At 42.0% G+C, this 144,179-nt stretch overlaps 3 protein-coding genes across 3 annotated transcripts; 2 read left to right on the forward strand and 1 right to left on the reverse strand.

The window, feature by feature from the left end:
• Positions 1–37,062: 37,062 nt before the first annotated feature.
• KRR1 (KRR1 small subunit processome component) lies at positions 37,063–48,576 on the forward strand. Its single transcript, XM_075274376.1, has 10 exons — positions 37,063–37,149; positions 37,976–38,154; positions 39,945–40,079; positions 40,968–41,093; positions 41,199–41,282; positions 42,042–42,098; positions 43,064–43,234; positions 43,853–43,930; positions 44,015–44,108; positions 47,707–48,576. Exons 1-10 carry the CDS (start codon positions 37,083–37,085, stop codon positions 47,841–47,843), a joined length of 1,128 nt encoding a protein of 375 aa, XP_075130477.1. The 5' UTR covers positions 37,063–37,082; the 3' UTR covers positions 47,844–48,576.
• A 1,289-nt stretch (positions 48,577–49,865) lies between these two features.
• CCDC107 (coiled-coil domain containing 107) lies at positions 49,866–58,472 on the reverse strand. The gene is made up of 6 exons (XM_075276309.1): positions 58,268–58,472; positions 54,455–54,642; positions 53,942–54,008; positions 53,295–53,385; positions 52,335–52,444; positions 49,866–50,484 (listed from the first exon to the last, which is right to left on the reverse strand). The coding sequence occupies exons 1-6, from the start codon at positions 58,425–58,427 to the stop codon at positions 50,231–50,233; spliced, it is 870 nt and encodes a 289-aa protein (XP_075132410.1). The 5' UTR covers positions 58,428–58,472; the 3' UTR covers positions 49,866–50,230.
• A 437-nt stretch (positions 58,473–58,909) lies between these two features.
• On the forward strand, positions 58,910–116,969 carry CAPS2 (calcyphosine 2). Its single transcript, XM_075274349.1, has 19 exons — positions 58,910–58,937; positions 60,273–60,361; positions 62,628–62,671; positions 64,890–64,935; positions 68,984–69,103; positions 77,942–77,974; positions 78,054–78,221; positions 82,767–82,889; positions 84,119–84,186; positions 86,180–86,293; positions 88,036–88,110; positions 92,464–92,559; positions 97,815–97,908; positions 102,176–102,294; positions 108,344–108,420; positions 108,601–108,755; positions 113,097–113,216; positions 114,105–114,201; positions 116,659–116,969. Exons 2-19 carry the CDS (start codon positions 60,284–60,286, stop codon positions 116,832–116,834), a joined length of 1,803 nt encoding a protein of 600 aa, XP_075130450.1. The 5' UTR covers positions 58,910–58,937; positions 60,273–60,283; the 3' UTR covers positions 116,835–116,969.
• Positions 116,970–144,179: the final 27,210 nt, after the last annotated feature.

Raw genomic sequence — 144,179 nt, forward strand, 5'->3', positions numbered from 1 at the left:
GTGCCCTTTAACAGCATAATCATGCAGTCTAACAAATAAGTGGTACAGAAAAGGTAAAGAACCATTGCTTGGATGAGTTTTGTGTCTACCATTCAGTCTACAATGGTAGAAGGATGCAGGAGGCAACCCCCTTCTCAGGATTAATGGGATTGGAAGCAGTCAGACCCTCACTGATCATATTTTAATAGCATATTCAGGACACATTCACTGCATTTTGACTGGAAAACCCCTTTAAATATTCTCAATATGGCACCTTATAATATATATTAAAGAACTATTAAAGAACATTGTCAGAAAATCTTTTGCCATAGGAATACAATCTTAAAAATAATGAAAACGAAAGGGAAGATGGGTTTATTATTAATACCCATAATACTTCATCTAAAGTTTGTTTTTTAATGAAGGACTTATGGGGAGAAAATATGCCGCAATTCACAGCATTATAAGATCAATTCATTGCAAAGCTGACATAGGTTGTTATAACGTATGGCTGCAACAACCTTGGCAGATTCTGTATTCCAGAATGCTCCAACCTATGGAGATTAGAGATGAGCGAACACTGTTTGGAACAGCCGTTCCGAACAGCACGCTCACAGCACGCTCCCATGGAAGCAACCGGCACGCGGGGGGTTAAGCGGCCGGCCGCCGGCAAAGTCTGCGTGCCAGGTGTTTCCATTCATTTCTATGGGAGCGTGCTGTTCGGATTGGCTGATCCGAACAGTGTTCGCTAATCTCTAATGGAGATGACAACTTTGATGAAATTACTACATCATATGTAGAAATAGCAAATTGTCAGATCCACTGATCCATACAACAAAATAGGGTTATTGTTTGCTTATTGTTCTCTTAAATATACCAGAATCAAATCTCAAACCTTACAAAAGGCTTTAAATGGGGTTTGTCAATGTATATTATGGTGGTTTGAGGCAGATTTAAACGCTATACAAAACTAAAGCTAAATGAGATAATGCGCCTCTTTGTTCTATGGGTATACACATGTCCTTACAATGACAGAATATTCGACCTTCTACTGGGTTGACACCGCATCAGTGCATTCTCTTAGAAAATACTTACTAGCATGTTTATGTAAATCATCTATTCAACCAGCCACATGTAATCTTGGCATTAGTCCTACAAATGCTTGTCATTTCTCATTATTGATTCAGCCCCTGCCCCTGACCAGTAAGGGGCAATAAAGGAATGATGGAGTTATGTGCAACCAGAACAAGTAGCTTGTTGGTTGCATTATAGACTTAATGTTATCAATAATAGCCTTTACTATACAAGGAATATTTTGTGAAAGCTGTTCTGTCATCATGGGTGACTTTAACATCCCTATTGCCCCCCCTCACTCCCCAGCTGCCTCACAGTTTCTCTCATTAACCACTTCTCTTGGTCTCTCACAATGTTCTTCTTCCGCCACACATATAGACGGTAACACGATTGATCTAGTCTTCCATCGACTCCTCACAGTCTCTAAATTTTCTAACTCTTCTCTGCCGCTTTCTGACCACAATCTTCTATCTCTCACCATCAGTGCTCTCTCCCCTTCACAAGACGCCCCTACCCATCACACATATAGGAACTTGCGTGCTATTGACACCCAGCACCTCTCAGATACTCTACAGTCCTCCCTGTCCCCCATCTCTTCAATCTCCTGTCCCAGTCTGGCCACCAGTCACTATAATGAAACCCTCAAAAATGCATTGGATGAGGTTGCTCCCCCCTCCACTCGTAAAGTCCCACATAGGAGGCAGCAGCCCTGGCACACGCCACAGACACGATTTCTTCAGCGCTGCTCTAGGTGTGCCGAACGTCTCTGGAGAAAATCACGCTCACCTGCAGATTTCCTCCACTTCAAGTTTATGCTTAAAACATATAGCTCTGCCCTTTACCTCGCCAAACAAGACTATTTCACCGCCCTCATCTCTTCTCTCTCCAGCAACCCTAAAAGGCTTTTTGAAACCTTTCACTCCTTACTCACACCCAAGGTGCAGACGCCATTCACAGACCTTAGTGCTGATGACCTGGCCATGTATTTCCATGATAAAATTGATAAGATCCGTCAGGAAATTACTGCCCAAGCCCCAGGTGGCATTGACTCCCACACCTACGATAGTACTGATCCCCTCACCAGCCGCACTTTAGACTGTCCATTCTCATCTTTTGAACCTGTCACAGAAGAGGAAGTTTCCCAGCTACTTTCTTCATCTCGCCCCACAACCTGCAGTAGTGACCCCTTCCCCTCACACCTTCTCCAATCTGTCCCCTGCTGTCACTACTTACCTTACTAAAATATTTAACCTCTCTCTCTCTTCTGGAATCTTCCCATCCTCCTTCAAGCATGCTGTTATAATCCCGCTACTGAAAAAACCCTCCCTGGACCCATCCTGTGCTGCTAACTATCGACCCGTCTCTAACCTCCCCTTCATCTCTAAACTTTTGGAACGCCTGGTTTATTCTCGGTTAATCCGTTATCTCTCTGCTAACTCTCTGCTTGACCCCTTACAATCTGGTTTCCGCGCTCTGCACTCTACTGAAACAGCTCTCACAAAAGTCTCTAATGATCTACTAAAGGCTAAATCCAATGGTGACTTCTCTCTTCTTATTCTTCTGGACCTCTCTGCAGCTTTTGACACTGTTGACCATCAACTTCTCCTCACTATGCTCCGCTCAGTCGGCCTCAATGACACTGCGCTCTCCTGGTTCTCCTCTTATCTCTCAGACCGCACTTTCAGTGTATCATTTGCGGGCTCTGTTTCCTCCCCTCTTTCCCTTGCTGTTGGGGTTCCTCAGGGCTCGGTCCTCGGCCCCCTGCTCTTTTCTCTCTACACAGCCCCCATTGGACAAACCATCGCCAGATTTGGCTTCAGGTACCATCTTTATGCTGATGACACCCAATTATACACATCTTCCCGTGACATCACCCCTGCACTCATACAGAACACCAGTGACTGTCTCTCTGCTGTCTCTAATATCATGTCCTCGCTCTATCTGAAACTAAATCTCTCTAAGACTGAACTACTACTGTTTCCACCATCTAACAGATCTGTCCCTGATATATCCATTGCAGTCTCAGGCCTTACTATAACTCCTAGGCAGCATGCCCGCTGCCTTGGGGTCATATTTGACGCAGACCTTTCCTTCACCCCTCATATTGAATCACTGGCACGTTCATGTCACCTCCACCTCAAAAACATCTCCAGAATACGCCCTTTCCTTACCAGAGATACACTAAAGACACTTATTGTCTCTCTGATTCATTCTCGCCTTGACTACTGTAATTCCTTACTAATCGGTCTTCCCCTCACTAAACTCTCTCCTCTACAATCTATTCTGAATGCAGCAGCCAGGCTCATCTATCAGGCTAGACGCTACAGCGATGCCTCTGGTCTGTGCCAGTCACTACATTGGATGCCTATTCATTATAGAATAAAATATAAAGTTATTACTCTCATCCACAAGGCTCTCCATAATGCCGCACCTCCCTACATTTCTTCCCTCATCTCTGTCTACCGCCCAACCCGTGCTCTCCGCTCACTCAATGACCTAACACTTACATCCTCTATTATCAGAACCTCCCATGCTCGTATACAAGACTTCTCCCGAGCTGCACCACTTCTCTGGAATGCTCTACCCCGGACAATAAGATTAACTCCCAACTTCTACAGTTTCAAACGCAAACTAAAGACGCATCTTTTCAGACAAGCCTATCACAATTCCTAATGCACAAAATTGTCTGAACACTGTATAAGCAATGCCGCCCCTGCTACCTCTTGTGTCACCCCCTCTACCTCATAGATTGTAAGCTCTTTTGAGCAGGGCCCTCAGTCCCATTGTGTGAAATGACGTTCTTTGTTATGTATGTCTGTATCTGAACCCTATAAATTGTACAGCGCTGCGGAATATGTTGGCGCTATATAAATAAAATGTATTATTATTATTATTAAGGTAGGAATTTCCAGGGGATATATCTAGTGATATGAGGAACTTTATTTGCTACTTTAAAAGGAGTCTTGGAGGAAATGGAAGAATCAAACTAATGATTGTACCTTTAAGAGCAGCTTCTACACTTCCCAAAGATGCCTTTCTTATTCTATATTACAGTTCCATTTTCATGAAAATCTGAATTATGTTCTTATGCAAATTAGCTGAAAAGGGCTTTAAGGCTGGGGCCCCACGTGGCGAATATGCCTCAATTTACAGTACCTGCAAAGTGGATGAGATTCTGGCTAATCCCATCCACACACTGCAGAAAAATATCTGAAGCAGAAATATGCCATTTCAAAAATCGTCACATTTTTATAAATCGCACCATGTCATTTATACCTATGGAAATGCTGGCATTTTCTGTATAAGTATAATAGGGCCAACAAGTCTGAAAGAAAAACACTGAAGAAAAAACACACATGCATTTCCACCGCGGCCTTTTCTGCAGCGCTTTTTTCTGTGGCTCGCTACATCCTAAGGGTATTTCTTTTCCTGCTGGGGCTTCACTCTCTGCTCCAGATAACTGCTCCAACTGTTGTCCAGGATACACCAATGCTTTAATGACATCTTCCAATTTCTCAAACATTGTCTGCAGTTAGGGGTGATTTTCTAGAGTGGAGAGCAGGGGCTTAACTTGAGGGGGTGCAGCGGGTGCAGTCGCACTGGGGCTCAGGAGCCTTAGGGGGCCTATAAGCACTGGCATCAGTCTTGAGATTGCAGCTTCCATCTAGCCCATAAGCCAAGGAGACTCACAGATTACCCTAACCACACTAAGGATGATTAAACTCCTTAGCACCCGTAACCATCACTATCAAGAATTCACTGTAGGGATGAGGTACGGTGCCCCAGACAAAAGTTCGCACCGGAGTCTGCAAGACTTTAGTTACACCAGTGGTGGAGAGGGAAGCCCAAGCAGGAGAGAAAACCCCCCTATAGCCCTTTTCAGCTAATTTGCGTAACAATAAAATGTTGATTTTCATGAACATGGAGCTGCAAAGCAGAATAAGAAAGGCATCTTTGAAAAGTGTAGAAGTCGCTCTACAAAGTACTGTTATTAGTCTGATAATGATTTTCATGCTGACAGACCCTCTTTAAAGTAAAAAAAAATGCTTAGTTCTATAAATAAGCATCATAGAGTCCAGAATACAGAACATCTCCAAGCACACGGAAAGCATAGACTTGAGATAGAGGTCAGGGACGTGGATATTGGGCTGTGAGAAGAGATGTCAGTAGGGAGTACACCTCCCCAAATGCTCTCCCAAACCCAAGGGAACTGCACAATCTAGATAAATAAGATCAACATCTACTGTCTTGGGCCCAAATAATGTACCCTATACAATTACCCTTTTTGATTGCCAACTATCAGAGGCTAAAACCTTGCTTAATAATAAAAGTTTTGCAGGAATCCATGATCCACAAACCACATTTTCTCTAGTGAAAAGACAACCACCTAGCAACAGTGGATGGGCCGAGACGACTTCCTCCCAAATTCTGCCTGAAAAGTGATTGAATCCTGAAAAGTGATTGAATGCTTTAGTATGCATTTAATCACTGCTTTAGGCTAGGTTCACATCTATCTAAGTATTGGGGGCCCCCTGAATGGAAACCTAATCGGTTTATAAAAGCGGTTACCTGTGGGAACTCGCGGATCCCATAGACTATAATGGTTTCCACTTGGCTTCCGCCTGAAAAGGGGCAAAAATGCAGAGAGAAAAGTGCTGCTTGTATTTTTCATGTGGAGAGGGGAATGGAATATCCGTTCGGAGAGCCAACGCTGGTGTGAACCCTGCCTTAGATGAGTCCTGACTGGGAAAGATCTTCCCTCAGGTCTTCTTCTCATAAGTGTTTGAAAGCGATGGTTTGTCCATTCACTAGAGATTTGTTATAACTATTGCAACTTTCATACAATAAGTGAGGTTGCTGGTGAGCAAGCTCAGTCTAATATTACATGGTAGAATTTTTTCTACACATACTACCCATTAGAGATTATGCATTACGTGTTTTTCACTTTATTGTTTGTCTTTTGATACTTGTGGAAGTTAATAAATACAGTTTTTATTCATTCATATTGTGTGAGTGTGTTTTGGACACATACAGATTGCATGATGCAGCTTTTTCACACAGATCTGTAGCCTGCACTAACACTGGTTGGCCTACAGTCTGTTGTAGACAGAGATAGCAAATGGATTCACTGTATGAACAAGAACAAAGGGAGGGGATTAATAACATCAGACACTAGGTTCACACCTGCATTTGGGTTCCATTGGGGACCCCCGAACAAAAACCTAATCCGCTTTAAAAAGCAATTACTCGCAGAAACCTGTGGACCCCGTAAACTATAATGGAGTCTGCCAAGTCTGCACCCGATTTCTGCCCGAGAAGGGTGAAAAATGCAGAGAGAAAAGCACATTTTTCAAGCGGAATGGGGAACGGAATCCCCCAGCGGAGAGCAGGCGCAGGTGTGAACGTAGCCTAGCCCTGTCTATGATTTCTAAACAACAGAATAAGGAACATAGACAGTAGTTTTTCCAGTTGATGAGTCAATACTTAATTTGTATAAGAAGCAACTCCTTTCATTATAATTGTGCACAACTATAAGTCTTGTAACACTGAAGCTCTCATGGAAAAAGAGGCTGTCTGGTTTGGACAAGATCATATCAGAACGTAGGCCTTCTGTGATATTTGCTGCCCGTGGGGGGCCCCTGATCCTGGGAAACCCTGTGATTAGCTGTTATTCCAACAAGAGCAGCAATGTAATTCTCTGTGCATCCTGCAGGGAACGGAATTACACAGTCCCCATTTAATGGGCATCCCGGAGAGATCTGCTAGATGCTGCTCTCAGCTCTATCTGACAGAGGCAATCATGCCTCACATGTATGATGACATATATGTAAAGGCTTGTTTCTTAAGATATTTAACAAATGCAGAGTGCACCTGAAAGCCCATTCTAAATGATTTCTACCTATGGTCATATGGTAACCAGCTTCCTTAATCTTTTGCATATTTCAGCAAATTTTAGATTTTGGTAAGGACATGAGATGAGAAAGCGAAATGATCTATTTAATCACGACTTACATTACATCCACACAATGTTGAAATGTCAAGAAATAAATGATGAAATGAATATACATATGAATCATATGAGAAAACATAATACAAATGAATTTGTAATACTGGAAGGGACGCAGCACCCCCTTCCTGCAAGAAGAGGTAATCATCGTGGACATTGGCTTCACAACAGTATGTCTACTCAACTTTGGATTTCTGCCGTGTATTTGCTGAAGATGTGACAGCAAATGCACAGGGAATTCAATGAGGCTAAACTGCATGAGGATTAGCCTGCAACTTTCCCATGCAGACTGTAGGAAGCATAATAAATGCTCTTTCTGCTGCATGTAGACTAGGTCCTGGGTAGAACAAATCCTGAAGAGAAATGGGGCTAATAAATGTACAACAAGACAATTTACATAATAAGGGTCAGTGCATGCACAGTTTTTTGGTGCTGATTTTGACGGTGAATTTGCCTCAAAATCAGCCTCCAAAAAAAGCCTCCCAATAGATCTCTATTGGGAGGCTTTTTTTGGAAGATGAGTTTGAGGTGGATTCAGCGTCAAAATCAGCGCCAAAAAACTGTGCATGCACTGACCCTTATTATGTAAATTGTGCACTGACCCTAACAGGGCTTATGGTCTGGGGTTGTCTTCATCGTTTTTAACACTATCATACACTAGGTTCACCATACCTCCCAACCGTCCCGATTTCCACGGGACATTCACGATTCTGGTGACATGTCCCGCAGTCCCAGTTGGAGGGATGTCCCAATTTCAACTCAGATCAGCGTCCAGAGGACACAGATCTGAATTGAACACATACGCGGCTGAAGCAAGGAGCTGTCACAGTTCAGCTCCTTGCTTTGCCGCTGCACGCCGCCTACTGGCTGTGTAGACGCGATGTGATGATGTCACATCGCGTCTACAACTGTGCGCGAGAGAGAGAGAGCGGCGAGGGAACGAGGAGAAGGTAAGTGTAATGTGTACACTGAGGTGAAACGTGAAACTGGGGACAGATGAAGGAGAGGACGGCATGACACTGGGGGCAGAGATGGAGGGACATGAATCTGGGGGCAGAGATGGAGGGACATGAATCTGGGGGCAGAGATGGGGGACATGAATCTGGGGGCAGAGATGGAGGGGACATGAATCTGGGGGCAGAGATAGAGGGGACATGAATCTGGGGGCAGAGATGGAAGGGACATGAATCTGGGGGCAGAGATGGAGGGGACATGAATCTGGGGGCAGAGATAGAGGGGACATGAATCTGGGGGCAGAGATGTGGGGACATGAATCTGGGAGCAGAGATGGAGGGGACATGAATCTGGGGGCAGAGATGTGGGTACATGAATCTGGGGGCAGAGATGGAGGGACATGAATCTGGGTGCAGAGATGGAGGGGACATGAATCTGGGGGCAGAGATAGAGGGGACATGAATCTGGGGGCAGAGATTGAGGGGACATGAATCTGGGGGCAGAGATGGAGGGACATGAATCTGGGGGCAGAGATGGAGGGGACATGAATCTGGGGGCAGAGATGTGGGGACATGAATCTGGGAGCAGAGATGGAGGGACATGAATCTGGGGGCAGAGATGTGGGTACATGAATCTGGGGGCAGAGATGGAGGGACATGAATCTGGGGGCAGAGATGGAGGGGGGACATGAATCTGTGGGCAGAGATGAGGGACATGAATCTGGGGGCAGAGATGGAGGGACATGAATCTGGGGGCAAAGATGGAGGGGACATGAAACTGGGGGCAGAGATGGAGGGGGGACATGAAACTGGGGGCAGATGAAGGATGTATATGAAACTGGGGGCAGAGATGGAGGGGGGACATATAATTTACGGGTGACTGTAGGAGGATTATACTGTGTGTGGGCACATGAAAAATTAATGAGAATGGGCGGAGTCAACACAAAGTGGGCGGGGCTAAAATTGCCGTGTGCCGCACATTTTATCCCTTTTTCGGTTCTTCAAAAGTTGGGAGGTATGGGTTCACACTAGCGTTTGGGGCAGTGGCGTAACTACCGTGGTAGCAGCAGTAGCAGCTGCCACAGGGCCCGGGGCATTAGGGGGCCCGGTGACAGCCGCTACCGCTGCGTTTTTTTTTCAATAGGCAGTTACGGGCCCTATTCACTTGCCGATCCTGGCTGGGCCGGGATCGGCAAGTGACACCGCGGGCCCCACAAGGGCTATCATTATACTCGGGGGTCTTTGCAGACCCCCGAGTATAATGACCGGCGGATCGGGAGAGGTAATAAGCATAAAAAACTGTTACTTACCTCTCCGCGATCCTGCCAGGCCTCCGTCCTACTGTTGTCTGACGTCTCTGACATCACATGAACCCGGCATGCTTCCCGGGTCATGTGACGTCCGACGTCATTAACGAAGGACGCGAGCGCTGGTCAGCACAGGAGGACAGCACAGCACAGGAGCCGGGGAACAGGTAAGAAGCAACAGTGTTTTGGTTTTTTTTAATGTTTTTATTCCCCGGGTCTCCGATTATTGTACTCTGGGGTCTGAAAAGACCCCAGAGTATAATAATTGTTTATGGGTGTCCACAGAGGGACACTATTGGGGTTAATACTGTGTGCAGGGGACACAATTGGGGTTAATACTGTGTGCAGGGGACACAATTGGGGTTAATACTGTGTGCAGGGGCCACTATTGGGGTTAATACTGTGTGCAGGGGCCACTATTGGGGTTAATACTGTGCGCAGGGGCCACTATTGGGGTTAATACTGTGCGCAGGGGCCACTATTGGGGTTAATACTGTGTGCAGGGGACACTATTGGGGTTAATACTGTGTGCAGGGGACACTATTGGGGTTAATACTGTGTGCAGGGGACACTATTGGGGTTAATACTGTGTGCAGGTGACACTATTGGGGTTAATACTGTGTGCAGGGGACACTATTGGGGTTAATACTGTGTGCAGGGGCAAGTAAGGGACATAATAGAGTGCGGAGGAGGGGGGTCGGTCGAGGTCTTCGGCATCAGTTGGGATGGGGGGGGGCCATGTCAAAAGTTCGCCACGGGGCCCCGCCATTCCTAGTTCCGCCACTGGTTTGGGGACTACATCTGCTGAACTACACCCCAAATTTCAGTTGGGTGACAACTCACGAACATGCAGATTAGAGCACAAGTAATGCAGCAAAGACCATGTGATGCCTAACAAGGCCAAGATTCTCCATTATCACTACATACTATACACATGCATTTGAATAACACTCTGAACAGGAGTTTTGGGCACAGTTTTTGGAAACAAGCAGCAAGATTAACTCATTAAATTCATCATCACTACCTGACAGGGCATCCTATGTCTTCTCCATTGTTTGGATCCTTAGAAAAATAACTTTTATCCCATATTTAAATTAGGTTTTTGAAGTCTAAAGGGTGGAGCGTTAGCTCATAATCCAAGCTCATCCCCTCTGCTGCAATGGACCTCTGTTGTCCCCTGTGATGTCACCAACATGGCCTGAGGAGTTCCTGCATGTGTGCTTCAGCTCATCACTTCGCTCTGTGATGGGCTTGGTCTGGTGGCAGGGGTGTTGCCGGACCGCTGGGTCGCTCGCCCTGTGGGCGCCGTGTTGCGGTTGTGGCGGTCGCTGTGCGGCACCACACCCAGTAGAGTAGGGACCCACTATAAAGAGGTCACCGTGAAGTGGCTAGTGGGCTTATACACCTTGATCAATATGTATACTAAGAACCTCATGTTCAGTATTGTAGAATTTGCTGAGAAGCACTACTAGATCAATGTATAAGATTGGGATGTGCGGGCCATGTTTTTCTCTTTTTGTATATTTCCGGTAAGTTTCTTCCTTCACCATTTTTTTTGTTTTGCCTTGGTACCAGCACTCCCCCCATTTTGCCCAGGTGTTTTTAATTAGCAGGAGACTGCAAAAAGGGACCCACCTACTAGCTCTCAGTCCTCTGACTGGGGCAATATGGTAAGGTGAATTTTTGAGATCTGTTCACATGGTGTGGTGTTGCGTGGTGTCTGCTGCTTCTGTGGTGCGGTGCCCATGGGGCGGCGCGGCCCGGAGCCCTGGGGGCTTGGTCTGGTGGCAGGGGTGTTGCCGGACCGCTGGGTCGCTCGCCCTGTGGGCGCCGTGTTGCGGTTGTGGCGGTCGCTGTGCGGAACCACACCCAGTAGAGTAGGGACCCACTATAAAGAGGTCGCCGTGAAGTGGCTAGTGGGCTTATACACCTTGATCAATATGTATACTAAGAACCTCATGTTCAGTATTGTAGAATTTGCTGAGAAGCACTACTAGATCAATGTATAAGATTGGGATGTGCGGGCCATGTTTTTCCCTTTTTGTATATTTCCGGTAAGTTTCTTCCTTCACCATTTTTTTTGTTTTGCCTTGGTACCAGCACTCCCCCCATTTTGCCCAGGTGTTTTTAATTAGCAGGAGACTGCAAAAAGGGACCCACCTACTAGCTCTCAGTCCTCTGACTGGGGCAATATGGTAAGGTGAATTTTTGAGATCTGTTCACATGGTGTGGTGTTGCGTGGTGTCTGCTGCTTCTGTGGTGCGGTGCCCATGGGGCGGCGCGGCCCGGAGCCCTGGGGGCTTGGTCTGGTGGCAGGGGTGTTGCCGGACCGCTGGGTCGCTCGCCCTGTGGGCGCCGTGTTGCGGTTGTGGCGGTCGCTGTGCGGCACCACACCCAGTAGAGTAGGGACCCACTATAAAGAGGTCGCCGTGAAGTGGCTAGTGGGCTTATACACCTTGATCAATATGTATACTAAGAACCTCATGTTCAGTATTGTAGAATTTGCTGAGAAGCACTACTAGATCAATGTATAAGATTGGGATGTGCGGGCCATGTTTTTCCCTTTTTGTATATTTCCGGTAAGTTTCTTCCTTCACCATTTTTTTTGTTTTGCCTTGGTACCAGCACTCCCCCCATTTTGCCCAGGTGTTTTTAATTAGCAGGAGACTGCAAAAAGGGACCCACCTACTAGCTCTCAGTCCTCTGACTGGGGCAATATGGTAAGGTGAATTTTTGAGATCTGTTCACATGGTGTGGTGTTGCGTGGTGTCTGCTGCTTCTGTGGTGCGGTGCCCATGGGGCGGCGCGGCCCGGAGCCCTGGGGGCTTGGTCTGGTGGCAGGGGTGTTGCCGGACCGCTGGGTCGCTCGCCCTGTGGGCGCCGTGTTGCGGTTGTGGCGGTCGCTGTGCGGCACCACACCCAGTAGAGTAGGGACCCACTATAAAGAGGTCGCCGTGAAGTGGCTAGTGGGCTTATACACCTTGATCAATATGTATACTAAGAACCTCATGTTCAGTATTGTAGAATTTGCTGAGAAGCACTACTAGATCAATGTATAAGATTGGGATGTGCGGGCCATGTTTTTCTCTTTTTGTATATTTCCGGTAAGTTTCTTCCTTCACCATTTTTTTTGTTTTGCCTTGGTACCAGCACTCCCCCCATTTTGCCCAGGTGTTTTTAATTAGCAGGAGACTGCAAAAAGGGACCCACCTACTAGCTCTCAGTCCTCTGACTGGGGCAATATGGTAAGGTGAATTTTTGAGATCTGTTCACATGGTGTGGTGTTGCGTGGTGTCTGCTGCTTCTGTGGTGCGGTGCCCATGGGGCGGCGCGGCCCGGAGCCCTGGGGGCTTGGTCTGGTGGCAGGGGTGTTGCCGGACCGCTGGGTCGCTCGCCCTGTGGGCGCCGTGTTGCGGTTGTGGCGGTCGCTGTGCGGCACCACACCCAGTAGAGTAGGGACCCACTATAAAGAGGTCGCCGTGAAGTGGCTAGTGGGCTTATACACCTTGATCAATATGTATACTAAGAACCTCATGTTCAGTATTGTAGAATTTGCTGAGAAGCACTACTAGATCAATGTATAAGATTGGGATGTGCGGGCCATGTTTTTCTCTTTTTGTATATTTCCGGTAAGTTTCTTCCTTCACCAATTTTTTTTGTTTTGCCTTGGTACCAGCACTCCCCCCATTTTGCCCAGGTGTTTTTAATTAGCAGGAGACTGCAAAAAGGGACCCACCTACTAGCTCTCAGTCCTCTGACTGGGGCAATATGGTAAGGTGAATTTTTGAGATCTGTTCACATGGTGTGGTGTTGCGTGGTGTCTGCTGCTTCTGTGGTGCGGTGCCCATGGGGCGGCGCGGCCCGGAGCCCTGGGGGCTTGGTCTGGTGGCAGGGGTGTTGCCGGACCGCTGGGTCGCTCGCCCTGTGGGCGCCGTGTTGCGGTTGTGGCGGTCGCTGTGCGGCACCACACCCAGTAGAGTAGGGACCCACTATAAAGAGGTCGCCGTGAAGTGGCTAGTGGGCTTATACACCTTGATCAATATGTATACTAAGAACCTCATGTTCAGTATTGTAGAATTTGCTGAGAAGCACTACTAGATCAATGTATAAGATTGGGATGTGCGGGCCATGTTTTTCTCTTTTTGTATATTTCCGGTAAGTTTCTTCCTTCACCATTTTTTTTGTTTTGCCTTGGTACCAGCACTCCCCCCATTTTGCCCAGGTGTTTTTAATTAGCAGGAGACTGCAAAAAGGGACCCACCTACTAGCTCTCAGTCCTCTGACTGGGGCAATATGGTAAGGTGAATTTTTGAGATCTGTTCACATGGTGTGGTGTTGCGTGGTGTCTGCTGCTTCTGTGGTGCGGTGCCCATGGGGCGGCGCGGCCCGGAGCCCTGGGGGCTTGGTCTGGTGGCAGGGGTGTTGCCGGACCGCTGGGTCGCTCGCCCTGTGGGCGCCGTGTTGCGGTTGTGGCGGTCGCTGTGCGGCACCACACCCAGTAGAGTAGGGACCCACTATAAAGAGGTCGCCGTGAAGTGGCTAGTGGGCTTATACACCTTGATCAATATGTATACTAAGAACCTCATGTTCAGTATTGTAGAATTTGCTGAGAAGCACTACTAGATCAATGTATAAGATTGGGATGTGCGGGCCATGTTTTTCTCTTTTTGTATATTTATCTTGACCTTGACCTACAAGGTGCATGAACCTTCCTTGAGACATACCGATAATATCACAGGGGCTAGGTGATGTCCATAGCAGCAGAGGAAACGAGATGGGAGAGCCTAACTTTATGTGCTATTGTTCCACCCCCTTGACTTAAAACAAACAAATTTTCATATGGGCTAAAAATTACTTTTCTAAGAATGGAAACAGAATTTGTTTTTATCCATTTATGGATCCTCTATTCACAATAAGATATTGTGAAAAAAGTGAGTTGGTAAAAACCAATCGCAAAATGGTGGAATTCTTCTTATTATAATTATTTGTAATTATTATAGTCCATAGAAAAAACACAATCAGTGGCACCACTTCTAACAGGACATATTCGTTGAAAATATACGGTAAATCTCCACGGTAAATCTGCGCCTTTTTAACCCACACATATTATGGGGCGTGACACTGAATATAAAAGACATCCTTCAGTGAATACATGGCTGGGTGCTCTCTGTATTTGTAATAGAAGAAAGTCCACCGATATACAGCAACATAGAAAAAAAGCAGGGCACTAGCCAGCCAGTAGTTAAAACTTGACAAAATTTTAATTCATTCCGTTAAAAAAGAACACACATTGTGTCACTCACATACGGGATTAGATATAGATGAAACAAGATCTGACAGAAGCGACGATCGTTTCGTGCATGTTGCACTTCATCAGGCTCCCTCCAACTAGGCGTTTCCGCCCGCTATTTAACAGGATACGCAATTTTGCCACTCCTACAGACATCACGTTAATATGACACTTCAAAAAATAAACACAACATTAAAAATCATTAAAAAAATATTATCAATAGATCAGAACAAACACTTATTACATCATATCGCCTTAACTTTATTACTTTATAAACTTTTTTTGTGACTTTTATTCTCCCGGAACATATCTATCCTCCGATAGGCTTAGAATCACTTTAGCCCCGCCCTCATCGGCGGACTTGAAGGGAGACCGCTTCTCCCAATTCCTGTCTGTATTCTAGACACGCCTATCCTCTTACTCTAACCAATCCCGGACGGAGCTACTTGATTTACCTGATTTTTTTCTATGTTGCTGTTTGTAATTATTATTGTGCCACATTTCTGATGGTTTTCTCGCTTGGCAAGAAATTTTTTTTTTTTTTTTTGTATTCTGATGATTTAACATGTTTGTTAGAGTCATTCATTACATTTTTATGCCAAGCACACACACATTATTGTCAGTGTCAGTGAAAATTATGTGCATGCTTCAAATATTCATATTTTTGCAATATTTAGCTCCATTTTTTTTATATAAGGTTTAATGCTTTGTTTAATCAATTTATTCTAGGAAAAACTGCTGTCTTGTGCAAAAATATGCGTTCCAGTCTGTGAAGTGCTGCTATTTATCTGCTTGGCTGCTTTTTCTATTCTATATTTATGGCTTTCCTTGCAGAGGTTGGATATCATACATACGTCTTGTATTTAATGCCATAAGGCAGTGTCGGGACCATTAACAAGTAGAGGATCTGGTGAGTATTACAACTATCAATTCAGAATGAAAATAAGGCTGTTCTCCTAGTGCAATATGATAATATAGAACCACAATTTCACCATGTGGCGTTGCCACTAAGGATCACTTTCATTCACACATCAAACATTTAAAGCGGTATTTCTAACTCAAGAAACCTACCTATAGTGATAATTATAAATTATAAATATAGTGATATATAAATTCAAGAGTTTTTTCAAATACGTTGAAAATAATAATGGAATTGTTATTGGAAATAATTATCATTGGAAATAATAATGCTGCTTCATTTGCCTGTTATGTGAAATAATTCCTCCTATTGTTTACACGTCATTGTCAAGACACTTGGCCTGTTATCTGATATCAAGTTGGATGACATGACTTACTCACTGCTCTGTGGAAGGGATGGGGTCTAATGCTAGATTCACACTAGCATTTGGCTTTCCGGTTTTCCGAAAACTAACTTGCTTGAAATGCGATTAGACTATAATGGGATCTACTGAGTTTCTGCCCGGTTTCCATCCAAAAAAGTGTAAAAATGAGGAGAGAAAAGTCCTGCTTGATATTTTGAGCAAGTTCGGGGATGGAAACACCAAACAGAATACAGGCACATGTGTGAACTTAGCCTAAGCTCTCTGTATTACTTTCAGAACTGTTCATCTTCTCTGTGCTCTAAGTAATTAGGTTGTAATATCTCTGCCTGTTCAGGCCTCTGTGCTGACCTCCACTCGCACGCTGCGGTGCAGGAGGCGGTTCAGTTATTGTTCCTTGCTTTAGGTTCTATTGCCTTACCTCTGTAATTGATTTTCCACCATACCCTGTGACTTTGTCCTCACTAAACGTTCTACTTGCCCTTTATTGTATTGTACTTAGTGACTCCTGATATTGGACTTTACTTGTGACTACTCTTTTGTTTTGTGTTTTGGTACTGCTTTGTCTCTCAGGCTTTGAACCTTGGTGTAACATCTCTGCCTGTTCAGGTCACTGCGCCACCCTCTGCTCGCATGCGGCGGTGCAGGAGGCGTGTGCAGTTTAGTTCCTTGCTTAGTGTTTTTGGTTGCACTGTGTGAACACGGCTCTAGTTCTTTTATTGAATTTGCACCACACCCGTCTTCTGCCCTTGTCTGCCTCTGTCCATGATGTAGTTAATTTGATCTTGCCCTATGATTGACAGCCTGTCTTCCTGTCAGGTCCAGGGCGGGTTCATCCTCCCCTATTTAGTCTTGGCTCACATTCACACTAATGCCTGTTATTGCCTCGTGCTTGCTGGCTTTCTCTTGCTGTTATTTTACTTGTATTCTTAATCCTGACCTTGGCTTTTCCTTTTGACTATTCTTTTGGACTTCTATTTGGCACTGCATTGCTCGACTATTACTGAACCCTGGCTAGCTGACCTCCCTTTGTTGTTGTTTGTCTTGTCTGTGTTTTGTGTGTCCCATATATAGGAAGGGATCGCCTCCAAGTTGCCGCCTATTACATAGGATAGGGCCTGGCAAGAGGAAGGGACAGTGGGGGGCTTCAGCTTAGGTCTCACTGTCTCTTGTGCCCCTTCCTCCAGGGTTCTCTAGCAACTACTGGGGAATTGTCATCTAAGCAATTCCCTAACACTTGACTCGCTGACTCCAATTCTGCATTGTGTTGTGTTGTCCGCGTTTACTGCTTACACTTATCTAGAGTTGTCCCTGTCATTAGGACAGTTGTGGCAAGTAGGAAGGGACAGGGGCTGGGTCGAGTTTAGGACTCACTGTCTCTGTCTTTCCCTTCCTACCTGGTTTCATGAGAAGCTACTGGGGAATTGCTTTTCTAGAAATTCCCTTACATAGGCCAGCTGAGAGCAGTTTGCTGATAAAGACTCGGACAGTGTCATTTATTTCTCTTTGTAAACACAAATATAACATTGAATTTACTGCAATAATGTTTTCTTCTGTAGGATGTAAGTATTCTCAGTCATTTGTAATGTAATATACATTTACTGTGCATATTTGATCTGTATTATTATAGGTTTCTAGTAATCATAATAAATAATCTCTTAAGGTAAAGGCAATGTCTTTATTTAGAATGTCTTTATTTAGTGAGATACTCTATAGTCCTTTGTCCATCAAACAGTCAACGCCCACCAGCTTGTTCAAGAATATAGGAGGTGAGAATAAGAGACAGCAGGCAAACTATGTTCTCAAACTGTATGTTCTCCCCGTGTTTGCGTGGATTTACTCCCATTCTACAAAGACATACTGATAGGAAAAAAAATGTACACATTGTGATCCCTATACGGGGCTCACAATCTACATTAAAATAAAAAGGGAATTAAGAGCGTAAGTAGCAGCAAGGTGCTGCTAATTAAATGCTCTTGATTAATTGATCATCGCCCAGCGTGACCACTTCTAAAAGCAGAAATTTGGCAATTTGCTGGTCTGGAGCATTCAGGCATGTAGTAATACAATGCTAAGCTGAAAGACATCAGTAATGATCTTATGAAAACAATTGTTCCTACCCATCTATGATTAAGTCCTTTTCCAAACAATATGAAGTCATCATTCTACAATGAGAAAGATTATTCATAAGTGGAAAACAATCAATACAGGTGCGGACAATCCAGCAAATTCCCAAAAGAATGTGCAATTGCACATAGAAATTGCAAAAAAGCTAAGAACTACATCTCAGACTCTACAGGCTTTAGTTACCATGTTAATTGTTCTAGGTCAAGAGAGTACAATTAGAAAAAGACCAAACATGACTGAGAATGCCTCTTCTTTCTTTAAAAAAAAAAAAAAAAGCACACAAAGATGTTTGCAACAATTTCCCTTGGACAGACAAGATCAAAGTGGATATGTTTGTCCGCAATGTACCTCTTAGCCATTAGCAAGCATGGTGTTAGAGTGGCGATGATTTGGGCTTCTTTTGCAGACACAGGACCAGGGTACCTTGCTCTTATTAGGTGCTGATTTGTCATGGCCGATGTGTTTCACTCTAGTTTTGATAATCCCTGCCCTGCTGGAGTTTGCAGTTAACTTACGCAGTACAGTGCTGCGCACACCTCATTATAAATTGGGCAAATCCTCCGGGGGACGGGACATCTAAACAGACATCTACACCAGCTTGTTGCTGGCATACATTTTTTACATAATTTATGCCAGAAAACTGGCATAAATGATGATAAATCTGACTGAGATGATGGCAACAGCCACGGCATAACCCCACTGAAGAATGCGATGTGTGTGGTATAAAACACAAAATTCACATTTCTTGCGCAAAACCTTTCATTTTCACATACATTTTGTGAGTTGTTCATGGCGAGTTTTTTCTAGTACATAAACCATGACAAAACAGCCCTATTTAGTTGACCATGAACTCCTCTGTATAACAGCCTAAAGGAGTTGTAAAAATGGGCACCCAAATTATTTTTTAAATTGGCCAGGAGTGGTGAAAAAAACCAAAACATACTCCCCATTTCCTGGTGCTCCAGTGCCTCCCTGCACGGTCTGGTCCGGCAGCTCCATCGTTATCTTCTGGCGGAAGTACCGGACGCTCATAACCGCTGAGGCCGCGGAAAATGGGATGTCGCAGTAAGAAGGCAGCCACGCTGCAGGCCAGGAGCACTAGGGAGATGTGTGTATGATTTTTTTTTTCACTGTTGCCCAGACAACCCCTTTAACCAGTGGCGTAACTACCATCATAGCAGCAGAAGCAGCTGCCACAGGGCCCGGGACATTAGGGGCCCAGTGACAGCTGCTACCGCTGCTATCATTATTCTCGGAGGTCTTTTCGGACCCCCGAGTATAATGATCGGCGCCCCCTGTTGGTGGAATACTTTCCACCAACAGGGGGCCCTGAAGGTGCAGCAACGGCTGACACACAGGAGCTGCAGGTCTGGCTCCTCTCAGCGCTTCAGGACACTCTCCCTCCCCCTCTCTCCCACCCCTCCCTTTCTCTGCCTGTCCTCTGACCACCAATGAGAAGGCTGAGGAGAGCCCAGGAGGCGGGGCTTATCCCTGCCGAGCTCCTGCCGTCCTGCAAGAGAAGAAGAGGAAGAAGCTGCTCCAGGAAAATGAAACTAAAGGAAGAAAACAGGTACACAGGTACATACTGGGGTTACTAGGCTTATTAATATCAGGTACACAGGTACATACTGGGGTTACTATACTTATTAATATCAGGCATTGGGGGTGATTACTTTTGTTTTAGTAACTCCATGCGCCTCATATTAATAGCAGTTAACCCTATCGTCCCTCACATTAACCCCTGTGTGTCTCACCATAAGAGTTACTGATATGTGAGACATATGGGGGTAATAATAATGAAGATACTTTATTATTTCCTCCATGTCTCTCACATATCAGTAACTCTTATGTGAGGTACACAAGGGTTAATGTGAGGGACATGATGGGGTTAACTTCTATAAATATGAGACACATGGAGTTACTAAATTGTAATGCACATGACCAGATTTTTTATCCACAATTGTCCTGGTATAGCGGTCACCGGGTGACGTGACAGTATTTAGTCCTGTAGGGGCCACTATGGGACATAATACTGTGTGCAGGGGACACTATGGGGATAATACTGTGTGCAGGGGACACTATGTGGATAATACTGTGTGTGGGGGCCACTGGGGGACATAATACTGTGTGCAGGGGTCACTATGGGGCATAATTCTGTGTTCAGGGTCCACTATTGGTCATAATAGAGCGCGCAGGAATGCGTAGGAGGGACTCGGTCGAGATCTGCGGTGTCGGGGGGCCCCATGTCAAAAGTTCACCATGGGGCCCCGCCATTCCTAGTTACGCCACTGCCTTTAACCTAAAATGAAACTGGGTCATGCAAAAGGACAAGGATCCCAAACACACCAGAAAATGTAGAATAAAATACTTTATTAATGGAAATGGCTGAAAAGAAAAGAATCAATGTGTTGCAATGACCCAGTTAAAACCTCAACTGTAAGACACTAACCTGGAGCTCCCAGAAATCTGTGGACAAGGAGAGTCCCCGACATCCCTGCAACCTCTGACCTGGATTGGTTACGGCTGGGTGCAAACCCAGGAACGTGGGAGGAAACAGATTGGGAAACTTTCCCTAACAGAACCTCTGACTGAACCTGCCTAACCTCAGAGAAACGTCCTTACAAGGACGCCCCTCACAGGAACCTAAAATAGATTCCCTATAGTTATCCTAACAGTGGGCTGAGATGTAAAAAGAAACTAACAGAGCATTACTAGTAGTGGCAGATAACAGAGAACAATAGCTGTTAAGAGTAGGCAGGCTAGACCAGTAGTAGATATAGGTAAGCAATAGAATACAAAAAATGAACAAGGAAACTAAACAGGCAAAACACAGGAAGGGTAAGGGAAAACAAGGCTTAAGGGCTGTATCAAGTGTACAGATAAAGTATATAGAACCTGGAAGTAACAAACTATTTTGAAACTATAGCAGGCAAATGAAGATGGGGGAGGGGAATTAAATAGGAACAGAGATACAACCCCACCCATCACAGATAGGAATGACTGGCCAGACAGCTTGCCAATCAAACCGACAACAAGGAGACAACTTAACCCCTTGATGTACTAAATACAGCCAAAGGAGTCTGACATGCCTCCGGGGCATGCGCCGCATAGCAGGAAGGCCATGGCATCCCCGAATCCTGACATCAACCCAATTGAAAACTGTTGCCACTCCATTCATCTTTAAAGGGGCTCTATCAGCAAAATCATGCTGATAGAGCCCCACATATGCGTGCATAGCCTTTAAAAAGGCTATTCAGGCACTGTAAAAGTTAAATTAAACTACCCCCCCGTTTTAAAATAATAACTTAAAAAAGAATGTTCTCTACTTATGGAACGTGCACCCTGGGCGGGCATTCAGGGTGCGCCGTCTTCTTCTTCCCCGCCTCTTCTTCCTCTGACGTCTTCGGGTCCCGTCCTCCCCCGGCGCTTGCTCGCAGACACTGATAAAAAAAAATAGCCCGGGCGCATGCGCAGTAGCACGCGGCTTCTACTACGGCTACTGCGCATGCGCCCGGGCTATTTTTTTTTTATCAGTGTCCGCGAGCAAGCGCCGGAGTAGAACGGGACCCGAAGACGTCAGAGGAAGAAGAGGCGGGGAAGAAGAAGACGGCGCACCCTGAATGCCCGCCCAGGGTGCACGTTCCGTAAGTAGAGAACATTCTTTTTTAAGTTATTATTTTAAAACGGGGAGGGGGGGGGTAGTTTAATTTAACTTTTACAGTGCCTGAATAGCCTTTTTAAAGGCTATGCACGCATATGTAGGGCTCTATCTGCAGGATTTTGCTGATAGAGCCCCTTTAAGGGGCTTGCTGATTTCAGCACTTGGCAATCACTGAAAGTCTCAACCTGACAGTCCATTGAGGCAGATTAAGAGGATAACTGTTCTTGTGATAGGTGGTTGTTCCACGGTCATGCAATGGACACAAACGTACACAGCTCATTACAAGACAAAGCTCTGATTACTGTACTGTGACTGCAACAAGATTTTTGCATCATCCAACCCATTTATGGTACGCACACTATGTTATATTACAGGCCTGGAAGTTAACTCAAGTTAAATTCATTTTTTTGTTTTGCATTCTTTTTTCTGTTCTATATGCCCATCATGAAAGTCATCATATATTTTTTTTCCAGGAGTGTGCTTGCTGTTCACTACACAGCTTACATTAATATTTATGTCCTACTTATACACATTGTTACTGTAATTTGTGATATTTGTCGTAGCATCTATATACCATATATAGACATGGCACAAAGACCTCTATCTGGATAAATAGCTGTCAGCTCCAGATGTTCTACAATGTTTGCCTAGACACTGAACAGACAGCAGCTAAATTAGTAACACAGGTTAGCAATGAATGAGAATGCTATTAACAGTTCCTGAAATTTATACCTTGCCTCCACTGCTACTGCTTCTAGGAAGTGTCTGGTTTATCTCATCTGCTTGTTTGCTTATTACTGGATGTTCTCAAGCCATCCCGGTAGACGTATATGCTTGTACCAAGTACAAATGTTTAAACAATGTAAGGTCTTGCTACCTTGGGTCAATTTTAGCTATCAAACATACCCTCCCCATTTGCTAATAGATAATTTTCTCTTTCTCCCAAACAGATTAAATTTCCACTCTCAGTTTGATACAGTGTAATCTATCTGCCCCCACCGAGGACCAGACATTAATGGAAGGAAGGAGGTCAACGTCCACAGACTTCTTCCTGAGAAGAAGATGCAGCCATGTTTTCCAGTCCTGCAAATCCCTTTAATAAGATGTTTGGTAGAGCAGGTGCAAAACCACCAAACATCAGGAACAGCATTTTATCAGCATAACCTGGGACATTGAATCTTAAAGTGAAGGGAACATAGAGTAATGGTAGCTTTACATTAGCATTCTGCTCTCACACGTACACAAGCAGAACCTAGCAGGAGGTATTGAAGTGGAGACGTAAGTAGCTACACTCAAGCTGCCCTGAGGTTGTAGGCCGCATGTCTGCATGTCCACCTAGCTCAGGGGCCCACTAAAAAATTCACCCATTCACCCCTGGGCCAGTCGAAGCCTGGTCATAGATGGAAGCAAGGCCATTTTAACACTGGTGGGCCCAGTCCAAAGGTTTCATAAGTGCCCCTTCCCCCATCACCACCACTTAGAAATACCTGACTTGCACAAATTATAATGCCCCCTTTGTGGCCCTCACACAGTATAATGCTTTCCTAGTGGTCCCATACAATATAATTTCCACCTCCAGCTAGCCCCACAGTTTAATGTCTCCCGCCAGCTCCCCCACAGTATAATGTCCCCTTCCAAGTGTACCCACAGTATAATATCCCCCTCCAGGTATCCCTACAGTGTAATGTCCGCATTCATCTGCACCCACAGTATAATGCACATGCCCATTGGCCAAAGCTTGATGTTCCCCTCCAGGGCCGCCACAGTTTAATATCCCTCTCCATCTATTGCCACAGTTTAATGCCCCCCTCCAGCTACATTGATTTCATAACTCCTATTTACTTCTATGAGATCTTCTCAATCTACAAAAATGTATAGCATAAATTCTGTATCAGAATTCCATAAATAACCTATAAATTCAACCCCAATAAAGTAATAGGAAACCCACAAGTAAAAAATAACATAATACATCTTTATTGAACATCAATTTTGTTACAAAATATATAAATATTATGGAGGAATGAAAGGGAATGCAGAAAAAGAAAGTACATGTGGAAGTTGTATCTCAAGTATCCCAAAGAACCGCCCATATATGTTTTATGACTAGATACTTTATTATTATATGTCAACACCTATAGTGCAAGTATAAATAACAACAGTCAGACTAGTCAGTAAGTATAAAACTATAACAGAAAAATAGATACATTATATCAAGCACAGTCCTGTTCCCCAATGAGTGTTTTGTCAATGCTTCGTCTGGGGGTTGTAGTGAAACATTACATTCTATGGGATCTACTGAAACAGCATATTACACCTGGGATTGGCCGTTTCTACAGCTGCATATTTTTTACCTGCTGTTACCACCAGTTGTCACCCTGTAACATAAAGATTGATAGATCCCTATATGTGGTGACCACAAGTGAAAACGGGTGATCGGGCACATTCAGCTACACCTGGGTGATGGCTCATTTGCATACAGATTAAACGTTCTTGGCAGCAAGACTGCACTGTGACACTAAAAAAGCTATGTGCATTACGCCCCTACACCACTATTTAGGCGGTCTAGAAAAGATTTTTTTGGTGATAGGCTCCATTCAAGTGCAACCAAGCAACAAATTTAAATATGACTTTTTTGTTTCTGTGTTTTCCTGCTTTACCATTCATAGAGATCATAAAACATTCAACAATAATTCTAATTTCCTGAATAGAAAATCTGCATTAGAAACCATCAACCATTACAGAAATACAACTCTTTTTCTAAAATGTTAATAAAGCAAATAAGATTGTCCAAAAGCAATTACATGAAGAATATTGCCTAATTGGACATGTTCTTCATTACAATTTTGTGTCAGGATCATAATGACAAGTAATGGTGTAATTTATTCCATTGATAAGTAAAAAAGACAGCTGGTTAACTCAGATGTGAATGTATGTGTCCCAAAGCTGATCACCAAATATCTGCACGTTATGGTGGTATGTTTGGAGCATAAATGTGAATTTCTAAATCTGTCAAACTGAAATATCGATGTGAGCTTCAAACACAGTTAAAGGGAACCTGTCTCTTGGTTTTCCCCCCATAAAGTGGCCCCTTAATATACAGGACCAGGTAATTTACATTTCTTTTTTGCCAATCTGTAGTCTTTCTGTGGCAGTAAAGTGAAGTTATAAATGTTTGAAAGGATAAAAAGTTATAAGTAAATTATCCTAAGCAGTAATGGTGAAGCGGGGGAACAGTATGGGAGGTACTTGGCATTGCTAGGCAGTACTGGTCTAAAAGTATTTCAAGCAGTACTTTTGTCTCTGCGAGATTCGTGTGGACACTACATGGAAAAAACACATGAACCCCATTATATTCTATGGGGTCCGTGTGTTTTCATTGCTCACTGCTTTTTAATGCATTCAGTATTACATTCAGTGGATCCCCAAGCAGACTCCCTGAACGGAATACTGAACGCAGATGTGAACCGGGCCTCATTGATTTCAACTCTCCTGCTAATCGTCACTGCCGAAAGTAAATTGGAATCCTAGAGTCTCCTCCTCTTCCCCAGCCAGTGGTTGGCAGGCCTGAACCAAACCTCCCTAAAAGGAGGGGTATACCTCTCCACAGTGGAACACTCCTGAAAAGGGGGAAACGAACACAAACACAGGGAAGCTGTAAAACACAAATTATCCTACCCTACTATTATTGAAAGTTTGTATGTTTGTATGTTTGTTACTCAATCACACAAAAATGACTGAACGGATTTGCGTGAAATTTGGCACATAGATAGATAGGAACCCCAATTAAAATATAGGCTCACGGTAAATGACGTCACTACATGACTGTTAAGCACGAATTTACGCACACACTACGTTTGAGGACCTTTGATGACATAACAGGCCCTTCAGTCGTCCCATAGGATCATGCTATGTGGTGGGCAGAGCTACACACTAATTTTGGGGCGGAGCTAAACAGGAGGGAGTCGGACAGTGTGAGAGCTGAACACAATGAACATACAGGCTGTGTCTGGACAAGAGGAGTATATCGGCTGTAGAGTTTCAGTAAGTAGGATGGGGAATCTGTTGTTCTGCCTCAGATGGGGGAGGGGGGAGAACCGTTGTACATTTCAGCAACATCCGCTCAGCCGTTTCTAACACAGAGGCTGCTCAGACACTCTCACACAAAACAAGCCTGTATTCTAAATCAGCAGATGTAGCAGAGCTGAGGCTGCGCGATAGCAGTTTGTGTGCGTAACACAGGTGTATGTGGTCTTCGGACTATGTCGGGGGGGGGGGGGGGCAAACTGAGTCAAATTTCACTAGCAACCATTCAGCTGTGTCTAACACAGAATTGCCTGATGTAGCGAGCTGAGGCAGTGCGGTAACACAGCTTGCTCTGCTCTCCAAATGGATGTGCATACAGCTGGGGCTGCTGCGCATATGCACAGTTGTAGCAGAGCCAACACGCGGACACAGGCGGATCACCGCTAACCACATTTGGCTACAACAACCCGCAGACGAAGTCGCGGGCAAAAATTAGTATACAATACAGTGTTGGCCAAAAGTATTGGCACCCCTGCAATTCTGTCAGATAATACTCAGTTTGTTCCAGAAAATGATTGCAAGCACAAGCTCTTTGGTATTAATATCTTCCTTTATTTTGCTTGCAATGAAAAAAACACAAAAGAGATTGAAAAAAAGTCAAATCATTGATCATTTTACACAAAACTCCAAAAATGGGCCGGACAAAAGTATTGGCACCCTCAGCCTTATACTTGGTAGCCCATCCTTTAGACAAAATAACTGCGAACAACCGCTTCCGGTAACCATCAATGAGTTTCTTACAATGCTCTGCTGGAATTTTAGACCATTCTTCTTTGGCAAACTGCTCCAGGTCCCTGAGATTTGAAGGGTGCCTTCTCCAAACTGCCATTTTGAGATCTCTCCCCCACAGGTGTTCTATGGGATTCAGGTCTGGACTCATTGCTGGCCACTTTAGAAGTCTCCAGTGCTTTCTCTCAAACCATTTTCTAGTGCTGACCTGAAGTGTGTTTTGGGTCATTGTCCTGCTGGAAGACCCATGACCTCTGAGGGAGACCTAGCTTTCTCACACTGGGCCCTACATTATGCTGCAAAATTTGTTGATGGTCTTCAGACTTCATAATGCCATGTACACGGTCAAGCAGTCCAGTGCCAGAGGCAGCAAAGCAACCCCAAAACATCAGGGAATCTCTCTGTAAACTCTATGTTGATGCCTTTTCCCAAAAAGCTCTACTTTTGTCTCATCTGACCAGAGAACATTCTTCCAAAACGTTTTTGGCTTTCTCAGGTAAGTTTTGGCAAACTCCAGCCTGGCTTTTTTTTTATCTCTCTGGGTAAGAAGTGGGGTCTTCCTGGGTATCCTATCATGTAGTCCCTTTTCATTCAGACGCCGACGGATAGTATGGGTTGACACTGTTGTACCCTCGGACTGCAGGGCAGCTTGAACTTGTTTGGATGTTAGTCGAGGTTCTTTATCCACCATCCGCACAATCTTGCGTTGAAATCTCTCGACAAATTTTCTTTTCCGTCCACATCTAGGGAGGTTAGCCACAGTGCCATGGGCTTTAAACTTCTTGATGACACTGCGCACGGTAGACACAGGAACATTCAGGTCTTTGGAGATGGACTTGTAGCCTTGAGATTGCTCATGCTTCCTCACAATTTTGCTTCTCAAGTCCTCAGACAGTTCTTTGGTCTTCTTTCTTTTCTCCATGCTCAATGTGGTACACACAAGGACACAGGACAGAGGTTGAGTCAACTTTAATCCATTTCAATGGCTGCAAGTGTGATTTAGCTATTGCCACCACCTGTTAGGTGCCTCAGGCAAGTAACAGGTGCTGTTAATTACACAAATTAAAGAAGCATTACATGATTTTTCAAACAGTGCCAATACTTTTGTCCACCCCCATTTTATGTTTGCTGTGGAATTATATCCAATTTGGCTTTTTGACAAATTAAATGAAGATAATAATACCAAAGAATTTGTGATTGCAATCATTTACTGGAAGAAAATGAGTATTATCTGACAGAATTGCAGGGGTGCCAATACTTTTGGCCAACACTGTATATACAGACACAGTGGAAAATAACACAACAAAACAATTTAGCAGTGTCCACTGGAAAGCTGAAATATGCACATGATCGTGTGGATTGTCAGTGTGTTAGGGCTCTTTCACATCTGCGCCCGGTCTCCATTCTGCAGGTTTCCGTTTCCTGCAAAAAACAGAGGCAGGAGACGGAAACCTGCAGGACTCTTTCATACCCATTTCATTTGAATGGGTTTGAAAGATGTCCGGCCGTGAGCGTTTTATGCTCTGCACCGCGAAACCGTTTTTTTAAAACCAGACACAGAGTCTGACATGCAGTACTCTGTGTCCGATTTTTAACCCCTTCCCGACATGCGCCGTAATAGTACGGCGCATGTCGGGTCTGTAACTATGGCGACCGCCCGGGAGCCGGGCGGCCGCCATAGCCGCTGGGTGTCTACTGCTTTAAGCAGTAGACAACCGGCTCTAATGCTTCCGATCGGTCCCCAGACTGATCGGAGGCATTAACCCCTCCGGCGCCGCGGTCAAAGACGCCGGAGGCGCCATTTTCCCGGCGGCGCATGGGCGCCGCCATTTTGGCCGGGATCGCCGGCTCCTGGAGCATGCTCCAGGGCTGACATCCCATTGCCATGACAGCCGGGAGCCTTGTACAGGCTCCCAGGCTTGTCTGCAAATCCTCTCTTTTGCAGGCTGGTCTATGCAGCCTGCAAAAGAAAGGATGCTTTTTTGCAATGCATTGTAATGCATTGCATTAGTGATCAGACCCCCTGGGGTTCAACACCCCTAGGGGGTCTAATAAATGCAAAAAAAAAATAAAAAAAAAAGTTAAAAAAAATAGCGGGAAAAATAGTCGAAAGTGCCAAACCGACGTTTTTTCACTGTTTTGATTCTGATAAAAATTTGAATAAAAAGTGATCAAAGCAATAACATTTCCCGAAAATGGTAGAACTAAAAAGTACACCTGGCCCCGCAAAAAAAGACGCCCTATGCATCCCCGTACACTTACGTATAAAAAAGTTACGGCCGTCGGAATATGGCGACTTTTAGAAAAAAAATTTTTTAACACAGTTTTGGAATTTTTTTTAGGGGTCAAAATGTAAATAAAACCATATAAATTTGGTATCCCCGGCATCGTAACGAAACACAGAATACAGGGGACATGTCATTTTGGCTGCACAGTGAACGCCGTAAAACCAAAGCCCGTAAGAAAGTCGCAGAAATGCATTTTTTCTTCAAATTCACCCCATTCTGAATTTTTTTCCTGCTTCCCAGTACATTATATAGAATAATTAATGGTAGCATCATGAAGAAAAATTTGTCCCGCAAAAATTAAGACCTCATATGGCTCTGGGAGCAGAGAAATAAAAAAGTTATGGGGTTTAGAAGGAGGGGAGTCAAAAACGAAAAAACGAAAATCAAAAAATGCCATCGGCTGGAAGGGGTTAAAGAAACGGTTTCGCGGTGTAGAGCATAAAACACTCACCACCGCTCACGGCCGGACCCGGTCTGTGGTTTCCGTCTTCTTGCATGCAGAAGACGCAAACCACAGAAAGGAGTGCCAAACGCTAGTGTGAACCTAGCGTTAGCTGTATTTTTCACAACTGGCATACTGACCCATTTGTCTCTATCATCCTATACATACACCTGTGTATTATCACAGGTGAAGATCAAGTGAATGGATCCTGGGGTACGGGAAGCCCGATTATAACCCACAGAACATAGTGTCCACAAATATACCCAGGGACAGTGGTTAAATCATGGTGAACAGCCTTCTTTTATCTCTGCTCCAGTGCATCTCGCTGTCAAGTCTGCAGTTATCCCATTACAAGTTGTATATAGTGAAGTATGTATACAGAGTGTAAGATGTATAGGTATAGGAAAAGAGTTTCACTTCCCTTCAGGAAGAATACCACATACTTTTTTTTTACAAGTGTACAATGCAGCAGTCACTTATTCTGAAAAATGTGTAACGGTTAATGGATTATTCCCAGGCACAGACTTGATAGTTACACCTTGAACACAGCCTCTTAACTATTGAGCCACAGTCTTTTTCACACAAGATCGCTTCCAGCAGCATTGAGTTATAGCAAACAATTACATCTTTCCCAAGCCTGGGGGCTGTCACATAGGGGAACGACTTGGGTCTTTAAGTGACACTTTTATTGTGAACTGATGATGTAGATAGGTAAGCAATAGTTCAGCTAAGCAAGCAGTAGTATAAAAAGCAAGTCAGTGGATCCTTAGATGAAAGCTCCAGGACCCATGCAGCAAACAACAAAACAAAGTCAATACTGGAAGATGGGAAAGATGACTTGGCAAAGAGACAAAGTATTTTACTGGGTGTAAGTGGTAGTGCAGAGGGAACTTACTGGATCTTGTCCTGAAGTAGTGACTTGAGGACACTTGATATAGCTGAGTAGTCAGTGATGTAGCAGAATTAGCCCAGTAATATAGCACAATACTCTTATGTGAAGGAGCACTAGTTAGCAAGGTATAAAAGACTAGTCTTCAAAGCAGCTAAAGTGGTCCAGCACCAATTGTATAGCAGATAATCAGTAATAGATTTGACTGAATTTGGAACATTAGGAAACAAGCCCCAAAAGATTAGGGCCATTTTAACACATTGGTGGGCCCAGTGCACAGGTTTTTTATGTGGACCCTCCACCATTTAGTAATAAAACTTGACTTTTAGAGAAGACCAAGACTGACAAATCTGTCAATTTTTGTTAAACCATACTCCTGTCCAGTCCCTTTGTGCTCTCAAACAGTAATAATGTCCTTCCTGTAACAGAGTGACGATGCCTCCTTAGTTACCCTCTTAATGTATAATCCCCCTTAGCAGCCCCCATACAGTATGATGTCCCATTAATTACTCTCACATAGCATAAAATCCCACATGTACACCCACAGAGTATAATACCATCTCAGTATCTTCCCAATGTATATTGCCCTCTTACAGGCAAACACACAGTACAATGGTACATTAGTAAGCTTACACAATCTAATGCCTCCTCAGTGGCCCCCACATAGTATAATGCCCTATTAGTGGCTCCCACACTATATTATGTCCCTCAGTGGCCAACTGCATTGAAGTCACACTGAATTAAAAATAAAACAAATATACACCTATCATTGTTCCCACAGAGGTTTCTGCTATTCTCCTCTAGCTTGGGTTGCCACCTTTTCAAATCACACTCATTTGAGTGCCAAGAATCATCAAAAGTAACACCGACCTTGTAGACAATTCAGGTTTTTAAAACAAATAAAAAAGATCTTACAGCTGCTTATGAACAAAGAAAAACATACATTTTATTTCACACAGTGCAGCAGTCATGTTACTACTGTATGCCATTGCTGCATATATGTATACTGTGAGATCAATGTTTCTGTGGTGTATAATCCCCAATGTTTTATCATACAGGAGGCTGTGGTAACACTTCTTTTATGACCTTTCATAGATAGCAGCGGCCAGCCTAATGCTGCCTGAGACTCTAAGACAACAAATACAGACACTTGCAACACACTTGGTTCACTTCCAGGAGAGGCAAGTTAAAAAAACTGGAGGCATGGGCTTAATAGTTGAACATGGGGCCCCATAGTAAAACTTGTAACAGGGTTGTACTCTACCATGACCACCTTAAGCAGCAAGTTCAGAACTTGAAACTGATATAATACTTTTGGTCTCCTTTACACACAGGAATAATTCACATTTATTCAGTACAGATGGTGAACACAGTGACATCACAGTACAGGAATAATGAATACAGTGATGTCACAGTACAGGATATTGCACACAGTCAGTATAGTACAGGGATAATTTACACAGTGATATCACAGTACAGAGATAATATACTCAGTGACATCATAAAAGCGGGATAAGGCACACACAAAAAGTTCACAGTGTACACTGTGACATCACAACATTTGAAGAAAGTAATTATAATGATGTCACATGCAGGAATTATAATGTCCCAGTAAAGTAATGAGGTGCATTCAGTTTTCCACATACCCCTCATCACCCATAGTTTCCATTAATTGCAACATAGGTCTCAGTGGAAATTGGCCCTATTAATTTCTTGGCACTATTGCAGCTGCTACTATATGTTTGGTAAATTACATCCATGGTTCAACGGCTCCTACACACACACACACACACACACACACACACAGCAAGCCTATCCAGAACGTGACAAGGCATCACAAATAAAGCTCCCTTTTCCTGCAAATCAAGTTGGTTTGGAGAAGATATATTTTCTAACATTTTACACATTTCTTAATACGGTTGTTAGAAATTGAATACTGTCACCAACTTCCAGGCAGTAATATCAAATGGGCTAGTGATTTAGAAGTATAGTGGCAACCCTACTGGGATACCAACCAATCTGAAATTTTCCATCTACCCAGTAGATTGTGTAAGCCGATGACTGGTCAGATAATGGAGGGGATGTACATCTCACCCAGACTACTAAGGTGGGTGAGATAAGAAAATTCCAGAAGGAATGTTTGTTCTCAGCAGACAACTTTCGTCTGCTGAGCATTTTGGTAAATGCTCAGTATTGGTCTGGATTTTTAGGAATGGCAAGTAGGTTGGTAGTGGGACCTGTCATTCCTCCCCCCCCCCCTCCAGTCCATACTTTGGGGATCTTCCTTCCAGAGAGTCTGCTCATTAAGGAGGCTTAAGAAGCCAGCTCCCGAAGCAGACTGTGGCAGAGCTTGGCTGGAGAGCAAACTGAGAGGTCATATTTTTGGAGCTGTGTCCTGAATTATTCAACTGGCTTTTGATTTCTGTTATTCTAGGTGAGGTAACCTATTCTTATGATTAGTTAGAGCCTAGCCGGGCAGGTATTTTTGTATTGTTTCCTTTTGTTGCTGCACTACCTTTTTTGAGTGAAAAAAAAACTCTACCTTTGTTTTGGACTAAAGAATCTGGACTTTTGTGTCTATGCCACCCCACCTAGCAACCCCAGACCCTGAAAACTGTTATTGAATGTTTCTTGCTGGAATAACCTTTTAATTCAAGCTAGAAGGCAAAGTAATGGAGACCAAGGTAGAGTAAGATGAGGACAGATACTCTCAGAATATGTTTAAGAGAAGGCTAGCACCAATTTTGACAAGAATGTATACACTTCTGATATGGAGCTTTAAATAATAAATTATTCGACTACACTTTCATATTTCTCTGTCCCTATTCTTTAATTTTCTTTAAGGGTTCTCGCAGGTTGACATCTCCATGAATATCTCGGCAATAGAGGCACAAATTTTCATGTGGAAAAAGGTGTCATGTCCAGGTGAGCCTCATCTATCTAACAGTGTTGCCGGTTTAATATGCTTCAGCCTGGTGACAGACTGCTTTTAAAATCAATCTGCCGCACTACAAAAGTTTACAGTATGGCCTAAGTAAATAAATGAGAATATTTACTTGAACTTTTCTAACAAAGCTATATACAATTCTGCTCATCTGGCTATAGATTGGACAACATTATCAGTATCACAGATTTTCTTTAAGAATACTAGCAAGAGCATTTTGGTCTTCTGAAAAGATTTAGTGTGACCTCTGGCTGTATGTGTATGTTGCCATCTTGTGGCAGATCTGGTGAATTGATAAATTAAAGAGTAAATTTCAGCATTTCAGGAAGATTCCCCAATCAGAACAGTAAGGGCCCCTTCACACGGAGGATACGCTGGCTGATTTTGAACGTGTAAACGTTCCGAATCAGCGGCGTTTAAAACAGGTCCCATTGCTTACTATCGGAGCCGGCATACGTGCGCTCGCCATAGAAATGAATGGGCTGCTTTTTCCCATTCATGTGAAGGGGCCCTAATGCCTCCAGAAAATCAGTACCAAATTGTAGCAAATGGTGGCCTTGGATACAAGTTGGGAAGTGGAACAAAAATGATACATAGTTTTCAAATTTTTAATCAAATTAAAATCTGAAAAGTGTGATGTGCAAAATTATTCAGCCTCCTGTACTATGATACCCATAAGTAAAATCGAGTGCACACAATTGCCTTCAGAAGTCACTTAATTAATAGAGTTCAGCTCTGTGTAATTTAATCTCAGTATAAATACACCTGTTCGGTGAAGGTCTCAGTAGTTTATTATGAAACACTAGCGAACAAACAGCATCATGAAGACCAAGGAACTCACCAGACAGGTCAGAGATAAAATTGTGGAGAAGTTTGAACCACGGTTAGGTTATACATCATATCCCAAGCTTTGAATATCCCAAGGAGCACTGTTCAATCCATTATCGAAAAATGGAAAAAGTATTCTACAAGAGGCAGCCAAGAGTCTTATGGTCACCCTGGAGAAGCTGCAGAAATCCACCCTTCCCTCATAGATTGTAAGCCCTTGCGGGCAGGGCCCTCAACCCCACTGTGCCAGTCGGTCATTGTTAGTATTATATCTACCTGTATAATCTTTGCATTGTATGTAACCCCCAAATGTAAAGCACCATGGAATTAATGGTGCTATATAAATAAATAATAATAAAAATAAAAATAATAACAATAAATCCACAGCTCAGATGGGAGAATCTGTCCACAGGACAACTATAAGTTGTGCACTCCACAAATCTCCACAAGCCATTTAGGGGACACAGCAAACCTATGGAAGAAGGTGCTCTGGTCAGATGAGACCAAAGTTGAACTTTTTGGCCTATATGCAAAGCGCTATGTGTGGCGGAAAAGTAACACTGCTCATCACCCTGAACACACCATCCCCACTGTGAAACATGGTAGTGGCAGCATCATGCTGTGGGGATGCTTTACTTCAGCAGAGACAAAGATGTTGGTCAGAGTTGATGGGAAGATGAATGGAGATAAATAAAGGTGCAATCCTAGAATAAAAACTTGTTGGAGGTTGCAAAAGATTTGAGACTGGGAAGGAGATTCACTTTCCAGCATGCAATGACCATAAACATAAGCCAGAGCTACAGTGGAATAGTTTAGATCAAAGAATATTCATGTGTTAGAATGGCCCAATCAAAGTCCAGACCTAAATTCCTTTGAGCATCTGTGGCAAGACATGAAAATTGCAGTTCACAGATGCTCTCCATTGAATCTGACTTTTGCAAAGAAGAATGGGCAAAAATCTTAGTGTCTAGGTGTGCAAAGCTGGTAGAGACATACCCCCAAAAGACTTGCAGCTGTAATTGCAGCGAACGGTTGCTCTACAAAGTATTGTTATAGGGGAGCTGAATACTTTAGCACAACACACTTTTCATATTTTTATTTGAATACAATTTTGAAAACTATGTATCATTTTTGTTCCACTTCACAATTATCTGTTACTTTGTGTTGGTCTATCACTTAAAATCTCAAAAAAATACATAAATAAGTTTGTGGTTGTAAGATGACAAAATGTGAAAAAGTTCAAGGGGTATGAGTACTTTTGCAGGGCACTGTCTGGTCCTGGGTAGGGCTGTCATCAGTACAAGTAATAATGTTGTCGTGATCCCAAGCAACTAATTCCAAAAGATAAGTCCACACTCACCTCCTGGCTGCCATCCACCACCAAGGAGTCACTGCATAGATGCTGCCCAGTTAGGCTGTGCACACACGACCATACTGTCCACAAATGGATCTGTATTCTATAATAAATGTGTCCGCATTGCACCAGTATATCATCCACAATCACATATCCACACAGAGACGTAATTTGAGCTCCAGGACCAAAATTTATAAGGGGGCTCCTACCTTCCTTGTACCATTTAGAATAGTGGTGTATTTTATCTGTCAGAGGAATCTTTAGGGGCCCCTACACAGTCCAGGGCACAGTAGCATCTACTACCGTTGCACCCCATATATCTAATCCCTTGTATTCACAAAAAGACTTGCATGATCTCATACACTTGTACTTGATGTCACAGGACCAGGATTAATGCACATGTAATATCACAGTATAAGGATGATAAACACAGTGATGTCAGAGTTGAGGGATAATACTCACTATGACATCATGGCACAGGGATAATGCACATGCAAATATGTCACTGTGTAAACTGTGACATCAGTGCATATGAAGAAAATTCTAATTCAAATATATAATTATAATGATGTCAAATACAAGCATTACGATGTCCCAGTCAAGTAATGGAGGCACTTTCAGTTTTCTCCTTCCATCATCCGTAGTTATTGCCTATTGCACCCTAGGCCTCAGTGGAAATAAGGTCCCTTAGTTGATGGGCCCCCTACCAGCTGCTATGCATAGTAGTTACATTCATGCACAGAACAAACAGAACAATAATGTTTCTGCCCTGTAAGATGACGAGCAGATCCTCATTCAGTGTAGGGGTGCCACCTTTTTCAGCAAAACATACCATACCTCACCGCACCCACTTTTAAGAATAGTGGCAAACAAATGGGGGGAAAGATGCAAATTTTGGGGCTAGTGCGTGCCAAAACCTGAGACTGGTGTAAAATGTATGATAATTTGCTACTCCAATGTTTTCTTGCGGCGGAAGTCTTTGCGGGCAGTGATGTCCTAGGGTCATTTCCTTAGGCTGCTATTTGGTCTCTGCGGTGATGTGACCTCAGGAAACGACCCTGGGACATTACAGCAAGCGAAGACTTCCACCGGAAGAAAATATCAGAGCAAAAAGACCATACTGCTCTGGGAAGCATCAGGGACAGATCAGTATGTTTTGTTTATTTCACCTTCATTGGCCTAATTATAAAGAATATATATATATATATATATATATATATATATATATATATATATATATATATATATATCCTACTAATACTAATATTATAAATGTGAAACTTTGGATGTTTGCCGGAGCAGGAGGAGCATCTACGCCAACAACAGCGAGTGGCTGAGATGCCGGAACAATCACAGGCACAGCGGATACATATATATATATATATATATATATATATATATATATATATATAAAACAACCCCTCTAATAAACCTGTTGTGTGAATAGATCCATCATTTTTCATGGGGCTATCGTGTTGTGCATTAAAAAAAAAAACGGCAAGCACACAAAAGCTTTTTTCGTGAAGCCCTGTGGTGTGAATACTAGCTAGGTGGGTGATTTTCACGGCCAGGTTTGTATCCCACGTTGGATATGTATACAGCACTTTTTCACGAAACAAGGACGACATGGCCGAGCAATCTCTCTTTTATTTTGCACACATGTACAGACACAATTTGTATGAGGTGTACGATTTCTTGAAATACGATCTGTTTACAGTAGCGTCTACAAGCACAGACCTGCCCCTTCCTCTTTCTTAGAGGAAACCGGAACCTATTCTCATCCCCGTGCTGTTCCTGCCGGAAGCTTTTTCGCGGTGCACTTGTTTAGGTCACGTGTAGCAGGCAGCATGGCGGAGGAGTCTACGCATCCAGAGCCGGCTAGAGGCAAGAAGCGTCCACGGGAAACTAAACCTGGTGAGTACAGCGGAAAGTGAGTGGCCTGTCCTGGGGGAGACACCGCAGGAGAAACATGGGGTGTACGTGGTGTGCGGCCATAGCAGTGCATACGCGTGTGTGCTATCGACGCCTCCTGCTATCTACATCTTCAGTGACCCGGTAGTCCCGGATAAGCTCTTCATAGCATATGATGTACGTGCCCTCCTACACGTGCTTTATGTCTAACCTCTACTGTAAAGGGATGAGGCACACTGCTTGTTGTAGAGAGCAGATGTGAGACTTGCAGTTTTCACTCCCCTTTCCAATGTACTGACAGTGGCTGTGATCCTGCACATGATGTCAGCAGTTTCACCAATACCATCCACCTAGGCTCTGAGCAGCAGCTCTAGTGATGCCCCTAGGTACTAGAGCCACCTCATGCCTATGCAGTGGTGCCACTCTGCTGTTATTCTACTCTACAATAGTAGTGCCAACACAAAACTACACGCTGTACCTTTGTGCCTACTACACGGAAATACCCATACATTGTGCCAGTTGTAATAGAGATGATTATAATATAACTAATAAGGCAGCAGCTACATTATTGGGGAATGCGTCTGACATGTTTTCCTCCTCTAAGACCCTGCACTACTATGTATGGCATTCCTTGCTTTTTTGTCCTAAAGGTTCTTGTACATTTTAGCATGTAGTCCAGGACTATTGAGTTTTCTAGTGCTAGACCACAGATTGGCCACAAAATAGGGCTAGTGCTTGGTTCTACATCTGTAATGATCTTTTTTGGTGAACATTATTGTAATGTGCCATGTATGAGGGAATAATATGCATAGTCTTGTTTTCTATTTAGTTGTTGATGAATCTGAACTACTCACGGTTCCTGATGGCTGGAAAGAAGAGCCTTTCACTAAAGAAGATAACCCTAGGGGGTTGCTTGAGGAGAGCAGCTTTGCCACTTTATTCCCCAAATATAGAGAAGTATACCTCAAAGAGTGTTGGCCCCTTGTTCAAAAAGCTCTCAATGAGCATGTAAGTATCTGCTGAAATACAGAGGTTCGTTTTGGTGAAGGGTTAGTGGCTTGACAGCACTTGTTAGAGAAGCCACAAACTAAGGAGTTGAAACAAACGTTGCACTATTCAGAGTTTTATTTTCCCACCCCACCGATCAAGATACGCACTATTTTGGTTCATTGTCCACACCAAACACGTCCATTAAAATACTTGGGGAAAGTGAGAATCACGTACAGCACACAGATGTCATCCATATGTGGTCCATTCAGTGAATTCAGCGCACTGTCAGCTTTCCAGCAGTATATAAAACTGCATGTGCCCGATCTGATGAAAGGTCCTCTTTAAGACTGTCTAGTCTAACCCTGCATTATCTAACTATTAGGCCTTATTCACACATCTGTCGCTGCTTTGAAAATACAAAAACACATCCTCATTGATGTATGGTATGATGTGGGTTATACAGCTCGGTGGGTGGTAAAAAACGCATCTCAGACAGTACTCTTCCATAGACTTGTACTGTTGGGGGGGGGGGGTCTTTCCTCACAGCCGAGTGATGATACTAGGTTGTAAGACTAGCTTTTCTGACAGTGGGGAGATTTCTGTGATGAATTTAAAAGCACCGAGATCTTCAGCACTGGGGCGCATACTGGGAAAGCAGATAGTGCGCTGAATTCAGCCCACTTTCAGTTGTCTAGTGGTATATAATACCACACAACAATTAGGATGTAAAATGTCTTCTTAAAACTTTACTGTCTTTAAAAATGGCTGCTGATGGATAAAAAAAATCAGGTTTAGTCTGACTTTGCACTACATATGGCATTATTGCTGCCTAGTGTCTGCTTCTACTGCCCTCCAGAGCATTAGAGGATCCTCATATTGGTTCAGGCTCTGATGTAAAAATAGGGCCCTAAAAATCCAAGAGAAGTCTCATCATTTAGACATGAGTTGGAGCCAGTCACTTCGTTTTGCTTCCCCCCCCTTTCCCACGACAGCACCAGAGAGGGACAGGAAACCTACCAAATAGACAGGTGAAGCCTCTCCCCCCTTCAGTAGTTTCCTGTCCCTGGAAGGAGACCAACCAACCTTGGTACTTTCGGGGCACCAGGGTGAATTACTTGGATGGTGCAGAAAAGGGGATGTCTCTGGTTGGGTTCTTCTCCCGGACCCCTGGTTCATGGGGGCGGTCTTCTGCAGGGAAAGAGGCAGGTTCCTTTCCCAGCTGTTCCCTGCACTGTTTCTTCAGTGATTCAGCAATCAGAGGGCTGGTGGAGCTGAGGAAGGAAGTTTGATAACAGGGTCCCACTGGGTCGAGGATGGGAAGGGGGGTGATGGTGCCGTATGGATCCCTTCCTGCCAGATGCACAGTATTTTTTTGTGTGGTGTTGACATGCATACGGAAAATTGCCAAATTGAGATCATTCTACACTTGGAAAAAACCTCATTGTGCCCAAAAGTGATTAAAAAAAAATCTTCAGATAAATCTGTTGTTTTTTCTTTACTAGGAAAAGTTCAGCTTTTTTTTTTTGCTTTGTTTTTTTTTCCTAAGAAAAGTGGTGTTTCTGAAACTGCTTTAATAACATACTGTATGATGGTAAGAGAAGTTATTATGCAGTTAGAAGTGGACATGCACATGTTCTGTATAAATAGATCAGGCGATCAATTCTCCCTCTGGTGAGCTCAGGGGTGAACTTGTAAAGGGTATGGGCATAGCTCTCTAAATCTAAGTCGTATATACTCAGGGTGCTGACTAGTACTAGGCACAGCTGTATGTAAAACTCATTCTTTAATTTGTGAATTTTATTTTTCAGTTTGTGAAAGCAGAATTAGATCTGATTGAAGGCAGCATGACTGTTACCACCACCAAAAAGACCTATGATCCTTATGCTATTATTCGAGCGAGAGACTTGATAAAACTGCTAGCCAGAAGTGTTCCCTTTGAACAGGTGGGACATTTCTTGCTCTTTTATTCATTTGTTTGCGCTTTCTAAAGATGCAAGGGATTCCGCTGCAATATTACAATCAGTTCTCAACATGAGACTCTCAGTAGTGATGTATTAAAGTTGCAGTTCTAGCATGTCATCCTAGTAAGAATATCTTTTTCTGAGTGAAGCCCAACTTGTTATGCTCTAGCCCATAATTTTCTTTTAGAACAGTGTATTTTGTAGGCATGGTTAAGGCTATTATAGCTTTAAACCCATGTTTACTCTCCTTGGATGGCAGATGTCCAAACTTTTGTTCACGTGAAGTTGTACCACTGCCAGAAGTGCCAGGCACTGTCTTCTTCCTACTGACAACCAATCTGTCTGTGACCATCCTAAGGCTATGTTCACATGCCTAGTGTAATAATAAATAAAATGAAATAAATAACCAGATGAATTTCATTGGTCTTTTTGTAACCAAAACTATTGATCCACTTTAACGATTGTTACTCAAAAATCCATTTTCACAGCTGTTTTTAAAAACTGGTAGACCGGAAGTGGTTATGTCCGTGTCACTCCACTGCTGTAGTCAGTTACTGGCCTTTTTTAATATATTATAATATTTTTAGGTGGTTTCAAACCAGAGTTCCACCTTATCTAATGCATCAGAAACAGCACAGTTTAGTTTGATTTTGAGCACATATGTGAAGGCAACTAAACACGATTTTGAACTAAGGATTAAAAATAAATAAATCTGGCATTTGATTATAGAAATGTCTAGGTTTAGATAACTTGTACTGTTTTTAAACGGAACCTGCAGACGTTTTTAGTCATGTGCTTTTGACGTACATGAATATATGTTATCATTTTTATTAGAGAAAGATGTAATCATCACGCATTACCTTTCCCCAGGCTGTGAGAGTCCTCCAAGATGACATGGCCTGTGACATCATTAAAATTGGAACATTAGTTAGAAACCGTGAGAGATTTATTAAGAGGCGACAGCGGCTCCTCGGACCGAAGGGATCAACTCTAAAGGTATTTTTATATTGTATGCATGTACATACGTATTTTTTTTCTTTTTCTTTTTTCTGTTGTATATGTCATGACACTGCTTATTTACTCCACATTATTATCCTTCAGGCTTTGGAACTGCTTACGAACTGTTACATAATGGTCCAGGGGAATACTGTATCTGCACTGGGTCCCTTCAATGGTCTTAAGGAGGTAAGCTGAATAAAAACTTATTTTTACAAGTATTTTTCAGTAGAGGCTTGCCTTATTTGTAATTGTAAGTAACAATGTCACAGTTCAATTATGGCCCGATTCCAAAGGAGTTATGGACGCTATGTAAAACGTTTGTTGTTTTTCCTTTCGTTTGGAAAAAAACAAAATAACTCATGTAGATATTGGCAGCGATGCATCTCAAGAAAGTTGGGACAGGGCTATGTGTACCATAGTGTAGCATCCCCTCTTTTTTTTTTTTTTTTTTTTTTTTTAATACAATAGTCTTTACACATCTGGGAAGTGAGGGGACCAATTGCTGGAATTTTGGGGGAGTTATGTTGCTCCATACTCTGCTTCTCTACTTTTACTTTTTCAGCCTTCTGTTGGAACCCTGTCCCAACACTTGTGAGATATCTTAACTTGAGATGTGCATTAAAGAGAGTACCATCAACATAAATTCAGAGCTATATGGAGCATAGGAAGCTTTCTAGAGATGGCTTATTGATTACTGTTCAGTTTTGGTGCATGCTATGTGACTTGTGTAATGAGGGGGAGGCGGTGAACTTTGGGTTCACCATCACCTATGATCTGTCTCCAACTTTATAGTGGAGGTGTTACAATATAAGGTCCCTGCCCTCTGAAAATAATGGTAGTTGTTGCTGGAACGTGATCTCTACAGAACAGGGTATTATGAACTGCAATATTACATATATACTATTCCCCGTTAATTTGCATTAATACATTACATTTTTATTGCAGGTTAGGAAAGTAGTTCTGGACACAATGAAGAACATTCATCCCATTTACAATATAAAGGTAAATCTATCTTAGCTTGCTTCTGTTTATTAGACGCAATTAGGAAAAATGAGGAGATGTATTAATAATACATGTTTATGGTTTTCAGTACTAGAGAAGCGTGAAGCAGAGTATTTCTCATGGATTTGCATGCTTTTGCTCATGCTGTTATTAAAGGGGTTATCCAAGACTCAATATTGATGTACTGTCCTTAGGATTGGTCATAAGTAGAGATGAGTGAGTACTATTCGAAACTCTGGTTTCGAATAGCACGCACCCATAGGAATGAATGGACACAGCCAGCATGCACGGGGTTAAGCGGCCGGCTGCTTCCATTCATTCCTATGGGTGCGTGCTATTCGAAACGGCCGTTTCGAATAGTACTCGCTCATCTCTAGTCATAAGTATCAGATTGTGGGTTTCCAGTATTTTGTTCGTTCAGCTGTTTCCAGTACACCATACTGTGCGCTGGCTTGTAGTGCACTGTAGAAATATAAGCCAAGATGAAATCCCATAGTCTATCTTCTTCTGGTTCATTATGTTTAACCGAAAACATCTAATTGATGGGTGGGCCGGGTATTAAACTCCCATAAATCTATTATTGATGACTTAGGATGAGGATGAGCCACTAAGGATACTAAGGATGAGCCACCAATATTGAGTTTTGGAGAACCTCTTTAATCTCTGTGAAGAGTAGTACAGCCATCTTGTTTTATTACAAAGTGGCTGATAACAGGGAACAATAAACTATATTCCTCTATCATAAATCGTGATAAACTTGTGCTTCTATATACTATAAGGTGCAATGTAAGCTTTAAATTAAGTTGACATCATTTTTACTTCTGCTGGGCTTTTGCTTTTTGCTTAGTTACGTCCTATATATTAACATGAATGCTATACATCAACAAACACAGGAGCAAGATGTGATTTGTAGTTTTGCCTTGGTTCTTGATAGTTAAATATGTAATTTGCTGTTATGTCTTCAGGCTTTAATGATCAAACGAGAGTTGTCTAAAGATCCAGAATTGAGAACAAAAAGCTGGGATCGGTTTCTGCCACAGTTCAAGCACAAGAATGTGAGCAAGAGGAAAGAACCAAAGAAAAAGAGGATAAAGAAAGAATATACGCCATTCCCTCCACCACAGCCTGATAGCAAGGTATAATACTCTGAACTTCATGAACAAATCCGGTTTCCCATGTAAATTCTTGCTTACACAGGTACCATGGATCTATATCACTCAGATCCAGTATTTGGTATGGCAATATTTCAGTGTGCTATTTATATTATATTTTGCAAACAAAAAATTACTGCATTCGAGGGCAACACAGTGGCTCAGTGGTTAGCACTGTATCCTGCAGCGCTGGAGTCCTGGGTTCGAATCCCGCCAGGAACAACATCTGCAAGGAGTTTGTATGTTCTCCACGTGTTAGCATGGATTTCCTCCCATACCATAAAAACATACTGATAGGAAGAAAATTATTTTTTTTTTAAAATGTACATTGTGAGCCCTACATGGGGCTCACAATCTACATTTAGAGGAAAAAAATACTGCATTCTGTATAATTGCGTATTTGAGCTTTAAATTCAGTGTTTCAGAAAGAAATATTTAACTGTGGCACGCAACGTTTTGCACAGTTGAGTGATGCAATATTGTTCAATTAGGTACATGAATGCTTGAGGGTTTGCTTTATATTGCTTCTGCATCCAGATAGAGGATGGGATAATGGCAGAACATATTTGAGAAGTATTGAAGATAACTTTGATGTATTCACAGATTGATAAGGAAATTGAAAGTGGTGAATATTTCTTGAAAAAGAGCCAGAAGCGAAAGAAGAAGCTAGAAGATATAAAGGTAATTGTTAAAGACAACATTTAGTGCAGTGTCTCCAAGCCATACACATATTTTGCTTATGATTCTATACTTTTTCCTTCCTAGACTAAACAAGCTGAAGTTTTGTCAAAGAGGCAAGAAGAGAGAAACAAAGCATTTATCCCCCCAGAGGAAAAACCTGTTGAAAAACCAAAAGAAGGTAATAGATGTTATCAGTATATCATGTTGTCAGTATAGCATGAAATGTGTTGTTTCTGATTGTTGTGCATGTTTGCATTTGCATGCTTCACTGTACATACACCAGATTCCACTGGAACTGACTGGTAATGATGTAACCTGCCGTGTAGCCTAAGCATAACTGAACTTTCGGACAACTTTTGATTTTCTGGCAGTATTTGTGTCACAAGTACATTAATATACTTTATTAACAAATTGTGGATCTTTTTTGTAAAATCCTGCATTTTTTTCACTCTTTCCCTTGATTCTGTATTAAAAGCTGTTTCTGTTTTACTTATTGTTACTGTGTATGGCAGGTTGGGGCTGTGTAACATGTAGAGAAAATGAAGGTAGGGGAGGTCATTTTAAACACATATATTGGTCATTATAAAACATACTAACTTTCTTTTGGTATCATATGAAAGAGGAAATTCTCTTCTTGCAGTGCTATCTCAATTATCTCCAAAGATATTACTGTTTAAAGATACAGTCAGGATGATCATATTTATATGATGCTGTATATATCCCAATTGCGACTGTGTTTTCAACCAGTTATATCTCTGGAAATAATTTAATGATTTTGCCAGCTTGTCACATGAAAGAAGAGAATTTCCTATTTTCTATTACACCAAAATCAAGTTTGTACGTTTTATAATGTCTGAGATATTACTATTTGAAGTGACCCTCCCCCAACCTCATTTTTTTTTTTTTTCTACATTGTACAGACAGTACTCCTGTACACAGTAACATTCAGTGAGAGGCAGAAAAAGCTCTCAATACAGAAAAGGGGAAAAGTGGAAAAATGCACAAATTTATAGAAATGATCAATATTTGTTAATAAAATGTTACAAAATGTATTTATTGCACAAATACTGCCACAAATCAGATGTCCGAATGTTTAGTATTGCTTAAAACCAAGACTGCATGTCTGCTCATGACTAGCCAGAAAACATTTTATTTTTTTGAGAGGGAAATGTATATACAGCTCTCGTTGTATTATACATTCTTTTATATACATAATGCTAATTGACAAGGTTGAGAGGGGTATGGCGGTGGCTGAAAATCTGGCCATATAATCCTACCTTGACCTGCTTCCCCATGGATGGGTCGACGGTGGTCTTTGATTGGAGCAGCAATTGTAATTGTACACTTGGATGCAGCTCATGGTTCTCTGCTGCATCATGGGATTCATCCCTATCTGCTTCTAGAGAAGTCAGATACACTTGGAAGTAAGGACATGCTTTCTATGACAACATCCAAAATCCAGCTCTGTACTGGTGAATCTGCTTGGGAGTTATGCCTAGCAACAGGTGCCCTTTTAACTGTTCCAAGGATATTGTGGTGCTGCTGTAGCTTCATCACTTATTTTCTGCACTGTGACTCATTCTATTGTTTGACCTAACTGCAAGTAAAGCTGTTCCCAGACAATGGGACACTGTTGGGGAAATAGCCACTATTAGCCCCTACTTCTCTATTAACCTGCACACTCACCGTGGCCAAAAACAGTAGAAGGTTGGAGTAAATGGCTGACAGACAGTGCTGGTGCTGCTTAACATACACTCACCGGCCACTTTATTAGGTACACCATGCTAGTAACGGGTTGGACCCCCTTTTGCCTTCAGAACTGCCTCAATTCTTCGTGGCATAGATTCATCAAGGTGCTGGAAGCATTCCTCAGAGATTTTGGTCCATATTGACATGATGGCATCACACAGTTGCCGCAGATTTGTCAGCTGCACATCCATGATGCGAATCTCCCGTTCCACCACATCCCAAAGATGCTCTATTGGATTGAGATCTGGTGACTGTGGAGGCCATTGGAGTACAGTGAACTCATTGTCATGTTCAAGAAACCAGTCTGAGATGATTCCAGCTTTATGACATGGCGCATTATCCTGCTGAAAGTAGCCATCAGATGTTGGGTACATTGTGGTCATAAAGGGATGGACATGGTCAGCAACAATACTCAGGTAGGCTTTGGCGTTGCAACGATGCTCAATTGGTACCAAGGGGCCCAAAGAGTGCCAAGAAAATATTCCCCACACCATGACACCACCACCACCAGCCTGAACCGTTGATACAAGGCAGGATGGATCCATGCTTTCATGTTGTTGACGCCAAATTCTGACCCTACCATCCGAATGTCGCAGCAGAAATCGAGACTCATCAGACCAGGCAACGTTTTTCCAATCTTCAATTGTCCAATTTCGATGAGCTTGTGCAAATTGTAGCCTCAGTTTCCTGTTCTTAGCTGAAAGGAGTGGCACCCGGTGTGGTCTTCTGCTGCTGTAGCCTATCTGCCTCAAAGTTCGACGTACTGTGCGTTCAGAGATGCTCTTCTGGCTACCTTGGTTGTAACGGGTGGCTATTTGAGTCACTGTTGCCTTTCTATCAGCTCGAACCAGTCTGGCCATTCTCCTCTGACCTCTGGCATCAACAACGCATTTCCGCCCACAGAACTGCCGCTCACTGGATGTTTTTTCTTTTTCGGACCATTCTCTGTAAACCCTAGAGATGGTTGTGCGTGAAAATCCCAGTAGATCAGCAGTTTCTGAAATACTCAGACCAGCCCTTCTGGCACCAACAACCATGCCACGTTCAAAGGCACTCAAATCACCTTTCTTCCCCATACTGATGCTCGGTTTGAACTGCAGGAGATTGTCTTGACCATGTCTACATGCCTAAATGCACTGAGTTGCCGCCATGTGATTGGCTGATTAGAAATTAAGTGTTAACGAGCAGTTGGACAGGTGTACCTAATAAAGTGGCCGGTGAGTGTATGTACATACTTATGTGTAACATTTGTCAGGGTCTGGGGTTGCTAGGTGAGGTGGCATAGACACAAGTCCAGATTCTTTAGTCCAAAACAAAGGTAGAGTTTATTTTCACTCAAAAAGGTATTGCAGCAACAAAAGGAAACAATACAAAAATAAATACCTACCCGGCTAGGCTCTGACTAAACATAGAATAGGTTACCTCACCTAGAATAACAGAAATCAAAAGCCAGTAGAATCAGTCAGGAAACAGCTCCAAATATGACCTCTCACTTTGGCTCTCCAGTCAAGCTCTGCCAAAGTCTGCTGCTGGAGCTAACTTCTTAAGCCTCCTTGACGAGGAGACTCTTTGTAGCTGAGCCGCTGCCGGAACATCCCCAAAGTGTGGACTGGAGGGGGGTGGAATGACCGGTCCCACTACCATCCTACCTGCCATTCCTAAAAATCCAGCCCAGTACTGAGCATTTACCAAAATGCTCAGCAGACGAAAGTTGTCTGCTGAGAACAAACATTCCTTCTGGAGTTTTCTCAACTCACCCACCTTAGTAGTCTGGGTGAGATGTACACCCCCTCCATTTCCTGACCAGCCATTGGCTTACACATTGTTCATGTAACGGTTAACTTTTTATAGCTTAGAAAAACTATTTGGTCCCATAATGAAAAACAATGAAGCCCTATAATGATGTCTGAGATTTCAGTATATTGGAAAACTCACAACAGTGCCTGAAATAAAAGAACTATGCTGCGTTTTTTTTTTGCTCTTGAAGTTGAGGATACTAGTAACACATTTAATGTATATTTTAACAGCTACTTCCACCAAGATTGATGTGAATGCCATTAAAGAGAAGGTGAAGAAAGCTAAAAGCAAGAAGCTTGGGGCTCTCCCCGAGGAAGTTAAACAGAAGCTGCTGAATTCAGACAAGAAGCAGAAAAAGAAGAAATAAAAGCATATTCTTGGCTCTTTGAACTGATATCCTACAGTCCGATTTTCTTTTTTTTTATGGAAGATTACGAAGAGGACGAAGGAACTCATGGTCCACTTTATTACATTGTGTTGTGCATGTTATGTTTGTACAGTTACCTGAAATACTATGAACCTGACAACCTTCTGAGTAGATAATATATGTAAACATATTCCAATCATTCTACATAGTAGAATGTCTATATTTTGAGCACAGTTTCATTGGTACAAAAATGTAAATAAATTACATTACTTTCCTGTACTGAGTCAGAGTTTCAGCATGTATCACAGTCCAGCACTACAGTCACAATTCTTTTGGTTGTCATTGTAAAATATATGCAATACAAATGTTATATGTTGGAACTAGAAGACTTGATCTCTGTAGCCTGCAGAATTGTGAATGCAGCTCTGGATTTTAAGGCTAAGGCCCCACGTAGTGGAAACGCAGCTTTTGTTTATTTTTTGCAGTTTTTTGAGCCAAAGCCAAGAATAGCTACAAGAGGAATGGGGGATATATATATATGAAATACATATACTTCTACCTTTTACTCAATCCACTCCTGAATTTGGCTAAAAAAAAAAAAAGTTGCATTTCTGCAACTTGGGGTCTCAGCCTAACGGCTATAACTAAGGATCATCTGTATTTACAAATGCACTTCCTTTATATTTAAAAAAAAAAAAAAAATCCAAGGTTTTCATGTTATTTGTATTACATAACTCATTACAAGTATCTTTAGCTGTACACATTTCAAATATATTTGTGTAAAAGGTATGTGTGCTTTTTCACGATTTAAAGGAGTTGATACTGATTAAGTATATGTTTGCAGTTTCATTGCACCAAATTAACTCTCAAGGATATTACAGTCCTTGCAAATATACTAGACAAGATAAGTTCTCCTCACTCCTAGGTGAAAATGAATTGGAATTTTACGCTGGAACCACCCAGTGTAGCTAACCTGGTGCCGCTTTATGTGTGGGCCTGTCCTTAGGCTCTGTTAACATTAGCATTTTCAGGTTTGTTAAAGGTTTCAGTATTTTTAACCACAAGGATACTGAAGCTTTTGGTGCTATTCATTAAAATAAATAAATAATGGATCACATTGGACAGTGGGGTCAGTGAAGATTCCTATTGATCCTTGTAGATGTTAGCTGTCTGTAAGGAATTGAAGCTGTGATGCTAATGTGAACAATTGAGAATTGTAGTTTGTATAGCCTCTGCAAAATATGTGCAGGATAAAAGCCTACATACATTATTTGTATATTTATATACAAAGTCATTTCCAGCAATTTCAGGGTCTTTACTTAACTTGCTCTTAGTAGAATATAAACTCTGAATACCTACAAAGTATGAAAGAAAATGTACAGTTTCAATTGTAAGTATATGAAAAGAATATTCCTGAAGCATTGATATGACAGAAGTCTATTATTCCTCTTGTTATTTTAGCTTAAGAAAAATTATTTTGGTGTACAAGACTGTCTCCAGGTCACAGCAATGTGGCTTCTACAGTAAAGCAAGGTTCATGTTGGTGAAGGTTTCAAACACAAATTCCACTTGGGTGACTCCTGTATGTATTGTGAGCAGAGTTTGCTGTGGAGATTAGGGTCATTGCTACATGTAAACATAGCCTTAGTACAGGGCAAAGAGTGCGTGGCTAAATCTAGATGCCATTATTATACATGTGGGTAAATTCATATTTACTTGCCTACTCACTTGACAGAATCTGGTGCTGATTTTGAGGCAGATTCAGGGGTTAGATTTACATGTTATGAAAAATGTCAGTGTTTGTTCACTGTACATTCAGAGGATAAACTGACTTATATTAGTGTTGAAACAGATTTAATTTCAGATTTTTTTCTAACCAAAAACTTGTGTCCATTGGAAAAAAAAAAAAAAAAACTTGCTCGTGACAGAACAAAGCAATATCAGAGAGAGTTATGACAAGGTCCACTTCATTTATTTTTTTTTATATATATTTTTTAAGAATTTGTATGTATACTCTGGTCCCTTTCAGTTTCTGCCAAAAACAGGATCGAGATTTTTTTTTTCTTGACATGACAAGCTAGAGCTTTAGGTGCTATAAAGACTTAGGGAATTCATCTGCATAGCATTTCTAAAGAGGGAAAAAAAAAATATATATTTGCTAGAAGGTTAAAAGGCCAAGTCTTTGCTCATAATAAAGAACAACTAACACTTTGTTTATATAATATATTATAAAATGTATCTTGTTACATATTTTACTATTTCAGGAAATAGGATTCCAGACTTCTGTACATTATAACTTAAATTGTGATATCTAAATACATGAACAGTGTCTGCCCACAAGAAGTAGGACATACGAGTAAGGCATGATGTGTAGTACAGTCTTTGGCTCAGTCTTTTACATTCCGCTTTCTCAACCCATCTGAGGTATGTCTTGTTGTCACATCTTGTTCAGCAGACTGAGAACTATCCACTTCTTTACATTCTTCTGCCTGAACAGCTGGCTCTTCTGAAGTGGGTAAATCAAATTCCTTCCCATCAATCTGTGCATAGTCATTTTCTTCATCTCTTTCAGAGATTTCAGGATTCTGAATCTTGAAGGAATGAATGAGATCCTCAAGTGTATCTTCACAGGACTGATTTACTGTGAAAACAAAACACTTGGTTAGTGACTAATGAGCGGATCAGCAGTAAAGTTGAGTCCTTTCCTTTTAGCTCAACAGATCCTGAGATGTGTTATAATTTTGTAATACTCCTGACATGTACAGGATAGAAATCTTGATACAATGGAGTGGCTAACTAATGGTTGTGATTTGTAGCTCTGTCAGGATATTGTATAAGTGGACTGTCAATGGGGCGTTCGATCTAGCCCAACACCCAGCCAATCAGCTGTTCTTACCATCCACTATAATGAGAACAGAGGCTGACAGCCACCATGGGGCCAAATGGCCACACAGTGCGGCAGGTAAAACAGCTATTATCTGCAGGGGGAGACTGCTCCTTATTGTGTACACACCGCCTCAAAAACAAATGTAAAATAAGCTTCAACCATAATGGGTATATTACCAGAAGAAAAACCCTGCAGATATTTAATGTTTCATGAAAACTCAAATACCTATAAGTTTTAACACTTGTTTAATTTTTATCAAAGTATCAACATTCCTCTTATTTTTTTGTATAATGGATTGCTGTGGAGATTTCTAAATCTAACTCATCCTTCACCTATCACAATCCTGAGAGATATGTTAGGTAACGCTTTTCTACAACTGAGGCCACACATTGCAGAAAAGCTGTGTTTCTTGTTGCATTTTTTGAGACAAAGCCAAGAGTGGCTAGAAAAGGAACGGAAAATATAAAGGAAACCCTTCTCTCTACTGCTAAATATACTCCTGTCTCAAAAAACTGCAGCAAAATTTGCACATGGTCGTGTGCATGAGGCCTAAGGCTCCATTCTCATGGTGTAACGCGCCGCTCATTTAGAAACGTATACACGTGTCAGAGCGCGGCGCTTCAAAACAGATCTCATTGATTTCAATGGGTGCTTGCTTACGCGCGTAACACATTGAAATAAATGGGATCTGTTTTGAAGCGCCGGGCTCTGACACGTGTATACGTGTCTAAATGAGCGTTGCGTTACTCCGTGAGAACGAAGCCTTAGACTGACTCTTTTTAGATCAGTCCCTCACTCCCATTGTTCATTTCACAATATGGTATCAACCATTTATATTTCCTATTTAATTAAACATCGGTGGTAGCCGCAGTCTAACCATTGATATATTGCTTCAGGAAGGTGGTATTCTGATTTAAAAAAAAAAAAAGCAAACCAAAACACACTAGCTCCTCTACAAGTGGAGTCCTTAGGGGATTTGGAACTAATAATCACGAACAGTAACTGCAGATGAGTCTAGCAGAGACCACCAGGACTATGTTTAGAATGCTAAGCTCCAGCAGTTTAGCCACATGTTCTTCTCTCTATATGCTTTGGAATAGGAGGCCCACAAAGTACATATAGGTGTGATATGTGCTCATACAGTATATGTGGCTAATTTTAATGTAAAGTTATAGAAAGTGAGCAATTTATGTATCCTTATGAATCACACACGCTTAGGTCTTGTAGACCTTTACGCTAGGTTCACACCTGCGTTCAGGGTCTCCGTTCTATGATTTCCATCTTCTGCATCCAGAAGACGGAAACCATAGACCAGGTCCGGCCGTGAGCGGCGGTGAGCGTTTTATGCTCTCCGCCGCTAAACCGTTTTTTTAAAAATCCGGACACAGAGTACTGCATGTCCGACTCTGTGTCCGGATTATAAAACCCGGTTTCGTGGCGGAGAGCATAAAACGCTCACCGCCGCTCACGGCCGGACAGCTTTCTCACCCATTAAAATGAATGGGTGAGAGACTCCTGCAGGTTTCTGTCTCCTGCTCTGTTTTATGCAGGAAATGGAAACCTGAAGTACGGAGTGCGGGGCACAGATGTGAACGAGCCCTTACCTGGGTTACTGATAGTATATTTATCCATTCCGCTTTTCTTCATCAATTGTCTGATAGACTGTAGCTGATTCATTATTTCATCTTTCTGCTCAGTGGCCAAAGAACTAACACTAAAAATAAGCACATAGACATTCTGTAAGATTTTCTACATCATATACTTCCACTATAAAGAGTATCAGATCAACAAGGTGGCAGGTGTTTAGCAGTGAATCCTCAGCAACCAGACTGTCATGCTGGGTTTACATTGAGCTTTTAATACAAGTGATGAGCAGCACCAGTTACTATACATGGCACCTGCTAACAGGAATTAAACCAAAACCTCACCGGTTTTGGAAATTGCAGCGTGTCCACACCATGGAAACAAAGGCTTTTTTTCTCTTTAAGAGGGGCTTTCACGTCCTCAGATGTGTGACATTACATACCGCTATAAAGCCAACAGTGCACTGAATTCAGTGATGACGACAGGCTGCAAGGCCCGCCTTTCTGATAGTGGAAGGATATCAGTGCCGAAACTAATGGCACAGATATATCCAGCACCAGGGCGCGTACCGGGAAAGGTGACAGTGCGTGGTATTCCGCACAGTCTGCTTTCTAGAGGTATGTAATACCGCACATCTTTAAGGACATGAAAGATCCTCTTTAAGAAGCCCCATTAGACCTGATAGACTTTGTGAGACTTTTGTCAATAAGCATTACTTCAAGCTTACCCACCATGAGTTTCAATAGTGTTAAGAGTCAAAGAGCTCATTGTCATTTAGATGTGCTGACTTGATCAATCAATTAGTCTATAAAAGGATGTCCAATGAGACTTCCTCCACTGTAGACAGAAACTACCACTGCCAATTGTCACCACACACAGCTCATGTACATAGGCTCTAAACAAGTGCTGTCATGTAAGACTGCCTTACTGCCATTACATTTTCTGTACATATGGTCTCAGTATAAAATACAATTACTTACCAACTGGATAGTGGATCAAGCTGGCTCAGCAAAGAGTTTAGCATTTTCTCTGTTTGCGACAAGTGTCTTTCTAACTCCAAAAGCTGGATTTCTGAATGAATTCACAGGAAAACAGAGAGAGAGAAAAAAACAAACAAACAAACAAACAACGGTGTGACAACCAACATACAATATTTAACTGATTATTTCTGGAAATATACATTGGAAATTGTTCTAATAAAATGATCAGGGCCTCTTACTGCTGTAAAAGGCCCTTTGGTTTGTCATTATAGGTCCTTGAGACACTGCCTAGTTATTAAAAATCATTAGTTCTATACATTTCTGGGTGACAGTCCTGAATGCATTATCTTCCTGGTCATGCTACAATACTGTATAAATGCAAGGGACATATTACAGTATAACTGGGTAGATTTGCCATAGAGTCTGAGAATGCAGGGTGAACACCAATGTGAGTGTCAATGGCATAGGAGGATATAAGGTACAGTATGTGTGTCCGGGTGTCGAAGTGGTGCAACTTTGACACAAGAAGGGCTGATATATTTGCCATAATATTTGTAAATCGGTGCCAGTGTGCAAAATTATTTATATATGTTTAGAAAAAAATAAATAAAAAAAAAATATTAAATTTTTGAGAAGTTATACAGTACCCGTTTCCTTTGTTTTCTTCTCATCATCTTTGGAGGATTTTAATCGAGAATTCTCATTTGACTTCATCTTCAAGTTCAAAACAAGATTAACAAGAAAATTCTGTAAGTCTTTTAGCAACTGTGATATTTCCTTCCATAGTGTGCATTTACACAGGAAATAAATTTATGGGGAAAAAGTAGGCAAATACATTCTCATAAGATGTACAGAAAAACTGTGTGTAGTGTGAAAGGAGTCAGGCTTGTAGGCTCAATATAGACAGGGATTGGGAACGGAAACATCCTAAACACACTATTGCTATAATTATAGGATAAAGCTGAAGTAGTATGGTTAGTTTGTGCTATTGTGGACCGTGCAAATAAGTTTAGTATTTTTTATGTGACCCTCCAAAGTTATACATGAATGGACCACCTCTTCTCTCTGGCTCATGAAAAGACAAGGGACTTGATAGGACATAATAAAAGGGGCTGTCAAGATGGATATCATTGGGAAGTGCTTAGTGACCCGCTACCTACCTTTGAAAACTTGTATGCAGCAAAAACTGCCACTCCCACAGCATAAAGTGGCATAAGTGTGAATGCCATGCTGTGACCTGTCCCCGTCTTCTCTGCCTTTAGTTGTTTTTCCATCTCACTTTTTATCTGATCAAGGTGATTACTCTTCTCGGATACTCTTCGTTGTGAATGAAGATTTCCTTGGCTCTCTAGAACAATAAAGAAACAACAGTAAGGTACTTGTAGCTCAACACCAGTGTAACCACCAGACACATGCTGGGAAGAATTCCATACAAGTAATACAACAGAATCTGGGAAATGTCTGTAAAATGTCACGAATTTTCCACACAAGAATTATGTCTGATCAGAACAAAAACTGTGACCAAGATGGTAAGAGAAAATTATTAAAACTCAGCAAATGTTTTAATTATTTATATACTGACGACAAATGGGTAACAATATCTGGAGCTTTTGACTTTCATGGCTCCATATCTTACTATCTACTACAGCTTCCAACGTGAGACTACCATCATTTTATAGACCATCATCTTGACTATCTCACACAGAAATTTGACTTTTTACTAGTAGGCATATGATTAGTTATTCAGATTCTTGTCATGTAACAGCATTGTTACCGTTTTGCTCCTAAAAATCTAAATTTTAAATTTATTATTTTGTAAATCCACCTTTGACTTTCAACACTGCCTGAATTCTTCTGGGCATGCTCTCGATCATATTCAAGCACCTCTACTTCATGGTCAACCATTTCTTCACCAATCTTGACATATGTTTCGGGATCGTTGTTCTGCTGGTACACTTTATCGTGCTTTTCATACCCATAGGATGCTCACATAGCTCAGCACTGAGAAAACCATCGATCCTGGTCAAGTACCACCTTTGGCTATCATCAGGCTTCAGAACATTGTTACCCCTTTTGCTTGCCAAAGTATTTTTTTTTTTTTTTTAAATACAAAGTTTAACTTTAATAGTCTAAAAACTGTCTATTATTGATTATATTTGTGGGAAAACCCTTTTAGGGTGGATGGAGTTCACAGCTACGCCAGAGCTGTATACTAGGCTATATGTATATACTGTAATACACACATGGGATTGTGAAGATTGAGGCTGCAAAGACATGTGTTATGGGCTTTTGACAGTGTACCATCATGACAAGATGGCCTCTATACTGTGCTCAGGTTTAGGCCTGAACATGTGGACACAAGGAGATTATACAGGGTTTCCCATGAGAGCATGGGAGGACCTGGCACTCCCACAGGAAACGCCATCACAGAACTCACATGGCAAAAAGCCACTCCCACAGGAAAATGACATCAGAGAAACTACATGGCAAGAAGCGACATCACTTCCTGGAGGTAGTGCCCTGGAGCTGATGTCACAGGAGGTGGATACCACGACCAACCAATCAGAGCTTGCTGTTTGTTTACTTCCTTTATGTGGCTATAAAAACCTTGATGCATAATAAAGCTCTCTGCTCAGACTAAGGGCTCGTTCACACGTGAACAAAGGGGCGGATTTTGACAGGGGATTTCGCTTCAAAATCCGCCCCTTTACAATGGTGGTCTATGCAGACCGCCGGGCTTCTTTTTTCCACTAGCGGCGGGCTGCTGCTAGCGGAGAAAAGAAGCGACATGTCCTTTCTTCAGGCGGAAGCCGCGGCGCGCTGGACCGCGGTTCCCTCCTAGCGGCAGCACCCTCCTATTTCGGCTCATTCATTTGAGCCGACATAGGAGGGGAAAGCCGCAACCGTGATGGTCGTGGCAGGTGGGTTTTGACCAGAGAGAGACGCGGCTCGCCGCGTTTCTCTCTGTGTCAAAACCCGCGAGGGCGCTCCACGTCTGAACTAGCCCTAAGAAAGAGATTCTTACACCAAACATTTCGTGTGGTATGAAATTTCAATGTTAGCAACTTAGTCTTTGAATTTGGACAGCCATTGTCACTCACGGTTAGCTGCTGAACAGGTACCACAAAGGTCCGGTTTCTGACAGTGAGCTGCAGCCAAAAAGTGCTGCAGGAAAAAACGCAGCAGAAATGCTTTGTGATTTTTCACGCAATGCTTTTCACAGAAAGTCCATAGAGTTTTCCTCTGTGGACTTTCTGCTTCAATTATACCTATACAGAGAATGTATAATTTACATGGTTTACAAAAATACAATTTTTTTTTTTTTTCTTTAAATCGCATCATGTCTGCTGTGGATTTTTTTCTGCAATGTGTGGATGGGATAAGCCAGAATCCCATCCACTTTGCAGTTAGTGTAAAACGCTGCGATTTTTACTGCCGTGTTTCCGCTACATTGCACTGTAGCTTTAAAGTTTATCCAACTTCTTATAGGCATGTGTACAAATTTCTTTTAGACCATTATCCAGAGCTGTAACTACTTTAATGTGAGATTCCCTTTAAGGATAGTCCTCAATGTAATCTACTCAGAAATGTATTTCACCAAAGCCTCTTTAACACTTGCATATTATCTCTGTGATGAGATAAAAGCCTTCCATTTATCGGAATGCCCATTTGTTTCTGAACAACAGGATGAGATATGAATGGATGTACGTGTTAATGGACTATCCCTCGCCACATCTGAACAATATATTCTAATCTGAGGTGGTGAAGCCAGGAATGCGGACAAAACACTGGGGAATATTTAGCTGCTTCTACACGGAAGACATCTTAAAAAAATACAAAAGCCTGTAACACAACTGTAGCTACAAAGTAAGAAACTAGAAAGATGAGTTTTACCGTAGTCAAGAGTGGAAAAAAAAAAAAAAGCTGCAGAACAAGATTTACTGAATTTATCCAATAATCAAAATGAATCAAAGTCTATATTGCTATATATAATATCTGTATTCTGCCAACGGTGAATGCAGAATTTACAGTAACAATAGGCATACGGATTGCTTACAGGGCGGAGAATACACATATCTACAAGCCAGAGAGATGTAAGATACAGATACCATTATACTTATGGGGTGGTTGTTACAATGATCAGAATACTAACGGTATTCCAGCTGTGTGTGACAGGTGGCAAAAAACATTATTGCCATTCTGGTAAAGCTAGGTTCACGTCTGCATTGGAATCTGCCAGAGAAAAGTCCTGCACAGAGAAACTTTTCTTTCTAATGGTTTCTGTATAAAAAGGACAGAAACCTGACAGACCCCATTATTGTCTACAGGGTCCGTGGGTAACCACTATTTGAGCGGATGGGCTCTCTGCTGTTGGGGTCTCCTGGCAGATCCAAATGAGGCAAAACCTAGCTTAAGGCTATGTTCACATCTGCATTTGTGTCTCGATCTTGTCGCAGTGTGTGCTGAAACTTGCTGGACGAAAAACTGCTTCATGTCCGACTTTCTGACTTTCATTTGGGGGTTCCAGCTTAAAAGAGGGGACACCTGACAGATCCCATTATAGTCAATAGGGTCTTCCAGGCACTGTTGGCGTCCACTGTTTCAGCAGTCCAAAGGACCAGAACAACAGACACAGCAGAGTAAATGTACAGATAGGGGTACAGATTTTATCATAGGAATGATCACTTTTGGGAATACTAACAGGACATCAGACACAGAGGTGACAGCTAACACTGACATCTGGATCCTCAATCCTGCTTACATGTGCATAGCTCCAGACTTTGCATTGTCATATCTATGCACTAAATGGGTGAAGAAAGAGGGCACAGCAGCCACTTATCTGGGCACTAAGGCGGTGATGGTCACCTATGCCAAGCATACCAACAGTACAATGACATCCATGGATCTCGCCTCCTCAGTAAAACTAGAACATCGTGCGATTTCCTCCCTCTCCCCATATCACAGCCGGTTACCTTTAGGTGGGGAGCGCCCATGCAGGGGTGGGGGCATCCTCCTGGGGTCTTGCTTGCCAGTGTCCCTAACACCTCCTCCAAACATCCTGGGCAGCAGAAAGCAGGCACATAGCGCCAGGGACACAGCCAGCAGCAAGTGCTGGGAGCTGGTGAGCACCATGATGTCTACTCCCTGGCGCACTCGCCGCCTTCCATGTACGGGGGATTTCCCCGCCTCTCGCTGGCTCTCCGCAGTGACGTGTCTATATGATGTATGCAGGATAAAGCGAGGGCTGCTGCCGGCTATGGTAGGACACTGTACACAACGGTTTATTCTGGAGCTGGATCCTCTCATATCTCCGCTATTAAAGATCTATACAACGTAACCTAGGACTTGAAAGCGCAGCCATGTCACGTGATGCACTTTACTGTCTAGCTGTGCGTTCAGCTGTGGAACGCAAACACTCCCCTGCGTCGCATTTTAAGTCTCCATGGTAACCAAGATCGCACTTGGTGACTTCCAAGTTGGGCTGTCGCTGTTTCCTTCAGTTGTTTTTTTTTTGTCTAGAGGTCACTGGATATAGCACAAGAGCGGGTGAGTCCAGTCATGTGCAATTGTTGTGGGAGCGATGGAGGCATCGTAGGGAACACTGACCTGCAGCTACAGTAGGCCCGGACATAACGGAGAGAGGTGTGCGGGGGACTTGTTACAAGAAACAATGGACAGTCATCTTATTACACGGATATAATGCCCACTAGGGCAGATTTATGTCCTTATCCATAGCTCCCAACTGCATTGGACACGTTGACCCTGCCCATTCATTTTTCTTTGTGCACCCACACACTATAATCCTCATACAGTCACCCCCAACATTAGATCCTCCACATTATAATGTTCCCCTCCAATTGCCCCCATAGTATAAAATCCCTTTCCTGGTGCCCCAGTTTAACCCAGGGATCCATCTGCCCCTGCAGTTTAATGCTCCCCTCCAACTGCACCCAAAATTTAATGTCCCCGTCCCTTTGCCCTCCCTAGTCTAATGTCCCTCTTCATCTGTACCTCCCAGTTTAATGTCCCTCTTTGTTTTTCCCCAAAGTTTAATGTCCCCTCTATCTGCCCGCCCCAGTTTAATGTTCCTCTTCATCTTCCCCCAAAGTTTAATGTCCCCTCCATCTGTACTTCCTAGTTTAAAAGGAGTCTATCATTAGGAAAATCACTTTTTAAGTAAGCATATATTCTAATAGCCTTTCTAAAGGCTATTCCAGGCATTCCTATATTATCTTTTTCTAAAAAATCTGGCTTTTCTCCATATGCAAGTGATCTTCATGGATCACATGGGATGTTATCCAGTGGCGTCATCAGAATTTGAACGTCTCCAAATGGACAAATCAACGTACCACTTCTTGTAAAGTCATGCCTTTTTCTTGCGCGTGTGCTGTACGCTCAGCTACTTGGTGTTTGGAACGAGTATACAGTGCATACTCCATGCGCCATCTTTATTCTCTGCATGTTCAATAGTTCATGGATCTACACAAGTATACTGTGCTTGTGCAGGACAATCGTTCACGTAGAGAATAAAGATTGAGGGGGGCGTTCTGAGACCAGTACTGGGGGGGGGGGGGCTTTCCTCACCACTCAGCGTTATGGTTGGACAGTAAGGAACGCCCCTCTGACAGTATAGCGCTATGCTCAGTACTATCAGTAGGGACATTCCCAGCCAGATTGTCAAGAACGCCCTTCTGACAGTGAAGAGCTATTGGTAACAGCTTTGATATCTCTTCACCCGAGGCACACGCGATATATAAAACCATAAAACCGCGTGCGCCCAAGGACATAAAAGGGTCTCATAAAAACTAGTGTAGAAAAACAGTGTTGCCTGTAGCAGCCCATCAGATGATTCGATCATTTCTAAAACCTGCACTGTGATTGGTTGTTGTTTGTTACGCTAACATTTTTTTTATGTTTAAGCATCTGCAATTCATCACAAGTGGAAATATAGATCATATCTCTTTTCCTTTATTTCAGTACATTTCAAGATGAATTTGGAGATTAAAGGGATAGCTGCAAGTCCTCGAGGCCAGGCTCAGGTTACATCAAAAACTGTGCTTGCTAAGGTAGTAGGAATATTTTGCAGACATGTAATTTCCGATGACTTAATTTCTCAGAAGATGAAATGCAAAGCTAATGTGGTAGACTGGTGGTGCACAAATGATATGTATTTGTTTATTTCATAAGCAATGCAAATAGCAACTGAAGTTTATGTTAGCTTTTTGTAGAAGATAAGATTACCCTCTGTTCAGGGACTGGGTTATCCATATCAGGTTTTACATCTTTTTCTTTTGTAATATGTGTTTATTGTTGTTTGTCGTTTATTCAATTTGTCAGAAAAATCATGTCAATGACATGGCGTATGTCACTTTCCTGGGGAGAGATAGCACCAGAATGCAGGGAGGAGGAAGTCAAGCCACTGCAGTCAGTGTGATACTCTGTGCAATGTTCTTCTGGGAAATCTTGTCAAGTCATTCATATAGATGTTACTTTTACAAGGACTCCCTACCTAAACTTTGTTGCAGACCAAGCACACCCTCTCATGGCAAGTGTATTCCCTAATGACAGTAGGATACTGCACCCTAACACACTGCAAAATTTGTTAAGGAATTATTTAAAGGGTTATTTCCTATTCCCATATTGGCAAATAGTGCTGGAATAAATGTCAGCCCTGAACTTTATGGCAAGAATTTATGAGAAAAGTCAGGCAACGCTGCTCTTAGTGTTCCTGTATCTTCCATAGAGATTATTGGAAGCTATGGAAACAGCATAGCGCTCTTGAGCTACACTGTTTCCATAGCTTTGCAGTTATGGAAGCAACATAGCTAATTGCTACTTTGTTTCCATCACTTCCATTCTCCTATATAGGTGTTAAGGGAATAGCATAAATTAGCACTGCTTGGTCATTGTTTGAAAGGGAATCTGTCAGGGAGATTTGTGACAGTAAACCAATAGGTTCCTATGGGGTTTAGTGACCCAAATCACCCTGTAATAAAGTCATCCGGGTCAGCACTAAAAATAAAAATGTTTTATACCTACCCTGCCATTGTACACACTGCACTAGTGCAGTTCTTCACTGAAGCCAGAGGAGTACACCACTGGTTTAGTGCGCATGCCTCATACATTTGACTTTTACCCAGTGAAACCGGGGTGTACGTCCTCAGCTTCACTGAAAAACTGACCACACACTGGGAGCACCATTGGACTCTAGTTAAGTATAAAGATTTATCTTTTTTTAATTGCGGGCATGGGGGTTTTAAAACAGGGCAATGAAGCTGACAGGTTCACTTTAATTCCAACCTAGTCAGAACTAGGAGCAGATAAAATTCCCACCTTGGCAGAGATTTGCCAAGATTAAAGCGAAAAAATAAGAATGAATTTTCCACTAAACCCAGAGCTCAATCCAATTATGTGAAATGTCCTGGATAGATAAGTTCCATTCATAGGTCCACTAACTGTCTGTTTACAGAATTTCCTGGGGGTCTGTCCACACTTTTTATTTTGCAGACTGGCTGAGTTAGATAGGGGCAGGGGACAGGAGGTGAAACACACAATGGTAGCTATAGAAATCAGACATTGTTCCCCCAGGTGGTGCTCTCATAAGTTTTCTGTGGTTTGACCCTCACATTAAAGTGCTCCAGACACTCTGCATTGAGCTGTTCCACAGCCTCTCCACCCGCTCTGAGTTATAGATGTAGTGTCCAACCATTGTGGGATGTCAACCTATATACCCTCTTAATTTAAAGCATGTATCCCCTCTGTCCTGGATCCAGCAAAACAGTTCTAGATTTTGGGTGCTGTTCTGAGTGCCTGGCAGCAAGGTCTGATTTCAGTTATATTTACATCCTCATCTGTCAGTTCTGGCCCCTGCAGTTTGAGATTTGTCACAGCCTCACAGGCCGGTAAAATGCAATGACATTATTACACTTGCTGGACTGAGCTGCAAACAGTCTCTACATACAGTCAAAAGGGGACCTTTGGACTGCGGAGGTGAATATTATATTTTTTTGATTTTTAAGGTCACTATATTTGCGGGGGCATCACACTGTGTTGGGTCATCAAGTGACAGAATACTTTGTGTATGGCATTATATAGTATGGGTTGCACTGAGGTACTATTATAATTTGTGGGATCACTAAGGAGAATGTTATACTGTGTTGAGGGGCACTAAGGGGACATCTGTCTTCTGACATGCTTGAGTATAAAACATTATGCCTGTTGTATGTTGGTAGTTCTTTCTTATGTTTTTCAGAATGTTGAAAACTGTATATGTGTACACTTACTTTCCATTTTGTGCAGTTTAACTTTAATATTCTGTTTTTGATATTGCAGGGTTGGAGAGCGCCATCGCAGGCTTCAGAAACACGACCGCAGGAGTAAGTATTTCACTTTCAGCTTCAGTCTCTGATCTGTATTTTTAGAGATTGCATTTACATGATTACAAAGTAAAAGAACAAGACTATAGAATAGTTGTAGAATGGGTAGAGCTTAGTACATGCTAGTGTCAAGACTTTCAATTCTGACACATTTTTATTGTGGTTTATTGGTTTTTATGTAATAAAGCTAAAAGTGCAGCAAATGCAAAGCAAATATAAAATTCAGGCAACTTACATTAAACATGCCTTATTTCGACCTCATCTGGTCAATAAATTCTCCTGACACTTCAAAAGCTAGTTCTCAAAACACACTGAATACTGTTTTGTTATGCAGGCATACTACAGGGCTGCTTTAGGGCAAACGATGCAGCAGCATCGGAAGAACTTTAAAGGGATTGTCAGGGAATAAAACTAATCCCTACACTAATCTAAACACCCTCCCTCTGCCTTCTCTCTAAATAGCATAATTTAGAAAAATGTATATTTACCCATATTCCTGGGACAGTCATGTGACCGCCCCATAGAAATTTGCTGGTTATCCGGTGACAATCCGTTTTTCTGGAATGTCACTACTACTCCCCCCCATCCACTACAATCAGACTTGCCTCTCTTCCTTCCATGCTTTTTCCTGTGGGACGACTCCTCCCTCTTTTCTGATGGCTGGCGCATGCTATAGTCCCAGCGCTGCTCTCTGTTCTGCTGCCGTTAATACATCTCTACTGTGCAGGCTTGCGAGCAGCTCCCATGCTGAGCAGAGGTGGATCATTGACTGCAGAGCACAGAGCTCTGGGACTATAGAGCGCACCGGCCATGTCACGTGATATCACTCAATTTATTCTGTCTTTGGCTGGAAGGTCTCCAGCACAACCTGCTACCAGATCCACTGAATAGTTGTGGTGAGTGCTGGGGGACCCTCTGGCTAAAGAGAAAACAAACAGCTATAGGGGTCATAGCTGTTGCACTTGAAACCGGGTCCCTAAGCTCCCTAAATAGTATTCTATTACCTCTGTGGAGGGGACTATTACCTGCGGGGTATCTATTACTTGTGGGAGAGATAATTAAGATACTATTACCTATGGGAGGGGATACTATACTTGTGGGGTCTGAACATTATTATGGACTATTACCTGTAGGGGGCCCTATTACCTATGGGGGGGGGGGGGGTTTGACCAGAACTTTTTATTGAGATTTTCATGGTTGAGTACATACAGTTTAAACAACACAGATAAAACAATAAAAAGAAAACTACAACTCAGAACAAATGTACAGAACAAATAATTATTCAAGGGTTATCAAAGCTTTACCAGTATGATATTAATCCTCCCTCCTCCAGCCCCTCTTCCCCCCTTCCTAATCCATCTCAGGAACTCAACCCCTAAGGTCGTTCAGATTAGGCTCTTTTTCTCATAAGTAGGTTTGTGGTGGGCACTATTATATATGTGGGAGGGCAGGTAATATTAGGTACTGTTATAAATGTGAGAGGGGCTATTACCTCTGGGTGGGCAAGCACTATTAGTAACTGTTTCCTCTAGGGGTATTATTACCTATGTGTGGGTCACAAGAGGGGCACTTTTTACTTTGCTACATCAATGAGTCACATATGAGACTCATGGATGTAGCTGACAGGCTAGGTCTACTCCACGTTCTCAGCAACTCATGTCATGTGAGTAAAGATCACCAGGTACTAGGGTAAGTGAATAGCGTCACATTGCAACCCAGAGGGTACTGAAACTGTGACAAAAAGATCAAACAGTGCATAATCCGCTAGATCACAGTGCAACTCCATTCACTTACATGGGTGAAGAAGTCTCAGTAATCTTTGGTTGCGCAACAAGAGTCACAGCCACTTTTCAGGTCTTTGCACTGGGCCCATCAAAGTGTTAAAATGGCCCTAGTATATTACAAAGCACAGTACCCATTTGTCAATAAGGGGTACTGAAATGCAGCTAAAGCGCAGACTTGCTGTTTCAGTGCCTTAGTTATATTCAGTATTGCACAGAATCCCATCTTCCAGGTGAGGAGGCATGTGCCATAGAGTGCTAGAAAGGAGGAGGCGCACTTTAAATGCTTGATATTAATATCAGTAATATTTTTCCATGTAATAAAGGTTGTGGGAAGGCAGGCAGCGATTTTGGACCATATTTATATCTTATACTTTTACATGTATGTGTCTAGACTAATAAGGTTATTTTCTTTTAATTCTTTCCATTTGTTACAGAGTACCTTCTCTTGATCTTGGAAAACTTGGAGATTCAGATGATGAGGTAATGATACAGTGTACATCTCCTATTATTTGAAGGACAAATAAGCTATTAGACAAAACATGGGGAATGGCATAAGGTTTCCTAATGTTGTTTAGGAAGGCGTACAGTGGAAACCTAAGACACTTTTAGTGCAAACTTATAAAAGACTGTCTAAAATGTAGCATTTTTTATCAAAGTGGCTGATACTGCATGATAAATCTGGTGCATCAACTGTGTAGTCTAAATTAACACCACCTATTGACACAATGCTTGTGCACATTGTCACAAATTATATGCCCTACTTTCACTTAACCTCTTTTTCACTAAATCCGAACACATTGTCGATGAAGCTAAAACTGCTTCTTTCTGGCACAATTATCTTAGGAAATATTCACCATTATTCACTGCTGATGATTTGAAATTGTTGGGTTGAAGGATGTAACTAGAAAAGTAATAAACATGTACTATTCTATTATGACACATTAGTTAATGTTATCCCCTAATTTATGGGGCCCAATGAAAGATTATGCCATGAAGCAGCTGTTGGAATAGTATAGGCTGCCTTTTAGGTTGGGTCAGATCCACACATGGCAGATTAACTGTGGCTTAGCATCCGTGTTACAGTACAGGTGTATAACATTCGCGAAATCCCATCCACATATACCAGAAGGTTTCCACATGACAATAAAAGCAGCTTCAAATATTGTGGAAATACTTTGGATTTCACTCTTTGCTGCTCATAGCCAATCTACAGCTAAATCTGCAGGAAATTCCACATAGAGTGGGGCAAAAAAGTATTTAGTCAGTCACCAATAGTGCAAGTTCCACCACTTAAAAAGATGAGAGGCGTCTGTAATTTACATCATAGGTAGACCTCAACTATGAGAGACAAAATGAGAAAACAAATCCAGAAAATCACATTGTCTGATTTTGTAAGAATTTATTTGCAAATTATGGTGGAAAATAAGTATTTGGTCAGTAACAAAATTTCATCTCAATACTTTGTTATATATCCTTTGTTGGCAATGACAGAGGTCAAACGTTTTCTGTAAGTCTTCACAAGGTTGGCACACACTGTTGTTGGTATGTTGGCCCATTCCTCCATGCAGATCTCCTCTAGAGCAGTGATGTTTTGGGGCTGTCGCTTGGCAACACAGACTTTCAACTCCCTCCAAAGGTTTTCTATAGGGTTGAGATCTGGAGACTGGCTAGGCCACTCCAGGACCTTGAAATGCTTCTTACAAAGCCTCTCCTTCGTTGCCCTGGCGGTGTGCCTTGGATCATTGTCATGTTGAAAGACCCAGCCATGTTTCATCTTCAATGCCCTTGCTGATGGAAGGAGGTTTGCACTCAAAATCTCACGATACATGGCCCCATTCATTCTTTCATGTACCCGGATCAGTCGTCCTGGCCCTTTGCAGAGAAACAGCCCCAAAGCATGATGTTTCCACCCCCATGCTTTACAGTAGGTATGGTGTTTGATGGATGCAACTCAGTATTCTTTTTCCTCCAAACACAAAATGTTGTATTTCTACCAAACAGTTCCAGTTTGGTTTTATCAGACCATAGGACATTCTCCCAATATTCTTCTGGATCATCCAAATGCTCTCTAGCAAACTTCAGATGGGCCCGGACATGTACTGGCTTAAGCAGTGGGACACGTCTGGCACTGCAGGATCTGAGTCCCTGGCGGCGTAGTGTGTTACTGATGGTAGGCTTTGTTACATTGGTCCCAGCTCTCTGCAGTTCATTCACTAGGTCCCCCGGCGTTGTTCTGGGATTTTTGCTCACCGTTCTTGTGATCATTTTGACCCCACGGGGTGAGATTTTGCGTGGAGCCCCAGAGCGAGGGAGATTATCAGTGGTCTTGTATGTCTTCCATTTTCTAATTATTGCTCCCACAGTTGATTTCTTCAATCCAAGCTGGTTGCCTATTGCAGATTCAGTCTTCCCAGCCTGGTGCAGGGCTACAATTTTGTTTCTGGTGTCCTTTGACAGCTCTTTGGTCTTAACCATAGTGGAGTTTGGAGTCTGACTGTTTGAGGGAGTGCACAGGTGTCTTTTTATAGTGATAACAAGTTTAAACAGGTGCCATTACTACAAGTAATGAGTGGAGGAAAGAGGAGACTCGTAAAGAAGAAGTTACAGGTCTGTGAGAGCCAGAAATCTTGATTGTAGGTGACCAAATACTTATTTTCCACCATAATTTGCAAATAAATTCTTACAAAATCAGACAATGTGATTTTCTGGATTTGTTTTCTCATTTTCTCTCATAGTTGAGGTCTGCCTATGATGTAAATTACAGACGCCTCTCATCTTTTTAAGTGGTGGAACTTGCACTATTGGTGACTGACTAAATACTTTTTTGCCCCACTGTATATGTTTATGGATACTGTGGTAGAATTGAGAAAAATTCTTGATGGATTTCCAGCACATCTGCGCCTGGCCTCTGCGTGGTTCTAAGAGGATACTGGTTCCCTACTTGTGAAGAAATTAGCTGTGGTTAAAAATAAAAACTTTAATGCCCACTTAGAGATGAATCTGATGTGGTGCTCCTGGATCCTGTGCGGATCTCCTCTAACCCCGGGATGCACTACTCTGGCTTCAGTAAAGAACAGGTGCTTGGAGTAAGGCTAGATTCTCAAGATTATAGTACTGGATAATATGTGGCTGGGAGGCAGGGACTCCTAGAGTCATAGATAACTATAATGCTAGGAGTCCCGTTCCTGGGATGAAGACCAGGCTGATAAATCTGGCACAGATTTGACACAGACTCAATTTTACTGGTGAAACTCAGTTGTGTGATTCTAGCCTAAGAGAAGAAGGGTAAATTAAATATTGGTAAAACAGCATTAGGATAAAGCTATTTGTGACATTACACTACTGGTCTATAATGATCTCTGGTTAAGTGTCACAGTTTTTCTTTAAAGGGATTCTACCACTAAACCAACAGTTTTTTTTCTAATTACCACATTGGAATAGCCTTAAGAAAGGCTATTCGTCTCCTACCTTGCTCAGTCGCCTCCAGCCCGCCGTTCCGTAGAAATACCGTTTTTTACCGGTATGCAAATGAGTTCTCTCTCAGCAATGGGGGCGGGCCCCAGCGCTCAAACGGCAATGGGGGCGTCCCCATTGCTGCCAGAGAACTGTCTCCAGCGACGCCTCCATTTTCAGCTGCATCCTCCCCTTCTCTCGTCGTCTTCCATCTGGGTCAACTCCGACGCCTGCGCAGTTGGTTCTACCAGTGAGACACAAGTAGAGCCGACTGCGCATGCCGGCTGGCGGCCATTTTTGGGAGGCTGCTCTTGCTCTTGTAGTTCAATACAGGAGCGGACTCCCAAAAATGGCCGCCGGCCGGCATGCGCACTTGGCTCTGCTGGTGTCTCACTGGCAGAGCCAACTGCGCAGGCGTCACAGTTTGACCCAGACGGAAGACAGAAGACAAGAGGTGGTTGCAGCTGAAGAAGGGGGCGTCACTGGAGACAGTTCCGTTTGAGTGCGGGGGCCCACCCCCATTGCTTCGAGAGAATTCATTTGCATACCAGTAAAAACCGGTATTTCTATGGAACGGCGGGCCGGAGGCGACTGAGCAAGGTAGGAGATGAATAGCCCTCCTTTCTTAAGGCTATTCCGACGTGGTAAATAGAAAAAATGTTAATTTAGTGGTAGAATCCCTTTAAGGACAATTTTCTAATATAATTGTTAAATTACAGGGATTTTCCCATTAATATTACTCATGCCCGATCCACAGCATAACAGCCAAATGGTACCCATAGCAGTCACGAGAACAGTGGCCCTTTCTCATGGATGTTTACATGTATGGCCATAGTTCCAATCATTTCTGTGGGCCACAGGTTGGACCCTCAGCAATGAGACACTTTTTGCTATCATGTGATAAGGGATAACTGTCTACAGAAGAAAACCTTTTTATCTTCAAATGTAAAGCTCCCTTTTTATGTGAGAATTTTTTCCAGATTACATATAGAGAATGATATATTAAATTTTAAATCCAGTAAATAGGTTTTAATGTGTTTGATTCATTTATTCTTATTTAGTTCATTTTTTCTAGGACACTTATGTACCTTTAAGTAAAGGGTATCCAAGATTTGGCCCTCCAGATTCCTCCTCAACTGTTAGTTGGGGAACACCTCTGAACACTCCATATACACAGCAAGATCAGAAACAACAGGTATACAGAGCTGAGCTAGTGTTAAATTTGAATAAATACGTTTCACAAGTATATACATTTGTAATATATTCATTATTAATATAGTCTGGCATATAATTATATTGCATTTATGTTATTTATGTTTTTGTCTTCGGTATTTTAACTTCTCTGCAGAGGCCGTGTCTTTAAGGTCGGGTTCAGACGGGTTTTTTTTTGGTCAGGATTTTGATGCGGAGGCCGCCTCAGATTCTGGACCAAAAAACGGCTAGCCACGCCTGGCATCGGCATTCAGTCGCGACATTCCGCTCCGGATTAGGCCCAAATGAATGGGTCTAGTTAGGAGGGAGGTGTCGTGAGGCGGATTAATCAGCCGCGGAATCTGCCTGAAGAAAGGACATGTCGTTTCTTTTTTTCCTCGAGCGGGTAAAAGGAAAAGACCGGCTCCCATTGATGTCAATGGGAGACGTTTTTTGGTCAGGATTTTTACGCAAATTCCGTCACATCATTTTGGCTGTACAGTGAACACCATAAAAACGAAGCCCGTAAGAAAGTTTCACGAATAAACTTTTTCTTCAATTCCATCCCATTATGTTTTTTTTTCCAGCTTCCCAGTACATTGTACAAAATAATAAATGATATTATTATGAAGAGCAATTTATCCTGCAAACATTAAGCCTTCATATGGCTCTGTGAACAATATAATAAAAAAGTTTAGGGGTTTGGAAGGCGGGGAAATAGCAGGAAGGGGCTGAGTGCAGCAAGAAAATATTATTCATTATACAGTATTTCTTATTGCATTACATTCCGCTCCGGATTAGGCCCAAATGAATGGGTCTAGTTAGGAGGGAGGTGTCGTGAGGCGGATTAATCAGCCGCGGAATCTGCCTGAAGAAAGGACATGTCGTTTCTTTTTTTCCTCGAGCGGGTAAAAGGAAAAGACCGGCTCCCATTGATGTCAATGGGAGACGTTTTTTGGTCAGGATTTTTACGCAAATTCCGTCACATCATTTTGGCTGTACAGTGAACACCATAAAAACGAAGCCCGTAAGAAAGTTTCACGAATAAACTTTTTCTTCAATTCCATCCCATTATGTTTTTTTTTCCAGCTTCCCAGTACATTGTACAAAATAATAAATGATATTATTATGAAGAGCAATTTATCCTGCAAACATTAAGCCTTCATATGGCTCTGTGAACAATATAATAAAAAAGTTTAGGGGTTTGGAAGGCGGGGAAATAGCAGGAAGGGGCTGAGTGCAGCAAGAAAATATTATTCATTATACAGTATTTCTTATTGCATTACTGATTTTCTGTCAGTAGGTGGAGCAGTAAACCTTGTAAAAAAAATCTGGCATATTTTTGTAGTTAATGTTTGTTATTTATATTTTTATGTTTAGTCCTCTATACAGGACTGTATTAAAGGGGGGCACAACTACAGAGCAAGTAGGGGCCTCCACAAGAGCTGCAGGTTTGGACCTTTAGATATTGGTGCTTTGTGGTAGCAACATGTCCTTAGTAAGTAGAACAAAGTGGTGAGTGTACCTGAAGTCTGTCCTTTCAGCTGCACGGTGTCACAGGACAATGGGTCAGACTCAGAAAGCTGCAATAATCATCTCTCCTACATTTTAGAGGAGAAATAATTATTGTGTCCAGTAGTTACTATTACTGAAACACCAGGGTCCCAGCCTCAGTACAGATCTAGATAGAAGGGAAGGGTAGAGCAGGAGGAGAGAAGTCTTCTGCATTTCTCCATCCCTCTGTAAATCCAGAACTGGCTGCTCCTCTGCTCTCCTGATCATGTCAATAACTATATGTATACTGACTGCAGGAGGTCATGAAGTTCCAGAAGCTGCTGCCTGTAAGTGTCCTATGCCTGTGATTTATGTGCCCTGTACTCCCTCAAAATGCCACTGACATCCACTGTCTCCCCACCACCTCCAAGCCCACATATTATCCCCAGAGAATTCATTCCCCCTGTATTACCCACTTTTGGTAGTGGTAGGTAGTGTTAGGATAACAGATGCAGCCAAAGTGAGAACCAGTACTAGATATACTAATCAAAATGGTTAATACGGCGCTGTGTGTTTAACACGCCCTGGGCCGCACCAACTGACCACCAGGTACATTTACACTAGACTATGAACTGACCATGGGCAGCGTTTATAGTAGACTGAGGACTGACCACCATCTATATTTACATTAGACTACAAACTGACCATGGGTAGTGGTTATACTGTATCAAGACTGAGGACTGACCACCAGCTGCATTTACATTAGCCTGAGAACTGACTGTGGGTAGCATTTATAATAGACTGAGAACTGACCACCATCTACCTTTATACTAGACTGAGGACTTACTGGTGATAGCGTTTCTAATAGACCGGGGACTGGTCAGCATTTACATTTACACTAGACTACGAACTGACCATGAGTAGCGTTTATCACTTACTGCGTTTATAGTACATTGAGGACTGACTGGTGGCAGTGTTTATACTAGACTGAGGACTGGTTGGTGGCACCGTGTATACTAGACTAAGGACTGACTGGAGGCAGCGTGTATACTAGACTGAGGACTGGCTGGTGGCAGCGTGTATACTAGACTGAGGACTGGCTGGTGGCAGCGTGCATACTAGACTGAGGACTGGCTGGTGGCAGCGCGTATACTAGACTGAGAACTGGCTGGTGGCAGCGTGTATACTAGACTGAGGACTGACTGGAGGCAGCCTGTATACTAGACTGAGGACTGGCTGGTGGCAGTGCGTATACTAGACTGAGGACTGACTGGAGGCAGCGTATAGACTAGACTGAGGACTGACTGGAGGCAGCGTGTATACTAGACTGAGGACTGGCTGGTGGCACCGTGTATACTAGACTGAGGACTGACTGGAGGCAGCGTATAGACTAAACTGAGGACTGACTGGAGGCAGCCTGTATACTAGACTGAGGACTGGCTGGTGGCAGCGCGTATACTAGACTGAGAACTGGCTGGTGGCAGCGTGTATACTAGACTGAGGACTGACTGGAGGCAGCGTATAGACTAGACTGAGGACTGACTGGAGGCAGCGTGTATACTAGACTGAGGACTGACTGGAGGCAGCGTATAGACTAGACTGAGGACTGACTGGAGGCAGCCTGTATACTAGACTGAGGACTGGCTGGTGGCAGCGCGTATACTAGACTGAGAACTGGCTGGTGGCACCGTGTATACTAGACTGAGGACTGACTGGAGGCAGCGTATAGACTAGACTGAGGACTGACTGGAGGCAGCGTGTATACTAGACTGAGGACTGGCTGGTGGCAGTGCGTATACTAGACTGAGGACTGACTGGAGGCAGCGTATAGACTAGACTGAGGACTGACTGGAGGCAGCGTGTATACTAGACTGAGGACTGGCTGGTGGCAGTGCGTATACTAGACTGAGGACTGACTGGAGGCAGCGTGTATACTAGACTGAGGACCGACTAGTGGCAGCGCGTATACTAGACTGAGAACTGGCTGGTGGCACCGTGTATACTAGACTGAGGACTGATTGGAGGCAGCGTGTATACTAGACTAAGGACTGATTGGAGGCAGCGTGTATACTAGACTGAGGACTGACTGGTGGCAGCGTGTATACTAGACTGAGGACTGATTGGAGGCAGCGTGTATACTAGACTGAGGACTGGCTGGAGGCAACGTATAGATTAGACTGAGGACTGACTGGTGGCACCGTGTATACTAGACTGAGAACTGGCTGGTGGCAGCGTGTATACTAGACTGAGGACTGATTGGAGGCAGCGTATAGACTAGACTGAGGACTGGCTGGTGGCAGTGCGTATACTAGACTGAGGACTGACTGGAGGCAGCGTGTATACTAGACTGAGGACTGGCTGGTGGCAGTTCGTATACTAGACTGAGGACTGACTGGAGGCAGCGTGTATACTAGACTGAGGACTGGCTGGAGGCAACATATAGACTAGACTGAGGACTGACTGGTGGCACCGTGTATACTAGACTGAGGACTGACTGGTGGCAGCGTATAGACTAGACTGAGGACTGATTGGAGGCAGCGTGTATACTAGACTGAGGACTGGCTGGAGGCAACGTATAGACTAGACTGAGGACTGACTGGTGACACCGTGTATACTAGACTGAGAACTGGCTGGTGGCAGCGTGTATACTAGACTGAGGACTGATTGGAGGCAGCGTATAGACTAGACTGAGGACTGGCTGGTGGCAGTGCGTATACTAGACTGAGGACTGACTGGAGGCAGCGTGTATACTAGACTGAGGACTGGCTGGAGGCAACGTATAGACTAGACTGAGGACTGACTGGTGGCACCGTGTATACTAGACTGAGGACTGACTGGTGGCAGCGTATAGACTAGACTGAGGACTGATTGGAGGCAACGTGTATACTAGACTGAGGACTGGCTGGAGGCAACGTATAGACTAGACTGAGGACTGACTGGTGGCAGCGTGTATACTAGACTGAGGACTGGCTGGTGGCACCGTGTATACTAGACTGAGGACTGACTGGAGGCAGCGTGTATACTAGACTGAGGACTGACTGGAGGCAGCGTGTATACTAGACTGAGGACTGACTGGTGGCAGCGTGTATACTAGACTGAGGACTGACTGGAGGCAGCGTGTATACTAGACTGAGGACTGGCTGGTGGCACCGTGTATACTAGACTGAGGACTGGCTGGTGGCAGCGTGTATACTAGACTGAGGACTGACTGGTGGCAGCGTGTATACTAGACTGAGGACTGACTGGAGGCAGCGTGTATACTAGACTGAGGAATGACTGGAGGCAGCGTGTATACTAGACTGAGGACTGACTGGAGGCAGCGTGTATACTAGACTGAGGACTGACTGGAGGCACCGTGTATACTAGACTGAGGACTAGCTGGTGGCAGCGTGTATACTAGACTGAGGACTGACTGGAGGCAGCGTGTATACTAGACTGAGGACTGGCTGGTGGCAGCGTGTATACTAGACTGAGGACTGGCTGGAGGCAGCGTGTATACTAGACTGAGGACTGGCTGGTGGCACCGTGTATACTAGACTGAGGACTGGCTGGAGGCAGTGTGTATACTAGACTGAGAACTGGCTGGAGGCAGTGTGTATACTAGACTGAGGAATGACTGGAGGCAGCGTGTATACTAGACTGAGGAATGACTGGAGGCAGCGTGTATACTAGACTGAGGACTGGCTGGTGGCACCGTGTATACTAGACTGAGGACTGGCTGGAGGCAGTGTGTATACTAGACTGAGGAATGACTGGAGGCAGCATGTATACTAGACTGAGGAATGACTGGAGGCAGTGTGTATACTAGACTGAGGACTGGCTGGAGGCAGCGTATAGACTAGACTGAGGACTGACTGGTGGTATTGTGGTGTTATTGTGTATACTAGACTGAGGACTGACTGGAGGCCCACATTATAAATTGCCATTTCTGGCTTAAATTTTCATTGGGTTTCAGCGCAGGGGAAAGAAAGTTTTTTTTTTTTATTCCTAAGTTCCTCCACCAACTTTATTTCAGGTCTGCCTCTTTTAATATATTATATATATATATACATGTATATATATATATATATATATATATATATATATATATATATATATATATATACATATATATATATATATATACATATATATATATATACATATATACATATATACATATATATATATATATATATATATATATATATATATATATATATATACATATATATATACACTCACCGGCCACTTTATTAGGTACACCATGCTAGTAACGGGTTGGACCCCCTTTTGCCTTCAGAACTGCCTCAATTCTTCGTGGCATAGATTCAACAAGGTGCTGGAAGCATTCCTCAGAGATTTTGGTCCATATTGACATGATGGCATCACACAGTTGCCGCAGATTTGTCGGCTGCACATCCATGATGCGAATCTCCCGTTCCACCACATCCCAAAGATGCTCTATTGGATTGAGATCTGGTGACTGTGGAGGCCATTGGAGTACAGTGAACTCATTGTCATGTTCAAGAAACCAGTCTGAGATGATTCCAGCTTTATGACATGGCGCATTATCCTGCTGAAAGTAGCCATCAGATGTTGGGTACATTGTGGTCATAAAGGGATGGACATGGTCAGCAACAATACTCAGGTAGGCTTTGGTGTTGCAACGATGCTCAATTGGTACCAAGGGGCCCAAAGAGTGCCAAGAAAATATTCCCCACACCATGACACCACCACCACCAGCCTGAACCGTTGATACAAGGCAGGATGGATCCATGCTTTCATGTTGTTGACGCCAAATTCTGACCCTACCATCCGAATGTCGCAGCAGAAATCGAGACTCATCAGACCAGGCAACGTTTTTCCAATCTTCAATTGTCCAATTTCGATGAGCTTGTGCAAATTGTAGCCTCAGTTTCCTGTTCTTAGCTGAAAGGAGTGGCACCCGGTGTGGTCTTCTGCTGCTGTAGCCCATCTGCCTCAAAGTTCGACGTACTGTGCGTTCAGAGATGCTCTTCTGGCTACCTTGGTTGTAACGGGTGGCTATTTGAGTCACTGTTGCCTTTCTATCAGCTCGAACCAGTCTGGCCATTCTCCTCTGACCTCTGGCATCAACAACGCATTTCCGCCCACAGAACTGCCGCTCACTGGATGTTTTTTCTTTTTCGGACCATTCTCTGTAAACCCTAGAGATGGTTGTGCGTGAAAATCCCAGTAGATCAGCAGTTTCTGAAATACTCAGACCAGCCCTTCTGGCACCAACAACCATGCCACGTTCAAAGGCACTCAAATCACCTTTCTTCCCCATACTGATGCTCGGTTTGAACTGCAGGAGATTGTCTTGACCATGTCTACATGCCTAAATGCACTGAGTTGCCGCCATGTGATTGGCTGATTAGAAATTAAGTGTTAACAAGCATTTGGACAGGTGTACCTAATAAAGTGGCCGGTGAGTGTATATATATATATATATATATATATATATATATATATATATATAAATTTATAGAGTGTATCTTAATACTGCATTATTTATTATTACTTATTTATGATGCTTACGTATATAGTGCCATAATATTTCGCAGTGCTTTACAAACATTGTCCCATTTAGCATTACCCATTTGCTGTCAGTAGGGGGAGCATTGAAGCTAGTAAAAAAAATACTAGCATTTATAAGAAGCTGTGTATGGTTTGTGAATGAAAAAAACTACATTTAATAAATGACTTGGTTGGGGTCTGCCCCGTGAGAGCACAAAGTGAATGGCGATGCTGCAGTACGAGGCATCACTCATGTTTGGACTAGCTGCATTGACTAGCGCAACATGTTTCGGATATCGCAAACACTTTGTTCTCATGACTGGTAGAGGTCCAAAGGGTCAGACCCCCACCTATTAAACATTGAAGGTCTATCCTAACAATAGGCAATTAATGCTTTTATCTTGAGACTCCCTTTAACTATGTTGAAGTTCTGACTTCATTTTTTCATTCTATCATTGCTCTATTGCTTGTGATAAATGTAGAGAATAGCAAACCTGCAGTGTCATTCATTAAAACTTCTATCGTTACTTCACATCATCGAGAGTCTTTGATCTGAGTTTATACAGCGATCCACTGTGAACTGGGAAAGATGTCATTATGATAAGTCCCAATGGGCATACTCAGATTTCAGATTTCCATGCGTCACTATGGTTACTTCCACTTTACTGTTCTATTTTATAACCAACTTTATGAACATATAAAAGATAGTGCTTTTTATAATGCTAATTTCATTTGCCTGGACTGCTGGGGATACAGGATGATGTTGGGCATGGTGGTATCAGTGATGTCATATTACTCTTTATATTATTTAGTCATTACCTTAGGGGTGACCCACTCAGGTGCACACTTGTCCATGTATTCCCATATGACCCTACACTATATAGCACTGTTTGCTTCCTCTGTCATTGTTAAAGAAGATCTTTCACCTCCTGTACCAGCTTCATTTCTTTGCATCCTTTAATAGTTGTTGCTTCACTGATTCTACAGCAGTTAGATTTTTTATTCCCCAAGCTCCTACCACTGCGGAGCAATTGGTGCTGTCAGTTCTTACACAGTTATGCCCGCTACTATGAAATACGTGGTGTCAGATGGGAGCAGACAGATTCAGACCGCCTGCCTGACAGTAGAGAGCATAACTGTGCTGAAAGTAAGGCCCGGTCCACATCTGCATTCGGGTCATTCCGTTCCCGTCTCTGCTTGTAAAATGCAGAACGAAAAGCGCTGCAAGCAGCACTGTTCCCTCCGCATTTTTCATGTGGAAACCAAGCAGACACCACATGGACCCCATTAAAGGAGTCCAATCATTGGAATCCCATTTTTTTCCCTAACATGTCGGAATAGCCTTAAGAAAGGCTATTCTTCTCCTACCTTTAGATTTCTTCTCCACACCACCGTTCGGTAAAAATCTTGTTTTTCTTCTGTATGTAAATGGGTTTTCTCGCAGCACTGAGGGGTCCCCAGCGCTCAAACAGCACTGGGGGCGTCCCCAATGCTGCAAGAGAAATCTCCAGTGACGCCTCTATGTTCTGGAACGCCTCTCTCCGCTTCTTCTTCCGTCCTGGGTTTCAAACTTCTAGGCATGTGCAGTCAGCTCTTCCATCGGGCCTCAGGCAGAGACGACTGCGCATGCCCGCAGCCATTTTCTTGTGGCCGCTTACACAGTAGCTGGTTATAAAAAACAAAAACAAAAAAAAAACCTTTTTCAGATGAGTGTAATTGATTTTCAGTCTGCAAGAAATATGTATGAATATGTCCTTATATTTGTTTGTGTTTGCATATTGTTCGATCCGTCTCTCAACTTTTTATCTATTGTTTTCTTAAATCCTAGATTTTTAGCAAGCCTTCTCCGGTCACTCATGAGGTAAGAATAGTATTTCTAAAAACATTTAGATTTATTCAGAGATTATCATGTAATGCCCTTATTCTCCTGTGACTACCAGCTCTCTATAAGCCAGCTGAAAACCGTTCCTGAGAATTTACCATCAGCATCAGACAGATTCCGCTTGAAGTATCAGCAGTATGAAGAAGATATGAAGAATAGCTACAAGCAATATACGATGAGAGAACAGAATAAACAGCGTTCTGCAAGACACGATAATAAACAAGAGGTGATCATAGACCATTATCTAAGGATTATCACTGCATGCTTTTCTTGTTTCTTAAGGAATATATATATGTGTGTATCGAGGACTTGTATTAATCTGAATCTTTCATGTCACCATTCAGACTAAACAAATATTGACAGGAAACATCCTTTCTGTGGATGACATTGTGGGACAAGGCAAATACGGTTTTGCATAAAGTATCTTGTTACATATACATGTGGATTGACAGACCATACTTTGTCTCATTATCAGGGAAAATGTACGGTATTAAAGTGTAGTATTTCCTTTGGTGAATGTACAGAGAAATGCAGAGGCAGCACTTTAGCAGTTTTTTAACATAGGAGCAGAAAAAGAGAAGAAAAGTATACTTATTATGTATCATTTACCACTTATTAGTTACACCCTGTACTATAGTTCAGAATCGGTTGTCTTTTAACACTTTAAAGCATAACTAAACTTTCTAACAACTTTTGATTTTCTGGCAGTATTTGTGTTATTAATACATTTTGTAATATACTTTATTAACAAATGTCTCCTTTCTGTGAAATCCTGCGTTTTTTTGCTCTTACCCTTGCTTCTGTATTGAGAGCTGTTCCTGCCTCTCACTGAATTTTACTGTGTATGTATGGAGTAGGGGGCTGTAACATATAGAGAAAATGAGGGGAGGGTCACTTATTTCTAGGACATTATAAAACATGTCAACAGAAAAATAGCTATTTGAGGGCTTATTCTATGCAAGACAAGTTGTACTTTTATTTTGCACAATTTTAGGGTACATACACTCACCGGCCACTTTATTAGGTACACCATGCTAGTAACGGGTTGGACCCCCTTTTTCCTTCAGAACTGCGTCAATTCTTCGTGGCATAGATTCAACAAGGTGCTGGAAGCATTCCTCAGAGATTTTGGTCCATATTGACATGATGGCATCACACAGTTGCCGCAGATTTGTCGGCTGCACATCCATGATGCGAATCTCCCGTTCCACCACATCCCAAAGATGCTCTATTGGATTGAGATCTGGTGACTGTGGAGGCCATTGGAGTACAGTGAACTCATTGTCATGTTCAAGAAACCAGTCTGAGATGATTCCAGCTTTATGACATGGCGCATTATCCTGCTGAAAGTAGCCATCAGATGTTGGGTACATTGTGGTCATAAAGGGATGGACATGGTCAGCAACAATACTCAGGTAGGCTTTGGCGTTGCAACGATGCTCAATTGGTACCAAGGGGCCCAAAGAGTGCCAAGAAAATATTCCCCACACCATGACACCACCACCAGCAGCCTGAACCGTTGATACAAGGCAGGATGGATCCATGCTTTCATGTTGTTGATGCCAAATTCTGACCCTACCATCCGAATGTCGCAGCAGAAATCGAGACTCATCAGACCAGGCAACGTTTTTTCCAATCTTCTATTGTCCAATTTCGATGAGCTTGTGCAAATTGTAGCCTCAGTTTCCTGTTCTTAGCTGAAAGGAGTGGCACCCGGTGTGGTCTTCTGCTGCTGTAGCCCATCTGCCTCAAAGTTCGACGTACTGTGTGTTCAGAGATGCTCTTCTGGCTACCTTGGTTGTAACGGGTGGCTATTTGAGTCACTGTTGCCTTTCTATCAGCTCGAACCAGTCTGGCCATTCTCCTCTGACCTCTGGCATCAACAACGCATTTCCGCCCACAGAACTGCCGCTCACTGGATGTTTTTTCTTTTTCGGACCATTCTCTGTAAACCCTAGAGATGGTTGTTCGTGAAAATCCCAGTAGATCAGCAGTTTCTGAAATACTCAGACCAGCCCTTCTGGCACCAACAACCATGCCACGTTCAAAGGCACTCAAATCACCTTTCTTCCCCATACTGATGCTCGGTTTGAACTGCAGGAGATTGTCTTGACCATGTCTACATGCCTAAATACACTGAGTTGCCGCCATGTGATTGGCTGATTAGAAATTGAGTGTTAACGAGCAATTGGACAGGTGTACCTAATAAAGTGGCCGGTGAGTGTATAATGTTTGGATTAGATTTTCTTTCTTTCTTTTTTTTTTTTGGGGGGGGGGGGTCCATGTGAAAAAACACACAATTCTATATCACTTTTTTGTATTTAGTCTTTACAGTGTTGACTCTGCATTAAACATGACATGGCAACTCTGTCCGGCCAGTCATTACCTTTACAGCAATATCATATTTATATTGGTTTTATTCTTATTTACTGCTTTTACAAATAAAATGTCACATATAATTTACTATTTAGTTGGCAGATATATGTTAGTTCTATATTATTTATGGGGCAAGATGTAGTAGTTATTGGTGCCAATTTTTGGTATGTAGGACTCTTTGATTACTTTTTTTTTTTGCTATTTTTGGTTCCCCACCAATTTAAAGAAGTAAAACCCCCACCCTACACTTTACTAATGAGCTTATGGGTTATGTAATGTTACTGAATAACATACTGACAGCTTTAATGTGAAGTCACTCTCTGAAGCACTGACCTCCCTTATTCTTCTCTGATGCACACAGTGTTTCTTGTGTGAACAGGTCAAAATCACAATGCAGGTCTATTAGAACCTTTATCTGATTCCCATAGACTGCCATAATGAGTTTGACTTCCTGTTCATACAGGAAACACTGTGTGCATCAAAGAGGAGGGCAGTTTACATTTACTTGGGAGGGCGAATATAACTTCACAATAAGGCTGCTTTCACGCCTGTTTTTTTTTTTTTTTTTCATAGGTCTCTGCGCTAATCTATCATAAATACCTCCTATGAAACTTAAATAACTTCAAGCGGAAACGCATCAGGTCCTATTAGAAATTGTTCACTAGGTCCATACAAGCTAGCCAGAACGGCAGAGCCTGAGGCTCTAGTATTGGCACCTGGGTTTAGTTATTCGGGTTAAGTCACTACCTCTAGGTTGATATTGTTGCCCTGGTGTATGGTGACAGTAGTTATCACTTGACTAGGGGATTTTTAATGGAGATGTAGACTGAGTACTTGAGTTTCTCTATCTGGCTGATATCCTGACTAATTGGAGGTTAGATACACATAGCGTTAAAACATTTTACTGGGGGTTTTAGGATTTACCCACAATAGGCAAAAGCCTATTTTTTTGGTGAAGAAGGCCGCTACCCTGTTACTGTGGTCAACAAACCATTCAGCACATTTATGTTTTTTTAATCAGACTTTATTAAAAGTTACGCCTGGTTCACTTCTGAGTTTGGTAATCTGTTCAGGGAGTCCGCATGGGGACCCCCCGAACGGACTACTGAACGCATTGGCAAGCGGTGTGCAGTGAAAGCACCCGGACCCCATAGACTATAATGGGGTCCATGTGCTTTCCGCATGCCGCCCCCACGAGTCATGCAGACATGAAAGCAGATCACAAAGTACTTTTCTGTTTTCATGTTACGTGCGGACGCCGTGTGGAAAGCACACGGACCCCCTTATAGTCTATGGGGTCCATGTGCTCTCATAAGCTCTCCGCTTGGTAGTTCATTCGGTATTCTGTTCGGTGGGTCCCCATGCAGACTCCACAAACAGATTACCAAACACAGATGTGAACCAGGCATTACAATTTAGTGTTCATATATTTTGTTAGTTTTTCGGAGAATGTACATTGTTACACTCAGACTCCTATAAGTAACTGGAGAGTAGTGCAGCGTATGACTCCAAAACTATGGTCCAAAGTGACTTTTATACAAAATTTCAATGAGCTTATTGAAATCACAGAAACAAAGGAGCGCATCACCACTGTTTTTGGAAAGGTGCTCAGATATTTGCAAGAAATTAGAGAGAAAATAGGGGGCAATGAATGCAGTCAGTACTAGAATGAACAAAAAGTCACATCTCATTTCACGTAATACAAGCAGATGGCTTTTTCCCTCCATCCTAGTCATAATTAAGAGTAAGTCTACATTTATTATTAATATTAGTGGCAATTTACATTGTCATGTCATTATTGAACAAGTTTTATACAGATGAGTATTGATGGAAAGCATATGTGAAACCCGCCATAATGGCTTATTGGAAATATGGTAAATGTAATATGATATTCCAGTCAGTTATGTGTTTTTATGACAGGGGAGACGTTAAATTGACTTTTTAATAGGAGTGTTAAGAGCAACCGAGTATATGTTTATTCACAAAGAATGAGCGGCTATTAGATAACTTTTATATGAGTTTTTTTTATGTTAGGGTTGTCATTGTGTTACAGCTTATATGTTTATATGTATAACCACACACATTTTAGCAGTAGTGTATATAAGAGAATATAGACATAAGAATCCTACTTAGTAGTGATATTCCAAATGTAAACCAAAGTATATGGGCGCATGTTTATCTTCTCAGAAATCCAAGTGAAAAAGGTCACTCTTTTGAAAGAGTTGCAGAAATTAATACAATAGTCATTTTTAAGATGCTAGATTACGTTAAAAAACAAACCCAAAAACCTAATAATTCAACAGTACAGGGTCTAATGCTATTATTTCTTTATTGTGGCATTTCATAACAAAATCCAATTGACCCATAAAGTGATTTGCTGTTCTGCTGTCAACAGGGTGGAAGACCTGAGGATGGAGTTTTTCCTATGATAACTCCATTGGATGATAAAGTTTACCTTCAACACTGTTATACTAGCAAACCATACACAGCACAGCATAGCCTGAGGAAGCTGGAAGCTGTAAGTCTTACAACAATATGTGCGTTTATAATCCACTTTGTAGCATTGAGCTTTATACCACATAAGCTTTCCAGTAAGTAAATACAATTATGGGAAAAGATCCTACATACAGAGTATAGCTGCTTCTTCACATTTCACATTAACATTTAAAGTGAAGCTCCATCCTTCACTTACCACTTACATCAATTTTCATTAGAAGTATTATTCCACTTGTAGAAACCACCAATCTCCTTCGGCCCGGTTCACATCTGTGTTCAGGTTTCCATTCGGGAAGTCCGCTTGGGGAATCCCCAAATTGGAAACCTAATCTGCATAAAAAAGTGTTTACCTTAGTAAACCGGTGGACCCCAAAGACTATAATAGGGTCTATGTGATTTCCGCATGAAAAATGCAGAGAGAAAAGTGCTGCTTGTAGGACTTTTCTCTCCGCATATTTCATGCGGACAGGGGAATGCAATGGCCCGAACGCAGATGTGAATCGGGCCTTCCATGGCATCCTGTGTTATTCCATATGATAAATGGCTTTACGATTAAAGGAGCCAGAGTTTTGTTAGTGAGCTCCCTGTTGCTTACAGCGTTGCCTGTTGAATGTGTAGACAATATGGGATCTGATTAGTGGCCATGAGTAACTTCACCAGTTTTGATACCCATTTATGTGTTTGAGAACCCACAGAACAGCAACACATCAGCATATTATAACAGTATCCATCTTGTCTGTGCTGCATGTTCATCTTTGTACAATAATAACTCAGAGAAAATGTCAGGTAAATCTTCCCCTTTGCTATTTTGGTGAAAATAAATCAATTTTGCCCGTATTAAGTAAGGCCGCATAGATTTCATAAGGGGTTTCTTTACTGCTGGGAGGGGCAATAACAGACAGCACTGCTTAGTTTTACTTAGTGTACGTACACTTTTATGCACTGCTAAGCAATGTGCTGTCAATGTACAAATGCTGAAGGGATTTAGTGTGTTTTCTTACTGTGTGATTTTGAGTTTAATTGGAGATGTTGCTGACATTTCAGCTGCTTTAGGATATGCCTGGATTTTTTTGCTCATGACGGGTGTCTGGCAGAAGCCTTGGAAGCAAACAGTTTCCTTGGAATAGCAGAATGAAATCCTCATGTCACTTGTAAATCTGAACACTATCTTGTAATGCTACACAACCTGATTATCTTACTTTCTGCTAATCGCATTGCCTTTTTATTTCATTCGCCCGGACATTATTGCAGGAGGACTTGGCTGCGGAGAGAAGGAAACAATCTGTTGTAGAGCAAGTTATGATAGACCATCTTTCTAGGTATATTAACCATTCTTAATGCTGTGTATATAGTGTCATCAAGGCTGTTCCCTTTACATTTACTATATTACAGTACATCTTTAAGACTGAGTTAAGTGTCTACTAACCAGCCTCCCAAAATACCATGCAGGACTGTAAAATAGCTTATCTATGACCTTCCCTCTTGTGATTGCTATTATTTATCCCAGGGGCACTGTTTCTCCTTAGGGTAAGGACCATGAAAGCATAAGAAGTCTTATATTCCATATGGGGAAAACCAAATGCAAATTAGCTCTTTTTAAAGGGGTTGGCCAATTTCAGACCAATATTGAGACACAAATGTTATAGTTTGTATAATAAAGAGTTGTACAATTTTCCAATATACTTTCTGTATCAATTCCTCACAGTTTTCTAGATTTCGGCTTGCTGTCATTCATTCTGTTATTTCTAGTGGATAAAACTCTGACCATGGTCATGTGATATATGGTCCATGGTCATGTGATGAGGACACAGGTGCCGCTCGTTATAGTCATAGCACAGTAATCAGACATCTGCCTGGTAATCAGCTGTGCACCTGTGTGCTCATCACATGACCATGGACCGTAAATCACATGACCGTGGTCAGACTTTTATCCACTAGAAGTAACAGAATGAATGACAGCAAGCCAAAATCTAGAAAACCGTGAGGAATTGATACAACAAAATTGTACAACTTTATTGTACAAACAATAACATTTGTCTCTTAATATTGGTCTGAAAGTGACCAACCCCTTAAAGCCATACCAGACACTAATCTGCAGAAAGCTGTATGAATAAAAGGCCAGACATTGACTTATATGTATGTATGTATAATTTATCTACTGCTAACTTATTTAATAATTTGTCCCAAGGAACTGAAAGGGTCACATTACTGCTTACAAATCTACAGCCCACTGTTTGAGCAGAAAATACTCTTTAAAAAACACACCTTTGCCACACTAAATGGTTCCTCCAAGCCTTTATCTCCAGGCTGTCAGAATGTGGCCACTGTAGCCACTTAATGGCCTCAACAGTCATAGGTTCCTTGTAAGGCCTCATGCATACGACCATGTGCAATCTACGGGCCAGTGAATACAGCACAGATGATATCCGGTTTGGTATCTAGGTGTCATACATGGTTTTTACTGACCCAGAGATCGAGCTGCAAATGCAGACAGGTATACAGAATTTGTGGTAAAAACTATGGCTTTGTGTGGGCCCATTGAAATATATGGGTCCATACTTTTATCCGCAATTATGGATAATATTGCGGTCTTATGCATGGGATCTTAGTCAATGGTATCCATGGCTAATTGAGTAACAATGGATTCCCTCTGTCTGCCATAGCACCTGTTAAAACACCTGTTGAAATGAATGAAGTTATCTTTTCATTTATCTTGAAGTCTTTAGTTCTTCTACATTTGCAACTGTTAAATGGAATGTTACAATGCTTAGTGTATTCACAGCAAAATGTAAAGGGTTTTTCCAACAAATACCATTTATGCTCTATTGCTGTCCCGGTAGTTTCATAGAAATGAATGGTGCACTGGATATCCATTCACATTGAGGACTCAGGGGCACTTGCAGACCTCTGTTTTCCTGATCACTGGGGGTCCGAGTTGTTGAACCTGAGCCATCAGATGCATCTTTTGTTCTGTGCATAGGGAATGAGTGTATATAGTAGAAGACACTTTTAGTTTTTTTATCACATATAACGAGTGAGGAAAGAAGAACCAGTTATACCACATATTCCAGTGTTCAAATAAAAAGTATGAAAAACAGATTCGCCAATGTAAAATTCCTGTTTTGGAGATTAATGAGCTAGTGACATGAGCAAGCAATTATAGCTGAACACAGCAAGCAACCTCTTTTGTAAAGTTTGTTTACTCAGTTAATAGTTTCATTGTATTTATTGCCAGTCCTTTCTAATTAGTATAATGTCAATGTTTGCATTTTGCTTTTCTAGCTGAAAGTACATGTGATGTTGTTTTTCTAGGGCTGTTATTAGTGACCCTGAACAAAATGTAAACACATCCTTTTCGAATAATCCTCAGCAAGACCTGACATCTGCCCCTCTGCGCTTCAGAAAGAGAACGCTACATGAAACCAAGTAATGGCTGACTCTTAAAATATTCATCCTTTGTGGTTTATTATATTATTACTTTACTAGATAAGTTATCCCACTCATTAGGTACAAGCAAGTGGTCTAATGCAAGCACTATTTTTACAGTAATATACCGGTAGATTTCATTTACTTATTGTCTGTATAAGGACGGGTTTAGTGGATGCATACAAAAGTATTCCCTAGCTTATCTGTTCAGGCAGGGCTCCAGATGGTGATCAAAATGGTTGCCAAAACAACTAAAAATGTGCAAACTGAAAAGTCATTTGCAACCAACCCTGCTGCCACCGCACTGCCCCAGTCGTGGCACACTCAGCAGCATGTATGGCTGCTTTGTCTTTAAATAGAATCAATAGAATAGTGAAATAGAAAGACTTCAGCTTCCCGCTCAATCATTCAAGTAGCTGCTAGTAATGTCTGGTGCAGGACAAGAGGAGGAGAGCAGCTCAGAACTCTGTGGAATGGGACTGGCTAAGTATTACTGTTTTCTCATGTAACAGCTGCCACTGGAGACAACATTATAAAGGGTAGGTGCTACTGGGGACTGGTTTATAAATAGTGGGGGCCACTGTGGACTGGATTATAAAGGGTGTGGGCACCTGGGGCAATGGATTATAAAGGGTTTAGGCCACTGGAGCCTGGATTATAAAGGGTTTAGGGCACTGTGGACTGGATTATAAAGGGTGTGGGCCACTGTGGACTACATTATAAAGGGTGTGGGCCACTGTGGCCTGGATTATAAAGGGTTTGATCCACTGGGGCTGGATTATAAAGGTTGAGAGCCACTGGGGACTTGATTATAGTGGATGGGAGCCACTGGGGACTGGGTTATAAAGGACGAGCACTGTGAATAACATTATAAAGGGTGGGCTCTAGGGAAAGCTTTATAAACGTTGGGAGTCATTCACGAGAGCATTATGAACGGTGGTGGCCACTGGTCAGCACATCATGTATAGTGTGTGTGTGTGTATGTATGTGTGTGGGGCACTGTAGAGAGAATCATATATACCGTGAGCGGAGATAATTATACTGTGTTATGGCGTCACTGGGTAAAGCATTATACTGTGTGTGAGGCACTGGTGAGTATTATATGGTTTGGTGACTAAAAATTTGTTATGGTTGCCACTTTAAGGCTGTATTTAGAAAGATGACGTTTTTATCCTGCATCTTGCTTTTGAGAACCATAGAATATAATTCAAATGCATTCAGGTCCAAGTGTTGCTAAGTGTTGTCTTTGTATCTATTTCTTCACTTTCTGTATTATTTTCTTAATTGTTAATTTATGTTTTTCTTATTCTTCTCCACTTTCCTTAATATTTATCTAGCAATTTCTTCTGTGTCATCCTACAAATATGTAGAAAAGGTAGATAACTTTAATATTGTTTTCCTATACAATGCATTTCTCAGTAAGCTGAGATTTCTATCTTTCTTTCTTTCTTTCTTTCTTTCTTTCTTTCTTTCTTTCTTTCTTTCTTTCTTTCTTTCTTTCTTTCTTTCTTTCTTTCTTTCTTTTCTTTCTTTCTTTCTTTCTTTTGCTTATGGTTCTGTGTACATGAGTACAAAAGGCCAAAATTGGCTACCACCTTAAGTCGCTAAAATTAAAGCTGTAATTTGCTCACTAACACAAATGTAAGTGTGGTTTGTGTCAACAGTTCTGTATATACTGAAGCCCAGTACACTGTGTGTCTCCTAATATATGGGAAGTTTAATTTTATAATTTCTTTTCATAGGATAAAAACAAGCTCAACACTAACAGAAAATATGTTGTCCAACAAGCTGAGGTTTGATGCACGAATCGTATCCAGGTAGTATACATAAATAATAATTTGTGTCCTGTCTCTGTCAACTTGCTTAAGGGCATTCTAGCACATCCCCAACCATATTCAACTGCCACCTTTGTGTTACAGAGAACATTACCGTAATAAACAATATACCTGTTATGTATATCACTTTTTTAAATCTGAACAAAAACAACTTTGAATTGTTATTCAAATGAGACAGTTGGTGCAATGGAGTGGGGACTTCTAAGTTGTTTTTCTCCAAATCGTCAACAACAATATGCATAACAAAGGTATGTTTACAACTGTAACATGGTGGCGGCATTTGAATTTGCTTGGGTAAGTTGGTAGACTCCCTTTATTGCCTTAGCAACACATGATGTTCCTGTACATCATTGTGTCCCTGCGGTGGTATCAAGAGGGCTCAGAACAGAAGCTGAGCCCATTCCCTACCCTCCCTATTATACAGCAGGCAACCGCCAATATCAGTCCCGATCGGGTGGTGTCGGTAGCAATCTCAGCTACTAATCCTGTAGATGTCTCTGTCAATTGCGACCAAGGCACTTCAACAGTAGCAGCATATTGGCATTGCCATATTGGACCAAATGCTGCCTCCTTGGAATGCCTTTGCAGAATGGTGATAGACTCCTGGTTGTCATGACAACCTATCATTGCTGCGGTCCTATTGCACGCTGCCATAGGTAGCTTGTAATAGAAATGAATGTATTTCAAAATATATGGTACATATGGAAATGTGTCACTTTTAGAGCAAGGTAACACTGTAAAAATAAGGTCTGTAAGAAAATTGTGGAATTGCATTTTTTTAAATTTTTTTCTATTTTGAATATTTTTCCACCTTTTCTCCCACTGCCTTATATGGAATATTAAATTATGAAATACAATTTATGAAATACTATGAAATACAATTTATCCTTTAAAAATGAGCCCTCACATGGCATGACTGAAATAAAAGTTATGGCCTTTGGAAAGTAGGGAGGAAAAAAGTGAAATGAAGTTGTCATTGGGGCTTAAGGGGTTAACAGAATCCACCAGACAAACCCTCTGCGTAGCAGTTTTTTCAGGGAATTGCAGAACTGCTTCTATTACTTGAATAGAAGCCAGCATGCGCTCTTTTGTAGATTTCGAGTAAAGTGTGATGCCCAGTTTAATTTACATCTAGCTACTTGGGGGTGACAGCGCACAGACCCCCAACAATGATAACTTGCAGTGTCTATGTCTTTACAACTTCATAGGACTTCTGTGGACGTTGATATCAATGGCCTATTGATGGCTGACTAACTAGGGGTGCTTTGGAGTTTATATCCCAATATACATCCCAATGTATGGTTTCGGTACATGGATGGCACACATCTTTTTTTCCGTTTTGCAACAGGTTGTGAAATCTCCTTTTGTGATTTTCTTTTCTTTTTTCTTTTTTTTCCGTCTGTTAGAAGCGTTCATTTTTTCGCCCCACATAGCCCAATTTTAAGCAGATCATTTATTCAGGTATAACTGGGTCACATAAGGGCAGAATTATTTTCAGAATATCCCAAGTGCACAGCAAGAAGCAGCAGGATTGTGCAGGCATTGTTCAGTGTGAATGCTGTCTGTACAGAGCAGGCCCAGGAATTGATTTCATGACTGTGAGACTGCTACATAATCCCTTTTATGTTTCCACTCATAATAGGTGGACTACTGGGTCATGTAACTTTCAATACATATATCAGATATAAATACAGCTAAGATCATTTCCAAAGGAAAGCAGACCGCTAATCTGTATTTATTTCTCAGCAACCATTCCTTTGGATAGTAATATAGCAATAAAAATAGATTTACTGAACAGTTAACAGTCCTGTGACTGTCACAATGTAAAATGGTTGGTTTTAGATGTTTTTGAGACATTTCCTCACAGTGTGTGTGTTATTACCAATAATAATGCTGCAATACCACAAGCAGCATGTAATGTGTCAGGATGTTGTAACTGTATACCGTTCGTGTCTGAGTAACTGCATGAAAGCCTTCAGACACAAGAGATAGTCGTGTTCCACAGTGACCTTATGAGATATTGTTTTATATATATATATATATATATATATATATATATATATATATATATATATATATATAAAATTGGTAAGTATTTTTGATTCTGGAGATCTATTTCCATATTTTTTACATTTTTGTTAGGTGTGACTTTTTTTTTAAACAAGACGCCCACATTTTTTCTCTCTTTCTACTTAGAAGGAGTTGGAATAGCTAATTCGTCTGCGTATCTCAGCAATTCACATTATTATTACCTTAGGGGCATTGCAGCTTTGCTTTCATTTGAGTAACAGGCTAACAATGCTAGATCCTAAGTGGATTATTTCTCTTGCTTTGTAATAGATATCCAAGGACATGCTAGATGCAAGTAATGGCACTATATTTCCGATGACTACAGGAGCATAACAAGTGAATTTAAACATTTTTTTTTTTTTGTGAATTTAGTTTTTTAAAGGCACACTATGGTGATTTATATTTACTCATATTGTCTGAAAGACAGCATGATCACAGTGTGACCTTTATTTCTCAGTATGAGTTGCTTTATATACAGGAGATGTCTCTCTTCTCATCCTGCAGATACTATTGAGAGCTACCATGTGACCTCATATTTATCAAACTCCCACCCTCCTGTTCTTCTGTGAAAATGTCTCCTCTTTCAGTCATATAATCTACTACCTATAGCCCGACTCTCTCACATACTGTATATAATTCCCCCTCTCTCACGTTCAGGTTACCATGCCCCCATTACCTTCCCCAATGTTATTAACAGTAGTTGGTTCCATTTTCATTGCCTGTGATGGCATCATCCTCACAGTTTAAGACCCTGGAATATATACCGTATTTACTCTAGTATAAGCCGACTTTATCAGCACAGTTTTTATGCTGAAAAATACCCCCTAGGCTTATACTCGAGTCAGGCAGCACATTCACTGCAAGGACCTGCATAAATTTAGTGAAGGGGGAGTGTCCTTCAGTGGTTACTACAGTAATGATATAGGACACTCCCCTTTCACTTAATTTATGCAGGTCCTTGCAGTCCTGTGCCCGGGAGGCGGCAGGTCCCTGCTCCTGTGTCTGCATCGAGGAGAGTGAAGTTAAAGTAAAGTGAAAGTAAAACACACAGGTACATGCTGGGGTTACAATTCCTATTAATGTCAGGCATTTGGGGTTGTTAATTTAGATTTAGTAACTCCACGTGCCTCATATTAATAGCAGTTAACCCCATAATATCCCTCACATTAACCCGTGTGCCCCATATAAGAGTTACTAGTATGTGAGACATATGGAGGTAGTAATAAAGTGCCTTAATAATGTGTAAAGGGGTTGTCTCATGAAAAGCATCCTATCTATACTGCTAGTTTATGTGGATTTAAGACTTTTCCCAAATACATTGCTTTATCAAAACTGCTTTGTTTGGCAAATATATTAATTTATTTACTTCATTGTTGACACTCTCGTTTCTATGGCCACTGGGCTTTTCTGCTCATTTCCCAAGTGCGGAGACGCACAAGACGCTCACGGTTGGTCACTTTGCAAACCTATTTAAGTGAATGGGTTTGAAAACTGACAGCTGGGTTTCCGTCGACCCGTCTCCTGTCCAGTTTCTCAGGCAGAAGACGGAAACCTGCAAAGCGGAGAGCGGGCGCAGGTGTGAGCCCGCCCATATCAGTACTATTGATGAATATGTTGAGGTGAACATTTACAATGCCAAAACTTGTGTCACTGTCCAAATATTTCTGGACCTAACTAGATGTGGTCAATTTCTCATTCCTTTGAATTGCAGTGCCTGTGCTATTTAATATTTGTGGGTATTGCAGTTTCCCATACCGCATATCGCTGACCGAATCTCCTATACATACATACATACATACATACATACTGTGGAATAATATCATACCTTAATTGTAAAGCACTACCTGTTGTTTTTATTATTATGGAAACCATTAAAAGTTATGTTTTATTTTTTTTATTTGATTACAGTAGGTGCAAATAGGGACAGTCATTGCTAATAGGCAATGAGATAATGGCTTATATATTTAGACACCCCAACTATTTGGGTTATTTCTTAACTATGAGTTGACACCACAAAGACATTTCATGTTATTTTTGAAAATAAAATGAATGGTTGTGTTCACTATGATGGTATCTGAGCAGAATGGTTCCTTGATAAAAGACTATTACTATTTTGTGATGAACGCTTATTGGTTTTCCTTTTCTAACACATTGTCCTGGTTTGATGAAGCTTTGGTTATATTTAATTCCATGCCTTCCCATACCCCAAATAAATAATTGCAGCTTGTTTAATACAAATTTGTAATCCTTTGTATCTGTCTTTAGAAACGGTCGTGATGCATGCAGGGAGCTTATTGGGTTCTTTTTCATACATGACAAGTCTGTTACAATTTACGAATACCGTCAGTTTGGCAAAAACAGGTAAGCTGAAATAATACAATAGTTAAAGGGGTTATCTGCAACTAAGAAAATGTGGCTGAAGGCAGGAAATGCTTGTTATATAAATGAACAGACATAACTAAGTATCTTTATGTGCATTTGGACCATTTTAACCATTCCAGCGTCAGTGCTTTCCTAGGCAGCCCTACCCAGCATCTGCCCACTGCTCTTACATGAGGCATATTCTTTGCCAGCTCTAAGGCTATGAAGACTGCTCCATACAGTTGTCACTTGAATCTTGCCAAGAAACCTGTCCCAATTTCATATGTAATGTTGCCTAACTGGAAGACCTTAGTAATATTTTGCAAACATGTTCAGTATACAGCATGCATTTGCAAAGCTCCAGGTGGATGTACGGAAGGTATACATAGGACATACCTCCCAACTTTTGAAAAGTAGAAAGAGGGACAAAATGTGCGGCGCGCTGTGGCAAATCTGGCTCCACCCACTTTAATGTTGACTCCGTCCATTCTCATTCATTTTTCATGTGCTCCCACATAGCATATTCCTCCTATAGTCACCCGTAAATTATGTCCCCCCTCCATCTCTCCCCCAGTTTCATATACACCCTTCATCTTCCCCTAGTTTCATGTTCCCATGTCCTCCATCTCTGTCCCTAGTTTCATATCCCCCCAGTTTCATGTACCCCCTTTATCTGCCCCAGTGTCATGCCGTTCTTCCCCCCTTCATCTGCCCCAGGGTCATGCCATTCTCCCCCCCCTTCATCTGCCCCAGTGTTATGCCGTTTTCCCCCCCTTCATCTGACCCAGTGTCATGTCGTTCCCCCCCTTCATCTGCTCTGGTGTCATGCTGCCCCCCCCCCTTTCTCTGCTCCAGTGTCATGCCGTTCTCCCCCCCCCCCCCCCCCCGTTCATCTGCCCCGGTGTCATGCCGTTTTCCCCCCCCTTCATCTGCCCCAGTGTCATGCCGTTCTTCCCCCCTTCATCTGACCCAGGGTCATGCCATTCTCCCCCCCTTCATCTGCCCCAGTGTTATGCCGTTCTCCCCCCCTTCATCTGACCCACTGTCATGTCGTTCTCCCCCTTCATCTGCTCTGGTGTCATGCTGCCCCCCCCCCCTTCCTCTGCTCCAGTGTCATGCTGTTCTCCCCCCCCTTCATCTGCCCCAGTGTCATGCCGTTCTCCCCCCCTTCATCTGCCCCAATCTCATGCCATTCTCCCCCCCCCTCCCATCTGCCCCAGTGTCATAGGCCCCCTACATTATGTTCCACCTTAATGTTTAACAAACAAACATTTACACTCACCTTCCATCGCTCCCCCGCCGCTCTCTCCGCTCTCACTCATACACATAGTTGTAGGCGTGATGTGACGTCATCACATCATGGCTACAAATGCCGGAGCTCAGCGTTAAACGCCTATGTATTCAGCTCATCGACATCCTACGGCTAAAAGCATCCCATTGATTTCAATGTGTAGTGCCCGTAAGCACTCACTCACATTCTGACATGTGTATATGTGTCAGAATACGCGCGCGTTAACTCTGTGTGAACTAAGCCTTAGCATTGTAAAGTGCACATTGCTGGAATCAGATAGTCCCATGGCCAGGTGCCGTTACTGCAGCTCAGCCTGGGTTCACACCAGCATTTGAACTCTGTTCAGGGTTTCCATCCCCATGTTTGCTTGAAAAATGTGGAGAGAAATGTCCTGAAGAAGGACATTTCTTTCAGCATTTTTCGGGCAAAAACACAGCGAAAATCCAACAGACCCTATTATAGTCTATAGCAGTGATTGTGAATCTTTTAGAGACAGAGAGCTTTACAGAGCTTTCAATGATACAAACAACTTTGTACTGAAAAGGAGAAGTTTGCATTTGGCATAAATTTGAATAATTAATGTTCACTTTTTACATCACACAGGATCTGTTTTATAGTGATGTTATTACAGCCTGTACTAATATCATGTCTGCTATAAAACAGATACTGTGTGATATAAATAGTGACGGGTTCCCACACAGTCCAATCTGCTCAACAGTGATCTCCACACAGTAAATCTGCTCCACAGTGGTCTCCACACAATATAATTCGTTCCACAGATGGGTGCCCACAGAGAGGGCTCTGAGCGCCACATCTGGCACGTGTGCCATAGGTTGGCAGCCATGGGTCTATAGGGTCCTCGGGTTTCCACGTGTAACAGGCTTTTTAGTGGATTATAGAGATTAGTGGGGCCCAGGGAAGCGTTGCATCAGGAGCAGCGGAGGACTAGTGAGGTGAGTATTCCTTCTTTAACTGTTTTAAAGCCATTTAAAAACTCACAATTTTTTTTACCTCTCAGAAGCTTTGATTGAATATGTATCTAACACATTGTGGTTGTTTACAATTGTATAGTGTAAATTGTGTTTTACATGTGACTCTGTAGGCCATTCTAGAAGTGCCCGATCCTCTTCCTTTATGCTAATTCTGCTACTAGCTAGTTTTGGGATTTCCAACATTAATGGCTGCCAGATCTTATTGACTTTTAGTGGATATATGAGGCTCTTGTGGCTAATTGACTTTCTGTTTATTCCCACAAATCAACTTTCTGCCCTTTTTTCCAATTGTTAGAGCAGTCATAAATTTTGTGTTAGGTAATGAGCCATAGCTTTTGCCATCTAGTGAGTGAGACGAACTTATGATTCAGTAATGTAGTTTTAAAGGGATTTTCCAGTTTTGTGTAAGTATACTTTTCTCATTGTATCATGAAGCTATACATCTCTTTAAAAGAGGTTGGTCACTTTCTGAATAAATCTATAAAATGTCGAAAGCAATGGCATAGGGAAACCATAACCCCTCATTTCTTAATGCTGAACCCAGTTCAGGGACACTGCCTCCCACAGATTCTGTGTGTAGCAATGAAAATGGTGGCGGTCATGTGATTTACTCGTGTGTTTGCTCTCCCGGTCGCTTCTTTTTCTGCGTCGGACATGAAAGCACTTACCTTTGCACACAAATAATGTAGAAGAGAATGCAGCTAGAAAAGTCACTTGACTGCCCCCATACTAACTGCTGTGGATGCAAAACACACTGATCACACAGATGTTCAGAGTGTAGATATAATATATATATTAGGCCACAGCAATAAGACTAAAAGTTTCTGAATATATCCCACCTGTCTGTTCTTGAATTTGATGTGTTGGAAGAAACACGACCTGGCTGCATGAATATGGTCATGTCTTTGTAGCCTAAGAGACGCTGTCTTATGAAAGTAATATAGTACATTATAAACATAATGGGGCAGATTTATTAAACACTGCCTTAGATGCCCATAGCAACCAAGCCGGAGTAAGCTTTTATTTTGTAACTGGTTGTTATGGTTTTGCTTTTAGACCATTTCAATTAATCTGCACAAATGTTTTGAAACTCATTAAGCTGGTTAGCACTGCAGCCTTGCAGCGCTGGAGTCCTGGGTTCAAATCCTGCCAGGGACAACATCTGCAAGTAGTTTGTCTGTTCTCCCCGTTTGTGTGGGTTTCATCTGGGCACTCCGGTTTCCTCCCACACTCTAAAGACATACTGATAGGGAAAGTACACTCACCGGCCACTTTATTAGGTACACCTGTCCAACTGCTCGTTAACACTCAATTTCTAATCAGCCAATCACATGGCGGCAACTCAGTGTATTTAGGCATGTAGACATGGTCAAGACAATCTCCTGCAGTTCAAACCGAGCATCAGTATGGGGAAGAAAGGTGATTTGAGTGCCTTTGAACGTGGCATGGTTGTTGATGCCAGAAGGGCTGGTCTGAGTATTTCAGAAACTGCTGATCTACTGGGATTTTCACGCACAACCATCTCTAGGGTTTACAGAGAATGGTCCGAAAAAGAAAAAACATCCAGTGAGCGGCAGTTCTGTGGGCGGAAATGCGTTGTTGATGCCAGAGGTCAGAGGGGAATGGCCGGACTGGTTCGAGCTGATAGAAAGGCAACAGTGACTCAAATAGCCACCCGTTACAACCAAGGTAGCCAGAAGAGCATCTCTGAACGCACAGTACGTCGAACTTTGAGGCAGATGGGCTACAGCAGCAGAAGACCACACCGGGTGCCACTCCTTTCAGCTAAGAACAGGAAACTGAGGCTACAATTTGCACAAGTTCATCGAAATTGGACAATTGAAGATTGGAAAAACGTTGCCTGGTCTGATGAGTCTCGATTTCTGCTGCGACATTCGGATGGTAGGGTCAGAATTTGGCGTCAACAACATGAAAGCATGGATCCATCCTGCTTTGTATCAACGGTTCAGGCTGGTGGTGGTGGTGTCATGGTGTGGGGAATATTTTCTTGGCACTCTTTGGGCCCCTTGGTACCAATTGAGCATCGTTGCAATGCCAAAGCCTACCTGAGTATTGTTGCTGACCATGTCCATCCCTTTATGACCACAATGTACCCAACATCTGATGGCTACTTTCAGCAGGATAATGTGCCATGTCATAAAGCTGGAATCATCTCAGACTGGTTTCTTGAACATGACAATGAGTTCACTGTACTCCAATGGCCTCCACAGTCACCAGATCTCAATCCAATAGAGCATCTTTGGGATGTGGTGGAATGGGAGATTCGCATCATGGATGTGCAGCCGACAAATCTGCGGCAACTGTGTGATGCCATCATGTCAATATGGACCAAAATCTCTGAGGAATGCTTCCAGCACCTTGTTGAATCTATGCCACAAAGAATTGAGGCAGTTCTGAAGGCAAAAGGGGGTCCAACCCGTTACTAGCATGGTGTACCTAATAAAGTGGCCGGTGAGTGTATATTGTCAGCCCTATATTGGAGAGTCATTGTCAATGTCTGTAAAGCGCTGTGAAATATGATGGCGCTATACAAATAAGCATTATAAATAAATAAGACGGTCTTAGCGGAGATGGTGTAGGCATTTAGAGAGTGGGGTCTCTTCTACAAGGTCCAGGTGCTGTCTTGTTATACACTCTCATATTATCTTATGCTAGAAGCAGTTATTGTGCCCTCTGTATATTAACCCTATGTGTGGGATTTATCACAAGGTGCTTCACCTGTAAGATATTTATTCATTTCCCTGTTTTTAGCTAGATTTAATTTTACAAAGTTTACTTTTACTAGATTGGCTTTATAACGTGTTCTATGTATTTATGCATTTAAGTTCCATGGACAGATAGTTGTTCACAACCTTGAGGAAAGATTCCATTTATTATGCCATATTTTCATGGTCTTTATTTGTACCATGAGAGTTTAATTGATTTTGGTTTCTTCTTTATTGTTCCTAAAGGACAAATGCATTACCTTTCATCCAAAAAGGAATATATCTTCATAAATGTGGGCAAAGAAAAGGAAAGCCGTATAGGATTGAAGACTTTTATCCCGTAAGTTTACTATTTATCACCGACTCAGGTTTATATGTGTTGTGTCGTGTCCTGTCAATGTGCAGTGGCCGATCCTGCCATCTTAGAAACATGTGCTTGGGAAATGTCAGGCTCTTTTCACTAGAAAGAAAGCCATTTCATTGATGTGGACACATACGATTTCTGGATGCTTTATGAGGACGGTAATTGTACTAATTTATCTGGATGCTGTGCACTCTCTTTCAGGGCTGTCATTACTTCTTGCCCTCTGTCCGCTATATGAAACATAAATAATTGTGTGTGTCAGGGAGAAGACAAATTCATTATGGGTCATGATGTCTTCACAGACAGTGAATAGATTAGATAAATCTTAGTGGTTTCCAGCTATTGTAAAAATAGCCATTTTGTGTAGACATATTGATAGAATTTATAAAGAGTATGCTTTAGTAGCAAGCGATCAAATACATGTCTGTGTCATGACACCATCACTTTTATTTTGTCTTTTCATTGCCTAAATACAATTGATTGGTATACAGATATCACTCAGATATCAATTGCATTGTCACTCAATTGGGGTCACTGGAAATGTACATTGATTTTTTTCTCGATATGTAGTGTCCTCATTATGAGTTTCTTGATATCTGTGCCCAAAATGTTTTATAACTTATAACTTGATTTCTTTATTTACTGCAAAAATGCATTCGTAAACAGTGGATAATTCCTAATAACATTGGAATGGCTCTTCCAAGTCTTCTCTGTATGGTGGTGCTCCTGGCTGCCTTTGGTGTAGGGAAATACAGCATGGCCCCATTCCATTGTCCAGAAGAAGACCTTTCATCACCCGGGGCACATGCTGTTTTATATACCACTAGAAAGCCGACAGTGTGCTGAATTCAACGCACTATCAGCTTTCACTTTCTGTGCCCGGGTGAAGAGCTATCAGTGCCGGTACCGTAGTTGTTCACCGTCAGAAGGATGTTTCTGACAGTCAGTCAGGAACGGCCTTCCTCACAGTAGCATCTATTGTGCTGTACTGTGAGAGTGGTGAGGGACGCCCCCTCCCCTCCTGATAGTACTCGTCCATAGACGAATACTATACGCTACTGTGAGGAGGGTGTTCCTGACTGACTGTCAGAAACGCCCTCCTGACAGTGAAGAGCTACGATACTGGTACCGATAGCTCTTCACCGGGGGTACAGAAAGGGAAAGTCAATAGCACTGGCTGCTTTCTAGCGGTATATAAAACCGCATGTACCCCAGGTGGTGAAAGGTCCTCTTTAACACGAGATGCAATACTAAATGGCTTTATTCTTTCAACTGAGTTGGCAGTGCTGTTGTCACAGTATCTGCCACGACAGCTGTCTGCAGACTCTATTGCCAGGTTTCAATATAAGGCAAAAGTATGTTTTCGTACCGTGTTAGCCAGTGGGTATGAAATATAAAAAACAAAAAACTTGAGTCTTCAGTAGTTGATACCTTTTTCAATGGCTAACTAATGATGACAGATTACAAGCTTTCAGGATAACTCTGATCCCTTCTTCAGGTATAATAATAATAATAATAATGTTCAGAATCTGGAAAGGCTGATAATAATCACGTCATGGCAAGACTTTATATACCGTATATACTCGAGTATAAGCCAGATTTTTCAGCACAGTTTTTGTGCTGAAAAAGCCCCCTCAGCTTATATTCGAGTCAGCAAAAAAAAATATTTTTTAAAAAATTTTTTAGGAGGGGGGGGGGGGGGTCTATGACCAGCCGCAATATCAATGTATAGAATCTCCCATAAAATAGTGGGGGGAAAAAAAGCTTGAAAAAAAATAAAATAATAAAAGTTCTAAATCACTCCTTTCCCTAGAATACATACAAAAGTAGAAAATGACTGTGAAACATATACACATTAGGTATTCCTGTGTCCGAGAGTGCCCGGTCTACTGAATATAGGGTCTGCAGTGCTCCTATTCCGTCGGAAAGGGGTTAATTAGGAGCATTGCAGATACTCTATATTCATCCAGGCTGAATTCCAAGTGGGGGAAAAAAAATTCCAGTCCTCAAGCTCAGGGAAGGGGCAGACAGACAACTAAAACACCCCCTCCCCTTTCCCAGCATCTACTGCACCCAAAAACTCCGACCATTTTAATTTTTGAAATTTTCCAGTAGCTGCTGCATTTCCCCCCTAGGCTTATACTCGAGGCAATAAGTTTTTCCACTTTTTGTGGTAAAATTAAGGGCCTTGGCTTATATTTGGGACGGCTTATACTCGATGACATACTATACCTACTATATGAGGACATACTATACCCGTGGAAGGGATCAGAGTTATCCCGAAAGCTTGTAATCTGTCATCATTATTAGTTAGCCATTAAAAAGGTATCAACTACTGACGACTCAAGTTTTTTGTCTTTTTGTATTTCAGGCTTCAATAGAAATGTTAAATATAACTATTGCATAATGAACTGATATGGTGACAGGTTCACTTATGAAGACATACTATGTCTACATACCCCATTAGAATGTTTGTACTTCGAGGTAGGGATCCCAATTATTGATTCAGAGCAGAGAGACACTCAAACATATAGACCCATAACATCCATATGTTACATGGTTAGTAATTCATATACAATGTTTAAAGGTAGTCCCTGAAAGGTAATAGAAAGTATACTGTAAATGTAGATAAAAGCCAACAGAAAAACAAATACATAAATGAATGTTCTAACATACAGAGAAATCTTAGAAGGAAACTGGATGCAGCCTGCAAGGGACTTGGTAGAAAATGTATTTCCCAGCAAGATGATAGCCCCAGTGTCAGTATCCAGGTTCAAGACCTCCATTTAGTTTGTAACTGGACATGGCCAAGACTAATATCAGTAATTTATGGTTCCCATAAAATAAGAGCCAAATCATTATTACAAAGAAAAATAATAAAAAGTTACAATGTCTACAAGTTCCGAGCTGTTAGATACCTATTCATTCAGCTTTAAGCCTGTAATTTTCACCTCTTCTAAACAATAATACGAAGGGGCGAAGTTGTGCATTACTCTGTGCTTAATAATCATTGTAAGCCATTTATTTATAAGACGACCCGATCAGTTTAAAAATTTCTCATGTTTTTATTTTTTTCTTTTACACATTTTCTGTGAACCTCTCCTTTTATCTGAAAAGGAAACTTTCAGATTTAGCTATGTACAGAGTTTTTGGCACTGATTTTGAGGCTGAATCCGCCTCAAAATCAGCCTCCAAAAAAAGCCTCCCAATAGAGTTCTATTACGAGGCTTCTTTTGGAGGCTGATTTTGAGGCAGATTCTGCGTCAAAATCAGCAACAAAAAACTCAGTGTGCACTCACCCTAAGGGAGCCTTCACACGGAGTAAACACACATGTATTTTTGCAAAGTTAGACTCCCATTGACTTCAATGACATTTTACAGACGTATTTTTACAGGTGTATTTTTACACGTGTAAAAAATATCATTGAAGTCAATGGGAGTCTTATTTTTACACGTGTATTTTGCAAAAATACACGCTCGTTTACTCTGTGTGAACGCTCCCTAAGACTTGGCTCAAGGGGCTGAGCTAAGACCTTGAATTAAGAATCCTGCCACAATGTATCGTAACAAGAATTACTTCTTGAGCCATTTTTATGTGTTTGTTTGTTTGCTTTATCATCTGAAATTGGCTTTGAAAGTTCCACTAATTTTCAATCTGAGTTATATATTCAGAGAGTCTCCTGCTGTATTCTCCTATTTATAATCTCCAGCACTTGCTCTATTATATTGTCACATACTATTACTGAAAAATGGACAGACAAGGGGTGGCTAAGAGAAAACAATTGGGGAACTTAAATTACGGACAAATGGAGAAAGATTGATGGGTTTCCATGCAGAAGCCATATTAACTATTGACTAAGCAAGAAGGTTATTCATTTAAATTTGCCCTCTTTTGGAAGCTGTCAATGTAATGTGAAAATAAGTACATTGCTGGACAAGAGATAGTCACATCTAATCAGATCCAAAATTGTATCTCGATCCTACCCGAAGTTAGAATGTAGATTTAGTATCCCCCATAGAAATCAGTTTAGTGACCTAAAATTGGTGATATATCCAGAAGACAGGTATTTATGTATTTTAAAAATAATGCTGAGAATCTGGGAATGCTGATAATAATCATGTCATGGCAAGATTTTATATGTATATCTCCTTTTATTTATAAGGTTTTCATTAGCTCGGGTAATGTACGAGTACTGGTAGAATGAATAGCTCTTGCTTATAATCTTTAATTTGATCTTTGCAGGGAGCAGATCTTACATTCTTGACAGCAGAACATCAAAGTCTTTCAGAAAGCTTGAGGCAAAACCCGATACTTACCATTCGGATCACAGCAATTGATGAGGAAGCTTTGAATTCCTTAAGGTAAGGAGATGCAGTATTCGGAAGTGGCTACATGTAACTTTTACTGACTGCCCTTCTTTTGTCTTGTTTTTTTCTTCATTTTTCTATTAGTGTGCAGTGCAGTTAATACAGTAATATATGTATTTGTTCACATTTGTTTTTTTTTATGTTTTTTTATTTTCTCGTATTAAACTACAATTAAGCCATTTTGTGAAGATTATGGTGCAATGAGGCTTTGTGTCGCAGACTTCCAGCAGAAATTTCAGAACTCAGATACTATGGTAGTGCAATGGTTGGACACAGCAACCAGTGAGGGCATAAAAACTAGAAGAACTACACAAGAACAAACTTTCACCTTCTGCTGTCCATTTAACATCACTCCTCTTAAAGAGGACCTTTCATCAGGTTGGGCACAGGCAGTTCCATATACTGCTGGAAAGCCGACAGTGTGCTGAGTTCAGTGCACTATCTGCTTTCCCGATCTGTGCCCTGGGTAAAGCGCTATCGGTCCTGGTACCGTAGCGCTTTACAGTCAGAAGGGCGTTTCTGACAGTCTGTTAGGAACATCTTTCTCCACAGCAGTGCCTATCGCGCTGTACAGTGTGAGCGGGGAGGAACGCCCCCTCCCCTCCTGATAATACTTGTCTATGGACGAGCACTGTGAGCAGAGGGAGGGGGCGTTCCTCCCCGCTCACACTGTACAGTGCAATAGGCGCTGCTGTGGAGAAGGACATACCTGACATACTGTCAGGAACGCCCTTCTGACTGTAAAGAGCTACGGTACCGGGACCGATAGTGCTTTACCCGGGGCACAGATCGGGAAAGCCGATAGTGCACTGAATTCAGCGCATTGTCGGCTTTCCAGCAGTATATAGAACTGCCTGTGCCCAATCTGATGAAAGGTCCTCTAAGCTGCAGAAATTGTTATGCACCTACAGACTCTGCATTCAATAAAGAACTCTATCTTCTTAAATAGGTCAAATATAAATATAATATAGCCATGAAAAGTGAATGTAAGCTGGCTCTCTGACTGCTTTGATATTGTCTCATTATAAGAAAAATTTTATTAAGGTTGGATTTTTATATGCCAGTCTTAATAAGTAGCATTGGAGTATGGTATACCAAATTTATTAAGAGGCATTGGATTAAATTTGACACATATTTATTGAGCCTGTGCAGCAAAAATTTAAATTTATCCCAACTATGAGCAATAATTCATAGTGGTTTTCTGGTGTGTTTTAATAAATCCATAAGAGTGACCCAGCTCTCTCCAGCTAAGCCCTGCCGCTCTTCAAAAAAGATGGCATTAGCAGAGAAAGGGACATTTCACACTACTGCAGCATAGTGTACATAGGGTAGTCTGCGAAGATTGCAGTACCAGGTACTTTATCTATACATTTCCCATGTTAAATCACGGGGTGTGTCTTTATTCCTGCTAACAAAGTGTATCACAGAATGGAACAAATGTACTAGAAAAATCCAAATAAAATGTAACTTTTAATATAGTATTAAGATCTATAGTATTATAGATCTAATCATTTATCTTAGTGGGGCATGATCTAGTGATACACTGCTTGCAATAGAATTACCAGGCTTTAAGATATTATCGATACCCTCTTATAGTAACGCCAAGTTTTAGATCTAGCTTCAGCCTTTCTGGTTTGTGTTTACCATATGTGTTGTCAACGGAGATAGGCCACTCCCCCTATGATGCTCTGGAGATTGGTGGGGGCATAACTATTGCTGATTGGCTGCAGTCCAGCGGGGCACAGTTTAAGGGCGTGGTGTATGTATGTAGCTCGGCTTTATCAAGTGGCTAGAGCTCAGTGTAAGCGTTGGCTATTCTGAAGTACCAGGGCTCACCATTAGTGCCCTGGGAACTTCAGTTTTGACTGCATATATTCATCTATGTAGCGCTCCATACATGAGAGGCTTTAGAAGACTGCAGTGTTAGGTTACTTAGCCTTGCTCCTAGCCTCATTCCTATATTGCTCCTAATGAATCTACCTGATAATAGGGGAGCGGAAACGTGTTAACGTGTTGAGCTAATGAGCTATGTATTTGAGCTGCTTTAGCCTGCTAGACTCAGTATCTTTTATTTCTATCAGGATCTGAGCTTTACAGTTAGCTTTGGCTGAACAGCTGCCTTATACACACATTGTGTTTGAGTTAACCACTGCTGCTACATTCCAGGGACAGCTATCCCCATATACACATAGTGTATGTACTAATAGCTATCCCCATATACACATAGTGTCTGTACTAATAGCTATCCCCATATACACAGTGTCTGTACTAATAACTATCCCCATATACACATAGTGTCTGTACTAATAACTATCCCCATATACACATAGTGTCTGTACTTCTAGCTATCCCCATATACACATAGTGTATGTACTAATAGCTATCCCCATATATACATAGTGTCTGTACTAATAGCTATACCCATATACACATAGTGTCTGTACTGCTAGCTATCCCCATATACACATAGTGTCTGTACTAATAGCTATCCCCATATACACATAGTGTCTGTACTAATAGCTATCCCCATATACACATAGTGTCTGTACTAATAGCTATCCCCATATACACATAGTGTCTGTACTAATAGCTATCCCCATATACACATAGTGTCTGTACTAATAGCTATCCCCATATACACATAGTGTCTGTACTAATAGCTATCCCCATATACACAGTGTCTGTACTAATAGCTATCCCCATATACACATAGTGTCTGTACTAATAGCTATCCCCATATACACATAGTGTCTGTACTAATAGCTATCCCCATATACACATAGTGTCTGTACTAATAGCTGTCGCCATATACACCTATGAGCTGTAAAATGGAGCTCTTTTCAGCCTACTAGATTCAGGACTTTTCATCAAGGTTAGGCTGAATTGTGATTATAAGTGGGGCTAGCTAGCCCAGCACACACTGTCTGTCTGTGCTATACTCGGTCTATATTTGTGTTTAGTACCTTCTGTGGACTTAATATCTACTTTAGTAGAATTTAGGACCCTATTATCCGACAGGTTAGGGGTTATGGGTCACATATTCCCTGTGATATTATATATGTATCATGGGCTCTTACAATAGGGTCTTATTGATACAATATCTTGTGCAGGGGTTGTGTATTCTGACATATTAACCCCTTACATTCATGCTATATCCTTGTGTAGGATGATAGGGTCTCAGTGATTAGCTCCACAAGCTATTTGTAGGTACATTAATACCATCTTAGATGCTCACTTTTTGATGATATGCCCACCTTTTAATACCATGTTAAAAGTTAAGTTTTATTTTTCTAGTAGGTTTATTCCGTTCTGTGATACGTATCCCATGTTGTGTTAAAAATGTTATATAGAATCAGTAGGTCACTTTAATCTTTATATTTCTCAATTGTTGCAGTATAGTCTAAATTCCAGTCATATAGGTTATTCAATCCCCTGCTTCATTATTTAGGGTTTATACATACAACGTTGTTGTTTCAAATATTTTGCCATGCTTTATGAGAATCATAGTAAAATCCTGCTAGGAAACATGCATGCAAATAGATCTTTATCACTATTATTAGATGTGGAAAACAAAACTTAAAGGGGGTCTACCACCTTACCAAGCATGTTCTATTGTCACCACCATGTTACAGAACAAATTGCAGTGATAAACAATATACATATGTCATGTAGGTCACTTTTGTAGGTTTGGAGAAAAACAACTGTGGATTTGTATGCAAATAAGGCAGTTGGTGCCCTGTGGGCGGGCTCTCAGCCCCGGGAATACTGCTTTTACTCAAGTAGGAGCAATATCATAGCACAGGGAGGATCAACTCCCACTGCAAGGGCACAGGGAGGAGATGGCAAGTCAGATTGGTAACATATGTTTCATGTCCATCCCCTGTGAAACAACTGTCTCATTTGCATAAGACATCAAAGTTGTCTTTCTCCAAATTTACAAAAGGAGGTATATAACAAAGGCATCTTGTTGATCTCTGTAATGTGCTCTGTAACACAATGTTGACAGTCAAATATGCTTGGAGGAGGTGGTAGACACCCTGTAAACAGCAAGTATGAACAGCAATGCATTAAATGGGAATGTTCCACGTGTCTGTAATGACATTTCCTGCACTTACTGTTGAGTTCTGTTTCCATTTATGGAAACTTGGAAATAATATTGGCTTCTTGTTTTCAGTGCACCTGCATAATTAATCTAATTACATCTCTAATTACTAGATCTTGGAAGACCTCATGGCCAGACATGGATATAAACAGACTTCACCACTAAATTATAATACACAGCTCTGTCAGTGCCGACAGCATAATACCTAAATACTGAATGAATCAATATCAACAGTAATGTGCTATAGACAGAATCATGTCTTTTTCTTTTGATTTAAATAGTACATTACAGGGTAGTATATCATCCATAGTGAATAATTTTTTGCATAAGAAATAATAATAGAAAATGTAATTATTAGACCTTATATCTGATTTTATTGAACAGAATTCTTTTTTAAATGTGTATTCACATGTAGGCCAGAAACACACTGATACTGGTTTGCACTGTCCTAAGAAACTATAGTAGAGAAGAACATTAGCTTAGTATCTTTCTGTCCTACCGCCTTGGTTTCCAACTAGAAGTGATTGGCTTCTGGTAAAAGGACTGGACTCATGTCCCTGCATTCACAGTATATACCTCAGAAAGAATGTACCTCACAAGGAGTATACCTTAATATATCTATCCGTGCTCCTTGTAAGTTTCATACTGAATATTCTTTATGCATCATCTAATAATAAAAGCTTGATATTAAATGTGCACAACTGATTGTGCCATGTTGTATATGGATTTACCTTATAGTTATATCTTGAAAATCTCCCAGGTGCCCTACAAAATTCACTTCCCTGTTACTGCATTTCCTTCTTCTCTGCATAAACTGCCACAAAGGGAAGAACAGGGAGAGCTGAGAAGCTTAATTGGGTTTTCTGGACCCCAACAGCATTTTTTACTGGTAATCTGTTCTTGGGAAAGGCCATCGGTATATGCCACCAGCTCCTGGATCCCGCACTAATCATCTGTTACTGGGCTGGAAGTAACTCTGCTCCTATTCAAGTAATAGTCACAGAGCTGTAGCCCAGTCCACTTTATAGCAATGGGGCTAGAGTACTGACCTACTACTTGAATAATTAGTAGAGATGTGTTCGGCCCCATCAGCAGCAGTAGCTGCCAGCATTTGGAAGGCAGTTGGGACAGCTAGTCGGTGCAGGGTCCAAGTGTCATGCCCCAACCTATCAGGTTAATAGGTCATCAGAGTAAAACATGGTGTTGGGACCTGGAAAACCTCTTTTATGTTTATTCAGATGGCTATAAAGGTGTAGCTTGGAGTCTGGTCCAGGGTTTGTATATAGGGTGGTCTTTATACAACGGGTCTATATACAGAGGATTCTGGTCTGAGGTTTGTATACAGGCTAGCATCTGGCCTGAGATCTGTATCTTTATAGGTCTGATTTATGGTTTTAATGTATGTATTTATTTTGGGATCTTCTTAACAGTGTCATATGTCATGTTCTGTGTGTTTTATAAAACACAGGGGACATGTGGAAAAAATGTAGCTTAGTGCACTACTCATGTTGCTTTAGGCTCACCACTTCATGCCAGAAACCATGATGCAGTGGCAGATCCTTACCTGGCAGACAACAGCAGTGTCCCATGAACGAATCCCACTGACTTGTTGGGTTTGTGGGGGTCAGATTGTAGTACATGTGCTGTGCTATTCTTCCCGCCAAAACATTTCTAGTTTGTCACCTCCTTGCTGGTGCTCTCCTGGAATCTTTTGTCACCAGGGGGTACTTAGATGGAATAAGTTCAGAATCACCGGTGTGCCATTAGGAATATTATATGGTTGGGATCAGCGACTGATCTGTTATTGCAGCATGGACAGTGCTATGGAATATATTAGCTCTATATCAGCAACAGAAAGAGAAAAAAATATGACATAAATTGCTTTTATTGCCTTTCCTTTGTGACACAGAATAGAGAATTTTATAGAAATCTGTATTTTAGGGCCATGTGTGAGGGAAACAAATGGGACCAAGGCGTTCACTGGAATGATGAAGAGAACATTCTTTTGGCAGTGCAAGGTGGGTAGTAATTAATTTGTCTCTGACCTCCATTAAGTTAATTATTGAAGTTATCATTTTCTGTTCCGGTCAGCTGCCACATTAACATGTTATAGCGATTTCCATGTCTTCCTCGTGCAGTTTTGTGCTGTTCATTTGTATACAGTTTTCAGCATCTGTGAGTTATTTTAACTTTTGTAGATGTCATGAAGGAAAAGCTGAAGAAGCGAGCAGTAAGAACTATAACGGGATTAGGGAAATACTTCAGACAACTTGACAAAAGTGGCAGTGGATGTTTTGGGAAAGAAGAATTTAAGCAGGCTCTTCAGACGTACCACTTGGATGTACCCGAGAAGGTAGGTGTGCAGGTATTGTTTCTACTACTGCACAGGTACTGTATTACATTGTAGAATTATGTCCACTAAATACACTAGAACATGGTGAGCTCTATAGGGTCAGAAACATCATCCTCCTCTGTGATTTACCTTACACATATAGTTTCATTGAACTTGTGGTGCTTTGCAATTACCCTTTGGTAGCTATTGGAATAGTCGGATACAATGTACGACATTGTGAACTGAATAAAACAGGGTCAGGGATGTCTATTATGGGATCCCAAAGTGATCATCTGTAATGTGTGGGGAAATCTGGCTGAAGAAACTAAATTCTTTTTCCATTCAGTCTGCTATCCGTATATTGCACAGACTTGACAGGGTCCTAAATACGGATCAATCTATATTAACTTAGAATTCTTTAATAAAGTATTATCAGTATTTTTGTGTATGGAGATTGTATTTGTACTAGCCATTTAACTTCTCCAGTGGTAAATTAGTGTAAATGTAACTCCTTCAGCAGCGGCCATTAATTCAGTATGATACTGATCTTTCCGGATGTAGAGGGGAATATAATACTTATGTATCTAAAATATATGACAATCAATACAACATACACAGAATATGATACCACTTACTGCACAAAAATGTCAACAGTAAAATGATTTGTGGCAACAACAAAAACAATTCTATTTATTGCAATGGGGAACAATTTCTTTTTTCTACAATACTGTATTAAATATAAATTCTTTAATCTGAATTAAATAATTCTGTCTTCGGGTAAAAGAAGCATTAACCTACAGTAATCCCTTAAGCAGGTATAAGCTTCCAAAATAGCTGTAAAATGTTGTATTGATGATATATTGTATATTACATACAATTAACCCAGTCCTATAATATTAAATACTCTATAAAGGCTCTATTTACACCACATTTGTTGTATCCATTCATGTTATATGGTGTGTGGATCAATAAACCCCTATAGACAAATGCCCAAAGAGTGTTTTTTTTTTCGTATTGACTGGGCGTGTAAGCTCTGCTTTTCTATACAGTTGTCCCCCACCCAAAAAAAACCCTTATTTTTTTACTAGAATGCTTATATGTAATGTTGTGGTATAGGGCAGATCAGGCAATGACTCAGGCCAGTAGTGTGACAGCTTTTTCTGCATCATTATTAGGTGTAAAGGTTTAAAGCCAAGCTCATCTCCCACCTAATGAAAAAAAATACATGAAATAAAACTTTAACTCCTCATTAATCTTCATTGCACTGATGCGACGTCAGTGAATACTAATGGCCCGTCAGCCTGGTGAAAATGTATGTAGACCGGGTGAGGGTGCCCTGAAAGTTGATGCATTGACATGTCTGCATATAGCTCTAGCAAGTACCCATGTACACATGTTCCATATCCTACAACCATTATTAATCAGATGCATGGAGTTCTATCACTTTGCACAAGTTTGCTAACAATTCTGCACATTTCATATTTTCTGCATTTGTTTGCCATCTTTGTGCACTTGTTACCTATCTTGTTGCGGAAACACTTAAGAAGCAAAGAGATTCCCTTCAAAATACAAATGTTTTACCGTATAAAATATGAGTTTTTTTTGTTTTTTTAAATTGATTTATTTTTGCTTAAGCTTAAAAAGACAATCAGAAATGGCCATTAAAAGAGCTATGCCCAAAGGGATACTGTCTGGCTGAAATACTTATGTGCCAAATCTAATTTGTAATCTATAAGTACATTTGCTATCTATTGACTTCTCTAGCAGGCACCTCTGGCTACTTTGCTGTAGTACGAAAGTGATGTATTATATAGCCCACCCTTCTTAGTATGTGATATGTTACCAACTGATTTTTAGTATTTACATAGCTGATTACATACTCTCTTTAATTCATTACTGGATCATTTCAGCAAATAGAAGGAATGTTTATGGCACCATAAAGTGCCATGTTAGGGAGCGTTCACACTACCGTCGGTGTCCGACATGTAGTGTCCGCTCCTAGTGTCCGATCAAAATCTGTCACGGACACTAGGAGCGGACACTAGATGTGTCCGTGACACCTGTCATTCACTTGAATGGGCATCGGGTGCGTTCTTTTGCACTCCGTGCCCGTCCTTCTCTGTCCGCAAGAGAAGATGTCCGACTTCTCAAGCGGACAGAAAAACCCTGCATGCAGGGTTCCTCTGTCCGCTTGAGAAGTCGGACATCTTCTCTTGCGGACAGGAAAGGACGGGCACGGAGTGCAAAAGAACGCACCCGATGCCCATTCAAGTGAATGACAGGTGTCACGGACACATCTAGTGTCCGCTCCTAGTGTCCGTGACAGATTTTGAGCGGACACTAGGAGCGGACACTACATGTCGGACACCGATGGTAGTGTGAACGCTCCCTTAGGGAACTGATGTAAACATTCCTTCTATTAGCTGAAATGATCCAGTAATGAATTAAAGAGAGTATGTCTCCAGGACAGTCCATATTACATGTACATAGCCTGGCCCCGTCAGTCATAACAAGGAGGCTCCTTCGTGCAATGAGAGCAATGGCGATGCCTTCATTAAACCAAACAACTAATTATCATATCTGGAAAAAAAAACTAACATTTCAGCAAAGAAGGCACTAAGGAAGCATTTTATTTATGTAATCCGGTAAAATATACCTCTTTGTACATTTCATAGAGAAGCATGTTACAATGTAGGTGTCGTATAATATGCTTCAGCTAGTTGTTTATAGTGTAATTCTTATATTTTCTCATGCTCGTCTGCAGGACTTCTCCCATGCTGCAGCCACTCTGTGTAACCCTCTACCCTGAATCAATTTTATTGTTCCTAGCTTTAAATGTGCCATATTTCTATAGCCATGTATCATATAATAATTGTCCATTTCTTGATTTCATGCTGCCCTCCCCACTTCCCTCAGTTAGCTGCCATTGTTACAATTCCTATCAATTATGACTCAGATACTGGCTAGGTGACTGGTTCATGCAGCTCTATTCCCATTGCTAACACAAGGCAGCAAAATTATTATCATGGATTAATTTTATGACTCCGCCAATTCAATTTAAGGGAGACTACCACCATAGCTGGCCATATGCAGTTATTAGGAATGAGGCTACGGTCACAAAGTTTCCATTGTAGAGTCCGTCGGAGTTCCTCCACCAGTTTCAGTTTAAAAATAAAGGACCCTATTATAGTCAATGGGTCCGCATGTTACCACTGTTATAGTGGTTTGTATCTCTCTTGTTCCAGTACCGTGACGAACCTGAACAATGGCATGGAGACGTTATTGTGAACCTAGGACAAGGCAGTGGAAAAGCTTTTTAAAGTGAGTCTGTCAGCAGTAATTGGTTCTAAATCTAATCACATGTTCTTGTACAGTTTCCAAATATACCTCGGTTATTCAGCTTTGGAGCTGCATTTTCATGTAAATCATTGGTTTATTCATATGTAAATGTTTTAGGGTGTGCATTAGCTTGCCCAATCTTTAGCCTGAGCTCTAGATTAGTGTAAGGCTGAGGCCCCACGGGGCGTCCCGTAGCAAAAAAGCGCTGTCGGAACATCATGGTTCTTCCCGCAGCGCTTTAGACAGAAAGTTTGCAGAGTTTTCCTCTGCGGACTTTCTTTTTCAATTATACCTATGGGGAAACCACTGGAGTTTCAGTGGGTATAATTGACGTGCTGCGATTTCCAAAACCATGGCGTGTCCACAAAAATATAAAAGCAGGTTACATTAGAACGGGGCTCTTTAGCTGAATAACAGAGATATATTTGGAGACTGTAGAATCACGTCTACAAGGCACTGCAATTAGGTTTATCATAAATTTACTGCTGACAGACTCCCTTTATAGACACCTTTCTTATGTCTTAGTACTATGTCTGTTTGCAGAAATAACATTTTTAATTCTTTATGCAAATGAACTGTGTGGTGTTCCAGCCTCCTGGTGCACTTGCTTTCAACTGTTTTTATTGCTTTTCCTTAACCAGCTAGATCAAGCTGTAATGGTCAGGGACCTCTCTTCTTTTGTCTCTTTTTTGTACAAGTTTCTTGTGAAAGCATTGGGTATTTTCACCGCTGTAACTTAATGGGGGTGTTTTATTCCCCAGTCTGAATGCAGTGATAGTCAGAAAGCTGTGACCGCACTTGGCAAGCAAGTGGTACCATTAAAATGAGTGAATTGGGGGTGCCTATCCAACCACTGTTCCAGTTAGACTGGTGGGTAAAATACCCCTGTGTGATCAGTAGAGTTCCAGCAGTTGGACCGCCGCCGATCTGCAACTTTTTAATATAGAATAAGTTGGAAAAAGCCCTTAAGTATATAATGTATTCAGATTCAATACTGAAATGAAGTGTTTTGTATTTCCTCAGGTATTTGAATCCTTGTGGCTAATTCTGGAGGAAAATAGCGATGGAAGAATAGACTACAGAACCTTCATCCGGGCTGTTACTGGAGAAATGAATGAGCAGAGAAAATTGTTTGTTCGAAAGGTTATTTTGCTTTATAATTTACACTTTTGTGCTTTCATTTTCCAGAGTGTTTTTTATGTGAATGATCACACTTTATGTCTCAACCTTATTACACAACATGATTACGCACTTCAGAGAACTGTAGAGTATTTTATTGTGTTTTACGTAAATATAGATTGCTAATCTTGTGTTTTATGTGTTCTGCATTAACAAATAGTACATCATCACAGGCTGGCAGTGAAGCAAGACATTTTTTCATCTAAATTGAATAAGTTCATACAGTAAATGAATGTTATTACTAGCCTCAAGCATTCCATATATTAATATTTTAGAGTATTTAGTAGCCAGATTACAGAACATCTGTATATGCAGCAATTACTACTTCATTTATAATGACAATGAATAATATGTCCTTCCGCTAAAGAATTATCTATCAATCCCTTCCAATATTGAGATAGGAGTGTCAGTGGAGTACAGGTATGGCCGTCCTTACTTTTCCCCTTGGCTGAAGTTATCCTAAAATAAATGGTGACCAGCTTTAAAAATAAATGTTGGGTATTTAAAGTAATGCATTTTTTTCAGAGAAGGTAATTTTGTGTACTAATCATTGACACCATAAAGACGGACATATATGTACACAAGATAACTAAACATGGTAAACACATAAGAGACTGTATGGAGGGACACAAGTGACCCGGACATCACCGGAGGTGGCACTGAGCTAAACCAATAATGTGTCCTCTGGTGGGGGTCCTAGTGCTTGTACCTTCTTTACTTCTAAAATAATAGAGTATTCTAGTAATATACCACTGCCTTCCACTTTAACTGCAACATGTGTAGCATTTTAGCTTTGAATTATAGAATATAATTTGTATAGTTTATATTTTAGCTTGTCTTCTATTTTCTCAGGCTTTTATGAAACTGGATCCAAATAAAACTGGTGTGGTTTCAATGGTAGACATTCGAAAGTTTTACTGTGCCAAAAAACATCCACAAGTGTTAGCAGGTGAGTTGACTTCTAAAACAGAGGGCAGCAATTCTTTCCTATTTGGTCACTCTGAATTGGCAGAAAATGACTACATGTGCTCTGCAGTCTTTCCGACTAAACAATACCTGAGTCTACATGTCACAGTTACAAACACTGTAGCATTTACAAATATCCATGGAAAAACAAACTGAGATGTGCAACAATTTACCGACCTCAAGCTGTTGTCCTGTGTAATTTTAGGCTGAAAAGAGGGGGGGGGGGGGGGGGGTTAGACTAGGACTATCTAGAATGTTATATAAAATGTGCCAGAATCCCATCCACTTTGCAGGTAATGTAAAACACAGAATTTTTTTTGTGCACAGAAGTGTTTCTGCCGAAGCAAAAACGCTGTCTTTTTGCAAAGTGGCTCCCTGACCTAATACAGACTTGCACAACTATGGTGCTATATAATATAGCAAAAGAAAGAGCACTAATCAATGGGCAATAAAACATTTTTTTTCCAGCTTTATTCCAATGGACACAAAAACAGCAGCAAATGGGGAGAGGCACAAGCAGGGTACAGGCACTTAGTACATTCTCCTTGTTCATTGTTCCCATAGGAACATAGGAGGATACAAGGCCAAAGCAATGGTGTAGAGCATTGACGTCTCATATATTTCCATGACGCTTAATATATACTTAAAGTGTCGGGTGTCAGGGACTTTTATATATTTACTTGTAAAGGGAAATTATCAAGAGTAATCGGAATACCTAACTGATTTATAGCACATGAGAACTTCCTAACATGTTCAGTGTTATATATACTAACTTGGACATTTTTAGTTGTAACCAGCGGGACCCAGATCTTTTACATAACAATATAGCAGATTCATAATCATGAATATTTTGATGGATTAACCTTGGTGACCCTTCCCCAGATGCAGTTGACTTAAAATGTTTTCAAAATCTGACATGAAGACAACAAATTGCCTTCCCAATAAGACACAAGTTGCTTTTGATAAACCTGGTATATAGTAAGATAGGTGAACCACTCCCACTTTTCGTAGGTGGTGTAAAAATGGAACATTTTGGAATTTATTTGCACAAATAAGTTCTAAAGGCTACAAATACTAATTTTTCATCATTTTATGCCAGAATTATGGAGTGCGTCATAAATTTCCACCAAAGTTGGGGGACAACCCTCTCCTTAAGACATGCAGGAGGTTAGGCGAGGGAAGGGGGAGGTAGGCTACTTACCTTCCCCATCTTCATAGCAGCGCTGGTGCTGCTGTTGATCGCGGCGGCGGAAGTGGTGGGAGGGGCTTAGCAAGGCTGGTGGCAGTTGCCAGGGAGCCTCACTTTGTGAGCATTACAGCCATGTGCACAGGAAAGCTGGCTGCTGCCTCTGCTGTGATACTGGCCAACTCCCCGCAGCATATGCACAGCGGGCATCTCCCAGCTCATCCTACAGCAGGGACAGTGGATACAACCTAAGGTATCACAGCAGAGGCAGCAGTCGGCTTTCCTGTGCACACAGAACATCGTGCACAGTGTTCAGCAGGCTGCAATGGTTTTTGGGGGATGCCTTATTTTTGGGGGCTGCCTTATATTGGGCAATTAAACAGAAACCCCCCCCCCATGCCTTATTTTTGGGGGATGACCTATTTTTGGGGAAACACAGTGTGTATATATATATATATATATATATATATATATATATATATATATATATATATTAAAGAATCCAAGTTATGAACATGAATGATATGGAACAAAGGAGAAGGATTCATATGGCAAAAACGGGAAATAAAAAAGTGGTACTGGTGATGGATTTTGAAGAGAATAGCACTAAGCAGGGTCACCCTGTTGAAGACAAAATGACGTGATCCTCCAGTCATGAGTGAAGAGTAGCTGTTGTCTAAGGACGCTTCCCTCCATGTAACATAGTTTGTACATCCAACTTGTCACTGGTGATAGTCATGAAGTCTGAGAGCTCAAGTATTCCCACTCATTAGTAAAAATAGCTTTTTACATTGCTTTGAAAGAATTTCAGTCTGATTCATACATGTGAATAATTAATGATAAATTACCTCCCTGTCCTCCAAATTCTGTGCTGTAAAAACAAAATCCAGCGTGTTAGCATTATATCAGACATATGGTGTTACTTCTTTATTGTGCCTTCAAGAAACCTCTGTGAATGCTCATTCGCAAGCATGTCAATCCATATACCAATGTGTTTTAGCTCCAAGTCCCTGGGGTACCACGGAGGCCAAGTTTTTAACATCTCCCTGCATGTATCCAATTTGCATAAACTCATTACTAATTACATTTAATTGGAAGTGATTTGCATATGCTTTGGATGCCTGTAAGCCTTTTTATGGCCCATGAGACCTGGAGTAAAGGAACACTGCCATTTGTATTATGCAACATCATGCTCATATGAACAGTTATAAGCTTGTAAAGGAAAGTTCCAGTTGTGTTTTCTTCCTTTTTTAGGTTCTTCATCCGAGGAGGAAATCAAATCTGCTTTTTTGGAAACATTAGAGAATGCTTGTAGTAATCCTCAGGAAGTATCCTACAGTGAATTTGAAGATTATTATGAAGGACTAAGCTTTGGCATCATGTCCGATGAAGACTTCATAAATATTTTAAGAAATTCTTGGGGCATATAGGATATTGTGTCTAGTACAAGTGACCTTCATTGTGATTCACCCAGTTTTACAGGAAAGCCTGAACTTCAAACCTTTTTAGAGGTAGATTTATAGTAACATTGAGTGACATTTCCAATGCTTAATCAAGTAAATGCACAAAATGTGGCTTTTTGGTTTTTGAGTTTTACTTGAATCTGTTATTTTACATATAAAAATAGCCATATATGGCTACAAAAGGAATGGAAAATATCTAGGAAGCTCTTACTTCTACTTATTCTGCTTAAATTTCTACCTTCGGCTCAATCCAGTCCTAGCTTTGATTCAAGAAACCGCAACAAAATCTGCAACGAAAAAAACAGTTTCTGCAATGTGGGGCCTCAGCTATAAGGTCTTATTTATAGTTTGGCATTGATGCAGTTTTTGCATGCATCTTAGGCCGGGGCCTCACGTGGCATAAACGGAGCAGTATGGCTGCGGCAGAAACACCACGGCAAAAAAGGTGGCGTTTTACAGTCCCTGCAAAGTGACATCTCTATCGAATCCCATCCACACATTATAGAAAAATATACACAGCGGAAATGCAGGTCCAAAACTTGCATTTTTGGAAATCACAGCATGTCAATTATACCTACGGAAACGCTGACGGTTTCTCTATAGGTATAATTGAAGCAGAAAGTCTGCAGAGGAAAACTGCTGACTTTATGTGAAAAGCGCTGCAGGAAGCACCATGATGCATTCCCACCGTATTTCTTCCTCAACGCTTTTTCGATGCGGTCCGCTATGAGGGGTCTGAGTCTTATGTGAATTTAAGCATATCTGGGATAAACATGTCTATCCTAAGATAAAATGCTAATGTATTTCATTTTGTAACAATATGATATCTATTTTAATAATTATGAATTTTGATATATTTGAATCTCACATGTAAAATCATTATATCCAGTCTGTGGGGTACTACTGCCTTATCAATTGTTACTGCCATTTTTGTTTCGTTTCTTTTTTGCTGTATTTTATAGTTTGTCCCTTTTACTTTATTTTCCGTTTTTTGTTATTTTTTTACAGATCCTATATTCAATCATTATAAAATTCTAGACAATAATCAAGTTATTTATTAATAAAAGGATTTAATTGAACTTGCTATGTCAGACTGTTTTTCTGTTGTTGCCATATCGCTGTGTTAGATCAAAAGGGTTCTACCCTCCACACAACCTATTTTTCAGAAAATTGATCTTGAAGTTTTGAAAATGATAATTGTTAAATAAATAAGTGAATCAAGCTTATTTTTTACAGTTTATAAGTAATGAAAGTAATTATAGGAAGAGGTTTTTTTTCATCTAAATTGTTTATACTTTAATATAAGCAATAACTTTTGGAGATAGAACTTATTGTTTCAGAAAATGTCAAATGTATCACTTTTACTGTGTAGATAGAACCTTTTTTGCTTTGTAATAACATAATGAATGGGAAAACTAGGCTCAGATAACCTTTACACAAGGTGAGTGGTGAAAGATTTCCATTTTATTCTAATTATATTTGTTTTTACAAACAACAATGATAATTGGAATGAAATAGATGAGTATTAGCAGGTGAGGCCTAGAACTTGTAAGTGTTAATATGAATAATAGAAGCTGTTATGTGAAAAACATTGTATTAGATGTTTCTGCACAGTTACTATTACACACAAAACTGGAAATCATATAACAAATTATTTTAATACAGTTTTGAAATAAACAACATAAGACTGCTGGCATCCACCTGAACATCGATTTGATGTCATTCTTTTTTGCATCTGGCACCAAATTGGTCTTAGCTACTGATTTTCTCATGGAAGGAAAACTTTTAGCTGCTGGATTGCACTCTTTCATGCTCCTTTTTGCCATTGGAAAACACACAGACAGCATTGCAGTCTATGGAATCTGTGTGCTTTCATAAGCTCACTGCTTGTCAATGCGTTCGGTATTCCGTTTGGGGGGGTCCTCATGCGGACTCCCCAAACGGAATACCGAACGCAGATGTGAACCAGGCCTAACATTATAGTACTTAGAATCTCTTACAAGAATTGACACTCAGTGGTTGGATCACAACTGGAACATTGGAGGAAAATTCCTCTGATGAAAAACAGCTCTCATTGTCTTCATCTACTGATGGGCAATATTCAGATCCAGATGTGCCACTAGATCAGAGAATTCTTCCAAATACTCAATTATTTTAGCAGTATCACGTGTAGTGTACGTCTGTAAAACGCCATGTTGGGCTCTTCAACAGAATCCTTCCGCCAAAGCGGATGTCTGAATCTGGGTGCCAACTTTGTAGCTGTGTCAGCCTATTTCCATAACATGCATGTAGTCTATACAGATTCTTTTTTTTTTTCCATTGTTATATTTAGAAAATTTTTCTCTGGGGGAAGGGAGGGAATAATAGTTAAAATGACTGTTCAGTGGTAGGCCCTCTTTAAAGTTTTCTTTAAAAAAGGAAATATATTGCTAAGGAAATGTCGTATGAGACAATGCTGGAGAAACAATTTGGAAGAATGGAGATGACATTAAATGTCTGCTAGTGCTGCTCCTTCTGGTGTGCTGGTACTGCGTACGGATAAAACACATGGGTGCTACATGGCTTAGCATTTCCCATGTGTTGAGCTATGTTAATTTCCTATGGACATATGGAATCTGTTCTTATAAATTGGTATCCCACGCTGGGAAGCAGCTTTCCAAAACTGTAATTCATCCAGACTGCCTTCCTGGAAATGTTAATAGCTCATGATAATTGGTGGATTTTTAGAAAATACCATTATGTCCTTTTCTCTGGCGGAGCCTAGGTCAGATTTTGCAAACATTAGAGATGGTATTTTCTTGTAAAGTGTTTGCCTAATACTGCCATTTTCCAGAAACCGTTCCATATCTGTCTGTTAGCTGTGTTATTAAAGTAAAGCTTCAGTCACTTGAATGTTGTCGAGTTGTAATCCCAAACATAGCTCATGAACAAATGTGGTGCTATTCCTGGAAAATTATCAGATTTTTTTTCTAGTCTTGGACAACTCTTTTAAGCACCTGCCCAGTATACATTCTGTTTTTTTGGGGGGGTTTTTATGTATATTGTGAGGCCCACATAGGGCTCACAATGTACATTTTTTGTCCTATCAGTATGATTTTGGAATATGGATCCACGCAAACACGGGGAGAACATACAAACTCCTTACAGATGGTTTTTTGCCCTTGGCAGGATTCAAACCCAGGACTCCAGTCCTCAAGGCTGCAGTGCTAACCACTGAGCCACCGTGTGGCTCCCAGTATACCTTCTGTTACTGCCCCATCCCACTTAGTCTGTACATCCTGGGCACATGGGAAATGCCTGGTCAGCCAATTACTGGCCAAAATGCATCCAATAATTGGTTAGATGACCAATTCCAGGCAGAACCTGTGTATGGACATGGAATCAGTAAGTAGAGACCAGATGGGCCCGAGGCATCGGTGCAAGGAGAGCAATTTTGGACCGTTCAAGCACGTATCGAGTCTTTTGGCATTTTGGATGTGCTAGTATCCCTTTGCGTTCATATAATGTTCCAATAAGATGTTCTCAGCAAGGTCAGGAATCCACACCCAAAGTTTAAGTAGACTTTAATATGTCATAAGAAATAATCAGATCATTATTTCATCATTTAAGGAGTTGTCCTTATTTTTTCCTCATTGCACAAATGTAGTCTGCCTGTTTTCCACCTAAGGCACATTTGTGCTATTAGAATTTGTGCTTTATAATTTATGCATAAATTACGTCCCTTGTAGTCAGTACGTTTCTCATTACATGTGGCCTTTTGTGCACTTACCAACTACTAAACAAATTTCTTCTTGTAAGATGGCTGTATTTTATAAGCCATGACTCCGATATTCAATAAGATCACTTGTATTATGTTAAAAATTGAGCATTCCATTACTATAATAACAATATCATTGTCTGTCATCTTCTGCCCTATGTAATACAGTAGGGACAAGTACCCTGGTTATAGCAGTTTGTCAGTTAAGATCAGAGTTTATCAAGTGTAGCATGATTCAAGCACCGTGCAAGACTGGAGTCCTCTGAACAATGTGCACATGCTTTAGAGTCTTCCATATTTATGAGCTTCAGGCTCCCCCTCCCACCTGCCACTGATCGACTGTTTTCTCTCGATGCACCGTAATAAGAAGATGATAGCTCGGTGACTTTCTTCAGTCAATGGCTGGAGGGTGGAGAAAGGACTATTGGTTCACACACTACACCATATTGATGAAAGTGACACATCGCTGTAGTCAGGTTTTCTGTCACTAATTTGTATAGCCCTAAGATAGGGAAGCATACTGTAAACCTGTTAGCAGATTCCTTTTAAAGAACACCTTACACTTGGCTGTATTTTGTAAGAAATATTTTTTTACTCCTATTTAAATATTCAGAGTTTTCGAGCTGATTGTTGTAAAACCCTTGGTCAAGCATATCATTATGTACACAACTGCTTCTTGGCATGGCTCCCAAGTTATAGATTTTAGAATGTACCTGAAGTTCATTACTAGAGATGAGCAAACACTGTTCGGATCAACCGATCCGAACGGCACGCTCCCATAGAAATGAATGGAAGCACCTGTGACGCTGACTTTGCCGGCGGCCGGCCGGCGTCATAGGTGCTTCCATTAATTTCTATGGGAGCATGCTGTTCGGATCGGCTGATCCGAACAGTGTTCACTCATCTCTATCATTACCCCTATTTCCCATATGGGAAACCGTTAATCCAACTATATGAAAGGATAGTGTCCCATTTAGGAGTTTACTTCATGTGGATTTTCACATCTATTTGTACTGGGATGCATTAATTGTAATTATTGTGTGAATTAAATAAAGAGAAATCTTTTGTAATTGTACATGAAACTGAGTTTTTTTTTGAGATATATATATATATTTTTAATACAAAGTTTTTATTGGAGATTTTTCAAAAATAGACAAAAACAGACATCAGGGACTATAAACACTCCAAAACATAAGGGGACATGAATAAACACAATAAAATAAACAACAATGGTAAAAGTATACATGGTCGACACCGGGCCACCAGAGGAATCCCCGAATGAGCCAGTGATGAAGAGAACAAGAGCATGGAAGGCAAGAAAAAGAGGAAAAAAGAAGAGGAAAAAAAAGGGGAGGGGGGCGGGCGAGCAGAAGACAAAACAACTAAATTATCTACCACTGACGGGCCGATGGGCCCCCAACCAGAGGAAGACACAATGGATTCAATGAGTAAGAAAAACAGTTATCTGTAGCGATCAAAAACAAAAAGTGCCAGCCAAATCTAGGAAGAAGGTCCAGAGCCCATAAGCGCCCGATACTCGCCAAACCGCTGAAACTGAAACCAGAAGAACAAAGTTCTAGTGTAAGCTTCAGTCGTGCCATGCAGGAAAGAAGTAAGATTCTCCATACGCATAATCTCATTGACCTTTGAAATCCAGAGGGAAAGAGGGGGAGGTTCAACTCACCTTTTTGGAGATATATTTAAAGTGGAAGTTGTTCCGGAGTGGAAAGATTTGTGACAAACTTGTTGGGATAATTTGTATAAGAAAGTGCCTGCATCTTCACTTGTTTGCCTATTTCTGTCACTGATCAATTCTGTACAATAGAACTCTATGGAGGGGAGGAGGAGAGATCCTCAGATAGAGAGTAGAGATGAGCGAACAGTGTTCTATCGAACACATGTTCGATCGGATATCAGGGTGTTCGCCATGTTCGAATCGAATCGAACACCGCGTGGTAAAGTGTGCCAAAATTCGATTCCCCTCCCACCTTCCCTGGTGCCTTTTTTGCACCAATAACAGCGCAGGGGAGGTGGGACAGGAACTACGACACCGGGGGCATTGAAAAAAATTGGAAAAAGTCATTGGCTGCCGAAATCAGGTGACCTCCATTTTAGACGAATAGTGGATTTCAAATCCGGGTCATATGAGAATGTGAACTTTGTGACTATGAGACAGGGATAGCTGTACAGGCAGGGATAGCTAGGGATAACCTTTATTTAGGGGGGAATGTTATTAAAAATAACTTTTTGGGGCTCTATCGGGTGTGTAATTGTGATTTTTGTGAGATAAACTTTTTCCCATAGGGATGCATTGGCCAGCGCTGATTGGCCGAATTCCATACTTTGGCCAATCAGCGCTGGCTCTGCTGGAGGAGGCGGAGTCTAAGATCGCTCCACACCAGTCTCCATTCTGGTCCGACCTTAGACTCCGCCTCCTCCAGCAGAGCCAGCGCTGATTGGCCGAATTCCGCACTCTGGCCAATCAGTGCTGGCCAATGCATTCTATTGGCGTGATGAAGCAGTGCTGAATGTGTGTGTTTAGCTCAACTACTCCACCGGTGTAGTTGAGCTAAACACACACATTCAGCACTGCTTCATCACGCCAATAGAATGCATTGGCCAGTGCTGATTGAAGCAGAGCTGAATCTGTGTGCTTAGTTCAACTACTCCACCGGCGTAGTTGAGCTAAACACACACATTCAGCACTGCTTCATCACGCCAATAGAATGCATTGGCCAGTGCTGATTGAAGCAGAGCTGAATCTGTGTGCTTAGTTCAACTACTCCACCGGCGTAGTTGAGCTAAACACACACATTCAGCACTGCTTCATCACGCCAATAGAATGCACTGGCCAGCGCTGATTGGCCAGAGTACGGAATACGGCCAATCAGCGCTGGCTCTGCTGGAGGAGGCGGAGTCTAAGATTGCTCCACACCAGTCTCCATTCTGGTCCGACCTTAGACTCCGCCTCCTCCAGCCGAGCCAGCGCTGATTGGCCGAATTCCGTACTCTGGCCAATCAGCACTGGCTAATGCATTGTATTGGCGTGATGAAGCAGTGCTGAATGTGTGTGTTTAGCTCAACTACACTGGTGGAGTAGTTGAGCTAAGCACACAGATTCAGCTGCTTCAATCAGCGCTGGCCAATGCATTCTATTAGCTTGATGAAGCAGAGTGTGCACAAGGGTTCAAGCGCACCCTCGGCTCTGATGTAGCAGAGCCGAGGCTGCACAAGGGTTCAAGTGCACCCTCGGCTCTGATGTAGCAGAGCCGAGGCTGCACAAGGGTTCAAGCGCACCCTCGGCTCTGATGTAGCAGAGCCGAGGGTGCACAGATGTAGCAGAGCCGAGGCTGCACAAGGGTTCAAGCGCACCCTCGGCTCTGATGTAGCAGAGCCGAGGGTGCACAAGGGTTCAAGTGCACCCTCGGCTCTGCTACATCAGAGCCGAGGGTGCGCTTGAACCCTTGTGCAGCCTCAGCTCTGCTACATCAGAGCCGAGGGTGCGCTTGAACCCTTGTGCACACTCTGCTTCATCAAGCTAATAGAATGCATTGGCCAGCGCTGATTGAAGCAGAGCTGAATCTGTGTGCTTAGCTCAACTACTCCACCGGTGTAGTTGAGCTAAACACACACATTCAGCACTGCTTCATCACGCCAATAGAATGCATTGGCCAGCACTGATTGGCCAGAGTACGGAATTCGGCCAATCAGCGCTGGCTCTGCTGGAGGAGGCGGAGTCTAAGGTCGGACCAGAATGGAGACTGGTGTGGAGCGATCTTAGACTCCGCCTCCTCCAGCAGAGCCAGCGCTGATTGGTCGAGTTCCGTACTCTGGCCAATCAGCGCTGGCCAATGCATTCTATTAGCCCGATGAAGTAGAGCTGAATGTGTGTGCTTAGCACACACATTCAGCTCTACTTCATCGGGCTAATAGAATGAATTGGCCAATCAGCGCTGGCCAATGCATTCTATTAGCGTGAACTGAGTTTGCACAGGGGTTCTAGTGCACCCTCGGCTCTGCTACATCAGATTGCTACATCTGATGTAGCAGTGCCGAGTGTGCATCAGATGTGTAGTTGAGCAGAACTGGCTCAGCACTGCTAAGTCTCTGCATTTGCATAGGAATGCATTGGCCAGCCTTCGGCCAATCAGCGCTGGCTCTGCCGAAGGAGGCGGAGTCTAAGGTCAGACCTGAATGGAGACTGGTATGGAGCGATCTTAGACTCCGCCTCCTCCAGCAGAGCCAGCGCTGATTGGTCGAGTTCCGTACTCTGGCCAATCAGCACTGGCCAATGCATTTGTATGGGGAAAAGTTAGCTTGCGAAAATCGCAAGCTGACAGGGATTTCCATGAAATAAAGTGACTTTTATGCCCCCAGACATGCTTCCCCTGCTGTCCCAGTGTCATTCCAGGGTGTTGGTATCATTTCCTGGGGTGTCATAGTGGACTTGGTGACCCTCCAGACACGGATTTGGGTTTCCCCCTTAACGAGTATATGTTCCCCATAGACTATAATGGGGTTCGAAACCCATTCGAACACTCGAACAGTGAGCGGCTGTTCGAATCGAATTTCGAACCTCGAACATTTTAGTGTTCGCTCATCTCTAATAGAGAGATATCAGCAATATATAGAGATAATTTTCTTTCCCAACAGGGATAAAAACTCATGTTGTGTCCATAAAAATACATGTTTTGTCTATCACATGACCATGAACTGTCCATCACATGACATCAACAATGACAGAACAGAGATTTAGAAACCCGTGAGGAATTGATACATGAAGTATTTCGGAAAATGATACAACTTTTCATTATACAAACACTAACATTTATTAACTGAAATTGGACAACCCCTTTAAGGGGTTGATATGTTAAAATATTGTATCAAAGGAATTTGTTATGGTATATGACAAAACATATATATTATATGATTTAAAGATACATATTTCCATTAAAAAGAATAAATTCAATAAATAAGTAAAAGTTTCCCCAGTGGTTTCCATTTTCTATGGAGTCTCCAGCACATCCAGCCCTATATTACATGTACATACAGTAGTCAATGGTTTTTTTGGTGTAGCTTCTCCTTGAGTTTATCTGCTCATATCCTTTCATATTGCTACAAATTTCATCAGGTTTTCCTGGAAATCCAGGCATATCACATGCATATTTGATAAACTGTCAATGGAATATTGCATTCTCCTTGTAGCATTATTTCACGGGTAAAACCTTGAACTATTTGGCCAAAGCATCTGATTATTCAGTTGCAACCTTCAGTTTAGTGTACACGAGCAAAATACTTATTAATGAACGCCACAACATTCCATTCAGTGTTTCAAAATGTGTTCCTCTGTCTGGAAAATATTTGTTTCTCTATATCCAAACAGGATAAATAACTCATGTATTTTATCTGTAAAATACCAATCACGGTCTTGGCAGCCCACCCAGATGCAGGAAATACTGTCTCTCTTGTGTTGCTTTGGACAACATCATGATTATTTAGTTGTGACTCACTGGCTCATTGACAGTTGGACTATATTTATTCAATACTGAGCCAAAACCATGACTCATTCCATCATCATCTGTTACCCCATTTACTAGCAGAGGGGTTTTCTATGCACTGTTAACCATCTTGGATGCAAACTGACTTGTTACATATACACAGCTATAGTTTCAATATATATTCTGCTGATATTGAACCACATTTATGATATATGCTTATAGATAGTTTAGAGGGTAATCCTTCACGATAGGCTACGGCAGAACATAAAGCGAGGTATTACATGTATCATATTTCAGTGAAAGTGATTAGAATGTGTTAATTCACTGAAAGGGATTAGATATTACTCTAGTCTGTTTTTGTCAATGTGTGGGTGTATGTTAGCATGGCAATGAAACAAAATTATCAGAGATTTTCAGAAAATACTTGCAAATTTAAGTGGCAGAATATCAGTTTCTAAGATACATTTGACCGATGATGTAAAATAAGCACTTTCTGATTCATCAGTTAATAGCGTTTTCATGTATAATAAATCTGATTTCATGCAATGGGATTGCATACTTGTTTTATCTTTTTAAATGTCACCTGGAATACACCAGGATACAATAAGCAAGAAGAAATGTTCAGATGTTTGAGTGTAACTGGATGGTTTGTACCATCTCATTAAGTGATTCCTAGGATATGCTATCTCTTTATGTTGATATATGGTTGACTTGACTATACAGGGAACTGCAACCAACCTCATTCACTTAAATGCCCATGCTGCACAAGTGTTTAGCCAAGTGCACAGAAGTCCAGGGAAAAAAGTGAAGGAATGTATCTCTACATTAGCAGTGCACCCATTCTCTGCACCATCATTCCAAGAAACGGTGGTGATCTCAGGGGTCAGAGCCCCACGGATCCGTAATTTCTCTTTTAACAACATTCCTTAGCATGATATATGTAGTATGGTACAGAAAGTTGCTACTTAACGCACCATACTAGCATATCATAATCATGGCACCTAATAACATACTGCTGTGTCACCTACAATGGAGAGAACTCTCAACTGCAGGTGTTAAACCTTTATATACTATGACTATTCAAGACTGCATCTTCTATGGGGTTATGAATAGTTGTGACCCCTAGATCACCCCTGCATGCTGTATTCAATAGGTATTATTTCATTGTCATAGCAGCAGGAGTCCTGATTAGTGACCCCGGGTCTGTCTTCTCCAGGATAAATTGGTAAGGCTGTAAACTTATGTGTATTTGGGGAAGGTGACAAGCAGAGTGCTGAAGTCATGGTATATATCCCCTAGATTTGTGACATATGTGTGGTCCAGTGAGGGTCGTGCTTCAGCCCTAGGCGTGGGTCCTGGACTCCTTACTGGGCCATAAAAGGTTGGAGAGCATGCACTTCAGGGCAGATCCTGGGAGGGAAAGGTGCCTAGGTCTGTCCTGACACACTGAGAGTCTGGTAAGACAGTGTTACGCTAGTGATGTTTACTCTTGTGGCTGCTAGTAAGCCACATGTACAGTTAGTACCTTATTGTTTATTTAGTGCTCAGACGAGCAGGGTTTTTGTTTGACATTCTTTTGCCTGAAGTTAAGGCTGCATTTTATTTTGCTCATTTTGTGCCTGAAGTCAAGGTTTATTTATTCTGCTGTTTTTTTTCTAAATAAACCTGTTTGCTGCAGATTTTGTGTCCCTGTCTCTGATTGGTTGAGTCTGCACCATTGCTGTTTCAGAGTTATCTCCCCCATGGTATACATAGATTGACAGATGTACACTGCAGTACATAAGGATGGTGAGATGTTCACTTATCCAAGTCCCACAATAAGACTAAAAAAATGTTAAGAGAGGTTTAAAATATAAAATACATTTAAAAAAGTCTCTTTTCCATATAAAAATTCTTTATTATGAAAAAAAAATTAAAAAACAACACATTTTTGGTTATTATCACATATGTAGCAGCTAGAGTTGATTCAAATAGCATTCGAAACATAGTTTCGAATACCTCGCTCCCATAGGAATGAATGGAAGCGGCCGAACAGCAAGGGGTTAAGCGCCGGCCGCTTCCATTCATTCCTATGGAGCGAGGTATGATTTTTTATTATATCATAATTGGGGGATAGGTTTGGGCCACATCTGAGCAAAACAGCGAAAAATGTCGGTTTAGATCTTTTGATTTTTTGTTTTCACATTTTTTTAGTGAAAAAAATATTTTTACAAGTTGATAGACCGGATGTTTTCAGATACACGGATAACTAATGTGTTTGTGTTTCACTTTATTTATGTATTTTTTATGCGTTCTAGGAAAAGGGAGGTGATTTGAATTGTTAATTCTTTGTTTTTAGATTTTTTTTTAACAAAACAAGCACAAAAACAACACAATAGGGAAGGGCATAAAATATAACCAACCTCAACTACAAAGAAATCACATGGTTGGGAGAATTCAAGACTCTGGTGCAATATAGTACAATAGATATACAAAAAGGTGCTCATGCAGGACAATACCGGTTATAACATACCTGCAAAGTAAATCTAACTATATTCCATTGTACAACATGTAAAAAAATAATAACCATACATCTCAAAAATGAATATGCGTAAATATAGACAGTGACAGATAGATATGATGAATAAATATAAGAAATATATAAATGTCTACTCACATACCCGTGGAATAGAGATGAGCGAACAGTGTTCTATCGAACTCATGTTCGATCGGATATTAGGCTGTTCGGCATGTTCGAATCGAATCGAACACCGCGTGGTAAAGTGCGCCATTACTCGATTCCCCTCCCACCTTCCCTGGCGCCTTTTTTGCTCCAATAACAGCGCAGGGTAGGTGGGACAGGAACTACGACACCGGTGACGTTGAGAAAAGTAGGCAAAACCCATTGGCTGCCGAAAACATGTGACCTCTAATTTAAAAGAACAGCGCCGCCCAGCTTCGCGTCATTCTGAGCTTGCAATTCACCGAGGACGGAGGTTTCCGTCCAGCTAGCTAGGGCTTAGATTCTGGGTAGGCAGGGACAGGCTAGGATAGGAAGGAGAAGACAACCACAACAGCTCTTATAAGAGCTAAATTCCAGGGAGAAGCTTGTCAGTGTAACGTGGCACTGACGGGCTCAATCGCCGCAACCCAGCTTTCCCAGGATCCTGAATGGAATACACTGTCAGTGTATTCCCGTATACCCGATATATACCCCGATACCCGTTCCAACGGTGTGCCCCCCCACCTTCACCCCAGAAATACCCTGCAAGTCCCCTAGCAATAGAATTGGGGCTATATACACCCACAATTTTTACTACTGGTATACAGTGCCATTGTCTGACTGGGAATTCAAAGAATATATTGGGGTTATAAATACCCTCATTTCTTGCTACTGCCATATAGTGCCAGTTTCTGACTGGTAATTCAAAGAATATATTGGGGTTACGTGCACCCACAATTTTTACTACTGGTATACAGTGCCATTGTCTGACTGGGAATTCAAAGAATATATTGGGAATACAAATACCCTCATTTCTTGCTACTGCCATATAGTGCCAGTTTCTGACTGGTAATTCAAAGAATATATTGGGGTTACGTGCACCCACAATTTTTACTACTGGTATACAGTGCCATTGTCTGACTGGGAATTCAAAGAATATATTGGGGTTATAAATACCCTCATTTCTTGCTACTGCCATATAGTGCCAGTTTCTGACTGGTAATTCAAAGAATATATTGGGGTTACGTGCACCCACAATTTTTACTACTGGTATACAGTGCCATTGTCTGACTGGGAATTCAAAGAATATATTGGGAATACAAATACCCTCATTTCTTGCTACTGCCATATAGTGCCAGTGTCTGACTGGGAATTCAAAGAATATATTGGGGTTACGTGCACCCACAATTTTTACTACTGGTATACAGTGCCATTGTCTGACTGGGAATTCAAAGAATATATTGGGAATACAAATACCCTCATTTCTTGCTACTGCCATATAGTGCCAGTTTCTGACTGGTAATTCAAAGAATATATTGGGGTTACGTGCACCCACAATTTTTACTACTGGTATACAGTGCCATTGTCTGACTGGGAATTCAAAGAATATATTGGGAATACAAATACCCTCATTTCTTGCTACTGCCATATAGTGCCAGTTTCTGACTGGTAATTCAAAGAATATATTGGGGTTACGTGCACCCACAATTTTTACTACTGGTATACAGTGCCATTGTCTGACTGGGAATTCAAAGAATATATTGGGAATACAAATACCCTCATTTCTTGCTACTGCCATATAGTGCCAGTGTCTGACTGGGAATTCAAAGAATATATTGGGGTTACGTGCACCCACAATTTTTACTACTGGTATACAGTGCCATTGTCTGACTGGGAATTCAAAGAATATATTGGGAATACAAATACCCTCATTTCTTGCTACTGCCATATAGTGCCAGTGTCTGACTGGGAATTCAAAGAATATATTGGGGTTACGTGCACCCACAATTTTTACTACTGGTATACAGTGCCATTGTCTGACTGGGAATTCAAAGAATATATTGGGAATACAAATACCCTCATTTCTTGCTACTGCCATATAGTGCCAGTTTCTGACTGGTAATTCAAAGAATATATTGGGGTTACGTGCACCCACAATTTTTACTACTGGTATACAGTGCCATTGTCTGACTGGGAATTCAAAGAATATATTGGGAATACAAATACCCTCATTTCTTGCTACTGCCATATAGTGCCAGTGTCTGACTGGGAATTCAAAGAATATATTGGGGTTACGTGCACCCACAATTTTTACTACTGGTATACAGTGCCATTGTCTGACTGGGAATTCAAAGAATATATTGGGAATACAAATACCCTCATTTCTTGCTACTGCCATATAGTGCCAGTGTCTGACTGGGAATTCAAAGAATATATTGGGGTTACGTGCACCCACAATTTTTACTACTGGTATACAGTGCCATTGTCTGACTGGGAATTCAAAGAATATATTGGGAATACAAATACCCTCATTTCTTGCTACTGCCATATAGTGCCAGTTTCTGACTGGTAATTCAAAGAATATATTGGGGTTACGTGCACCCACAATTTTTACTACTGGTATACAGTGCCATTGTCTGACTGGGAATTCAAAGAATATATTGGGAATACAAATACCCTCATTTCTTGCTACTGCCATATAGTGCCAGTGTCTGACTGGGAATTCAAAGAATATATTGGGGTTATAAATACCCTCATTTCTTGCTACTGCCATATAGTGCCAGTTTCTGACTGGTAATTCAAAGAATATATTGTGGTTACGTGCACCCACAATTTTTACTACTGGTATACAGTGCCATTGTCTGACTGGGAATTCAAAGAATATATTGGGAATACAAATACCCTCATTTCTTGCTACTGCCATATAGTGCCAGTGTCTGACTGGGAATTCAAAGAATATATTGGGGTTACGTGCACCCACAATTTTTACTACTGGTATACAGTGCCATTGTCTGACTGGGAATTCAAAGAATATATTGGGGTTATAAATACCCTCATTTCTTGCTACTGCCATATAGTGCCAGTTTCTGACTGGTAATTCAAAGAATATATTGTGGTTACGTGCACCCACAATTTTTACTACTGGTATACAGTGCCATTGTCTGACTGGGAATTCAAAGAATATATTGGGAATACAAATACCCTCATTTCTTGCTACTGCCATATAGTGCCAGTGTCTGACTGGGAATTCAAAGAATATATTGGGGTTACGTGCACCCACAATTTTTACTACTGGTATACAGTGCCATTGTCTGACTGGGAATTCAAAGAATATATTGGGAATACAAATACCCTCATTTCTTGCTACTGCCATATAGTGCCAGTTTCTGACTGGTAATTCAAAGAATATATTGGGGTTACGTGCACCGACAATTTTTACTACTGGTATACAGTGCCATTGTCTGACTGGGAATTCAAAGAATATATTGGGAATACAAATACCCTCATTTCTTGCTACTGCCATATAGTGCCAGTTTCTGACTGGTAATTCAAAGAATATATTGGGGTTACGTGCACCCACAATTTTTACTACTGGTATACAGTGCCAATTTCTAACTAGGAATTCAAAATGCGCAAGGCTCCCGGAAAGGGACGTGGACGAGGCCGTGGGCGAGGTCGGGGGAATGGTTCTGGGGAGCAAGGTAGCAGTGAAGCCACAGGGCGTCCCGTGCCTACTCCTGTGGGGCAGCAAGCATTGCGCCACTCCACAGTGCCAGGGTTGCTTGCCACATTAACTAAACTGCAGGGTACAAACCTTAGTAGGCCCGAGAACCAGGAACAGGTCTTGCAATGGCTGTCAGAGAACGCTTACAGCACATTGTCCAGCAGCCAGTCAGACTCTGCCTCCTCTCCTCCTATTACCCAACAGTCTTGTCTTCCTTCCTCCCAAAATTCCGAAGCTTTACAGAACAATAACCCAAACTGTCCCTGCTCCCCAGAGCTGTTCTCCGCTCCTTTCATTGTCCCTCAACCTGCCTCTCCACGTCACGATTCCACGAACCTAACAGAGGAGCATCTGTGTCCAGATGCTCAAACACTAGAGTCTCCTCCATCTCCGTTCGATTTGGTGGTGGATGACCAGCAACCCACCCTCATCGACGATGATGTGACGCAGTTGCCGTCAGGGCATCCAGTTGACCGGCGCATTGTGCGGGAGGAGGAGATGAGACAGGAGTTGGAAGAGGAAGTGGTGGATGATGAGGACACTGACCCGACCTGGACAGGGGGGATGTCAAGCGGGGAAAGTAGTGTGGATGTTGAGGCAGGTGCAGCACCAAAAAGGGTAGCTAGAGGCAGAGGCAGAGGTCAGCAGCTTAGGCGAAGCCAGGCCACACCCGGAATCTCCCAAGATGTTCCAGTTCGTACCCAGCCCCGAAAAACTCCCACCTCGAGGGCACGTTTCTCGAAGGTGTGGAGTTTTTTCAAGGAATGCGCCGAGGACAGATATAGTGTTGTCTGCACAATTTGCCTCTCGAAATTGATTAGGGGCTCTGAGAAGAGCAACCTGTCCACCACTTCAATGCGCCGTCATTTGGAATCCAAGCACTGGAATCAGTGGCAGGCAGCAACGGCAGGACAAAGGCCGCCTGCCGTTCACGCCACTGCCACTGCCTCTGCCACTGCCTCTGCCACTGCCACTGCTGACTGTGCTGGCGATGCACTCCAGAGGACGAGCCAGGACACCACTTCATCTGCCTCCGCCACTTTGTTGACTTCTACCTCATCCTCCCCTGGTCCTGTCTTATCTCCTTCTCCTGCACCATCAAAGGCACCATCAGGCGTTTCTTTACAACAACCCACCATCTCTCAGACATTGGAGCGGCGGCAGAAATACACTGCTAACCACCCACACGCGCAAGCCTTGAACGCCAACATCGCTAAACTGCTGGCCCAGGAGATGTTGGCGTTCCGGCTTGTTGGAACTCCCGCCTTCCTGGACCTGATGGCAACTGCGGCACCTCGCTATGCCGTCCCTAGCCGTCACTACTTCTCCCGGTGTGCCGTCCCCGCCTTGCACCAGCACGTGTCACTCAACATCAGGCGGGCCCTTAGTTCCGCGCTTTGCACAAAGGTCCACTTGACCACCGACGCGTGGACAAGTGCATGCGGACAGGGACGCTACATTTCACTGACGGCACACTGGGTGAATGTAGTTGAGGCTGGGACTGCTTCCCAAACTGGCCCGGTGTACCTCGTCTCCCCGCCTAACATTCCTGGCAGGGACACGAGAAGAACACCCCCCTCCTCCTCCTCCTCTACCGCCTCCTCCTCCGCCACCGCCTCCTCCTCCGCCACCGCCTCCTCCTCCGCTGTTAGATTGACCCCAGCTACGAGTTGGAAACGTTGCAGCACTGGCGTTGGTAGACGTCAGCAGGCTGTGCTGAAGCTGATCAGCTTGGGGGACAGACAGCACACTGCCTCCGAGGTGAGGGATGCCCTCCTCGATGAGACGGCAATATGGTTTGAGCCGCTGCACCTGGGCCCAGGCATGGTCGTTTGTGATAACGGCCGGAACCTGGTAGCAGCTCTGGAGCTTGCCGGACTCCAACATGTTCCATGCCTGGCCCACGTCTTCAACCTAGCGGTGCAACGTTTCCTAAAGAGCTACCCCAATGTTCCAGAGCTACTGGTGAAAGTGCGGCGCATGTGCGCCCACTTTCGCAAGTCGACAGTAGCCGCTGCTAGCTTAAAATCTCTCCAGCAACGCCTGCATGTGCCACAACACCGGCTTTTGTGCGACGTCCCCACACGCTGGAACTCAACGTTTCAGATGTTGAATAGAGTGGTTGAGCAGCAGAGACCTTTGATGGAATACCAGCTACAAAACCCTAGGGTGCCACAAAGTCAGCTGCCTCAGTTTCACATCCATGAGTGGCCATGGATGAGAGACCTTTGTGACATCCTACGGGTCTTTGAGGAGTCCACAAGGAGGGTGAGCTCTGAGGATGCGATGGTGAGCCTTACAATCCCGCTCTTGTGTGTTCTGAGAGAATCCCTGATTGACATCAGGGATAACTCAGATCACACAGAGGAGTTAGGGATAGCATCCGATCCGTCACAGCTGGAGAGTAGGTCCACACATCTGTCCGCTTCACTGCGTTTAATGGAGGAGGAGGAGGAGGAGGAGGAGGAAGAAGAGTTGTCCGATGATGTGATGGTGATACAGGAGGCTTCCGGGCAACTTCGAATCGTCCCATTGTTGCAGCGCGGATGGGTAGACATGGAGGATGAGGAGGAAATGGAGATTGAACTTTCCGGTGGGGCCAGAGGAGTCATGCCAACTAACACTGTGGCAGACATGGCTGAGTTCATGTTGGGGTGCTTTACAACCGACAAGCGTATTGTCAAAATCATGGAGGACAACCAGTACTGGATCTTTGCTATCCTTGACCCCCGGTATAAAAACAACATCTCGTCTTTTAGTCCGGTAGAGGGGAGGGCCAATCGCATCAATGCTTGCAACAGGCAATTGGTGCAGAATATGATGGAGATGTTTCCAGCATGTGACGTTGGCGGCAGGGAGGGCAGTTCCTCCAGTAGGCAACCAAGTTCTCACCGGTCCACACAAACGAGGGGCACACTGTCTAAGGTCTGGGACACCTTGATGGCACCCCCTCGCCAAAGTGCCGCCACGGAGGGTCCTAGTGTCACCAGGCGTGAGAAGTATAGGCGCATGTTGCGGGAATACCTTTCCGACCACAGCCCTGTCCTCTCCGACCCCTCTGCGCCCTACACGTATTGGGTGTCGAAGTTGGACCTGTGGCTTGAACTTGCCCTATATGCCTTGGAGGTGCTATCCTGTCCTGCCGCCAGCGTCCTATCTGAGAGGGTGTTCAGTGCAGCCGGTGGCATCATCACTGACAAGCGCACCCGTCTGTCAGCTGAGAGTGCCGACCGGCTCACTTTGATAAAAATGAACCACCACTGGGTAGAGCCGTCATTTTTGTGCCCACCTGTGTAAAGCACCCCAACATGAAACTCCATGTCTGTACTCAACCTCTCCAATTCCTCCGCATCCTCATACTCATCCACCATAAGCGTTGCACAATTCTGCTAATACTAGGCTCCCTCCACCCTGATTTCCCCCAACTCTGCTGGTTAGAGGCTCCCTCCACCCTGATTTCCACCAACTCTGCTGGTTAGAGGCTCCCTCCACCATGAATTTGCCCAAACTGGGCTGTTTAGAGGCTCCCTCCACCATGAATTGGTCCAAACTGGGGTTTTTAGAGGCTCCCTCCACCATGAATTGGTCCAAACTGGGCTGTTTAGCGGCTCCCTCCACCATTAATTGGTCCAAACTGGGCTGGTTAGAGGCTCCCTCCACCATGAATGTGCCCAAACTGGGCTGTTTAGAGGCTCCCGCCACCATGAATTTGCCCAAACTGGGCTGGTTAGAGGCTCCCTCCACCATGAATTGGTCCAAACTGGGGTTTTTAGAGGCTCCCTCCACCATGAATTGGTCCAAACTTGGCTGTTTAGAGGCTCCCTCCACCATTAATTGGTCCAAACTGGGCTGGTTAGAGGCTCCCTCCACCATGAATTGGTCCAAACTGGGTTTTTTAGAGGCTCCCTCCACCATGAATTGGTCCAAACTGGGGTTTTTAGAGGCTCCCTCCACCATGAATTGGTCCAAACTGGGCTGTTTAGCGGCTCCCTCCACCATTAATTGGTCCAAACTGGGCTGGTTAGAGGCTCCCTCCACCATGAATTTGCCCAAACTGGGCTGTTTAGAGGCTCCCTCCACCATGAATTTGCCCAAACTGGGCTGGTTAGAGGCTCCCTCCACCATGAATTGGTCCAAACTGGGGTTTTTAGAGGCTCCCTCCACCATGAATTGGTCCAAACTTGGCTGTTTAGAGGCTCCCTCCACCATTAATTGGTCCAAACTGGGCTGGTTAGAGGCTCCCTCCACCATGAATTGGTCCAAACTGGGTTTTTTAGAGGCTCCCTCCACCATGAATTGGTCCAAACTGGGGTTTTTAGAGGCTCCCTCCACCATGAATTGGTCCAAACTGGGCTGTTTAGCGGCTCCCTCCACCATTAATTGGTCCAAACTGGGCTGGTTAGAGGCTCCCTCCACCATGAATGTGCCCAAACTGGGCTGTTTAGAGGCTCCCTCCACCATGAATTTGCCCAAACTGGGCTAGTTAGAGGCTCCCTCCACCATGAATTGGTCCAAACTGGGGTTTTTAGAGGCTCCCTCCACCATGAATTGGTCCAAACTTGGCTGTTTAGAGGCTCCCTCCACCATTAATTGGTCCAAACTGGGCTGGTTAGAGGCTCCCTCCACCATGAATTTGCCCAAACTGGGCTGGTTAGAGGCTCCCTCCACCATGAATTGGTCCAAACTGGGGTTTTTAGAGGCTCCCTCCACCATGAATTGGTCCAAACTTGGCTGTTTAGAGGCTCCCTCCACCATTAATTGGTCCAAACTGGGCTGGTTAGAGGCTCCCTCCACCATGAATTGGTCCAAACTGGGTTTTTTAGAGGCTCCCTCCACCATGAATTTGCCCAAACTGGGCTGTTTAGAGGCTCCCTCCACTATGAATTGGTCCAAACTGGCCTGGTTAGAGGCTCCCTCCACCATGAATTTCCCAAAACTTGGCTGTTTAGAGGCTCCCTCCACCATTAATTGGTCCAAACTGGGCTGGTTAGAGGCTCCCTCCACCATGAATTTGCCCAAACTGGGCTGTTTAGAGGCTCCCTCCACCATGAATTGGTCCAAACTGGGTTTTTTAGAGGCTCCCTCCACCATGAATTGGTCCAAACTGGGCTGTTTAGAGGCTCCCTCCACCATGAATTTGCCCAAACTGGGCTGGTTAGAGGCTCCCTCCACCATGAATTGGTCCAAACTGGGCTGGTTAGAGGCTCCCTCCACCATGAATTTGCCCAAACTGGGCTGTTTAGAGGCTCCCTCCACCATGAATTGGTCCAAACTGGGTTTTTTAGAGGCTCCCTCCACCATGAATTGGTCCAAACTGGGCTGTTTAGAGGCTCCCTCCACCATGAATTTGCCCAAACTGGGCTGGTTAGAGGCTCCCTCCACCATTAATTGGTCCAAACTGAGCTGGTTAGAGGCTCCCTCCACCATGAATTTGCCCAAACTGGGCTGTTTAGAGGCTCCCTCCACCATGAATTTGCCCAAACTGGGCTGTTTAGAGGCTCCCTCCACCATGAATTTGCCCAAACTGGGCTGGTTAGAGGCTCCCTCCACCATGAATTGGTCCAAACTGGGTTTTTTAGAGGCTCCCTCCACCATGAATTTGCCCAAACTGGGCTGGTTAGAGGCTCCCTCCACCATGAATTGGTCCAAACTGGGTTTTTTAGAGGCTCCCTCCACCATGAATTTGCCCAAACTGGGCTGGTTAGAGGCTCCCTCCACCATGAATTGGTCCAAACTGGGTTTTTTAGAGGCTCCCTCCACCATGAATTTGCCCACACTGGGCTGGTTAGAGGCTCCCTCCACCATGAATTGGTCTAAACTGGGGTTTTTAGAGGCTCCCTCCACCATGAATTTGCCCAAACTGGGGTGTTTAGAGGCTCCCTCCACCATGAATTTGCCCAAACTCTGCTGGTTAGAGGCTCAATCCACCCTGATTTTCAAAACAAATGTTGGTGCCAACCTCAACTTACTACAAGGGCCAAATTCACTGCTGGTGACAAGCTCTCCTCACTGCAAGTGCCAAATACACATGTTTCAAGGTGTTTTCCTACTGTCAGAGAGGTGGTATTGAGTGTGTAAAGTGTGTAGTTGTTAGGCTGTGATGTTGGGGTAATAGAGGGTCTTTGGTGTGTTAGATGCCCCCAGACATGCTTCCCCTGCTGTCCCAGTGTCATTCCAGAGGTGTTGGCATCATTTCCTGGGGTGTCATAGTGGACTTGGTGACCCTCCAGACACGGATTTGGGTTTCCCCCTTAACGAGTATCTGTTCCCCATAGACTATAATGGGGTTCAAAACCCGTTTGAACACACGAACATTGAGCGGCTGTTCGAATCGAATTTCGAACCTCGAACATTTTAGTGTTCGCTCATCTCTACCGTGGAACTAATACCTAATCCAGCCATAATGACACCACCCATACAGTATGTTTATAGCACATGCATATAATATAGAGCAGTACAAACCTACCCACGAACATAGTACCATTGTTTATGAGAATCCTCAGCTTTGACACTAACACACGTTTCACATGCACTTAGGCTTCATCAGAAGATTATTATGAGGAAGTGGAGGTTATATAAATCCACAATTGGTAACACAACTCAGGGTCATAAGCACAGTCAAAACTGGATCTCCAGCAGAGACGGTTTTAGACAAAGTGTGCCCTTGGCAAAATTAAAAGTGGGGTCCCCATACCCTGATATACCAACAGCACCATCATAGTGAGTCATTTCAGAAGTCAGTGCTGCACTTCCAGCGGCAGTGATATAGTCTCAAAAGATCAGGAATACAAAAAAAATCAATTGTAAAGATATATTTAGTTGTTAAACTGCTACCCTGTTTCCCCAAAAATAAGAGTGTCTTATATTAAATTCTCTTCCGAAATGTATGACCTGTCTTATTTTTGGGGGATCTCTTATGCAGCAACTGGAGCGGGGGGCAATCGGCATTCACCATACTGGGGAGAATTATTACCACTATACAGACTATTAACAAACAAAACACATCATGTATAGACCAACAATACCTCTATACAAGGCCCAGCAGAACACTACCTCCATACAGTGACTACCTCATTATACTACACAGTGATGCAAAGACAATAGTTGTGCACTACACAATACTTCTATCCTATGTGAGAAGGTGGCAGGTAAGATCCTGGAAGGTCGCTATATATCACCCAGATTCCTTACTTATGTGTGGTAAGCGAGGTTACAATTCAGGGAACACCTTAGCTGTGAGAAGGCTTCTTCTGTTAACCTCTCCTTGTCCTACTAGGGAGGAGCCTTCTTGCACAGGTGGGAGCTGGGAGCTGCTGCCAGTGTTTTTTGCCTGAGTGTTGACCGTGTGACTGAAGCAAGCCACCATATAGTTAAGATATCACCGGTTTAGTTAGAAGCTCAGACGAGCAGGAGTTTTGTTACTATTCTGCCTGAAGTTAAGGCTTGTTTATTTTCTCCTACTTTTTCCAAAATAAAGGTACAAAGTAAAACCCTGTTTCTCCCTGCATTTTTGTGTCTGTTTCTGACTGTCTGGGTCCGCCGCTGCTACCACTGAGCCAATCTTCCCACATTTGGTGCTTTGGATGCGGGCAAACCAAATTTAAAACAGGTCTTAAAGAGACAGGCACCTATGTTTTCCTCCACCACCTTATGTCTTGGGTGAAGGCGGTAGGAGAGCCAAAAATAGGATGCTGCCACCATGGAGGACTTGATTAAGTTACTTTGGCAGGCCCAGCTGATGCTGAGAAGTGTCACCAGCGTGCCATGGAGGCAGCCGAAAAATGGCAACGAGAGATGACTGCCAAGTTCATGAAGCAGCTGCCTGTATTGAGTTAGACCTTGGCTGCTCAGAAGGCGGTAGAATCTTCTGCTGAGACAGCACACAAAATGCCCAAGTCATATATAATGTGACTCGTACCCTGGTGGCCTGGAAGATTAACCTGCCCTTTCAGGAGCCTGGATGGTCATCCCTTTTTTGGGGGAGACACCCAGAGCATCTGGAAAAGTTGAGATATATAAATGAACTGTATGGGTCACATGAATTTCAGTATATCATTAGTGTAGAACAAGAAGCAAATACAAGAAGACGCCACTATAGGATCTGTGCTGGAGCAGTGGGATATTGAAGAAATGAGTTACATATATTGGGGAGGGGGTCAGTTGAGGGGACCGCATGTGGGGGTGTCATTTGTGTTTTCACCTAGAATAAACAATGTATACAGAATAAGAGAAGATACTGAAAATTACAGTCAGTGTACAGCACAAGAAAATAGTACTGTATACTGTCTATATGTACAGAATAAGGACTGAGAATTGCAGCCAGTATACAGGAGAAGAAAAATAGTACTGTGCACTGTCCATATATATGAATATGATAAATCCTAGAAAAAACTTCTTAAATATCATCTCTACAGGTAAATGTATTATAAAACCCCTTACCATCATACACACCATGTGACATTGCAAGGTGCATGACATCAGAGACACCCTGTGACATCACAATGGGTGTAGAATGTGTCAAGTTCTCAACGTCAGCCATCTTGTGTCACTAGAGCTTGACCGCTTGAAGAGGACAGATGTGCAGGTAAGTAGCTCCTCACTTAGTGCTGACTCCTTCACACATTGTGTTGTTGGGAACGGGGGGGGGGGGGGGGTCTGAAGTTCGGGATTGGTCCATCAACACTGCCAAAATCTCAGCTAGACCTCTGTATAATGTAATTCTTGCTGTGATTTTTAGGACACTTCTTTGCAGGACAGACAATTCTTAGAAATGTTCTTAAGCCTCATTCTACAAACACGTCCACACCCAGGGAATGGGGTTCTACACCTTTAAAATGTGCAAAGATCTGTCCATATGGTCTAGCAGGGCACTCGGACAGGGAGGTGAACCATTAGGTTAATGCCTTTTATACATTTGGTTCCATATAATTTATAGAACAAACATTTTGTAACATAAACCTGTTAGGAAAATGCTCTAGTTCTCTGTTATCAGCTCCTTTTGGTCATGTAGGATCAGGGGGTGACCAGTCTGGGATCCTTGAGGAACAAATGATAATACCGAGCAACCACAGGAATAGATTGTTAATACAATACAAGGAAGATTGGCAGCAGCAGTAATTCAATCCAGAACTCCTGGAGTCTGGGATCCTGTTTCCTTTAGTAAATAGAGCAGTAGGTGATATGTACTAAAGGAAAGGGTCCCTTTATATGTGTGTCCCGATATATCAGGGCTCTTCCATGTTGGGTCCCTTTATATGTGTGTCCCGATATATCAGGGCTCTTCCATGTTGGGTCCCTTTATATGTGTGTCCCGATATATCAGGGCTCTTTCATGTTGGGTCCCTTTAGTGCCCCGATATATCAGGGCTCTTCCATGTTGTGCTGTGATGTAGCTTTATATCGGTGCGGTCACTGTTACATATCTGTGATGTGATCATGTACATGAAGGTTTTATGATGCAGATCCCTCCTGCATTATTGATGCCACATGACATCACAGACATCTCATGATGTCATAATGGGTGTAGAATGTGTACAGTTCTTTACCTGAGCCATCTTGTGCCATTTGAGCTTGACAGCTTGAAGAGGACGGTCGGTCCGGGTATGTAGCTCTTCACTCAATGCTGAGGCCTTGTTCACACACTGAGGCAGATAAACTAATAAATATGCACCAGTATTCTGATGTAATTTCTGCCAAAATATGTATGGCCTGTTTTAGTTTTTATTTATTTTCTACAGGTTTATTTCGCTGGACTACGTCGGATCATCTGCATTTTCACATTTAGCAGAGTTTCTACTTCAGTTTTTTTGTTTTGTGTTTTTCTTTTCTTACAGTTTTAGCTCTCATGAGACAGACACGGACGGATGTATGGAGAAGGATGTATGGAGAGGGATGTATGGAGAGGGATGTATGGACACAAACGTAAAGACATAGACAGACGCAAGACCGCACCTCTCATGAGGTGATGTGAGGCGGCTGCTTCAAGGCGGCAGCTTGGGAGGGGGCGGCAGCCACGGGACTTTACTTTTTTTTTTTTTTTTTACCTAACAGTGTTGAAATTAAAGGACTTTTGATGATGTCAGTGATGATGTCATCAAAGGTCCTGTTGCAATATGGGAACTATCCAGGGTCAACGTTAGGAGGAGAGACAGGGGCAAATATCCTCAGGGGCCCCATACTTTCTCTTCCATCAGGATTACATCGGCAGCAGATAAATCACTGCCATTTGCAGGGGCTGCCCAACGCTATTTGTAAAAGTTTCCCTGCACACATCAGCTTGCTGTGCCGCCCCTCCCCCTCAGCATCGGAGTGTGAGGGGAGAAGTCTATTTAGATGTTACAGCCAGGCAGAGCTGCACAGCAATTCAGCCAAAGGTAAGTATATGTTCTTGGGTAAAATATGTGTTTACATTATGTGTCTTGTATACTGTGTGAGTCCTGTATGTGTGTAGATAGGTGTGTGTATATGTTGTATATGACTGTATGTGTGTGAGTAGATGTGTATGTGTAAGTCTATCTATCTTCTATCTATCTATCTATCTATCTATCTATCTATCTATCTATCTGTCTCCTATCTATCTATCTATCTATCTATCTATCTATCTATCTCCTATCTATCTATCTATCTATCTATCTATCTATCTATCTATCTATCTATCCTATCTATCTATCATCTATCTATCTCCTACTATCTGTCTCCTATTATCTATCTATCAATCTATCATCTATCTATCTATCTATCTATCTATCTATCATCTATCTATCTATCTATCTATCTATCATCTATCTATCTATCTCCTATCTATCTATCTATCTATCTATCTATCTATCTATCTATCTATCTATCATTTATCTATCAATCTATCTGTCTCCTATCTATCTATCTATCTATCTATCTATCTATCTCCTATCTATCTATCTATCTATCTATCTATCTATCTATCATCTATCTATCTCCTACTATCTGTCTCCTATTATCTATCTATCAATCTATCATCTATCTATCTATCTATCTATCTATCTATCATCTATCTATCTATCTATCTATCTATCTATCTATCTATCTATCATTTATCTATCAATCTATCATCTATCTCCTACTATCTATCTATCTATCTATCTATCTATCTATCTATCTATCTATCTATCTCCTATCTATTTATCTATCTCCTATCTATCTATCTATCTATCTATCTATCTATCTATCATCTATCTCCTATCTATCTATCTATCTATCTATCTATCTATCTATCTATCTCCTATCTATCTCCTATCCTATCTGTCTCCTATCTATCTATCTATCTATCTATCTACTATCTATCTATCTATCTATCTATCTATCTATCTATCTATCTATCATCTATCCATCTATCTCCTATTTATCTATCTATCATCTATCTATCTATCTATCTATCTATCTATCTATCTATCTCCTATCTATCTCCTATCCTATCTGTCTCCTATCTATCTATCTATCTATCGATCTATCTATCTATCTATCTCCTATCTATTTATCTATCTCCTATCTATCTATCTATCTATCTATCTATCTCCTATCTATCTATCTATTTATCTATCTATCTCCTTTCTTTCTTTCTTTCTTTCTTTCTTTCTTTCTTTCTTTCTTTCTTTCTCCTATCTATCTATCTATCTATCTATCTATCTATCTATCTATCTATCTATCATCTATCCATCTATCTCCTATTTATCTATCTATCTATCATCTATCTATCTATCTATCTATCTATCTATCTATCATCTATCTATCTCCTACTATCTGTCTCCTATTATCTATCTATCAATCTATCATCTATCTATCTATCTATCTATCTATCTATCTATCTATCTATCAT

Source organism: Leptodactylus fuscus, chromosome 5 (genome assembly GCF_031893055.1).
Source record: "Leptodactylus fuscus isolate aLepFus1 chromosome 5, aLepFus1.hap2, whole genome shotgun sequence".
NCBI classification, from domain to species: Eukaryota; Metazoa; Chordata; class Amphibia; order Anura; family Leptodactylidae; genus Leptodactylus; species Leptodactylus fuscus.

Bases quoted from the DNA above. Each gene is read 5' to 3' on its own strand.
- CAPS2 (XM_075274349.1), top strand. From the start codon at position 60,284: ATGAATTTGGAGATTAAAGGGATAGCTGCAAGTCCTCGAGGCCAGGCT. The intron at 92,560-97,814 runs GTAAGCTGAAAT...TTGTTCCTAAAG, and splicing joins CGTCAGTTTGGCAAAAACAG to GACAAATGCATTACCTTTCA. The intron at 102,295-108,343 runs GTAAGGAGATGC...TCTGTATTTTAG, and splicing joins GAAGCTTTGAATTCCTTAAG to GGCCATGTGTGAGGGAAACA.
- CCDC107 (XM_075276309.1), bottom strand. From the start codon at position 58,427: ATGGTGCTCACCAGCTCCCAGCACTTGCTGCTGGCTGTGTCCCTGGCG. The intron at 54,009-54,454 runs GTAGGTAGCGGG...TTGAACTTGAAG, and splicing joins CTGCATACAAGTTTTCAAAG to ATGAAGTCAAATGAGAATTC. The intron at 53,386-53,941 runs GTACTGTATAAC...GAATTCATTCAG, and splicing joins GAAGAAAACAAAGGAAACGG to AAATCCAGCTTTTGGAGTTA.
- KRR1 (XM_075274376.1), top strand. From the start codon at position 37,083: ATGGCGGAGGAGTCTACGCATCCAGAGCCGGCTAGAGGCAAGAAGCGT. The intron at 40,080-40,967 runs GTGGGACATTTC...ACCTTTCCCCAG, and splicing joins GAAGTGTTCCCTTTGAACAG to GCTGTGAGAGTCCTCCAAGA. The intron at 44,109-47,706 runs GTAATAGATGTT...ATATTTTAACAG, and splicing joins TGTTGAAAAACCAAAAGAAG to CTACTTCCACCAAGATTGAT.